Raw genomic sequence first — 144,179 nt, 5'->3', positions numbered from 1 at the left:
GAGATTCACAAATCAGTAGGTATTTTTTTTAAAGATTTTATTTACTTATTTGTATGTTTATTTGTTTAGAGAGAGCATGAGCAAGGGGAGGTGCAGAGGGAGAGAGAGAATCTCAAGCAGACTCTGCTCTGAGCCTGAAGCCCGACCCAGGGATCCATCTCATGACCCTGAGACCATGACCTGAGCCAAAATGAAGAGTCAGACGCTTCACTGACTGAGCTCCTGAGATACCCTCACAAATTAGTGTTTTTCAGATGAACCAGATAAACATGATGCAGGTAGATCATCCTTTGTGGTATAAATTACCATGTGTCAGACCCCTATGCTGGTCACTGATGATAGCCTGCATACCTGGCCTTAGGAAATTTATCATCTCCTGGATATACAGATGTGAGATCCAATAAATTGCAACACAGCAATAGCTGATATGTAATAAAAGTGCCCCCTACCTGAGGGATCCTATTTTTGACCAGACTGAGAATCACTAACAGTAGAAGCTCATCTTTGCTCCCATTTAGCTAAGCACTGTGGGCAGAGAAGTAACCTTTGATTTGAAGAAGTAGGTTCTATCCCAGATCTGCTGTCTCCAAGCCATGACTCAAAAAAGCCACTCTTACCTAATGTCCCCAGGCAAAGGGTTTGTCCCTCTTCCTGGACCTTATTAATCATGAGGTCATCCTTTGGTGGCAGCATCAGAATCTTATGGCTCACCTTGCTCTGCATAATGCAAACTCTTTGACATGAGTGATGCTTTTCAAAGTATCCTTCTTTGACAAAGAAGCAAATTAATGTTGGGTAAGAACAAAACTAATGATCAAATAATACAAAAGAAAAGGAAGGACTAAAATTGAAGATTGTCAAGGAGTTGCCAACCCTGGTGGTTTATGGCCCCTGGGTGGCAACAGGAAGAAAGATAATGCATTTGAATCCACATCTTTGTCCTTACACATTCATTTTCTTCTGCCAATCACTAACCCCTACCCAGCTCTCAAGGGGCACCTCTTCTGATGAGCATTCTTTTATCGCACCCACTTCCCAGACTGGCTTGCAGAGCTTCCTTGGGCCATTATTGTATCTCCACTCACACTGTCTTCTAGCTCCCTGTCCTTTTGATATCATGTTTGCATATTTGTCTCTCTTCCTTTATTGTCTATGAATCACTGGAGGGCAGGGGCTGCACCTATGTCATTGCAGGTTCTCAATTTGGACTGTTGTTTGAATCAATGGATTTCTGAGGATAATGAGGTTAAAATAGAACTTTTGCATGGAGCTTGCTTTCTTTCTTTCTTTCTTTCTTTCTTTCTTTTATAGTCAGAGTGGCAGGGTAGACATTTTCCCCATTTGACTTGTTTGAGCACTAAAGCTCAGAAGTTTGAAGGAGTTTTCATGAAGTCACTCCTCTAATAAAACATAGGTTTGAAATTAGGTTCATCTTAATTCAAAGTCCATGGTCATCCTGCTCTGCCCCCTGTTCCAGGTAGCTGACTCCTTCTCCAGAGGCCTGGGGAACCTGAGATGGCCTGCTTCTGAACAACCTTGATTAAGCGATACAAAAGACATCCCTTGATGTGAAGAAGAGAAATCAAGTACTGTGGCAATAACCCAGATCCAGGTAAAAATAAATGTGTCACCAGTAGGAACTCATTGATCTTTGAATTTATTTTAACCACATTCTAGGTTAGATTTGTCTCTGAAAGTTCCTATTCATACTATGGTAGTGTCCTAAATAAGGTATTTTCCTTTCCTACTTCCTTGAGTATGTTCTAGAAAAGTGGCTTCTCTGATGATGCCAATGACTACTTGGTATTCAGACATTTTTATTTAACTCAGTAGGTCCCTCAACCATTGGTCCAGTGCATAGAGTCTTCTCTCAATTCCTATTTTAACATTTGTTCTTGGTTATGTTATAACTTCTGAACTTTTCATTTGAGAAGGGTTTAGTAATCTATAGGTTTTCTATTTTCCTCTAGTTCTATTACTAGCATTGTCCTTTAGGGACATGAAATGCCATTATGTTATCCTGGCATTCCCACCTGCCCAAGTAGCAGATTTGGTCAGTTCTTTGCACCTCCAAGTTAAGATTATCACATGTCAGTAGGTCAGGGGCTATTGGAAGAATCCATAGGTTTGAGAATGTTATGTGATGCTGAAGGAACATGAGCAGATTCTAAGAAGCTTAGAAACCCCTTACCTTCTACACAAGTGAGTACAGAGAACATTGTAGGGGAAGATGAGGTTGGCAACAGCACTAGGTAGGGAATTGGTGCCAAGAAGATACTTAGAGGAGTTCATACTAGGCCTCCTGCCCAAATGGCCAATGGATCTGAAATTGCGCACATAAAGCAAGAACTTGGCACAGGATTCGAGGTGATGAGTGTGCATGATGCCTCAGTTTGTACAAGGGAGGGAGGCTGATGGGAAAAGTTTCAAGTCATAGATCTAGACGATGTCTGGGTAAGTCTCATGGAGCCAGAGAGTGTCCCAGTCTAGGACTGCAGTAGTTTTCTTGCAGAGAGTAAATAAATATGCTGCCAATATTGTATTGAGATGGAAAGAGATCCATATGAAAGAAAAGCACTTAGAAGCATCTCACAATTGGCTAGACCAATGTTCCAGGGCTTAGGAGGGTTGATGAGTTGTACACAACACTGATAAGTACTTGATGAGTGGAAGGTTCATTTTGGTCTATCCCACATCTTGCATCATCTTGGGGAGGTAGACAAAGATGTCAAAGATGGGAAGCTGGGGAAGAGAAATATCTTCAGTGGGTGTAAGTCACTAGGTAAGATTCTTTCCTTCAATTATCAACATGTATTTTCATAATAGACTTATATAATGTGATTAGGCCAATTAGGGCCAGGGCTAGGGGGAGTGAGGGAGGGACTAATTTCAGGTACAACTCAGTATCTTATATCTTATCCTAATCCTGATCCAGTCAGATCCTGTCTTTATTTAAAATTATGGTTTTTTCATCATGGATATTTTGCATTAATTTGAATTTAATAAACTGCTGTATTAAGGTATTTTTTATCTTGATTACAGAGTTTCTGGTGCCCCCTTAAATTTTGCACCTGAAGGGAATGCCTCACTCACTCTACCATAATCCTAGCCCTGAGGTCTATTCTGCAAATCAGGAAAGTAAGGCTCAAGCATTATTTGGCCTGTGCCCAAGGCCATGTGCCAATTCTATAGGAAAGGAGATTTCAAACTCAGAAAGCCCTGACTCTGAAGCCCCACTCTTTCCACCCTCTGTTGTCTCTGTCAGATAAGCTTATCTACTACCACTTGAGCAGGTGGGAGCACCAGGCAACATGTATTGCCAGCAGGGATGTCCCTAAAGGACAATGCTATTAATGGAATTGGGGGGAAGTAGAAGACAGATGGATTGCTAAACCCTTTTGAAGGCTTATAATATAACATAGATCAAATGTTAAAATAGAAATTGAAATAAGACCTTATACATCAGACAGATAGCTGAGGAACCTACTAAGTTAAATGAGAATTTCTGAATACCAAGTGATTGCTGACATTGTCAGAGAAGCCATTTTTCTAGAACTTAAGGAAGTAGGGAAGGAAAAGTTAGGACTGTAGCATTGTATGAGTGGGAACTTCCAGAGACAACATCTAACAAATGATGTGTAAGAGTGATTAATGGGAATTAGGCATTTAGTTAAAATAAATTCCAAGACCAATGAACTACTGCAGACATTATTAATTTTTATGGAGTATGACCATTCACTGCCTTAGTAGGAAAGAGTTATGTTAAGAGGGTGGACTTTACCACCTGCAAAATAATGCTCAAACAGCATCAGGCTGCCAAATATCTATTGCGCTAGTTAAATGATTTTTTTTTAAGTTTCTGCCTTCTCCATTGGCCATAAACTCAATGAGGGCAGATGTTATGTTGACTTTGCTTACTCTTTTATCTTTCACACACAGTAAAATGCTTAATAAATATTTTTGAATGAACATATTTCTCAGAGATAGGAAATCCTATGAGATGTTTTTGTCAGAGGTTAGGCTGTATTTTAGACCCAGCCTCCTCAAGTCACATTCACATTTACACTCTCTGAGCTCAAGCATGCTGGCTTTTATTTGGTCTTGAAAGAAGCCACAATTAGTCCTGTCTCATATCATTGGCATATGTTCTACTTTCTGCTTAGAGTGCCTACTGCCATGATTTTCCTGTGTCTGGCTTATTTCAGCTCTCTGGACTCAACTGTAATGTCACTTCCTAAGAGATCTTCTCTGACCAGCCAGTTTTGGGGCTGGCTCAGCCTCTTCTCCCCACTATCCATCATCCTATTCCATTTCTTCACATTTCCTCCTTTCTCAAAAGATCTCATTCTTCTATTTGCATTCTTGTTTATTTTCTGACTTTCCCACTAGAGAATCTTATCTCCTTGAAGGTATGGAAATCATTGGTCTTGCTCAGGGCTGACAAGGTGTGATGGCTTTGGAAGCATTTGATAAATATTTGTTGAATGATTAAATGAGTCAGTGGCTGAATGAAAACCATACAGCCTTACTAGTATGTCTTACTAAAGAATGAGAAAGATATGCATGGAAAAATCTCCAAGACACATTAGGCAAACAAAAAGAAGAAAAAGATACATAGAATAACCCAACTTATTTTCAAGTTTGATGATACATGTGTTTATCTAGACAGAATCACACTATTGAGCTGATCTGAAGAAGTTCATACAGAAATCAGTATAGAATAGATAATTATGCCTAATGGAAACATACATTTTTAACTTGGATCACAGCCAACAAGTGAGTGATTCTTCCCAACCTAGGAAAGGGAATGGAATATAACCCTTCCAGTCATAGCAAAATGCAGATCATGATGGAGAACCTAGATATAGATATAGATATAGATATAGATATAGATATAGATATAGATATAGATATAGATTTAGCAAGCCTAGGACAGTGCTGCATACACAGGAGACATTCATTATTTGTTCACTGGATGAGCAAAATAAGCTAATCCCAGATAAAACAAGTGGTAAAGCATTATATTCATCACAATGGAAAGAAACACTATCTCTGAGAAATCATATGATGGAGCCTAGATGGGATGTGAAGTTTGGGCATTTGTACCTGCAAAGAATAGAAATTTCCACCAACAATAATAAAAGGTCACTATTGTAGGTCAGTGGGAAGCAGATTCTGAGATGGAAATTTATATGCAGAAACTTTATTAGAGAAAGCTCTCAAGATCAACACATGCATTTGGAATAAAAGAAGCAGGGCCAGGCAATGGGAGAAGTGGGGCTGGGATATAGTAGTAATGGAGGCTTCAACCAACCTCTCAGGGATCTAGAGTTACTCTTTAGACTTGTCTTGAATTGGGACAAGTGGGCCAGCCCTTTATACCAATGCATCTATAAGTTACTGGATGTGAGCTGCCTTTAGGCAGGAATTGTGACCTTGGATAAGGTAACTCTTATCAGACAAAGGCAATCCCTAAGGAGGCAATGCCCCCAGCAAGTAGACAGATGAGCACCTGCATGCTTCAGTCCTAAAGGTGGGTCTAATGGTACAACACCACTGTGTTAACTACCCCACTAATCCCAATGCATAAAAGATATATAATAATTTTTCTAAGAATATGTATGTTAATAGATAGAAGTTATTATAGCTAGCTCTCAGGTTAATGCCCAAGTTTATTAACTCTGAACTAAGTATTATATTGCTACCATAAAGCTCCATTTCAAGAATAACAACAATAATACTCATTAAGCCATTCAATATTTATCGAATCTTTATTAAGTGCTAGGCATTATTCTAGGTGCTGTTGATAGAGTGGTGGAAAATAAACAACAGATGAACATGTCTGCCCTACTTAAGCTTATATCCTAGAGGGAAAATACAAGATGAATATAGCTAGCTAGATGGATGGATGGATGGATGGATGGATGGATGATAGATGGATGATGGATGGATAGATAGATGGATAGATAGATAGATAGAATTAATCTGAGTTTGCAAAAAGCACCATAGAGAAAAATAAAGCAGAGGAAAGACTAAAGAAAGGTTGGTATAAGGGTTAAATTTTCAGTGTTTTATGACTGAGCATGGAAGACCTCCCTCAAAAAAAAGTAGCTTTTGAGCAAAGCCCTGAAGGAAGTGATCAAGCCATGTGTATACCTGGGGGAAGATGTTCCCAGCTAAGAGAACAATAATAGCTGGCATTTATTGAAAGCTCACCATGTGACAGAAACCCTGTGAGGTGTTTTACAAATTATATCTTGTTTAATCCTCCAACAGGTAATATTAGTTCTCTTTGAGAAAACTGAGACCTGTAGAGATTAAGGGATTTTTTTTTCCCCAAGGTCATTCAGCAAGTAGGTATAGGAGCCAGGATTCAAATCCAGTGTGAAACTTGAAAGCCTTGAAAGCCTCCTTCAGAGGAAGGAGAGAGAAGGGGAAACTGGTATACTTGTTCATAGAAGTGCATCCCATCACTGGCTCCGTGAAGCTCTTTGTGAATGGTCACACCCAGTCACTCCACCCAGCAGTGGAGGAGCGGAAATGTTGACCGGGTCAGCCCAATTCCAAAGCCAGAGTGGTTAACTACTCTACTGCAGGGCCTACCAAAGAGCCTAGACAGGATTGTAATGCCCAGACAGGCAGGCTGGGTCAAGGCAAGCCCTTCATGTGGTGCTGTCTTAACCAGGTTTCCTGTGTCCAACTCAAAAAGCAACCAATCAACTAGCCAGACAACAAACACACAAAAAAAGGGAAGAGTCCAGGGTCTGGTGAGAAAAAGCAGCAGAACAAGCAGGGCAGGTGATAGTGTGGCTGAGTTTGTTCTGAGGGACGCCTGCTGTTGGCTCTGTGCCCTCAGGCCCCATTGTATCTCCTCAAACCCTTGAAAGAATTATTGGCCTCTTTGGCACCTGTCCCCCCAAGCATCCTCCCCAGCCCCCAGGTCACCATACCCACAGGATGCAGCCTCAGTGAAGAGGAACAGATGGGTTTGACTGTGGACCATTTGGCCTTCACCCAGGGCCTCACGTTTGCCATTTCCCACACAAATCAAGCTGATTCTGCATCAGAAGACCCTTCAGCTTTTCTAACAGATCCTAACTGAAGTAGATTGAAAAGGAAGCTAAGAATTGGTGCTGCTTTATCCAAGTTAGGTTTCACCACAGCCTTATTTTTCCCAAGAGGCTTACCAGTTAGGTCTGATATTTCCATTTTATGGAAGAGGAATCTAAAGCTAAGAGAAGGTAACAGCAGGTTGAGGCTCTTCCCTTTGGTGCTCATTCCATAGACATCCAGATCCAAGTATTTATGGAACTATGAGCAGGGCTCTAAGAGAGATACTCAGTTAAACACATATTTCTGAGTACTTTTTGTCTTTCAGGCAGTGAGTTAAATCCTGGAGTTATGAGGATTTGGATTAGAAACAGAGAAACCCTGTCCTCAAGGAATTCATGACTTAAAAGCTGAATATTACTTTCACCTATGACACCCTCCATCACCTCCAAGTAAAACCAGGTCAAACTCTGAGAGAGGCTGATCCAGAAACATGCTTGGTGCTTAGAATGTCCTGAAAACTGCCCTCACCTGATCCCTTCTTAGAGCTGGGAGTTGCAAATGCTCCTGTCTCAATTCTCTCTCTCCTTTCCTATTCTGACTGTAAAGTCTCATTTGAGTCAATTTCATGTGCATTTTCCTACCATTGCTCAACTGGTGGTTGGTTTGTTTTTAGCTAATAGTTGACTTTTCTAGCTTTCTGGACCTCAGGGAAAATTCACAAGTGAATTTTTCAAAAGATACAAGCTACCAAGATACTACTATTTCTGTATATTTAAAGTCTTCTCTTTATTGTCTTCTTGGGTTCCTTCTTCATTTTATTTCTTCCCCACCCTACCCTTTAGCCACTCCTAAATGAATGCATGAGGCCTAACACAGTTTTGGAAAGGAAGGCGGGGAGCGCAGGGAGAGGGGAAGTCAGGGATGAATCCAATTAGTAGGAGATAGAAACCTCCCCAGATGGGGGCTTCTGGCTCCTGACTTATTAAATTGCCTTTGATGCCTCCCTGATATCTCCCTGCTTCCCACATACTTGAAATCATCCAAATCACCTCATTGCTAATCTCCATTTGCTTCCCTGACTTTGAATTATTTAATCCTTTTTTAAAGTCTCTTATCTGACTCAGCAATCTTTAAAATATTTTGAGGAAGATGTTTTTTTCTTCCTACTGGAAAATAGCCATCAAGTATAACCACAGGCCATATGTTAATTAGACATCTAATCTGCGACTTCCCAGGGGGGCCCTGATAATAGTTTTGCAGAAAATAAGTTTGAGATATCTCTTCAAGAAGACTTTGGTTGTCTTCTTTCTCTGGCCTTTCCCCGGAAGTGTGTTCTCCTGAGTCTTCTATCTCAGCATTCATAATATATCTGATGCAAACCTCTTCCAAGTAAAATTTTAAAAATAAGGCTGTTTGCTACAAATTAGGAGGGGGAAAAAAAAGAACACAGGTAATTAGATATTTTTCTTTTTTTTTTTCAATTATATCTCCTCACCTAAAAGTTAAAATTTCTTCATATTTTTGGATCCCATCCTACCATCACCACAGATGTGCCTATGTTCAAATTCCATCCGTTTCCTGCCTAAGCCAGATGTTTCCTGGCCATCACTATGACACTCACCCAATGTCTTCTGGTGTGTCCTCTGGTCAGGACGAAAGCTATTTCCAGTCACCATTTTCTCACACAGAATGAGTACCTTCAATGTGGCCTTCCTCAACCTTCCTTTCCTTTCTCACCATGGCTGCCAAGAGAGCCTCTGAGCAGCCTCCACCCATTCCACTCGTTCCATAGTGGGGACTCACTGTCCCCACTCTTTCATTTCTTTTCCTCCCTGCATGGATTATCCTTTGGGTGCTATGCCATGAATCCCGAATTTCTTCTCAAGTTTCTTGAAGTGAAGCATCAGGAAAACATCCTATAGGTTATTTCTCACCCATCTTGAAACACCTCACTCATAGGATTCTATGGTGTCACAAACTACATTTCCTTCCCACAAAGCATTAATGTATCCTACTCAGCACTCCAATTAAAATATATGATCAAACCATTAAAGATGCTGTTACTTATCCTAGACAGTGGAAAAGAAGAGAAAGCAGTAAGATAAGTATAACTGATTCTTTGGTCAGGAATGTTCCATATTCTAACACAAAGAACTACACCCCAGAAAGGTCAGCAATTGAATTTATATACTTTATTTGAATCAAGTTCATGCTGTTGAATAGAGACTAGTATCCCTATTAATTTTATCAGAAAAAAAATCTCTTGTCCTACCATGTATATATGTATGCATTCACATCATTCATATGCATACACCCCTGGTCCATAGTATGAAGCATAACGCACTTGAGACTAAAACAATAAACAATAAAAATGTTCGAAAGTTCAACAGTGCAAGCATTTCCTAATAAGAGGTTTTATTTATTATTTTTTTAATAAGAGGTTTTAAATAAAGAATAACAAATCTAGCCAACCAGAAGAACTATAAATGTTATCAAGCAAAGTAAACATTCCATTTGTAATTGTTATTAAAGATGAATTAATATGAAATCCTCAAAATGGCAGACTCCAAGAGTGAGATTCAGTGGGCTGGAGAAAGAATGCAGAACTATGTATGAGCATAACTCTAATATGGTGTTGGCAATTTTGCAAAGAAAAGGAAATACCAATTCAAGAATTCTTATAAAGAATTATTGCCTACTTACTATGTTTTTTTAAGACCACTTCCTAAATTAGAACGTGGTAAGAGAGAAAGAAACACTTGATTTTTCTTGGGTACCCACATTCTAGCCATCTTTTAGGCTCCTTCTCAATTCCATCATCTTCCATGAAGATTTCCTTGCTGCCCAGAGTTCATTTCTCCATTATTTCCATCGATCTCAGTTGGGCTTCTTGCCAGAATATATGGCTTGGGGCATTCTTGTCCAAGTCACCATTATTATTCAACTAGGCTACAGAGAAGTCTCCACTGGTCATCCTGTGTCCTTTCCTGCCCCTCCCCATTCTCCCTGCTGCATGCAGCTGGTGTGATTCTTTGAAAACGTGCATGTGTTCATATCACTTCCCTTACTTTAAGCCTTTCATTTGTTTTAATAAGTGGAATGTGGTCCAGACATCTTCCACAGCTCATCAGATCCTGTGTGACATGTAGTGGGCACCTCCCTGTCCTCCCTTTGTCCTCTTTGCTCCAGCACCACAGAACACCTCTTTGCCCCATGACTAAGCCAAGTTCTTTCCTGTCTTTGAATCTCTTATGCACTATTCCAAATACACAAAGAGCTTTTCCCCCAGCACTTTGACATTTTAACAATTTCTCCAGGTGATTTTTTTTTTCCTGAGCACTAAAATGTATCAGAAGAGAAAGAAGCAAGCTTGTTCTGTAAAAATCCAAATAGTAAATATTTTTGGTTTTGTGGGCCATATGGTATCTGTTAGGACTGCTCAACTCTGCCGACTATAGCATGAAAGCAGGCAAAGATATTACCTAAATAAGTAGGCATGGCTATGGGCCAATAAAACTTTATTTATAAAATCAGAGTTGAGAAAAAAGAGAGAAAAGAAAAAAAGAAGAAACCATATTTGGCCTACTGGCCATTGTTTGCCAACCCATTGGTCTAAAAAGTTCTTAAATAGGACCATTTTTCACAGAACAGATATCTAGACTCTTAAGGGTATACATATTTGCATTTTTGGAAAAGCTCCTTAGATATTTCTGATGGGCACTGTGGATATTTCTGATGGGCACTGTGGATGGAAGTATAGAAAAAAATATACTTACATATATATATTTATTTATATACTATATATTTAAATTTATGGATTAAAATGAGGAAGAATTTTTTTTAAAGATTTTATTTATTTATTCATGAGAGACACAGAGAGAGAGAGAGAGAGAAAGAGGCAGAGACATAGGCAGAGGGAGAAGCAGGCTCCATGCAGGGAACCTGATATGGGACTCGATCCCAGGACTCCAGGATCATGCCCTGAGCTGAAGGCAGGTGCTCAACCGCTGAGCCACCCAGGGATCCCAAATGAGGAAGAATTTTTAAAGTTCCTTCCATCCTTCAGTAAATTAAATTGGGCTACTTTGAGAAGTAGTGAGCCTCCTGTTCCTAGAATCTTCAAACAGAAAATCAGTAAGTCTCTGATAGAAATGTTTTTGGAATTCCTTTCAAAGCTCAATGAATGAAATAATGCCATTCTTTCCAGAACATTCTATGGCTTGACAGTGTAATAGAGCTTGAATTTTGGCACCAAATATAACTGAATTCAATTCTACCTTCACCACTTACTAGGTTTTTAATTCTGAAAAAGCTTCTTAACTTCTCTGATACTTGGTTTGCTTATCTTTAAAATGTAGAGACTAATTAATACTTGATTGGCATGGTGCCAGTTGGGATACATGATACATATATAAAGTAGTTGGCACAAGCTCTGACCCTATAATAGGTTCTTAATAAATTGCATACATTTTTAGTGTTAGTGTTAATATTGGTATTTACTTAGTTCCACATCTCACTACTTTGCTCTTATATGAGAAATTCCAAGTTGTAGTCTAGAGTGTCTAAAAACATGTCCCATCAACTGTAGGTTCAGTATCCCCATCTAGTACTTCCCCATCTAGTACTTTCACAGTCCTGTGACTGGCTAAATTTGTTTAACATCATAATTACTGATGAATCTCTTTTCAAGCTCATCTTTGTGGCACCTCAGTTGGCCATTCAAAGGGCCCTTGTCTATTCAGTTTATGGAACGGCTGCATGGAGCACTGAAGCTGTCTTTGCAGAAGGTTCTTGAAGAGCCTCCCTGGCTAGATGACTGCCCCTAGAAACTCTCAGACCATAAACAGAACTTTGGCCATATGCCTATAGTTAAATGTTCACATTTTGTGCTCTTTTTGTGCTAAACCTGTGGGCTCCACCTTCCCTGAATTTCCCCTAACTATAGGGACCATGTGAATCTCTGAACTAAGAAATTGCCTTTTATGATTCTGGGATGTGCTGTCCCTGCACATTCTTAGTCTAGGCCAGCAGTCCAGAAACTATCCTACAAAACATTTTGCAATACTGACCTGAGTACAAGAAGTTATCAGTGTGAGCTTCCTATATATCCAAATGGTGCTTCTCAGTATATCACCTTTGGAGGAAACACCGGCCCAAATCATTAGCTTCCAGAGCCACAGATGGTACAGATAAATCTCCAATCAATACGTGCACTGATAAGTTCTTATCAGTGGGAATGGATCCTAGGAAGTATTCTCTAGTTGATGTTATCACACTAAGTAAGCCACTAATAACCCTGCCTTGTGTGTAATTCTGTGTCCTAGAGACTGAATCTCATACCTTAAAATCCACATTGGGCCTGAGCACTGCAAATTTCACACATGTCAGTGTTAAAGTATACTGGGAGATAAATACGTTTGATGTTTGGACTATTCTTTTCTGGCCCTATTATGCATTATGAGCCTTTGTCATGGAGAAAGCTTTGAAAGAGTAGTAACTGAGATGAGGGTTTCATGGAGAGTGATCTCCTTGCCCATCATGAAGGTTGTGCTGAATCACCCAGCAGTTTGCTGATTCATCAGGACAGTTCAGGAGCCATCATGGCAATGAGCCAGCTCTCATCAAATTACATCCCCCAAAATTAGTTACAGCTGATTTTCATGTTCTTCTCTTAGAAAATAAAATTTAAGTCCATTTACTATAAGGAGAATACACTCTCAAGCATTGGGTTTTCAAAGAAGCAATGATATGGGCTAATGGCCCATATATGGTTGAAATACATTTCTTTCACATATGTGCCACCATTCTCATTGGGGTGATCAATGATTTCCTAGGGCTAGGCTCATTCACCTTATTTCCTTGAGAATTTTAAAAGACTCTATACCTAAATATATGGCTAAAATATAAAGCATGACTTCTGGCAGTTTTAACTGGTACAAAGTGAGTACCACTTAAGTAGGATTTTAAATGTTTAGTGAATATTGTAGATTATGTCCATGAGTGTGTGAATTCTGTATGTCTGTTAAGTATATTCTTAGTATCAAATCCACTACTGGCCAAAGGGAATACAGCAGTGAAAAAGACAGACATAGTACTAGGCCCATAGAAAACAAAAGCTTATGTCATATAAATAACTAACTGATTCAATAAAAATAGGATCTGGTATTAGTCATAGTTCTCTAGAGAAACAGAATCAATAGTGTGTTTGTGTGTGTATGTGTGTGTGAGTGTATATATGTGTGTATGGAGAGAGAGAGAAAGAGAGAGAGAGAGAGAGAGAGATTTACTTTAAGGAACTGGCTGTCAAGAACGTGGGGCTGGCAAATTGACATCCTCGGGGCAGGCTGACAGACTGGAGACCTAGGAAAAAACTGAGGTTGCAGCCAGGGTGCAAAGGCCCTCTAGAAGCTAAATTCCATCTTCCTTGGGGGATTTCAGTCTTTTTTCTCTTAAGGCCTTCAAATAATTGCAAAAGGCTTACCTACATTATGGAAGGTTATATGCTTTATTCAAAGTCTCCTGATTTAAATAATAATCTCATCTAAACAAACTTTCACAGTGACATTCAGACTGATATTTGCCCAAATATCTAAATACCGTGGCCTAGTCAGGTTGATGCATAAAATTAACCGTCACAGGGCTTACCACCATTAAGTATGGGGTGTTATAAGAATATAAAGCAAAGGGGACTAACCTACTGTGTGGGCATGGTGGGCAGATTCCAATATGGCCTTCAAGGATTCCTGCCTCTTAGTCACATTTTTCTCCTCTTGCATGTGGACTGAACCAAAATATAGCAGGTGATGAGATGTCACTCCTGTGGCTTCCATCTTGCTAGCAGACTATCACCTCGATGAAATTAGGTGCCACGTGAGAGAGATCCACAGGACACACAACAGAGTGTGACCTAGAGTTAACAGTCAGAGGAGAACCAAGGTCTTCAGCCCAATAGCCCATGAGGAACTGAATACTGCCAGTAGCCAGCAAAGAAGCTTTAAATCAGCTACTTGCCTAACTGAGCCTTCAGATGAATCTGCAGACCCTTGACCGACACCTTGATTACAGCCCAGTGAGACACCAGCTAAGCTATACCCAGATTCCTATTCGAAAGGAACGCTAAAATAACATGTGCTAGTTTAGGATGAGAAGTTTTAGGGCAATTTGTTAAGCAGTAATAATTACTAATACAATGAGCTAATGGGAGCTTCACCAAAGTAGTGATGATTAATATGTGACATGAAAGGTGTGTACGTGTGAGAGTGTGTGTGTCTATATCTTAAGAACATAGCAGAAGGTAGAAACTTAAGAAGTTGGTCAGATTGTGTATGCAGATCAGAGGAGAAAATGCTTTGCTTCCTATATAGAAGAGAATATCGGAAACGGGGCAACTGAGTTTCTGGTCATGTTTCAGACATCAAGAAACTTTCTTAGACTCTTAACATGGGATTTGAAGCAGATTCTAGGTGTCTTCATTGCTGTATTTTTGGTGCTGTCACATAGCAGGCAAAATAAATACTTATTGAATGAATGAATGAATGAATGAAGAACTGATCCAAGTTGAGTGTATACATTTAGACAAGGTGAAGATTTTCAGGGGAAGCAATGTCCCAGTTGTTTGGAGACATTCATTCTACCTTGGGCTGGTGAGGAGACTGGAACATGCTGAGGTCTTGAACATGATGAATGATAACACAGTCCAATCACAAGTCAGGGATGTTCCAACCCAAATCCTCTGTTAAAAGTGACTGACTCAGCATTTTAAATTAGGAGTAACTGTTGTGAACAGGAATGAGGATGGGATAAAGAGAGTTCCCAGCTGGGCGGGTCACTTGACAATAAGCTAGTCTGGTGCCAGGTCTTTCCTGCTGATGTGGAATTCTGTAGTTTCAAAGGGCCTCTGGATGGGAATGTGTTGCTGCTGCATGACCCACATGCTTCTGGAATCTCCAGCGGGCTCCATCTCTCCAATGGCTCTGGAAATGCAGTGTGAAAACCACCCAGCCACTCAGTTCTGAAACCAAAAGCTGTAGACCCCAAAGCATCAGCATTACCTGGTAGAAATGCAATTCTCAGGCCCCACTCCTAACTCAAATAATCAGAAAATGGGAAGGGACAGAGAGACAGCCATTTGTGTTTTAACAAGTCCCCAGGGAATTCTGACACATGTTCAAGTTTTGGTTATAGTGAGGAGAAACTACTATAGAAGGCCCTGCAACACTCAAAAAGGGTGACAATGTGGATATAACCCATAAACGTGGCAGTATGAATGACACATGGGGTCAAATCTAGGAGTCAGATCTAAGGTCTTTAAAAGTTAATGTTGTTGATTTGGTGATTGATCAGAAGCAGAAAGCAAATGTGAAGGAAGCCTCTAGGCTGGCTAAAGATTCTAGCATGGGTCTTATGGATGGAGTTGGTAGGGACTGCAACAGAGGATTCCTGGGATACAGGACTTAAAGTGTTCCTATCTAGGAACACCCTGGGCAAAGCCAGTCAGTCAGTCACCCCAGCAGCAGAGTTTTGGAAATGGGTAATGATGATGCTGTTTGTTCTGGGCTGAACTCGGTTCCCCCCAAAATTCATGTGTTAAATCCCGAATTCCCAATGTGACTGGAGACAGAGCCTTTAGGAATCAATTAAGGTTAAGTGAGGTCCTAAGGTTGGGCTGTAATTCTATAGGACTGTGGCCTTCTAAGAAGAGAAAGGGAAAGGGATCTCTACCATGTGAGGACACAGCAGGAAGGAGCCCATCTGTAAAGCCAGAAGGAAAGCTCTCACCAGAACCCAGTTGTGATCTTGGACTCCCAGCCTCCAGGACTATGAGAAAATAAATTTCTGTTGTTAAAGCCACCAGTCTGTGGTATTTTGTTATGATAGTCCGAGCTGACAAAGATGATGATAGTTGTATTTATGGAGCATTTATTATGTGCTTAACATTGTGAAGAATTTCACATAAATCATCTCATATAATCCTTCTAACACTCTCTAAAATAGGCATGATGATCATAGCCAATTTAAAGATTAGTAGACTGAGGCTTAGTCAAGTTAAACTACTCACCAAGATTACACAACTTATAAGTGGCAGGGCTACTGGTTCTCCATTTTGACTGTATAGTTTTCAATCTCTTGAGAGATTTAAAAAATACTGGTATTTGAATCACTATCAAAGGTTCTGAGATATTTAAAACAGGCAAAGTTATCATACAGGAAACATGTAAAGAAACAGATGCCCAGCATCACCCTAAACTGATTAAATCAGCAACAGGCACTCTCATATTCAATGTAAATATCCAGGCTAGATTTGAAACACAGATCCATCTGTTTTCAGGTAACAGACAAGCTACTCCTTCTGATTTTTACATTTTAAATGCTTGAAGAATATCCAAGAGGAGTTGTTGAGTGCATATAACCTGACACTCAAACCTCTGTAATAGGTTGAAGGTGGGACTGGAAACAAAGATCTAAAATGGTCAACATGAGCATCATGGAAATTGAAATCATAATTCTATAAGAATTAATCAAGGTAATTAATGTAGAAGTGGAGCATTCCAAGGAATATGATTGACTTTTAGATATTAAAATATTTTGTTTCTTTGGGATAAAATAGTCCTATTTAGATAATATTTTAGTTAGGATCTTGCCCAAGGCATAAAGATCAATCCTGTGGCCTTCTTTGACACATACAGCCCAATAGGGCCAAAGACTCTACATCAAAGCTCAATCCATTGAAGAACAAGAGATTAGCTCAGATTTGGGACTTGGCAGTTGCTATTCTCCACAACACGTCTGAGATGTCATGTAGACTTTGTGGTTTAACACCATTGACTCAAAAGAGTTAAGCCAATTAAGAAACTTGATGTGGGTATAATATCAGGGAGAGAACCTCTAGACCAAAGTAAAAGAAACAAAATTATCTCTTTTTATTTTACAAATTTATTTCTATGTCATCTAAATAATAAGTAGAAAGTAGGAGAATTAGACATTAATCTTTCTACTATTTAATTTTAATTGTTCTCTATTGTTCTAGAGTCTAGGTCAAGAATTATATTGAGTGGTACAATATCTTGTCCATTTTTGTAGCCTTAAGGCCCATTTCAGTTCTTAAAACATTGTAAATGCTCAATAAGTGCTTGTTAGATACATAGGACAGGTGTGCTGATGAAGTGATTCAAATTGGCCAAAATTAATCAAGGAAGCCCTCCAGAAGTCATGTTTCGGCCCAGTTTTGGAAAAGATATGAGGACCCAAATCTGACCACATTTCCTTTCTTCTTAATGTATTTAAACTTGTAGGAGGGTACACATTACCGGCTCATTCATTTACAGCCATGAGCTATGATAACACACAAGAAAGAGGGACCATAAAAGGAAGTTACTTGTTGATGGTGGAAAATATGGGGAAGTTACATGTTGATGGTAGAAAAGAACTTTGAAACCGAGTTAATCTTATTTTTTATTCTAAGAATCAGAGATCCTAAAAGATGATGTTTTCTCTCAATGATCAATGGTATCTACCTATCTATATCTATCTGCCTACCTACCTACCTATCCTCTATCAATCTATTGCCTATTTATCAATCACCTACTGTTCAATGAGAGAATACATTCTATATGCTTTTTCATAAATTTTCAAGGTATAGTTATAAAACATTATGACCAAATTGCTTAGAAAAATTATTTTGAGAACTGGGATTAGGTGATGAGAAAACTAAACTGTTCGACAAATGGTTTCCATGTAGTAATTATCTAGGTGAAAATGATTCTACATTTTCTTCATGCACATAGTCAAATTTTGTTAAGTGTCAAAAGTTTCTTTTCTATCAAAATCAATAAACTGGAAAGAAACTTCTACAAGGCTGCCAGCCTTTAGGGGGCTTTTCTCAAATTGGCAAAAGAAGTCAATTGAAGAAACCACTTATTTGATGAAATTGGAGAATCCCCAAATTCATAAATCAATTTCCAAATTGCAGGAAAAAAATATTACTTCTTAAATGCCTCTAATTGTTATTCATTATTCTAGGTCTGTGAAACTTCACCACAGTGGTTTATTGATGAGGCAGCCTTCAAAGAACATTATTCAGGCATAGGGGAGTGAAACACTTCGAACTACACCGAAATAATAGATTGCAGGATAGGGCACCTGATTTGATGTTTGCTTTGGGCTAAGTAGAAAAATGGGAAGTTGGGTGAGTTTTCTTTCTCTTCCATTTTTTTTTTCTTTGAGTTTCTTTTCTTTTTCAAACGAGAAGAAAAAGAAAATTATTGGGGGTGGGGATTAAGGCAAGCTGTTGGAAAAAACACAGATATCAAGTCAGATTTTTCTCCTAAAAGTCATCTATGTGAGCCACTGTTTGTATTTGTGAGCTCAAAACTGGAACCTCAGGTCTGATAACTACAACAGGATTTCTCAGAACCTGGCCTGCTAGCCAAGGAAAGTACCAGGCCTCCCTGGGAAGTACTTTCATATATCCACCTGGATCAGCCAGGAAACACCTGGACATATCCCCAGTCCTGAAAGGAAAATTTATGGCTGTTTTTCCATGAGGGCATTTGAGAAATGAACCATGTCTTTGATAAGCCAATGCCAAACAATTTATTGTGTGGAACCCGCAAGACTAGAGGATTGTTTGTATGGTGTACACAGCTTTAAGCAGCTAGCTTTGGGCTTCACTTGAAGGCTTCAACAGTTGCCCATTCATTCATTCGTTCGTTCGTTCATTCATTCATTCATTCATCCATACATTCATACGTTCATTTGTGGCCCATCTAAACACAATGATCAAAGACCTTCCATAATGCCCTTCAGCCACAGACCAATCTCTCTACCCCTTTTAACATTAAAACTCCTATAACATTATAGCATCCCCTATATCCTTGCTCTCTATATCCTCAACTCCCATTCTCTCCATGTCACCTCAATAGCTGATAGGAAGGCCACATCTTGTGAAACTCAGTGGTCAATTATTTGAATTCCTTTTAGTTAATGGCTCAGCTTCATCTAACACAGTTGACTGCTCACTTCCAAAATCACTCCAGCTTTCAGATGTCATCTATGTTCTGATGCTTCTCTCACTTATGTCTCCAACCGTGTCTTCTCCTTTAAGATCCACATGTGGCAACCTAACTTCTCTCCTGACTTCTTCCTGTGGACATCTGCCAGGAATATTTAACATGTGTGTCCAAGACAGAACTCTTAATTCCCCCCACTCCAAATCATTCCTCTGACAATTGCTTCTATCTGTGTCCATGGTGTGTCTGTCCACCCTATTGCCAGATCCCAAATCCTAAAAGTCACTCTTAATTTCCATGTTTCCTTTCACTGCCCCACTGTGATGGTTCTATGTTCAGAATATATCTGGAGTGCAGTTTTTTGCAACATCTTCCCTCCTCTACTCAGGTTCACCCCCTCCCATGCTCCTGGATTCCCTCCTGCAATAGTGTCTTTTCTTAGCCCCTCCCTATTTTTTTCCACGGACAGGATACTTTAAAAGTGTAAATCAATTCTGACTACCCAAGACACTACTCCAATAACTGTAATCAAAACAAAACTCAGATACCTTAACTTGACCTCCTGCGAACTTGCCTGTGCTCACCTCTGTCTCTGACCTCTGGTACTGATCACTCGTTATTCTTCTCCTTCTCATTGCAATCTAGCTTCTCAGTCCTGGAGGCATCATGAATTTTAACTGTACATTAGAATCAAATGAAGAATTAAATACAAAATACCTGGTATTCTACTTGGACCAGTTAAACCAGAATCTCTGTGGGAGTACACTGTACTCTGTGGAAGGACATGTATCTTAAAGCTCCTCACATAGTAGGGTTAGAATGCAGCATAGAGAACACTTTGTCCTAAATCTATACAAGGATATTCTCGTTTCATCATCCAAGCCTTGAACACTCTCATCTCTCCAGAGATGGTTTCTCTGGCCACCCCAGCTAAGTGCTCCCCCTGTTCTCTGTCACCCCCTTGACTTGTAACTCATCACTCTGTATTTCCTTACAGCACATGTCATTACCTGAGATTAACTTATTTGATTCCTTGCTTATTGACTATCTTCCCTTTCTAGAATTGAAGAGGATGATGACAGGGCCTACCGTCTGTTTCCTGCTGTATTCCTGATGCTTACCACTTTGTCTATCAGCCAGAACTCCAGCACTAGGCCCGCCAACTTCCTAGGGAGGCTGGGAGATTTAGGGAGGCTAACTGTGATCCCAGGAAAAGAGGACACAGCTGGGTGGCCATCTAGTGTCTTTGCCATACAACATGGGAAGGATATGGTTTTTTTCAAGAAGCCAAACAAAGAGCTCCTGATCCTGATCCCCCAGGGGAAGTGTCATCTAAGGAGAGACCTTTAAAGCAGGTAGTAGGTAGGTAAAGGAGAGGATGAGGGGAGGATGAGGTCTCCAAGTAGAAGCTCCACTGCGGTTGACACAGCATTTGATGATTTGGATACGTCAGCGTGGCATGTTCCAAAAATTGGAAATAGTTTCAGTGTGACTGGGGCTCTGGGGGAATGGAGGTTGAGAAGTGTCACAAGAGAGGAGGCTGGAGAAGTAAGGGTGCAGACTCTGAAGTGCTTTACAATCCACAAGAAAAACTCTATCCTCTATCTTGAGATTATTGGGAGAAAGGGAGAGTTGCAGGGTCTGATTTGCATATTATAATATTTGGCTAACATAAGGATCAGGAGTTGGGGGAGGGTAGGTGCACAAGATCTGATGCCCTGGAGACCAGCTACAAATAACAATAATCCAGGGGAGAAATACTTAAGATAATGTTTAAATGCCAAAAAGAGAGAATCATACACTGTGCCCATCCATTTGACAGATTATTCTGTGTAATTAATTTTTGAAAATTGGATTAGCTGGTTGATGGTTCCTTAGAGCACCAGCCAAGGGCTCTGCAGCCCTGAGTGTGTCCCTCTTGAGCTCAGGGAGCTTGTTTTCTGTTCTGCAAAGCCTTCTATTAACCCTGGCTTTGTATGAGGATCCTTTAGGTGGTAAATGAGAAAAAAACCAAATTCAAACTAGCTTAAACAAAGGGGTCGTTTATTATTTCTTATAACCGAACTTGGGACAGGCAAGGGTGAACAAAACTGTCTTCAGAGTTGGCTCACTCTCTCTCTCTCCCACATTCTGGCTTTGCAGATAGGCTTCCTAGATATGATGCCTCCTGCCTCACTTCCTGTCACTGCCACTGTCTCTGCTTTTTCAGGACCAGCTCTCCATATTGCCAGGGAGTCCACAGAGCCAAGGGCACCTATGTCTTCTTGCCTTTGGACATGTTGGACCTGGAACCTGCAGGGTCTGCCCTCTTTTTTTTTGGGTTTGTTTGTTTGCTTGTTTTTTAAGATTTTATTTATTTATTAGTGAGAGATACAGAGAGAAAGGCAGAGACACAGACAGAGGGCGAAGCAGGATCCTCACAGGGAGCCTAACATGGGACTCCATCCCCGAACCGGGATCACCCCTGAGCCAAAAGCAGACGCTCAAACCCGGAGCCATCCAGGCTTCTCGGTCTGCCCTCTTCTCTGCCTGATTCATTCCCATAAGAACTTCCCTGCTCCGGGCAATGATCACCTGCTTCAAGGAGTGTTCCTGCTTCTTTTTGAGTAGATCAGTACCTTCTTTGGTGTTTCTCAGCATTCTCTATCATGTTTGATTAAAATTTTTGACATTTTTGCCTACTTTTCCTGTTAGTCTGTGATCTCTCTTAATCTTTTGACGTTTCTTTATACCCAGCACTAGAGACTGGGTTTGGCAAACACTAGGTGCTAAGGAAGGCCATCCCTAACCTGGTGGGTTTCTATTCTAGGTAACATTTTGCCTGGCTTGGGAAGAAAATGTAATCCAGGCAACACTATACGTTCCACCATCTTTACTATTAATAAAATAGCCCTACTGATGAGAAGATGGTGCATGTACTTCTTGTTGAGCATATGCCAAGAGCCACGCTAGGGTTTCCTGGACTTCTGCCATCAACCCTGTAAGAAGGGTTACAGTTGTTTTCTCATTTCAGCGACAAGCAAAGTAATGCTTGGGGACTTTAAACAACTCATTCATGGGCACACAGATAAGAAGTGGTCAATGACAGAACTAGAATTCAGACTGAGGTATATTTGTCAACCAGAGTCCAGAGGGACCACTCACCTCTCGGCTGATTTGGCCCCATTTGGCCCCCAAGCTCATATCCCTCTGCTCCCTTCTCACTAACACACTGTAGCCTCAGTCACCTTTGCTCCATGCCTTGAACAGCCAGGCTCACAGCTATTCACACCTTCCCTCCCCCTAATGCTCTCCCCAGGACTTGCTGGCTCACAATGCTTCTCATTCCTTGGGTCACCTCTGCTAGGAGGCCTTCCAGGCTCCCCATGAAAGAAGCCAACCTCATTGTCTGTCTCATCTCATCTTGTTCCTGCTTTGTGAACACCTGATGTCATCTGTCCTCAGGTGCGTGATCTCTCTCCCAGTAGAATGTCTGCTCTGGGAGGGCAGGGCAATTACATCGTCTAAAAGGGTAAATTATAGGCTTATCTTAAACACACCCAATTATAGTTTTACAACCAGTAAGGCTAGTAAAGGTGTTTGTTTAGAATGGATATACTTTTAGGATTTGGGGACCGTTGTGGTGTTTTGCAAACTTGCTTCCTGCAAGTGTAGCAGCCTCCGACATTTTCTTACATTCCAGAGTCACTGCCTTTTAACTTGCTTGACCTTTAGCTAAAAAACAGGATAGGCTAAGAAACCGGGGTCTAGTTTATTCTCCACATCCTGAAGAATGTGAATAAAAAAGAAAATTTTAATGAATACTGATGAACAATAAAATAAAATAGCAAATTTTATAAAGAAATGAAGGCATAACAATCATTTTGTTAGAATCCCACTTTAATCAGAAGTAGCACCAAAATGAATCTAATCTGACATTTTAATTTGCATTCAGAATTCAGGTTGTTCTAATATTGCCGATTGAACACTGGAAGCTGAAGTTAGTTGTTCTGTGACATTTTGTGAGGGAAAAGTTTTTTTTACTATTTACTGACTCTTTTGAAGGGAAATAATTTTTAAATCAGAAAATAATAAATCAATCACTATTATTTTAAAAATAAGAGAGAGAGAGAGAGAGAGGGAGAGGGCGACCTGGCTAGCACCTGCCCCCTCCCTGGTATCATTCACGAGATGCATGATAAACATTTGTCAAATGAATAACCAAGTGCTGTTTGCCCCTGGAAGCTCAGCTGTCCCTCAGAACTTCAGCATCAGAGATTTGGGTGGACCCAAAGACCCATCTCATCATAAGTAGCCTGAGGCCTAAAATGGCTAATCCCCACCCCCAGTCACACAGTGGAGAGAAGCTGGCAGAAGCAGTACTTTTTATTGTGCAGAAGGGAGATGGGCAATGATCAGCTTGCATGTCCCATCTCTGTAATATCCATCATAGATCAGCACAACCATGTGGGGGCGCGTCCAAGGAGCTATGGCACAGCAGGCCTCTCCATTAACACACAGGACTGGGAAGGGCCTCTCTCTCTCTCTCTCTTTTTGCTTCTTCCACAAGTTTCTGAGCAATCTAAACAGAACTAATTCTAATGTGCCAGTTTTCACTGCCCGGCAAACAAAAGCAGCATTGGAGCCCAGCGATGTGGTCATGCCACCCCGTTCCCCCTCTGCTGGGCTCTGTGCTGGGGCTGCTGCCATCAATAGCCTCCTTGTTGCCCATTGCGGCCCCCGTGGGGTTACCAGGGGACTCTCTCATCTCAATGGGCTCCCTCTCTGCCATTGTCTTCTCATATCAGTTTATAGTCTCGAGGATATAGACTGCATTACAATTAGTCATCATATCCAGAAACCCCTGAAACTTATTGGCCACACAGAGTTTATTGGCCTTTGTGACAGGGACAAAGGGAGGCTTGTTGGAAGCTGGACACAAAAGGCAAACACAAGGTATGGATTTCTGAATAATACAGAGGCGGGGGAATGACAGCACTACACAAATGACTCTGTTATGAAGCAGAAAGAGGGCCCTTCCCCCAACTCTTTCCAGCTTTTCAATGAATTTGTCTGACCTGGTTCTTCAAGATTTTTCTGGGCGTCAGGGAATAACCTGAAGTAGGCAGGTAGCCTGACAGCCAACAGGAATCCTTCTGCAAGCGATGTGTGGTGGATGTTCATGGAGCAAGTCATATCAATTCTGAATGGGACCAAAAAATGATTCCTGAGGTTTGAGAATAAATAACACATTCAGACGCACCTGTATGTTCATGTGTGTGTGTGTGTGTGTCTGGGTGTGTGTGCCTGTGTGACTGCATGTGAGTGTCGGTGTATGTATGAGATGTATGAGAGTACACTGTGTGCAGACATGAGATTTTCCACATTCAAGTGTGTCTGAAAACATGTGTGAGGATGTGTGTATACTCTGAGTGTGCATGAGTGTACATGCATGAGTACTTGTGTGTGCTGCTGTGAGCATGTGTATGTGGGTCAGTGTCAGTGCACACGTGAAAGTTTGTACGTGTGACTATATGTGTGTGTGCATGAGGGTGTATGGAAGTGAGTGTGCATGTATGTGAGTATGTGTGAGTGCATGTGTGTATGTGCATGTGAACATGTGTCAATCTGTGTGAGTATATGGGGCCAGCATGTATGTGTGTGAGAGTATGTCAGAGTGTGTGCTGTGCAGGTGATTGTATGTGAATGTGCATGCTCCCACATTGGCTGAGAGGTCAGCGTCAGTGCTGTCACAAGCTGCAGGTGTCCCTACCACGACAGCCTGCTTGCTCCATGGTCCCAGGGACCACGGAAACCCCCAGCAGGATCACAAGGAGTCACAGTAGCTTTGGTGACTGCAAAGAGTTCTGATCTCTGATGTGATCAAATAAATTCTCTTTCATATGTAACTGCCACTGCAGCTTCCAAGAACATTTCATCAGGTTTTCCAGAACCTTCTAGGTCATTCTAGCTCAGAACTATACAAGTTCTATATAAACTTCAGAAGTATATTCCCTTTTTGAAAAGAATAGGATGAAAAAAGTCTCAGAAACCAGACCTTTCTCTGTCCGCTTCCTTATTTTTATTGGTATACCTATCCACAAGCTCAAATCAACAATTCTACCTTTCTCTCTCCCTCCCTCTTTCCATTCCTTTCTCCCCTCTTTTACCCCTTTCTCCTTACTCCCTCTTCTCCCCTCTGAATGTTCAACTTAGACATAACTTCCTGCAGACAGCTTTACTAAGTCTCTTCCTCTGCCACACCAAGAAACCACCACTGTGCCCTTTGCACTAATCCTAACAGCAAATATTTATGAAGTGCTTCTTATATGAGTTACTTTGTTTAAAATACATTAAGAAAACATGATGTGGTTAAGAAAATACCATTGCTATGTCTTGATCGTGGGCCTAAGTACTTTGCTTTGCAATCCGATATGTCCATGAGAACAGAGACTAGGTTTTTATAAGTTGTGTACTCTTTCTCCACAGAGCTTACTATAAATCCAGAGATGCCCATCTTCCTCTTCATTTCCTATTCATTCCTGGTTGTCAGTAATTCTGCACATTTCCTTATGTTTCTTAGCAGGAGCTTAGGGCTGTTAATGAGATGTAGACACTTGGCCAACCCTGACAAATATCTACTCACTGTGTAATAATGGGCAAATCAAATTCACTCACTCATCCATTCATTCATTCACTCCTGAGTTCACTCAGTATTTCACAATTATTTTAAGTATCTGCTTATGAACCAGGCACTATTCTAAACTCTGGGAATGTAGCAGCAACTCAAAGGAAGATCCTTTCCCTGGGAAGCTCGCATTCTAAAGGAGGCAGATAATGGTAAACAAGAAAAGGAATAAATACAAGTTAATGAAACCTCTCTGTGCCTTGGTTTCCTACCTGCAAAACTGGAATCGAAGTAGTACTTGCCTCCCTGCCGCCACTATGCAAATAATACCGAAATGCTCTTAGCACAGCACCTCGCCAAGAGGAGTTGTCCAAGCATGTGAGCTAAATTTCTAGAGAATTCAAAAACATCCATGTCATTCAATTACTTTCTATGATTAGTGGGTTAGTTTGTGCCTTTGCAAATTTACATTCTTAATTCTGACTCCTGGTTCTGCCATTTACCAGCTGTACAGGATTGACATTTCCTCCTAATTTCTGATTTTCTCAACTACATTGGGATAATGAGATACAATATAGAAAGTTCTGAGCCCAGGACCAGGTCAAGAACGGTTAAGACCTTCACTCATTGAAGTAGACTAAGAATAGGCACTGCGCACCTACAAATCTGCACTCAGTTCCTGGCACTACTTGTAACTCTCATGGCTGACAGTGGAGGTACTTTGGCTTTTCTCTATCAGGTGCCTCATCTTTGAAACTAAAATCACTCTTACCTTGTAGGGAGGTGAGATGCAAAGATAACCTGTCTCTTAATCTATTAACATGGTTGATCAAATGTTAATTCCCTCTCTCTACTTGTCACTTAATCAGGGTCCTGCACAGGAAGGAACAGATAGATGAATGAGTGAGCTATAACATAGAGTGGTACGCATTTTTAATTTCAGTGAGAAAAAAAAATATGCTAAATCTATCTTCCATTTTTCTTACCTCCTTCAGAATTTCTACATCTTTGTTCATCTTCTATGTATGGCCTGCAGGCCCAACAGAACTCACCACCCCTTTTTGCACAACTCATGAGCGGATAATGGCTCTATCGTTTTTAAATGGTTAGGAAAAAATTAAAAGAAGAAGAATATTTTGTGACATGAAAATTGCATGAAATTCAAACTTCAGTGTTCACAAATACAATTTTATTGGAGCACAGCCAGACTCATCCAATTATGTGTCGTTTATGGCTGCTTTTGAGATATAAGGGCAGAGCTGAATAGTTGTGACAGAGGCTTCGTGACCCAAGAACAGAAAACATTTACTACACGGCCCTTTAAGAAAAAGTTTGCCAACCCTTGCTCTGGTTGGCCAATTTGACCTCTAATTGTGCTTTTTTCTGCCAACCATCCCCTTAATGAACTGTAATTTTTATTTCCAAGAACTCAGATTTTTAACAACTGAGTTGTCCTTGTATTAATGTTATAATGTCCCGCTGAATCAGCCAAGGGATATTAGATAAGTTTCAACTTATCTGTTTCCTGTGTGAAGTTTACTTCCTTGTATATTACTTTTCTATTTGAATTTTATTTCTCCTTTCCAAAGGCCAGTTCCCCTTCAATGTTGTTATTTCTTAATTGTCTATGCCTTTGTATAGTTGGGATAGTTGGGAGTCAATACTAAACTGTGTTTCCCACAGGCCAAATGAGCATCCTTGACCATCTGTTGATGGAGGCATGTCCGGAATATAAGAACTTCCCCTCTGGCATGTAGAAAAAGGGTTGGGCTGAGTCTGAAATTAACTTATCTTCCTACAGGGGAAGAGGGAGCCTGCTTATCACTCCTAGGGCTCATAAGTCACCTGAGATCATTGGCTTCTCCATTTCCTGCACCCAGCTCTGGAAATCTCAGTCCAGCCCTTTGAGGCATGGATCCTTAACTGAACGTACACTGATGATCAATGCAGGGTTCTGTAAATATCTGGATTCTCAAGCAAAATATGTAATTTTCTGGAGGAGAATGAATGGCCTGTATCAGTTCCCTAAAGGAATCTGTGTCTGCCCCCAACCCACTCCCTCAAAAAAGGTTAGGAATCACTATACTTACTGTGGAAATGAAGGGTGATCATGAATTGACAGTATCTCGTTCAGTTGCAAATGGCGAGTAGCTTGGGGAGTCAAGAACAAGGAATGCCCTCCTTATTTCTGAACCATGAGCTGAATTAGTTACATCAAAGGAAATTCAACAAGAAGAGAGGAGTTGTTCTCCTAATATTATGAAAGTCAGCAAGGTACCAGACATGGTTCAGGTCCTCCTGCATACTTGGCCTCATTTACTTCACATAAAGCCGTAAAAATGTTGATGTTCAAATGTAACAGATGAAGAAATTAAGGCTCAGAAGAGTTGGATGCATGTCCCATCCCTGGCAGGAAATCCTGGCAGGTAAGATGCATCCAACTGTAGGGCTTGTTTATCCAATGGAAACTAAAGCACATAACTGCTTTATTTCCTAAACCAGGGGAAATTGAACCCAGAAGAACTGAGCTTCCTGCCGTTGTCCAAGTGGCAGCAGGGACAGCCAATCAGATCTGGACGCTTTGGTCCTGGACCTGCATTTTAATCTCCAAACTCTACTTCTTCCCCATAACAAGAGCCACCTTCCCCTTAATTAAAATTCCCTTACAAATGTAGACATTCAACTTTTACTAATAATTACTCGGAGAGGATTTTTAGCAATCAGCACTACATAAATATCTGTACCTCCTCTAAGACCATAAGAATTGCAGTGCTTTCCCTTCCCCTAGTTTATTATTTATATACTGCTGCAGATAGACATAGCTCTTTGTGGCAATTAAGATGGGCCTTCCAGTCTCCTCTTGCGGAATGAGGCTGGAGACGATCATTACCACTTCGATCACAATTACTATTAATTGGAGAGCTCTCCCTTCTCTATAAAATATGTACTACTCGAAAGTGCGATAAACCGCCCAAGGAATATGAACTACATGTATTGTGAGGGCTCCAGATTTAACAAGTCATTTACCCTGTAATTACTGGGGGGGAATCCTCTTAATGGGGCATAGGATGACATGCTCCCATCAGCCAAGGCTCGGGCTCCAAGCAGAAGTCACATCCCCATGATGAAACGAACTATGGGGCTGACAGCACATGGCTTCACACATCACACTCGTGTTTTTATTTTTAAAACAGCTGGAAGACCAGCAAGTTCTCCTTGGTTCATGAAATCTCTAGGCTTAGCTCAGAAGAACCAAACTTCCCATTGACTTATCATTTATTCATTTTTTTAAGTCATAGGCCTAGTATACACCAAACATCGTTCTTATATACAGACCCTGAGATACCAAGAAGAATACAACATAGTTGCAGCCCTAGAGAAGTTGACCCTGTTGTGGAGGTGATGCCTGGTCAATTGACCTTTGGGTTACAGAGTGAAAAGAGCCTTTTCAAAGAGGGCTATTGGCCATGAGAAAACAAAAACAAAAACAAAACAGGAACTGCCATCTGCCTGCAGAAGTTAAAACATACTCTTGCAAAGGAAGTCAGCGTTGTTCTGGAGAAAGGATCAATGGGGAGATGACATTCTCAAAGCTGAGAAATCAAAGAATATTTAGAATTATATGAGGGTCCATTTGAATGCACGGGGGGCCTAGTTGGTGCACAGAAAGTATGACTTGTGGATTGGTCCTCTCAAACCCCCCAGCAAGAGGACTGGCCCCTCTTATTCTTACTGATTATCATCACCTCTATTCTGTGGTTCTGTGCAATTAACAGTCTGGCCTCTGCATCAGAATTATCAGAGTAGAATGTGAGGGAAATTAGCTGCCTTCTCCATGATCAGTGTCACAGGCTCCTGGGTTAAGAAATGTGTGACACAATGCTGCCTCTGAGAAATCCATAACCTAGTTTATCATCACACACAGCCACAGAACTCAGATGTTCATGACCAGAATTGTGCCTGAGCCATCCTAAGAGGAACAAGCGGAACAGTGGGGGTCTCCTCAGAAGGCTTGGTATGCAGACAGAGGCTCAAGTTTTAACTTCACTGCTTCCTAATTGTGTGAGCTTCGGCAACATTCTTCATTTCTCTGAGACTCTGTTTTCATATCGGAGAAATAGAGATAATGCAAATTATTTCACTGTCACTTTGCAAAGCTCCAATAAGCCCTGGAAGATTCTAGAAGCCTTTCTGCCAACTGTACCCTTAAGATGGTAGGAATTATTATCATGGCCTTTGATTAAATTTTTTCCAGAAGAGGGTTTCTCAACTTGGCTGCCTACTAGAATCACTTCAGGGCCATCAAAAAACACATGTGCCTGGCCCCATTCCAGAAACTGTGGTTTATAAGTTCTGGGTACAGAGAACTGGACACAGAGAAGGTTGAAAACCACAGCTTTAAGAAGAGCACTGGAAGCACAGATGTTGATTATTTCAACTGAAATTTCACTTTCTCCTCAAGAAAGCTCCACCCACCCCTACTTTTTTATTAAGATGCGTTTCATTTAAATACATTGCTATATCTTCCTTCTTTGCATATAATAAGCAATGGCATTATCTTAAAATATAATCAAAAGTCTGTCCCCAAGTTCCTACATGTGTAGCAAAACCAGCCTGCACTATGTGGAGAATAAAACCTGGAAACTAAATCCACAGAGATGTTTAAGGGAGAAATACCTAACTACAAAGGAAGTCCATGGGCTTGTGTGTAGCCATTGGTGTTTGGACATAGAGATTGTAAATTACCAGAGAGAGAAGTTCATCTTGATAATCAAAGGTATCAGCCTTCTTGATTAAGTAAGAGAAGTACAATCATCGAAAGGACTTGGTGCCAGGCTCTGCATTTACTGTTTTATTGAAGAATGGATGCTCTAATCCACCTTACATACCTCATTCAGTTTAACATCTCAGCAGTTTAACGAGATAGCTGCTACTATCCCATTTTACACATAAGCAAACGAGGTGCTGAGAATATGGGGAATTTGCCTAGGGCCATATAGCTGGTGCATAGGAAGATCCAGGATTTCTTACTCCTGAGCCCAATCCCATAGCTACTGAACTTGATGTAATTGCATTTAATGTAAGCTGCAAAGATATGGGTGGGAGAAGATAGGTGTCAGAGAGTGGACTTCATTTAAAAGATCTGGCTCCTAAAAAATCTAGGTTCCTAGGGTCAGTGATGAGATATTCGAAGATCCTTCAACATCCCCTGTAACCTTTTTGTTTTTTATTTTTTTATTTTTTTGTAACCCTTTTATGAACAATCCGTAGGGTTAGTAGGATTTGAGAGGATTTTCTGAAATAACAACTGAAGCCCCATACCCCAGCACAGCACAAGCAAAGTTTGTACACAAAGTTTGATGGGGACTGGGTGGCTCTCCTCTGTCTTGTACCTGTGCCATGCACAACTTGTGGCCTCCACGGTCACTATAACAGAAAGAGAGATTGTGATAGAGATTTAGAAGGGCTGGGCCTGGCAGCCTGACTCTCAGGGGGGCCCAGGAGAGGAACAAGTGAAACATACACAGCAATTAGTCTCAGCAGCTGAGCTAGGTCCTAGACCTCCTCGTGTCCCATGAGTCTCAAACTTTTATGTCTTATATCCTCGGTCTCTGTATCCAAAACCAAAACAAACTAAACCAATCAACAGAAATAGTGCCAGTGCTCACACATGGACGGAATCAAGAATGCCACCACTTGCATGTCCTAGGGCTGCTACAACAAAGGACCACCCACCAGAGAGCCTAAAGTGGCAATGTGTCCCTCCCAGCTCTGAAGGCAGGAATGCCAGATCAATATGTCTGCGGGCAGGGCCCTGCCCTCTGAGCCGCTGGGTGGTATCTTGCCTTGAGTCTTCCCAGCTCCTGGTGGCAGCCCTCAGTCCTTGCTGTTCCCTGGCCTGAACTCCATCACCCCCATCTGCTTCCACTCTTCCATAGCTGTCCTCATGGGCCTGCCCTCTGTGAGTGTCTGCCTAGAATGTTCCTTTTGATAAGGACGCCAGTCATTGGATTAGGGCCCACCCTAAGGACCGCATCTTAATTTGGTTAAATCTACAAAGACCCTGTTTCCAGATAAGTCACATTCTGAGGTCGTTGGGGGTGAGGACTTCAACATGTCTTGTGGAAGGGGGGTTTGGGGGGTACAATTCAACACACAACATCAGCTTTTCTTAAAACTGGCATCTGTAGGTTTAAGGCACATTCATTGTCGCTGAGTATGAGTGGAAAACCACACAGCCCCAGCGGTGTGGGGGGATTCCCCATACTCCACGGCCACACAGTTAGCTGAGGGCCTCAGCCCTCCTCTGTCTCTAGGCTGATATTCTTAGATAAGCAGGAGAACAGGCTGGAAGGAAATATGGAGTAGCTCTGTGTGAAGTAAAGATAAATATTTTTAAAATCCCTTCTTTCTACACTGTGGCTTTTCTATAATGGAAAAGTACCATTTCTGAATTCAAAAATCAGAACCTGTCATTTGCCTGCACCAAACTGTCTCTCAGACCTGACATTCATGCAATAGACTTATGAAGATCGAATCTGGTTTCTGGCCCCCTACTCCCTTGACTTGCCCTCCGTGATGCATGTTCATTCCACGTCACGCGATGTCTGCCACAGCTGATGAGATGAAACTGTTCCTGGGTGTTTTTGCCTGCCACCTTCAGGTTCTCAGCTCTCCTTGAGCTACTCAAGGAGTGGCCTCAGGCGTGTCGCTGGGCCCCAAGTTCAGTGTCTTTCTGGCTAAAACAAAAAGGCTTTTCACGCTCCAGACCCACTGCAAACATTCCTGAGCTACTTTTGGATCGCTTGATGCTGTAAGAGAGGTTGTGTGCTTTTATTTCAGATAGGGACTTTTGAGAAATATGAAGCTTTTCGAAAGATTCAAACAAGATGAACAGTGATGAGGGACAGAAACAGGGGTGGGTATAACATGTACAGATTTACTTTATCATTAAGGGCATCGCTAGTATCGCTAACCTGAAAATCCTAACACAATAAAGTAATATGAAACAAAACAAAAGAAAACGAACCCTGGGAATAAGTAGCTCACTTTCTGACAGTTAGGAAAAATTGAGCCCAGCCAGGTTTCTGCGCTCTGAACCAGGGACTTGGAGAAGTGATGGGAACCTCGAGGAAGCCTGCTTCTCTTTGAACTGTCATCTGGTTTGTAAGACAAACAGCAGCTTCTCCACCTTGTCAGCAGCCTTCAAGGCATTCCCACCTTTAATAGGATTGAACAAGCTACTCTGGGTCCCACCTCCTACCTGGAGAGTTCCAGTCTCAGGGGATACCTCCCAAGGGCTGGTAACACAAGATGCCCCTTGGCACTCTCCTTGGACTGCATTTGAGTTACCCCTGACAGTAAAATTTGCATACATCACCAAGCTGCTCCATCCACACCCATACATGCCTCTGGGCCCTGGAGTTGCAATGGGCTCCTGCAGCCTGGGTGTTACCTGGCTGGAAGCAGGCCTTACTAAGACAGTCTGCTCCCTGGGAGGCGATTGTGTCAAGTGCCTGAGATTAAAAATGACAGGGTGCATTTAAATGTAAATTTAAGTGAAGAGCAAGTCTTCACTGGTGGAAGTTTACCTCCTAATCTGCAGCTATCTGCAGCACTGCTCCCGGGTAAGGCCAGAATCCCCACCCAACCCAACAGAGCCTTTACTAGTGCACTCTTGTTTCAGAGTGGACAAGGAGGGAGCTGGGGCAGGAGCGCCCGCAACCACAGGGAACCTCTCACCTTGTTAATACTGGCCCTGTTTGGACCTCGATGCTTTTTCTGGGTTGTGAGAGACACCAACATACACAGTACACACAAACATGGACATTCTAATGTGATCAGACAAAATCAGATACACCCTGGCTCATCCCTACCTGTTTGCACACAAACTCCCATAAGACATCCGATTCCATGCATTCATCCGCACCCACCTGTATATACATAAGTGTGTGTGTGCTTACACAGCTATAGAAGTAAGAAGCAGTGCTGAGTATGTATGGACACCTGAAGTGCGGCTGCTAGGGCTCCTAGTCCTGGCTCTTCTGAGATCTGTGATCTGGGGCGAGCCATTCTATACCACAAAATGAGAATCAAGTCCTCCAGGCCCATGTTGGGACAAGTGAAATTTTTCTTTTTAATTTTTTTCTTTTTTTTTTAAATTTATTTATTCATGATAGTCACACGGAGAGAGAGAGAGAGGCAGAGACACAGGCAGAGGGAGAAGCAGGCTCCATGCACCGGGAGCCCGATGTGGGATTTGATCCCGGGTCTCCAGGATCGCGCCCTGGGCCAAAGGCAGGCGCCAAACCGCTGCGCCACCCAGGGATCCCGGGACAAGTGAAATTAGCCAAACAAAGAAAACAAATTCTGTATGGTCTCCTTTATATGTGGGATCTAAAATTGTCAAACTCACAGAAGCAGAGAGTAGAATGGTGTTTGCCAGGGGGTGAGGGAAGGGTATTATGTAAGTGTTACACAATGGAAATCATTTCTGTAAATCTGCTACACAGCATAGGGCCGTAGAGTGCTACTGGGCTATAGCAATACTGTGTTACATGTGAAACATTTTCTAAGAAGGTAGATTTTAGGCTAAGTACTCATATCATAAAGTAACAATGACAGCAACAATAATAATAATAATGAGAGCTGGAAGAAACTTTGAGAGGTGGGTCTATCTAGGGCCTTGATGGAGGTAATGGCTTCACAGGTAAACACTTAGCCCCAAACTCAATGAATTGTAAACACTGAATATGGACAGCATTTTCTATGTTGACCATACCTTAATAAAGTGTTGGGGGTTTTTAAAAGAAAAAAAAATGAAATAGTAATGATACCTACCCTCTGTTTTTCTTCTGTGGGATAAGCAGGGAAAGAAATGGAAAGCTCTTGGCAAGCCAGAGATACTCGAGATTTCCATATGAACATCATCATCATCGCCAGCACTGTCTCCCTCATCATCCTTGTATTTGCATCTGAGGACACCAGTGAGTGAGCCAAAACTCTGAGCTATTTATTCCTTCCTGGAAAGCTCTCCAACTGGCACTGCATATCACCTCCAACCAACAAAACAAACTGCCTAGACAGGTGGGATGGCTGAAGAATCAGGACGAAGCTTCTGTTTGCATGTTCAACTTAAATGCACACCACCACCACCACCACACCACACCACAAGGAGAAAGGACTCAGCCTACATCTGCAAGTAAGCTTACTGATGCTAAAGCTGCTTCTAAGTACCCGGAGTCCAGGACAAAGGCTTCTACCACTCAGACATTATAAAGCCACTTAATGTGCAGAACATGACCAATAGAGAAGTGAGAAGAGCTGACCCTCACCCTCTTCTGGGGCATCCTAGTGAGGTGGCACATCTGCATACAGACCAAGCATGTGGAGCAGGGTTGGTGCTTGCAAGAAGGAAACACATGGAGTTATGAGGACCCAAGAGAGAGGGCACGTACACCAGTGAGGGGCAGGAGCAGATGGGTGAGGTGTGCCTGAGGAGGACTTTACAGACCAGTGAGATGCTGGGTGGGTTTGAGGAATTCAACGGTCCCACCATGAGTGAGGTGGGAAGGGTGAGCCTGTCATCATGAATGAGGTGAAAAGACTGGCAGCAAATCGGGGCCTGCAGATGGGGGGTCGACACAAAACAGGGGGGCAGGAGAGAGAGCCTTGTCCTTTCATTGCTTGTGCTGTGTAATCGGGTGCTACACGCAAGTCAAAATTATCCTTAGTGCCTTTATCATGCCACAGCCATACTATCTTCAAAGCTCACCTCTTCCAAGAAGCTTTTCTTGACTCCCTGCTATGGTGGCCTTTCTGCAAATTCACGTTCACATGCCTTGATGCAGCCTTGGAACATGCAACTCAAAGTCCCAAGGCACTATCCAGAGAACACCAATTTGAGCTCAAGAAGTATGCACCAAATGGAAAGAATCAGGTCATTTTCAAAAGGCCAGTTTCAGTGGTGGGGGAAGATATCCCACTGCCTTTCTTTTCCTGTAAACATCCAAAAGTGCAGCTCCACACAGAATTGCTGAGCACCTTGTGGGGTCAGGAGTAATCTGGTCCTTCTCTCCTGAGTGGCAGCTGTTGGCCTCATCTGGAGGCTCAGAGCCTGCTGCCCTCCCACCATGAATCAGGAGGACAGGCCTTCTCCTACAATTGTGGCCTTCACAATTGTGAATTCAAATAACCCAGTTACATAACATGGCATTTGTGATGGCCCATTGTTCCGGCCAGCCCTCTCTGCTTTTGTCCCTTGCTCTGTGCGCTGGACCCTGAATGCACACCCATGCAGGGACCACGCGGCGCTCTGCATTCTTCTTTTCTCCTCAGCTGAAATGGATCTTTGCATCTACCAATTATTTACACATATTCCAGTTTCCTCCTCCAGAGCATGCCATGGTGTTGTCCAACTCACTAAAATTAGAGAAGAGTGATCTAGGGGAAGAAAGGTAGTAAGAGGCACTTGCTTGAGAGCTCTGCAAATAATAGATAGTTGGAGGAAAACCTGAAAGAGAGACTCTAGTTGCTGAGTGTGAATGGAACCATCCCTATTTCCCAATGTGGCTGATTTTATGATGTCAGCTTGCACCCAGCTCTAATGAAAAGGTCCAGTTGCCATTGCATGCCAGGGTGCTGTTCTACCTTGCATATTTCTGTCTTCTGTTTTCAGTCACAAACTGTTTTCTCTTAAAATACATATTTCTCTGAAAAAGCACAGTAGAACTTTAAAAAACAACAGGCCATGAATATAGTGGCCAAAGTTATTTGTTCTTTAGAAAAACTAAAAAGAAAGGAGTAATATACACTTGATAAAAACAGAAGCGTGCTCATGGATTTCTACCTTTAGCTCCTTGGCAAGGCTAGAAATGAGCAGATGCTGGAACAAGGCTGTTGTTAAGTCTGGCTTTGTCTACCTAGAGCTGCTGGCTCAACTGTTTTGATTGAACAGATAGTCTTGTTCTTCAGTGGGCCCTTGTGAGCAGCCTGCTCCGAGTCAGCAATATCGATCACTGAACTGGTGGTAGTTCTGACACCTGCAGAAGCATCCCAGCTGAACCACTTGGCCCTCCTAGTTTCCAAGCAGAGTCTCCAGTGGGGTTGTCCAACCATTTCCTTCAGGATATGGTTCTGCATTGTAGGATCTATGATTGGAGTCACCCATCAGGTGCCCAGAGCCAAGAATACGTGTTGACCTGATCTAGTACATGTTAGGACCTCAGCCATAAAACCTGAGAGCTATGCTGATGGTGATGATGTGTTAGCTTCTTCAGGTTGGAGTTCATTCATACAGTAACCCCCCAGGTGAGGATGCTGTGTACAGGGAGTACTTACTGAGTGATCACTGTGTGCTGGGCAGGGAATTCAATACTTTAGGAATGTTGTATCACTCAATCCTCCCTACAGCCTTATTATTATCCCAATTTTATGGATAAACACAGTGTAGCCTATAGAGTTGATTGAAAACCTCAAGGCCAAACAACTACCAAGGGAGGAAGTTGCATGTTGAATCTGGGAAGCCTGATGCCCGGGATCCATGGTCTAAAGGAGACAAATGTATGCCCCATTCCATCTTTCCTTCAGAAAACATATTCTGTTCACTTTCACATTTACTTGTTGATGGAAAAGTAAAACAATGTCCTTTATTTTCACAGCTAAAAAAGTGGAAGAGCAAAACCCCAATAGTGTTATGTACTGTATGGTTTCACGAATTGAGATTATGTAAGTCTTCTATTGCCATGTGACAAATTGCCACAAGCCTCGTGGCTTAAAATGACACCCATCATTACCTGACAGTTTCCACAGGTCAGAAGTCCTAATGGGATCAGCAGGGCTCTTTCTGCCTAGGGTCTCCCAAGGCCAAAATCAAGCTGACAGCCAGGCAGGACTCTATCATGAGGTTCTAGGAAGAAATCTGCTTACAAACTTATTCAGGTTGTGGGCAAAATCCAGCTCCTCATTGTTGTAGGACTAAGGTGTTAACTTCCTTCTGGCTGCCAGTGGGGCCACTCCCAGCTTCTCAAGTCCCCTCTGGGGCCCTCATTGAATGGCCTCCTCCACCTTCAGAGCCAGCAATAGCAAGTCAAGTCTTGCTGCTTTAAATCTCTCTGACTTCCCAACTGCCACCAGCTGAAGAAAACTCTCTGCTTTTTAAGGGTTCATCTGACCCCCACTGGATAATTTCCATATGTTAGGGGGACTTAGGACTTTACTTAGATCTGCAAAACTCTTATCACAGAATCTAGATTCTCATTTGATCAAATATACAGGGGATAGGAATCTTGGTGGAGGACATCTTTAGAATTTCACCTACTATAAAGATAAAACTGGGCACCAGAGGATGGGCATTTGAGCTGTAGGTGGAGAGGAGTTGGGGACGGGCTGTGTCTTCACTGGGCCTCTCCTATGTATGCCCTTGCTACCTCCTGCCTATGTCTCCAACCTCTGATTTAATATCAACAGATGGATTTCTTGCCTGTATGCCAAAACTCAATTTCCCCATTTGTGGAAAGGAGGGTAAAATCACTCAAAATCTGTGAGGATTTGAGATAATTAAGTTGAGATAATGCTTGTAAAAGGTTTTACATGGTACCTGCATGTAATAGATGTTCAATAAACACTGGCTATTATCATTACTGATATTATCTATGATTGATTACTTACTTAGATGTAGCTCAGCTCATGATAATAAAAATGTCAGAATAAATAGATGGATGATTTTAAGAGTAGGTGATACTTCAGCTCTTTTTTAAAGACAATTTAGAAAGTGTTTTTAGGAAGCATTTTAGAAATTGCTGGGTGTTTGCTTTCTGTCTCAACTACCCAGGCACACAGGCCTTTTCTACTTACCCCAAGTGCACGCTCCTCAAGGGGACAATGCGTCCCACCTGGTATGCTCTTAAGTCTACAGAACAGCTATGTCAGAGGAATAATAATAAGGATAACAGCCAGTGTGCTTAGGACTTGCTCTGTGCCAAATACTTGACTGTGCACTTTACAAATACTGACTCTTAACCTTTGCTACAACCTTGTGAGAAATATATCAACCTTATTCCCCTTTTATAGAACAGGAAACTGAGGCTGGGCGAGATCTCATAGCTGATAAGATGCAGTCAGTGGTGCACACACTCCCACAAGGAATTTGGCAGCTTCAAGTATTTCTCTCCCCTTTTCACCTTTCCTGCTCCAGTTTATCACTCACTTTCCTTCAGTGTGTTGGGATTTCTGGTTTCTTGCACACAGGCTGCCCCCTGTCCAGATTACTAACTCCTAATTTCCACTTCATTTCCTATTGGCCTTCTCTCATGCTTTATGCATCTTCTCAAATGGCCTGGAGACCAGCTTCACATGAACATTAGGATTCAGGGAGATTGAGATAGGGCCTGACACCTCATATTTCTAACAAGCACCCAGGGACACTGTCCTATGGACCACATTTTGAGTGACCAGATGCAGGTGCATCATGGGCTCCATGAGGGTAGAGATCACGACTATTACTCTTGCATCTCTGGGGCCTGATCATCTGCTGGTGAGTTCCACAAGTAAGAACAGAGTGAACAGGTGAAGAAATGAAGAAAAGTATCCCATTCCTTTAACTGGACCTTCTCTGTGGTCAATTTTAAATGAATGACTGACTCCATCTTTGATGTCAGAGAGGCCTTGATTGAAACCACATTTCTACTCAAGACCCATGTGGCCTTAAACAACTTAACAGCTGAGTCCAAATTTTCTCTTCTATAACAAGGGTTTGATATCACAGAACCTTGTCCATAGTTGGCTTTGAACAAATGATAGAAAATGAGATCCCTGAATTCTCATCCCAAGCTTGAGTTCAATACATCTCCACTGAAACCAGAGTGACCACTGGAGTTCCATCAGCGGTTGGCATTTTGGTCCAAGGGTGAGGACATTCTTGTTCCTCATCAGCCTGTTTTCAGTTGATCCACTCACCCTCTATATAACAAGGCTTTGTGCCAAAGATGGCAGCAGTGATGAGCCAGAGAAGGATCTGGAGCAGGCAGGAATAGGCGTTGGAGGCTCTAGGTATCATTTAGGAGGTGGGGGTTCAGCTGGGGTCATAGTTACCCTGGCAGGCAACAAGGTAAACAGTGGAGGCCAAGAACATCAATTTCAGTAATAGTCTGCATTGGCTGAAATACTCTCCCCTTCTACTCAGCACCCTTCTCCACTTTCAAATCTACCTAGGATTTCTCCTGGAGAGCTAACCCTGGCTTTAGTACACACACACATACACACACACACACAAATATGTAAAAAATAAGTAGCACAGATCACTGTATCTCTGAGTCCAATGCAAATTCTTCAGTGCATCCTTCTCGTGTATCCCTTCTGAGAAATGAGATATTGCTTAAGTTTTGCTGTAATATTTGTTAGGCAGCTTAGTTTCTCTTATTTCCAGGTCTTCTTTGAAAGTTTGTTCTCCCTCCCTTTGGAAATTTCTTTTCTTTTTTTCTTCTCTTTTCTCTTTCCTTTCTCTCACTCAATTCCTTTCTTCCTCCCTACCATCTTCCTTCCTTCCCCCCCTTTTTTAAAAGATTTATTTATTCATTCATTCATTCATGATAGAGAGGCAGAGACACAGGAGGAGGGAGAAGCAGGCTCCATGCCGGGAGCCCAACGTGGGACCCGATCCCGGGACTCCAGGATCGCACCCTGGGCCAAAGACAGGCGCCAAACCACTGAGCCACCCAGGGATCCCTCCCCTTTCTTTTTGTTTATCCCTTTCAATCTTTTTCTTTTCTTTTCTTTCTTTTCTTATCATTCCCTGGATTTCCCAAAGAATAACAGGAGAAAACATGGAAAAGAAATTTCCCTTCCCAGACAAATATCTAAAGTGTCCACCACTACAGATGGTGTGACTTAGGCTAAGTTCCTCTGCCATCTCCTTAAAAAAATGTATTTAAGTTTTCCCCATATGGAGAAAAAATAAAGAGGAAAATAGCTCAAAACATAGACTGAGATATTAAGTGAGAAGCCCATTCAAGCACAGGAAAATATTGAAATGATGACAGTTCACAAGGGTTTAGGAGAGAGAGACCCTGGCACTGGAGGGTGTAAATGAGAGCCAGCTGGGAGTCCCCTGATGTGACTTACACACACACACAATACTCACCAAGAATGAGCACCAGTTAAAAATGGTGGCTGTCAGCCAGTGGATCGCCAACAATCTCCCCAACCACAACCCCCTCCCCTTGCCCTGGTCAGAACATAATGTTCTGGTGGCTTTGCTTTGGGTTTGACTGAAGTATCCCCACCTCTGACTGCCTTCGTATCCATCTCTGGCAACTGTGGACCTTTCCTCATCCCCATTGCACCACTCATTTGGGCCCTTTCATGATTCCTAACTAGTGGTTATTCAGTCATGATTGAGGCAGGAATCAGATCCTTGCCTTATAATCACAGTCGGCCAGTTATCATGGGGCTCAGCAAGTTGGTTCAATGCCACGAGGAAAATATATCATTCTGGGGTTTGGTTTAGACATTTGTCTTCCCTGATTTCTTTCTCCTTATGACTTAGGCCATTACCCAAAACTCTGCAGGGCTCTGAGGTAAAGCAGACCTATGTTTGAACCCAGCAGCTACTGGTACTAGGCTGGAGAGCCTTGGGCAAGTTTCCCGAGATCTGAATTCCACCACTGGCATAAAAAAGGGGGAGATTTAAAATATCAACATCCCAGTGTTGTAAGAAATAATGAAACAAGGTCCCAGCATCTCCCAGGAAAAGGGCAAAACTTCTTGGTATGTAGGTGATGATCATTTGGTTGTTTGTCAGTCTTTTTGTTGTTGTTTTTTCAATTACTTTTAGAAAGAGTAAGACATAAGAATATGGAGTACAAATTCAGCGGGTGCCATTTATCCATTAAGTGAGTCATTTGGAGCACACATTAGACATATTCAAGCCAGAGCGCTTGCATAACAGAACATATGCATACTTTTTGCACTTCAGAAAATGGTGACCATGGTCAGGAATGAACCAGGCTGACTGTGACCAAGCAGGATGCTGCTGTGGGCCCCCATGGTATGTGGCTGCCTCTCTATTCCCCGGTTCCAACACACATGGCTTTGTTCATTTCCTCAGATTATCATGCTCACTTCCTGCCTCAGGATCTCTGTGTGTGGCATTTCTTCCACTTAGAATCCTCTTTCTTCACTCAGTAGGTATTTTTTCAGTTCTCACTGTCAGGCATATTTGTAGGGGATACATTGGTGACCAAGACTGTGACCTTATAAGGCTTATGTTTTATAGGTTTGTGAGGTTAACTATGGGAAAACTGTGGCAAATAATCCAAGAAAGGGAAAATTCTGGAGTGGTAAGTACTATGAAAATAATTCAATACAGTCATGAGAGAGAAAGTGACTGGATACAAAGGTCAATGAAGCCCTCTTTGAGGAAGATCTTTTGAATTAAGGAGATATTTTGAACTGATATCTAAATGATGTAGGTAATGTAACTATTTCAGGAAAGATCATTCTAGACTGAATAGCAAGAGCAAAAGCCACACAGAGTAACTTGTTCTTAAGATGACTGCCCAGGAGTTCTTTACTCCCTGCGTATATGTGCCTTCCTGCCACTAAGAAGCAGAATCTATATCTCCCTTATTTTTGAATCTGAGCTGGCTTTGGCAACTCACTTGACAATTAGAATGGGACAAAGGTGATATTCTGGGATTGCTGAGGCTAGGTCATAAGAAGTCCTATAGGTTCTACTTTGGCCTGTTGGAACACACTCGTGGGGTACTCCCCTTCACATCCCAGTTGCCATGCTGTCAAAAACCTAAGCTCCACACAGAAGTCACATGCAGATGTTCCATTTGACAGACCCAGCTGAGCTCCTAGCCCACAGCCAGCATCAACTGTCACTTGAGGGAGCCATCTTGGGTGTCAAATCTAGTGGAGTCCAAGTCAACAACTGACTACAACTATAAGCAAAAATCACCCAGCTGACCCCAGTCAACCACAGAACTAGGAGAAGTGATCATCAAATGTTGTCAAAAGTCACCAAGTTTTGGGGTGATATGTTATGCAGCAGGAGATAACCAGAACACCCTATGATTCTTCTCTGTCTACCTCTAGCCCTTTCAACTTTGTTAATTCCTTATTTTTCAACTCCAACATTATTCCTGCAGAGGGACCTGCTGATAACCTTCACCCCAGATGCTCAGGCATCTTCCTATATGTCCTCATGGGACCTTATGTTTCACCTTCATAGCACTTACAATAATCTATAATTTGTATATATTTTTATGATTATTTGAAATTGCCTCCCCCAACTAGATTCCATGTTCAGTGATAATTCTGTGTGTTTTGCTTGCCATAGCATCCCCAACACTTATCACAGAGCCTGGCACATGGTAGATAATCAATAAATATTTGTTGAATAAAGTAATAAACAATGGAATGAATGCATTGACTTCAGAAACGATACCGAGTTGTCAAAAGTTAGCATACTTGATAACAGACATTGTCCCCAAACACTAATTCATGTCTGGTGGCCATGAATGGCTCAACTTTTTATGAATGAAAGCTTACAAGTTAAAATATCAAGTGTCTAGGACATGTGGAGCCCAGAATAATTGATTAAAAGATGGTTGCAGAGGACGAGGAGTCCTGAAGTGGGCATATTATCCTAATGGAATATGAGTGGGATCCTTGGATCATCTGGTTCTCAAGCTATTCCCAGAAGAGTCAGCAACTTGAGGCCTTTAATATCCCCAGGATCCCACACCAAAGCCATAAGCAGCATGCACTCAAAAATGCCTCCAGAGCGTCTAAAACATGGCCCATGAAACTCCTCCTGGTTTACCTTCCCTCTACTTTAGATGCCTATTTTCCTGTTTGCCACCTTTATATAATAAAAATAGTTTTTAGGTCTTATTACCAGCCATTATGAACTTACTATTTATCAGGTACTATGCCCAGTGCTTTACATGCATTATCTCATCTAGTCCTCTCAGAAGCCTATGAGGTGGAGCATCCCCCAATTATAGATGAGTAAATTAAGGGACAAAGAGTTTAAGAAATTTGCCCAAAGCCATGTAGCTAATGAGAAGCAGGGCTAGGTCTCAAAGAAAAAATAAACAACAAAGAATCAAACAAACTAATAGAAAAGATTTAAATGTTTCCAAAACACAGGTTTTTATCCATTCTGTTTCAATGCCTCATAAAAGAGAACACATTCTCTTGATTTTGACCCTCTTAGAAATCTAGCTCAGAACTAGTTGACATGGCTCTAAGCTGGACTCACCACAGGAGATGGCCTGTGGTGACACTCTATCAAGTTTTAAACTGTGAAACTTCTGGCACTGGGGTCAGACTCCCCTTCTCCACCAGGGCCCACCAACCTGGAAACATATCTGTATGGGTGTCACTTGCACATAGAAGGCACTCAGCACTGGCTGGCAAACAGATCTCCACATGGCACTCTGAGGACCCAGGGGACAGGAGCTGAGCACACTGTTAAGCTGACAGCTGGGGGAGGAGCTCGGATCTCAGGAGAACCCCTGAAAAACACGGCCAAAGTGAATATCAGGTGCAACAGATATTGTGGGTGGGCCAGTTTCAAAACTGATCAACATGTCTGGGAATCTGAAAGACTGACTCAGAAATCCCCGGGCCCTTGGCTGTACCATTATGTTAAGGCTATAGATCCCACAAGTGAGCTTGCTCTCATCTTCTTTGCGCTTCCCTGACTCTCCCCGCCTCCCCATCCCCGCCCTGTGTGATAGCTGCCTCATCAAGTGTGAATCATGAAACCACATAAACTGCAACAAGGCCATCCTCCTGCCGACTTCTGGGAACATAAACAATAATAATGTAAATTCAACGTACTAAAGGCTTAAGCAAAGCGCTTAAAGGAAATCTATATTTTTTACGTAAACAGTCTTCTGTTTACTGACGTGGTAACAGTTGTTCTGCTCAACTCTGGAAGGTCTAAAACCAGCTTGTCATGGAAGCAAAGGATACAACCTATGGCCAGGAGATCGCAAAGGGAAGAGAAGGCAAAAACTTCACTTTTAAATGTCCCTTCCCTCTTCTGCAGTGCTGGTTAGTGATACTTTTGTTAGGTAGTTAGACATCCACATTTCCCTTTGAATAGCTCTGAAAGAATGCTGTGTAGGGCAAAAGGTCTGGTGTGTGTGTGTGTGTGTGTGTGTGTGTGTGTGCACGCACATGCACGCGCACACATGCGCACATACAGATGAAAGAGAGAAACAGGGACCAAAGGGAGGTCGAAGGTGCTAAGGAGTTGAAACTCAGACACTGCACAAACCATGAAAAACTTTCCCACCATCTATATGTCTCCTTTTGTCTCAGAGCTGAATATTGATCCTAGGTGGTGATCTGCATGGCTAGAAAACGTCAGACAACTTGAAAATTCCTTATTGTTGCTAACCACAAATATTCGGGATTTGCCTTATCTAGGTTATAATAAGAACCTGCCAGGGAAAAATTCAGACATACAAATCTTTGTGTAAACTACTTTAAGAGTCTTAAGCTGACAAAAGCCAGAGTAAAGTCTGAAATTTTGTCCTCAGAGTACCCATAATTGAGGCTCCAGCTCTTCATATATTGCAACAGGATTCCTGCAGAGCTTGGGTTTTCCATGTATGTCATCCTATGTTCGGGCCAGAACAGTCTTTCTTTGATCTGTGGCCTCCCTGTCTAAATATCTGGGAACAGTAAGAGTGATGGAATAAGATGGATTTCAGGGCGTCTGGCGCTGATTGGGGCAGGGGTGAGAACAGTCTTAACATTACCCTCCTCTTCATAGTTATTGTTGTCTGTCCAGAATCCAACCACTTTTTCTAAGAGCTTGGGCCAATCATACCTTCACTTTCAGAAATTTAAACCTCAAGCACAATCACCCAGTCAAAAAACAATGGCAGCTAACACTAGCTATCTATCTCACTGAGGCCAATCAGATGAATGATGAGATGCTGACAGGAACACGAGAACTACTAGGAGAACTAGTAGTGTTGGTTGTGCCTGCCTCCCATCCTGGAAAGCAATCCTGCTGCTGAATAGCTTAACGTATTCTGAGAACTAGTTGAGCCAGGTTGTCTGACCCCATGGGCTTAGGCAAACCTGTGTAGCTCACAGGCACAAATTCTATTTTGAGGGTGTTTGAGGGGCCAATTTTTTAATTATTTTTTTACTTTAATTTTATTTTAATCCAATTAATTAACATATAGTGTATTATTAGTTTCAGTGGTGGAGTTCAGTGATTCATCAGTTGTGTATAATACCCAGTGCTCATTATATCAAGTACCCTCCTTAATGCCCATTCCCCAGTTACCCCATCCCCCAACCCCTCCCCTCCAGTGACCCTCGGTTTGTTTCCTATAGTTAAGAATCTCTTATGATTTGCCTCCCTCTCTATTTTTATTTTATTTTATTTTTCCCTCCCTTCCACTATGCTTCTATGCTATTTCTTAAATTCCACATGAGTGAAATCATGACAATTATCTTTCCCTGACTGACATTTCTCTTAACATATTACCCTCTAGTTCTAGCCATGTCATTGCTAATGGTAAGATTTCATTTTTCTGGTGGCTGAGTAATATTCCATTGTGTGTGTGTTTGTATACACATATATATATATTAGTGTGTGTGCATATATATATATATCCCATTGTATATATATGGGATATATATACAGTATATATATATATATATATATACAGTATATATATATATATATACACTCACACAGCATATATATATATATATATATATATATATATATATATATATATATATACACTCTTCATTATCCATTCATCTGTCAACGGACATTTGGGCTCATTCCATAGTTTGGCTCTTGTAGACATTGCTTCTATAAACATTGGGGTGCAGGTGCCCCTTCAGATCACTATGTTTGTATGCTACCCAGAGCAATCTACACATTCATTGCAATCAATATCAAAATGCCATCAACATTTTTCACAAAGCAGGAACAAATAATCCTAAAATTTGTATGGAATCAAAAAAGACCCTGAATAGCCATGGGCAACTTTTTAAAATTTAAAACATTTATGACAAAATTTACCACTTTAATTATTTCTAATAATTAAAATAAATTAAGTATACAATTCAATGGCATACAGTACATTCACTGTGTTGGGCAACAATCATCACTATCAATTTCCAAAACTTATTCATCAACTCAAACAAAAGTTTCCATTGAAACAGTAACTCTCCATCCTCCTCCTCCAAGCCCCTAGTAATCTCTAAGCTTTGTTCTGTCTGTCTCTGTGAACTTACCTCATATGAATGGGTCATATAACAACCAACTTTTGGTATCTGGCTCATTTCATTTAGCATGATGTTTTCAAGGTTCATCTATATTGTAGCATGTGTCAGAATTCAATTACTATTTAAATTTGAAGAATATTCCATTGTATGGCTAGACCACATTTTGTTTATCCATTCATCTGGTGATGGCCATTTGAATTGTTTCTACCTTTTTAGTGGAATAACGCTGCTATAAAACTTTAGTGTAAAAGTACCTGCTTGAGTCCTTGCTTTCAGTTCTTTGGGATATGGACCTGGGTGTGGAACTGATGGATCATAGGGCAGTTCTATGCATAACTTTTTGAGGAAACACCACACATTGTTTTCCTCAAGTCTTCAATGGACCAAATGAATGGACCCACTTGACACCTAAGTCATATCCCGGTCTCATATGGGCTGCTGTACCTTAACTACAGAAGGGAGAATAAGGAATTAACAAACCAAAGAGTTACTTACTTGTATAAGACACCTAGTAGGTACCAATTGGGTATGATTTTTTTCACATTATTTCTTTTAATTCTTACAGTAACCATATAAAACAAGTGTTTTTGATTTTATACACTCTCCTCATTATCTTTAGCAGATAAAGCAGAGTTTTTAAAGTACAGGAAACTTCCCAAGGTCACTAGACAACAAATCTGTTTGGATCCAAGCCCCATGCTCATTCCACTCTCTACCACAGCTTCTTTTAGTTAATCAGAACACATATGAGGTAAATGATCCTGAGCAGGGAAATCAGCCAGCCAGCTCAGCTAGAAGTCTAAACTGGTCACCTAGGTGAAGTTCCAAATTTCAAGGCAAAGCATGGGTCAGTTCCCAGAAGGCTCTGCATTCTGGCCCTGGGTCATCCTTGTCTGGGCCAGGGTAGTGAGAAAGAAATGGAAGGAAGGAAGGAAGGAAGGAAGGAAGGAAGGAAGGAAGGAAGGAAGGAAGGAAGGAGGAAAGGAGGAAAGGAAGGAAGAAGAAAAGTAGAAAATAGAAAGGCCCTCTGGTCAACAGTGGGTGTATAACCCCCAGCAGTCATGTACTCTGTGTTGGCTAACCTTTCACATAAAGCTGTCCCTGCTGAGGTTACGTCCCTCCTCTCTGTGGCCTCAAGGAACCCAAGAAACATACTCATTGCTTCTTTGGTTATTTTATAAACAGTGCTTGGAAACCACGAGTCATTATCACTCTTCTGGCCAGCCAGTCAGACTTTCCATGCCCTTGTGTGCCATGCCCTTAATCTTCCCAAAGCCAGCAGCATCATTCCCTTAAACCAAGAGGATTGTTTACTTTGGCCATAATCAGGGCATAGTTTAAGTATCAGCCCATCTTCTCCCAGTGCCCAACAGGCTTTAGGGCTACAATCCAAACATTCATCCCACCATCCATTCTTTTATTCACACAATCATCCACTTACTCCTAGATCCTCTAAGTTTTACCCAGGCAAATATACATCCATATATCTATCCATCCATTCATCTATTTATCCATTTACTCACCCACCCATTCATCTACTGATGCAAGTATCCACCCATTTATTCCCTTTCAATCATTTATCTAGTTACATTTCCCCCATTTATCCACCTACTTACCCAATAACCAATACAACAATTTATCCACTCATTCATGCATAGATGCATCCATCCATTCATTACCTACTGAATTACCCATCACTTCTTCTTCAGTCACTGAATCACTTACTTATTCAGTCACCTAACCACTTCTTCACTAAATCTGTGATGACGTATTATGGGCCAGGCACCGGTGCTGATGTTGGAGGAACAAATGTGAGCAATATGGTTACCCATTCTCTGCCTCCACCCACAATCTTCCATTGATTAGCCTCCATTCATTTATCCACCTTTGTAGAATTCCACCCCTGTGGGTACTGATGTCGTCACTGGGAGACTTCCAGTGAGGTTCAAAGAGAGGAACAGATGAACCCTGATTCAAACCCATGCAGAGAGTACAACCAAAAAGGTAGTTAGGAAGGACTGGCTAAGAGACAAAAACTACTCAATAGACAAAAGGCAAGAACTCCAGTTATCAATAAAAAGAAAGAAAATTTGCAGTGAGACATATCAACATGGGATCTGAAGAGATTCATTTGGGTACCAACATTAGTCACAGAGATATTAGTAAGTCATTCTGAGTCTTCCTGAGGGTCAAAAGAAAGCTCAAAAAGGTACCTACATGATTAAGACACTTCCATTCATTATCAATTTATTCATTTATCCACCTATCCACACATCCCTATATTTATCCATCTATCCCTCTACATTTGTATTGTTCAACAATTACAGCAGGGGCTTTTAACCAGGGCTCCCTGAATAGGTACATTCACATTAATGTAATTAATCCTTGTACCTCCAATGTCTTCCATTGCTACAGACACACAGAAGTGCAAATTAAATATTTGCTAAATAAATTAATGAGGACTCTCAGTTATGACTAGATAAACCCAAACCAGAAATGGGGCACCTTGATCAGATAATTTGGCTGGCTCTAAGGATGGTATGAATAAGTTTAATTTTTATATGACTGCTTAATGGCAACATGCAGATTCATCCTATCTGCATTTGAGAAATGAATATGCCCACACGAGGCCTTGACTAGCTTAGGCATGCCTAAAAGATTTGGCTTTAGCTCTTTGACAAAGTGAATCCATCTCCTTCATATTCTAACACACCACTGGAAAGGGCTAAGGCCAGATTCATGCATTAGGAGCTAATCAGACAGATCTCAGGATTCACTAGATCCAATTATTTTTGCTTAACACCACTTCATGAGGTCACCACAGAGACCCTTAATCAAACTGACTGTTTGGGGTAACTACATTTGTGTAAACAGAACTCTGAGTTGCTCAGTTGAGGAAGATCACTATGAATTTTGTCAATATAGTCAAGCTATCTGGACAACTCAGATTGAAATTTTGTTTTGTTTTTTAATTTCTAAAATACAAAACAAATTAAGTCCTTTCAACTAAAACCTGGAGACAACATAGCATATCACCAGCAGCATAATGGATATGAAAGAGCCAGAGAAAGGGAGATTTCCATCTGGCATCACTTACCAGATCTGCCGTCTTCAGTACGTTACACTGAGTGTCTCTCATCCTCAGTTTCCCCATCTGTTAAACATGGCAAAAACATCCTTTACTTCACCAAGTTGGATTCTAGTCATTAACCTATAGAAAGTATCTGTAATCTCAATGCCTGATACAAAGGAGGCACCCAGTAAATAGTAGCTTGATTCTCTAAATAGCTGCTCTGTCTGCCTAGCTTACTTTTCTTGAGAGCATTCATTTAAAATAAAACAAGCAAACAGACAAATGTCCTCTAATGTTCATTTGGAACACTGGACCCTGAAAAGGGCTTCCTTGTCTCTTGTCTCATTTGCAATTCATCATCATTGCCCTTATTCCTCAAATTAGATTTCCATTATACAGATAAGAATACTGAGGCCCAAGCTGAATGAGTAACTTACCCACTTTGTATCAGACTCAGAACTTGAACCCATCGTTTTCAGACTCTGAGCCCAGTTCTGTTGGTATCAGCAGGATCATAAATAACAGACCCAAGAAAATGAGCAGGATAAGAGGCAAAAGGTCACCAAATCCCCTAAGACCCATCCAGAGTGGCCTTGCTTAAGTAAATAAGTATGTAGCTTGTTAAGAAGATCCAAATAGACATATGCACTTGTGGATCTAGGCTTCTCCCCCATGTAAGCAGCATCATTAAGCATCATTGTGACCTTCTGATTGGTTTCCAATATATAAGATGATCCTATAGTCTGAAAAGCTGTCCTATTTGCCTGGATTCCTACAAGGAGTCTGTGTTTTATTTCACTATTTTCCTGGGTGTGCTTCTGTTTTCTTATTTATTTATTTGAACTACTAAATTATCTAATTAGTGACATATACCGTTGACACATGGGCCACTATGAATATTTACTGCACACTTGTTCATGCATTTATCTAAATAGGTGGCATGCCAGAGCTATGTAATAAGGAATAATGATTCTTTAGAAGAGTTACAGGAAATTATAGAAGGGGGAAAAAGTTTTGCACAGTGGGTTGCAGCTTCCAACCACATCTATCAATTCTTCCTGAGATAGAGCAATTGCATAGTAATGACAAAAAATTTATAGTAATGAATAAATCAATACTCAGCTCTGCGGCAGTTTCAGATGTTACTTTTATAGGTCTTCCTGTGTCTATTATATATCCCTTAACTCTGGAGCTGAGAAAGTGCAGTGAATACCAACAGCTGTAGGAGAAAGGGAATAGCTCAGATTCCTGAGAACATGGTGATCCATCACCATCCCTTCTCAGGGAGACCCATTTATATCTCTGATCCCTAAAACGGAGCAGCTTACAGTGATCAACTACTCTGTGGACAAGTGTGTGTTTTAAGAATGGAGCTATCATTTCATGGTGAGCAATATGGAAATGCAAAAACAAACAAATAATTAAATAGGCATGGGTAAGATGGAGTAGGAGGAAGGAGGTACTGGCGGAGAGGGAAGACAGAGAAGAGCAGTTGTCTCCCAGGACTTTATTCATTCAGTAAGTATTAGCACATAATTGGCTGGATTGCCTACTATGTACCAAGCATAGTTCTAGGCAGGGGTCAGGCCCTTCTACAATGGGCCAGACAGTAAACATTTTGGGTTTTGTGAGCCAAATGGTCTCTGCTGCCACAAAGCAACTCTGTCTTTGTGGTGCAAAAGCAGCCATATACGATATGTAAAAGAATGGGTTATGTTATTAGGTTATATTACTAATGGGTTAAGAATAGCTATGTTCCCCCCAAAATTTATTAAGAAAGTAGGTGATGGGCTAGATTGGCCCATGGGGTACAGATTGTCCACCTGCATTTTCCAAAGGATGAGCTCTGCACCAGTGGATTGTGGGATGATTTGATAGGGACATGGACATGGCATAAATTACTTAGAATCACACAAGGAGATTTAATTCCAATTATAAGTCTCTTACAATCCTCTGATTACACCCAAGGAGAGAGTCTCTAGCCTTTACCATCTCTCTAACATTTTGTTAATCTTTTTCAGCAAAAAGAAGCTCCCAAGACACCCAGTCTTGGCAAGCAACAGCTTCTAGAGATTCTTTTGTATTATTCTTTTTTCTTTTTTTTTTTTCTGAGTTTCCATTCATGGCAACCAATACTTATTTTTGTTTACCATTTAGAAAGGCAGAAACAAGGTTTCTTAAACTTGGCACTATTGACAGTTATGCGGGATCATTTTTTGTTGGAGATGTAAGGCTGTGTTGTATATTGTAGGATGTTTGGTAACATCCCTGGTCTCTCCCCACCCCTGGATGCCAGTAGCACAACCACGCCTCTACTACCAATTTCTTTGGTGACATTGAACAACTATTTAATCTTCCCAACTCATGTTTCTTATCTTTCCAAAGGGGATGATGATGACAGTAGCTCTAACCTGATTGAATTTCTGTGAGGATTAAATCAATTCATTCATGCAAAGCAAATGGAAGAGAGCTCACCTGGGGAAAGCATTCAATAAATATTAGGCGTGGTTATTTGTCCTAGTAACAAAATGATTCTGCTTTAAATATATTTATTTGTCTAGTAACTTATTCAAATGAGCCAATTTAAGGAAAATATTATTAAATAAATAATATTTCAGACAGCATAAAGATATGTCAAATTTACAGAGATGTTTTACAAATGCATCGAGGTTGTGAAGCTGATGTATTTGAAGAATGGGCTTTGGTTGGGTTTTTATCTGTGCTCTATTACTCATCAGATATGTGACTTTGGACCAGCTGCTGAGATTCTTTGACCTCTAGTATTCCCACTGGGAAGAAAATTATGCCTCCTCAGAGAGGTATTGTAAGGCAAAATCAAGATAATGTTCTCAGGCATTGCTCAACACAATGTAGGTACTCAATAAATGTTACTTCTTTCTCTCCCTGTACTGGTTGTTAGTAACTCTTACTGGTTGCATCAACTATTTATTGCATAACAACCCTAAAGCTTAGTAATATAAAACTACAGTCACTCATTAGCTCACAATTCCACAGGTTAGCAATTTGGCCTGAGTTCAGCAGAGTGGTTCTTCTGCTGGTCTTAATTAGGGTCATTTCTATGACAGCAATCAGCTAGTGACTTAATAGTGGCTGTATGAATGAAGATGGCCTTATTCACATGAATGCCTGCAGGGCCTCTTGCTGCTATAGCTCTCATCCTCCAAAATCTAGCCTGGACCTCTATGTGGAGGCAGCTCTGTTCCAGAAAAGCAAGAGCAGAAGCATAAGGCCTCTTGAGGTCTAGACCCAGAAGTCACACCACGTCACTTCTAGACCACATCTCATTAGTCAAAACAAGCCACAAGGTCATCTCAGACCAAAGCATGGGGAAATTAATTCTAATTCTGATGGAAGGAGGAGCAAAATCACTTTGCAGGGAGTGTGATTTGCTGGAGTCATTTCTTTTTTCTTTTTTATTTTTCTTATTTTAAAGATTTATTTATTTATTTATTCATGATAGACATAGAGAGAGAGAGAGAGAGAGACAGAGGGGGGCAGAGACACAGGCAGAGGGAGAAGCAGGCTCCATGCTGGGAGCCCGACACGGACTCAATCCTGGGACTCCAGGATCGCGCCCTGGGCCAAAGGCAGGCGCTAAACCACTGAGCCACCCAGGGATCCCCGCTGGGGTCATTTCTATAACAAGCTGCCATACTGTCTGCCTAGAGCTGCAGTGCACATCTTCCTCCTCTATTTTTCCATAAAGACATGTTGGATGCTGTTCACATGACTAATGTGGGGGTATTATGACACCTGTGGGGGTGTCTAGATGTTTACAAAACCTCCCAGATTACATGTAAAGTGTAAGATAGCACAAAAATTCACAATCATTGCTATTAATAATGGCACATCAAAAAAAAATAATGGCACATCAGTTCAAGGTCACTCACTACAGTTTACATTATTGCCAGGAGAGGCTACAGAACCCATAGTATTTCCCACTCTGTTCTAATCTATTTCTTCTCCTACAGTCAAGAAAAAAAAATTGTCAATGTAGCAATACACTGTGAGATTATTACAAAAGTTATTTTTTTTCTTTTTTTTAATTAATTTTTTATTGGTGTTCAATTTACCAACATACAGAATAACACCCAGTGCTCATCCCGTCAAGTGTCCCCCTCAGTGCCCGTCACCCACTCACCCCCACCCCCCGCCCTCCTCCCCTTCCACCACCCCTAGTTTGTTTCCCAGAGTTAGGAGTCTTTATGTTCTGTCTCCCTTTCTGATATTTCCCACACATTTCTTCTCCCTTCCCTTATATTCCCTTTCACTATTATTTATATTCCCCAAATGAATGAGAACACACACTGTTTGTCCTTCTCCGATTGACTTACTTCACTCAGCATAATACCCTCCAGTTCCATCCATGTTGAAGCAAATGGTGGGTATTTGTCATTTCTAATGGCTGAATAATATTCCATTGTATACGTAAACCATATCTTTATCCATTCATCTTTCGATGGACACCGAGGCTCCTTCCACAGTTTGGCTATTGTGGACAATGCTGCTAGAAACATCGGAGTGCAGGTGTCCCGGCGTTTCATTGCATCTGAATCTTTGGGGTAAATCCCCAGCAGTGCAATTGCTGGGTCGTAGGGCAGGTCTATTTTTAACTCTTTGAGGAACCTCCACACAGTTTTCCAGAGTGGCTGCACCAGTTCACATTCCCACCAACAGTGTAAGAGGGTTCCCTTTTCTCCGCATCCTCTCCAACATTTGTTGTTTCCTGCCTTGTTAATTTTCCCCATTCTCACTGGTGTGAGGTGGTATCTCATTGTGGTTTTGATTTGTATTTCCCTGATGGCAAGTGATGCAGAGCATTTTCTCATGTGCGTGTTGGCCATGTCTATGTCTTCCTCTGTGAGATTTCTGTTCATGTCTTTTGCCCATTTCATGATTGGATTGTTTGTTTCTTTGGTGTTGAGTTTAATAAGTTCTTTATAGATCTTGGAAACTAGCCTGATACATCATTTGCAAATATCTTCTGATACATCAGAAGATACATCTGATACATCATTTGCAAATATCTTCTCCCATTCTGTAGGTTGTCTTTTAGTTTTGTTGACTGTATCTTTTGCTGTGCAAAAGCGTCTTATCTTGATGAAGTCCCAGTAGTTCATTTTTGCTTTTGTTTCTTTTGCCTTAGTGGATGTATCTTGCAAGAAGTTACTGTGGCCAAGTTCAAAAAGGGTGTTGCCTGTGTTCTCCTCTAGGATTTTGATGGAATCTTGTCTCACATTTAGATCTTTCATCCATTTTGAGTTTATCTTTGTGTATGGTGAAAGAGAGTGGTCTAGTTTCATTCTTCTCCATGTGGATGTCCAATTTTCCCAGCACCATTTATTGAAGAGACTGTCTTTCTTCCAATGGATAGTCTTTCCTCCTTTATCAAATATTAGTTGACCATAAAGTTCATGGTCCACTTCTGGGTTCTCTATTCTGTTCCACTGATCTATATGTCTGTTTTTGTGCCAGTACCACACTGTCTTGATGACCACAGCTTTGTAGTACAACCTGAAATCTGGCATTGTGATGCCCCCAGATATGGTTTTCTTTTTTAAAATTCCCCTGGCTATTCGGGGTCTTTTCTGATTCCACACAAATCTTAAAATAATTTTTTCTAACTCTCTGAAGAAAGTCCATGGTATTTTGATAGGGATTGCATTAAACGTGTAAATTGCCCTGGGTAACATTGACATTTTCACAATATTAATTCTGCCAATCCATGAGCATGGAATATTTTTCCATCTCTTTGTGTCTTCCTCAATTTCTTTCAGAAGTGTTCTATAGTTTTTAGGGTATATATCCTTTACCTCTTTGGTTAGGTTTATTCCTAGGTATCTTATGCTTTTGGGTGCAATTGTAAATGGGATTGACGCCTTAATTTCTCTTTCTTCAATCTCATTGTTAGTGTATAGAAATGCCATTGATTTCTGGGCATTGATTTTGTATCCTGCCACGCTACCAAATTGCTGTATGAGTTCTAGCAATCTTGGGGTGGAGGCTTTGGGGTTTTCTATGTAGAGTATTATGTCATCGGCGAAGAGGGAGAGTTTGACTTCTTCTTTGCCAATTTGAATGCCTTTAATGTCTTTTTGTTGTCTGATTGCTGAGGCTAGGACTTCCAATACTATGTTGAATAGCAGTGGTGAGAGTGGACATCCCTGTCTTGTTCCTGATCTTAGGGGAAAGGCTCCCAGTGCTTCCCCATTGAGAATGATATTTGCTGTGGGCTTTTCGTAGATGGCTTTTAAGAAGTCGAGGAAAGTTCCCTCTATCCCTACACTCTGAAGAGTTTTGATCAGGAATGGATGCTGTATTTTGTCAAATGCTTTCTCTGCATCTAATGAGAGGATCATATGGTTCTTGGTTTCCTAAGGGGGAAATACATCACAATACAAGCATCCATTCAAAAACTGGAAAGAACTCAAATACAAAAGCTAACCTTACACATAAAGGATCTAGAGAAAAAACAGCAGATGGACCCTATGCCCAGCAGAAGAAGAGAGTTAATTAAAATTCGAGCAGAACTCAATGAAATCGAGACCAGAAGAACTGTGGAACAGATCAACAGAACCAGGAGTTGGTTCTTTGAAAGAATTAATAAGATAGATAAACCATTAGCCAACCTTATTAAAAATAAGAGAGAGAAGACTCAAATTAATAAAATCATGAATGAGAAAGGAGAGATCACTACCAACACCACGGAAATACAAACGATTTTAAAAACATATTATGAACAGCTATAGGCCAATAAATTAGGCAATCTAGAAGAAATGGACGCATTCCTGGAAAGCCACAAACTACCAAAACTGGAACAGGAAGAAATAGAAAACCTGAACAGGCCAATAACCAGGGAGGAAATTGAAGCAGTCATCAAAAACCTCCCAAGACACAAGAGTCCAGGGCTAGATGGCTTCCCAGGGGAATTCTATCAAACGTTTAAAGAAGAAATCATACCTATTCTACTAAAGCTGTTTGGAAAGATAGAAAGGGATGGAGTACTTCCAAATTCGTTCTATGAGGCCAGCATCACCTTAATTCCAAAACCAGACAAAGACCCCACCAAAAAGGAGAATTACAGACCAATATCCCTGATGAACATGGATGCAAAAATTCTCAACAAGATACTAGCCAATAGGATCCAACAGCACATTAAGAAAATTATTCACCATGACCAAGTAGGATTTATCCCCGGGACACAAGGCTGGTTCAACACTCATAATCACAATCAATGTGATTCATCATATCAGCAAGAGAAAAACCAAGAACCATAAGATTATTACAAAATTTAAACTTAAGTCTATTTTCCTTAAAAAAAGAGAGAGAGAGATTTATATCAAATGTTAACACTGTAATATCAGGAACAAATTGCATTAGGAGATCTCAAAAATGCTTTGGGCAGGATTCATTAGTCCACATAACTTACTCAAGTTAGGAATTTATTCCCACCCATTCTTTTTCAGTAGCCACAGTCTAAAAATAATGGCAATGTTTCCTTGTTACATTTTCTTCTCTCTGGAAAATGACTTTATGTTTAAATCTATATGTTATCAATAGCTGCACCACTTTCTATATGTAGGTTTCAAACACCAGACTTTCTGGCCACAAACACATGACTTTTAATCTACACACTCCAACAAACAGTGCTCACACCCATCAGAGTCTCCAGGCCTGGCTTACATGCTGTCATCAATCTTTCTCCAGTTTGGATTCCATGGTCCATCCCTAAAACAACCCCATCACTTCAGTTCCTGCTCCCCCTCTGTCACTGCTATGTTAAACCTTATCCCTGTTTAAATTCATCTCTCTTCTTGCTCTGTGCTTGGACCTGAGAAGTAGAATGTGGTCAGAGAAAAATTCATGACCATGCTTACCAGCCTCACAGATTTCTAGCCACATATCTCAAGTGGGCCTTTGGAATCATCTGAAAAGCCAACCATGATTCCCCCAAAACTGCCTCTTGTTTAACCAGATAACTACTGACACCTCCTCTTGTTTATCTAGATAACTACTGACACTGTCTCACTCCTCAGCCAGCCAACACTCACTGTCAATAGATGATCCTGATTCTTATTTTATGAAGAAACTGAGTAATCAGAAGAGTGTTTTCTCTTTCCCACCTGTATCTGTGCACGTAGACTCAACCTCTTCTGTTATGATGATCAAACATCTCTATTGCTCTCTAAACCCACTCTCCATCATCTACTCAGGGATTCTCTCTTAAAGTCACTCCATCCACTGCATCATCAATCTACTCAATTACCATCATCAGCATTTGAACATGCCCAAAGTGGGAGCATCTACAGATAAAGACGTTGCAACTCTGAGTAACTCAGAACACTTCGAAGGTTCCTCCACATGATTCCACTAAGACAGCTCTTATTAAATTCCCCAGTGGTCTTCATCTCCTTCAATCCAATTCCCATGTCTTAGACTGTGTGTCCCTGAGTTCTCAGTGCCATTGGCTATACTTGGCCCAAATCATTCCTCTTGAAATCATCCCTTACTTTAGCTTTCCAGTCACTATACTTCCCTGGTTTTCCTCCCTCATCACTGGCCAGTCCAATTTTCTGGTCTTTTCCCAGTCTTCAATGTTGGTACACATAGGATTTTGGCCTTTGTCCATTTTTCTTCCATATCTACAACTCATTCTCAAGGTGAACTCACTTGGACTCTTGGCTTTAAATACTATCTCTTTGCTGATGACCTCCAAATTTATATCTTGATATATCTAGCTCTGATGTCTCCTTGGAATGCTAGATTCAAAGATTCATCTGTGTATTTGTTATCTCCACTAGGGATAATTAATAAGCATCTCAAACATTAGAGATACAAAATAGAAATTTGTGATTTCTCTTCTCAAATTCCTCCCTTTCAGGAAATGGCACCACCTTTTACTAAGTTACTCAACTCAGAAACTAAGAGGCTGTCCATGTTTTCCTTCTTTCCATCATCTTTCCATCCAACCCATCAGTAATTCTTATTGGTTCTGTCTTTAAGATATAACAAAATTTGACTATTCTGACCACCTGAGTGGCCACCACAATTTTTTTTATGATTTTATTTATTCATGAGAGACACACAGAGAGAGGCAGAGACACAGGCAGATGGAGATGCAGGCTCCCTGCAGGGAGCCCGATGTGGGACCCAATCCCAGGACTCCAGGGTCATGCCCTGGGCTTAAGGGAGGCACCAAACTGCTGAGCCACACAGGGATCCCCAACAATTTCTATGTCAGATTTGTGAAATATTCTACTTGGTCTCCCTGCTTCCAGTCTTGCCTCTTCAGTTGATTTTCCCCACACAGTAGTCAGAGTGAGTTGTTCAAGATACACATAAATTGGATCATGTCACTCTTTTTTTCACAAAACTCCAGTGATTTTATATCACAGATGGAATTTAATCCAGATTCTGCATCTTGGCCTTCATGATTTTACCTCCACATACCTCTCTGGGCTCACCTCCCATGCTCTGCCTCACTCGCTCAGCATCATCATGTTCACCTTCGTGCTTATAGACATACCAGATTCATTCCACATCGGACCCTTGTATTTGTGGTTCCCTCTGCCTGCATCTCTCTCCCCCAAAACCTTTCAATGACTCACTCACTCACTTTGTTCATTTCTTGGCCCAAATATTACCTCTTTGGAAAAGCATCTCTGACTATTTTCCCTCAAGCAAACCTGTCATTCATCATCCTCATTCTTTGCTCTTTCTTTAAAAGACTCTTATTACCTGAAATTCCATTATACATGTATTTTATTCCTCACTCACTGTCCATGTCTCCACTGACACATAATTTCCAACAGACCAAGGACTTGTCCACCTCATTCACTGTTCATTGCACAGCATGTTGTGGATGCTAAATAAACATTTGTTAAATAAATAGTTGATATTATGGGCAGAAATAACAACTGTAAAATGTTCTCAGAACTTTTACTTCCTGCATTCATGTTAGACATTATCATTTGGCTTATACAAGGAAGGAGGCAAGAGAAGACATAAGCTTGTATTGGCATGTAGATTTTGTTTAAGTTCTTTACCTACTGCCTCTATCTCCTCCAGATTTAGATGGAGTTTAAGAAAATGGAGGGGTAGAACTATATAATGTAAAAACAGCCCCAAAAAACCCACAACTATCTAATCACGATACATACTAAATCATTAGTTTTGTTTTCTTTTTTTCTCCTAGTATTGCCTATAAACTGTCTATACTCCCATCAGACACATCAGGATTTGTAAGAACTCATCAACATTATCTATTACATAAAGACCTGTAAACTACCTATAAGCAGATTTAATTGATTTGATATGAACATTAAATGTCATCAATTCGTAGTGCGCAACTCATCCCAGCGACTGACATCTATCCAAAGCAAGATTTAAAGATGTTTATTTGGCTTTCATAACTCAGAGAGGAATCCTGGAATGGCGTTTTGACAAGTTTCTCTATATAATTACCATTGGCTTTCATATAGAAGGATTATTTGGGTGTAATGTCAAGTTTACTATCAATTGCTCAAGTAGGACTACTCTCTAGGCCCAAGCCTACTTGGGGTAGAAGACCAAGGGGAAAGATATGCTTTAGCAATATAGAAAGATGTTGGAAAGAAAACCCCCCTTGCTCACTGGAGTCTAGCTTCTTGCTACAATGGTGACACTCAGTTTGATAGGATCCAACTAAGAAATGTCCTCATGATTTCTTGGGTTGGTAGAATTGGCTTCATTCAGTCTCTTGTCCTATTGAATCAGCCCTCCCTGAGGTTATGTGTTTGGCAAAGCCGGGGTTAACAGTCTGGGGATGAGCAGACATTCCTCTACACTACCTGGAACAGCTATGAATGTTTTTGGTGCAATCACAAGCATTTCTTGTGCTGTGTCTTCCACATGCCTGGTAACACTGTATTTTCCCACCCTCTTCTAAGGTAGGTATGGCCCTGTGACTTGGCTTGGCCAATGAAATATAAGCATAGGTGATGTGTGCCACTTCTTGATGGAGACTTTAAGAACCAGTGCACAATCTGACATGTTTGCTCCCAGGGCCAACGTGTTTGTAGAAGCACATGTTGGAAGGATACCTGCTTCAGCCAGGAGCTTTATGTGACTCTGATGAGCAGAGCCTCCTGACAACATCTCTGTGCTAGAGATGTAGCTTGAGAAAGACAGACAGACAGATAGAGGTACAGACAGACTCAGAGAGGAATTGATTATGTTAAGCCACTAAGACTCATGGAGCATGTTTTCCCAGCATGACCTTGCCCATCCTGACTGCTTTCCCCTTCTGAAGCTTAGGTTCTGGAGAAGGGCTGGCAGCTCTATAAGCTTTGACATTAACAATTCAGTCATGGGAGACTTCTTGAAAAAACACGGTCTGTGGTATGGTGGAGCAAACAGGTGCTCAGACAGTCATTATGAGAAACCCCAGTAGAGACTGAGTCATCTCTGAAACACTTCAAGAATTTTGTCTGGCCTCCACCTTCAACAGAAGCCAAGTCTTCAGCTGAATGTGTCTTGTCCTCTAGCTCCTTGCAACTGCAGCCAAGCAGGGGACTGGGACACCCACAATTATGTTGGCTTCAGAGCACAGAGCACAGAGGTTGATTCACAGCATAGAAAAGGCCCAATGAGGCCCACACACACCACAGGGCCTTCAATGGCCCCACAGGCTCCCATACAGAGAGAATAAACTCCTGCGTGTCAATCACAGCCAGATTTTTGACAACGACTAGACAAGTCTGCATCCTGGTTCCTCTAGTTGTGTGGTTTGGGCAATTTACATCACTTTGCTGAGTCTCCATTTCTTCAGCTATGGAATGAGGAACTTAATAGTATATGCCTTAACTAGAGAGGTGAGACTCCGTGAGGTAATAAATATCAAGAGCTCTATACTATCTCTGTAACATATTAGTCAAACCATATGAAATTGCCATTTTTATAGAGCAAAAATCATCAACTTTTGGCAGTTTCATATGGTTTGACTTAGAAATGCCAATTAACAGGAGCTGGTTTCACTCCTGGAAAAAATTGATAATCCAGTAAGGGCTATTCATGTCTGTCATTTGTTCCCCCTCAGGATTCACAAACCAGGGAGTTTGGATCCTTCCCATTCAGCTGGATTCTCTCAATGGACTATATATACTAGATTATCATTAGGCAAATGCTGTCACTGAGTCTGTAGGCCACATGTTCTGGCCTTGGCCAATGGTCTTCTCTCAAGACCAAATCACCAGTACCTGCCCCTGGTTTTGCTTCCCTTACCTCTGCCCCACAGCATTAATTATGCCCCTAGATGGACTAAAATATATTGACTATACAGAACCAAAGAGCTGTCTCTAAAAAATTTGCACCAAGAATCCTGAAAGGTACTGTCTTTTCTGCCTGGGATATAGAAGCAGCACATGAGAGAATCATAAAAGAGTGGAGATTCAAAGTTGTCTGTACTGCCTACTGGACAAATCAACAGCATAGCCCTCTCCATTATTTCTCCCCACTTCCAGACTCAGGTTACTGTGAAGTAATAATGAACTCAATGCAGCTGTAGAGAGTAGCAGGCTATTTCCTGCCTCTGTGTATTTGTTCTTCCTATTCCTTTTACCTGGAATTCCTTTCTTCTCTTCTGTTTTCCTCTTTCCCACATCTCAAGTCATGCTTTATGATACACTAAAACTATGTGCTTTATGAGAGAAGGGATCTTGTTTACCTTGTCCATGGCTTTTTTTTTATGATTTTATTTATTTATTCATGAGAGACAGAGAGAGAGAGAGACAGAGAGACAGAGAGAGAGAGAGAGAGAGGCAGAAACATAGGCAGAGGGAGAAGCAGGCTCCATGCAGGGAGCCTGATGTGGGACTTGATCCCAGGTCTCCAGAATCAGGCCCTGGGTTGAAGACAGCGCTAAACCACTGGGCCACCCAGGCTGCCCTTGTCCATCGCTTATACTCCTAAAAAGGTACCTGTATTCAATAGATGTCCGTTGAATTAATGAGTAAATAAACAAATGAGTGAAAGGCCCTGCTCTAGCATCAAGTGCTTCAGAAAGGTTGGCTGGATACATGTCTTGCTGGTGAGGATCTCTTCCTATGTTCTCCCGAGGCACTTCTGTACATGTCTTAATCTTTGCCTTCACAATGATAAATGTGTGGCATTACTCTATTGCCCAAGGCCAGAGACTGTGTTTTTCACGTTAGAGATTCCCTGAGTGAAGCCTTGGGATCTGGCATAGAAGGTGCTCTGTAAATGTATCCCTGACTCTTTTTCTTCCCTCTTTCTTCTTTGGCTCTTTGCAAAGAACCTGGGCACCTCAAGCCCTAGGCTGGGAGAGTAGGGCTTTCAGACCCTAATGGAAAGATGAGTTCAGCTCAGGAAACTACCTACTGGGGAGGGGTGGAGTGGGGAGAGAAGAGAGACCTGTGCTTTTTACAGGCTACGTAGAGGACTGTGAATTCTCCACTTCTAAGCAAAATGGCAGAAGGGAAATATAGGTCTTCAAACAAGTGATTTATTCTGTATCAGAAACGCATTTACCTGGCCTATTTTGCTGAACAGAAAAACCTCAGGTTCACTTAGTAAAACTCAATCTGAATATTTCTATCCTTTATTTCCATACAGATTAGCTTCATATGGCCTTGAGTATAAACACCGCAGATTGGCTTGCGGGTTCTATGGGGGGAAAGAGGCAGCATGGAAGGGAGATCATCGCTATTTTAAGTTTCTTCATGGTTCAGCAGGCAGCTGCTAAGAGTTCTAAAGAAGCAAACAAAATAAGAAAAGTTTATTGATTAGTTTACAAATAACTGGTGTATAAGAAAAGGTACTGAATGGCAGGCTGGCTTACTGATGGCTTACTTCTTGCGGCCCTTTTCATTCTGTGGCCTGAGGAGAAGCCTCGAGGGGGAAACAAAAGCAGCAAAGCAAATGCGTTGTCTGGATAAATAAGAGTTTGCACCAGGTTAAAAAAAATAAACAGGACCCTTTATTTGTTGCTGATTTGGAAGGAGACCAATGTATGCCTACTCTTCTTCATCTTTTCATGAAAAAATCTTTTAAAATGTCTTTTTCCTCCTCTGGCCAACACAATAAGCTTGAGATGCTGGACTCTAGGTCACAGGTGACAAGCTTTGATATGGTCTCCTCTGGTCACCAACCAGTCCCTGAGTAGTTTTAGAAAAAAAAAAAAAAAAAAGCAAAAGCATTAAAACCATGCTTGTCCCTGGGCTTATAGCTGAGTATTATGGACCGGGAGAGGGAAGTCATTTCGGCAGTGGGGCGAAGGGGGTTGTGGCCCTGGAAAAAATAGATACAGGAACAACACCAAGATTGTAACCTGCTTTGCTCCGCTTCATTTTTGTGAGATCTTGGCAAGGTGCTGGCTGATTGGAAGGATGAGCTAAGATGAGGTGCACAAAAGCCTAGGGCCAGGTAAGGTCTTGGACAATGCTGCAGTCAGGGCCATAATGAGATTTTGGTCATGTGAAACTTCTAATGAGATCTGGGAGTAGCATGCAAGAGAGATGGCTATGATGTAACCCAGGCAGAGAGGCAGGGACCTTCTAGGCCCCACCAAGAGTCTGGTCCCAGGTCCACATACTGGCGTATCCCAAATGTGGAAGGGCTAGAGCATGTCAGATTCTAAACAGAACACTTATCAAGTGCTAAAGATCCCTGGATCACAGAGACAGTGTTCTTGTCATTTCAACTCCCCTTCAAACTTTCTGCTTATGCTACTAAGAAAGTCACCTTGAGCTTTGCTAATTTCTCTTTTTAACACAGTCATGGAACCCCAGGTACAGTGCCTATACAATCAGTTGTCACTGGCTATAATATGACTTTGCCTTTTGTTGACACTACATTTATTTTCCAGATCACCTTCTTTTTCTGGGAAGTGATTGTTTTCAATCATGTCAGTGATAAATGTATTTATTTTAAAAGAAGTCTTTATAAGTTTTTAAAAAGTGAACCACCTTAGGCACTCTCATACATTGCTGGTGGAAACATGAATGGGTACAAATCTTATAGAGAGTAATTTGACAATATTTAACAAAACAACATTTGCATTTAGCTTTTGACCCAGCAATTTCACTTCTAGGAATTTACCCTGAAGATATAGCTCCAACCATAAGAAAATACATGTGTACAAGTTTATATTCATTGCAGCATTGTTTGCAATTGCAAAATACTGGAAATAAGTGCTCATACACAAGAGATGGTTGAATCAAGTCCAGTATATCCATACAGAGTCAAGAACGATATCACAGTAAAAAATAATGAGGATGAAAGTTCTATTAAATGATAGGGAGCAACTTCCAGGAATTATTCTTAAGTGAAAAAACTCAAAGTATAAAGAATATCTATAATATGTTACCTTTTCTGTAAGAAGGCAAAGACCATGAGAAAGTATACATGTATCCTCCTAAATACAGAATAAGTCATAATCCAATGACCTTGCTTCTGTGCAGGGATAGGTGGAAAAGGTTTAGGAAGGGTAGAAAGATTGGAGGTGTGGGATCAGGAATGGAGAGGGGCATTTCTCTGAGGGCATCTCTTTATTGAGTTCGGATACCTGTAAGCATGTTAATGTTTTACATAAAAAAAAATCAACAGTGATAATGGAAGAATCCTAAAATGGAATACAAACAGTAACAGATGGGATGCCTGGGTGGCTCAGTGGTTGAGTATTTGCCTTCGGCTCAGGGCGTGATCCTGGAGACCCAGGATCAACTCTCACATAGGGCCCCCTGCATGGAGCCTGCTTCTCCCTCTGCCTATGTCTCTGCCTCTGTGTGTGTGTGTCTCTCATGAATAAATAAATAAAATCTTAAAAAAAAAAAAACAGTAACAGATAAACTAACTCTATATTGAGTGAATAACATGATCATACTGAAAAGAGAATAAAGAATGAACCCAAATAACTTAAATACAGTATCCGGATGACATCCCACAGACTAAAGACAAAAATAGCTGTACGCAAATATTGACATCTAGTTAGTAGATTTGTTCTTCACAGTAATATGGATTAGCAATTCTGAAAACACTCTTTGTGCATTCTAAGGTTGATGAAATAAGTAAATACACTGTGGATAATGGGATCACAGTTTCTCATGGTCAAAGAAGAAAGAAAGAAATGTGGAAAGGGGCCAGATCAGCGTGAACCCTGTGTGTTAGATTGGAATTAAAGGTATTAATATGAACTCCTGATTTATTGAATACAGAAGGATAGATAGACATTAAGATAGGTAGATAATGAGATACAGATGTGTAGGCTTATGGGTCTGTTTCTGTGAGCATACACATACACATATATAATATTTCTGTTTTGTAGCTCGGTTCACCGAGAGGGCCTAAAGCAATGACATATCTATAACAATGAGCTACCTGTTGTCCAGATCTTAGTTTCCAAACATCATTATTCTCCAAAAGAATCTGGGGCTTCTTGGAAAAATGGCTGATTTTAGAGCTATATCTGGAAAAGTCTAATAATGTGAGCTTGGAATAATTCAAGTCAGAAAGTAAGGATGTACTACAAGAAATATGGAAACATATCAAAAGGACATAGGAGCCAGTTTGAAGGGGCTCTCCCTAGCAAATCTGGGACAATCTGAGTATCAGAATAAATGTGAGTCCATACTATATAAGTAAATACATAAATATATAAATAATATATTGTAATGGATAATAGAGTGGGTATAAAAGGAGAACTTAATATTGCTTGTAACAGAATGTCAGCTTACAGAGGAAAAATAAAGAAATTAGGAAATCATCATTTGGCAATCCTCAGAGTAATAACTGATTCAGGCAATATTCATCAATCAGGCTTAAACTAATGGATCAGGTGTGATGAGAAATAGGATGCTTACTGAATCACAAAGTACCTCTCGCAGAGTATTTATTAATGAAAGAGAACAAGGATCATTTTACAGTGGAGAAATCCAGTAAATCCCACCTTATGGGGTGGTGAATTTAGCACCACCAGTAATGGGTTTTTCTGCCCCTGAAGCTCATATTTGAGATACAAAATCCCTGGTTCTGGTGTCAGTGGACCCAGCACCTGCTGGCCTGCCCCCACAGAGGCCCCAGGTCACCCTTTAGAGCACTCAGCTCTCCTCTTCCTGTCCAGACACACTCCTTGGGGGCAACTAGGGGCATCCTAGCAACTGGCATTGTGTGCCTCTTGATACTATATTCTGCCCAAAATACATGGAGTCAATCCAAACTGAAGGGCATTCTTTAAAATAACTGGCCTGGACTCCTAACTATTTCAATGTCATGGACAACAAAGACCGAGGAGTTATTGCAGATTGAAAATTAAAGAGACATGACAAGTAAATACAATATTTTATCCTGATCCTAAAACAGAAAATATATGTATATGTATACATATATATGAATATGTATATGTATATGTATATATATGTATATATCTGTGTATGTGTGTATGTATATATATATATATATATATATATATAGTTTTTTTGGTATAAAGGACATCTTCAGGGAAATTAGTAAAATTTGAATAAAGTAATCACATCAATGATATCAAATTATTAATTTTGACATTTGCAGTGTGGTTATGTGAGCATGCTCTCAGTTTTAAGAAACACGTACCCAGGTCTAACGTCTACAATGTATTCTCAATAGCTCAGAAAAGAAAGTATACCTATATGCATATATACACATGCATACAAACTTATGTACGTATAAATAGTTCAGAAATTTTATATAAGAAAATAATAAAGTAAATATAGTAAAATGATAACATTCAGAGAATCTAAATGAAATATATATAAGAATTCTTATAAATTTTTTGTAACTATTTCAAAATAATAAGTTTAAAAAAAGTGAGTCTATTCAGTGAATAAGGCAAAAATCATGAAGAGAGCAAAAACATGACCAGAGTCTGGGAAAGACTATGGCTGACGATGGAGACCCAATAAAGGGTCCATGATCTACATGGGCAGCAAGGCCACAATGATGTATCAAATCTCATCCCTATCCCTATGTCAACCATAATCCAAGAACCTAAGTGCAACTTGAGCAGTCTTCTGAACATCAGGAAAAAAGCAGGAGGAGCCCAGACTTCTTTTCTGAAGGGTTGGCCTCATGCCTCCCAGTTGGGAGGGGAGAGGACAGACAGGCGGTATTTTAAGGCCTTCACTAGGCAGTAGTTACATAGGAATGTTCTTGCATGAAAACAAGGCTCTTCAGCCCAAAGCCAGACACTGGCTTTAGGGGATTACAGGTAAACTTCAATTTGAGGTGTTCAGTAACACAAAGCAGCCAGGATAAGGAGCAGAGCAGAGGACTCTCACACAGGAAGAAAGGTATTTCCTTTAGGAGAATGTGTTCACATATGCAGTGATTTGCCCTATGTAGTTGAGCAGAAGAAAGCTATAATGTTTGAATTGAAGGGAACATAATGTAGTGGGATGTCAGAAAGTCCTGAATTCTAATCTCAATTCTACAACTTAGTAGATTTTCCCTCTTTTCTGAACTTTTTATTCATTCGTAAAAAGGTGATTGAAAAAAAATCCTGTTTTCCAGGGTTGCTTTGATTATTCAAGGTCATCTATTCAATAAATATTTATCGAGGGCTTATTATGTACCAGACATCATTCTGGGAAATATGACGTCACCAAGACCAGGGCTATACCTATGTGAGGATTATGTACTAGGGCCATGTTGAACTCAATGTGAGAAAGACCAGAAAGGCTGGGTACCTGGAACCCAGTGAGTATGTACTGGGGTTTGGAGGTTACAGGCCAGGCCGCCAGGGGCTCCAAGCTTTAGGAGCAAGATAGGGAGTGCAGGTATTAGTTAATAGCAGTAACAAGCTGTTGGAAGGCACTAAACAAGGGGATATCATGCTTAGCTGTGTGTAGAAACAAATGTAGGGAGAAGGCAGTGGAACAAGGGTACCAGTAAGTAACTGTAGTACTTCCAACAGGAAATAATGGTTGGGGTGATGAGGACAGAAACAGTCAGAAAATGCTTCCTTAAAGACCCAAAGAGTAAATATTTTAGGCAAATGGAGACCAAAAGGCAGACTGGAGAATAACAGGTACACATTTATATAAGCATTTAAATTCATTGCATTAAAATAAATAAAAGTCACTCTTAGCTCAAAGGCTATAAAAGAAAACAAAGCAAAAACCAGGTAGCTGGCTGGACCTTCCGGGCTGTGGTTTGTCAAGCCCTGGGTCAGGGACAAAAGGGGAAAAGATGAAATGTGTAAGACTGAGATGACACATGTGTTTGCCTGGTGGGTCAGGGTGTGGGCAGACCTTCATGCCTCTCTAGTAGTGGTGAGCGTGCTTCAGAAGTCCCTGCTGCCTAGCTCATGTCCTAGAGTGATGGACCAGGATACAGGTATCTTGTTCAGGTCATTTTCTTCTTTTTATCAAATGGATTTCTGGAAATTACATGGGAGGTAAGAGACTTTCTTTTGCATTTTGGGGCTTAGGACCACAGCCCTATTGACATTCAGGTAGATTTGGAGTTCAGCTACTGTATCTGCATTGGAGATGCCTGTGAACTTGCCTCCTGCCTCTGACATAGATATTCTATGGCTCAGAAAAATCCAGCTCATTGACATTTATTAAAAGGATGAGGGAAAGGATGAGAGGGACCAACCCAGTTGCCACCCGATTTATCTACTACAAAGCTGAAAGACTTGTAACTAAACACAAACTAAAAGCTGATCCCTGGCTCAGCCAGCAGTGAGAAGTCCACCAGAGTTCTCCATACAGAAATATCTCATCCACAGGGATTAATACAGCACATAATCTGCACCCAAACAGCTTTCTTCTAAAGTCCCCTGGACTCAAGTTGAAAATTGGCTAATTTTTGTCTGCTGGGCACCATTTGCACAGAAATATAAAGGAGAATATATGAAGAACAAGACTTGAGTAACTATAATGCATCAGGTAAAAAGACTTCTTTCTAGTTTAATCTTACAGTTTACTACATATTATATCACATATTATATTTGTTATATATATTATACACTGCTCTTATACTATATATTCTTGTATGTTCTATGCAAACATATATTCACTAATTTGTATATATACACCCATTTGGATTATAAATACAATGTTAATTTCAGAAAGCTTTGAAAATTTACATTAAGAGGGAAAAATGTTCACTGAATCCTGATAATTACTAGTAACTTTTCCATGTTTCATTTGAGCCTTTCAAATTTTGGTTTTTTAAAAATTTCTGAGCGGGTCAAGCTTCTGTTGTTATTAACATACCTTCGACCTGAAGTTTTAAAAAAGAAATCTTGTTTCCTGCTTTATTGCTTTACCTAGTATTTTATCAGTAGCATTTTCCATGGTGTTGAGGACTTTGCAAAAGCCTTTCAATACCCGAGATGACCAGTAGGTTTAATATTAATCAACAAAATCAAACTGCAAAGTTGGATTAATAGGTGCTTTCAGCATTCCCTTATTATATATAATAATTTCTCTCTTCATAAATATTGTTGTGGCTTCCTACTGTGTCTTCAGCATAAATGTAGAGAGTCAAATGTCCCAAGTCTTCTCAAGGACAGGATGCCATCAGAAATCTCTGATTTTCAGCTTCTAGGTAGGAACCTAGGTGATAGCTGTTCTCTACCTTCACTGTTCCTGAATATTCATATTTTTAGGGAAGAGCTTTGTTAAAGCAATTGGTACAAAAGCTTTATTCCTTTGCTAGATAAATGTATTCATTTTATTGAGTTGCCTTTTAATTTAACTCCACTTTTTTTTTTTTTTTTTTACACAGCTCTTCAAATGGAGTTATTGCTTTTTCATATCTGCAGTCTTTGGGTGCTAATTAATCTATCACTTTAAGTTACCTACAGCTCTGCTCTTGTTCTAAAAAGTAACTTAATTGTCTGTTTCAAATTATAACCACATCGATGATGATTGCGATGGTGATGATGACATAGTCCTTGGGTATATATGAAAGAAGGAGCCTCTGAGGAGTGGGGCCAAATTGTTCTGGAGATTCCAGGACTTGTCTCCAGGCCAGTCTCCCACTGACACCACCCTCCCCAGTCTGTGGGGACAGATTTGGGCTTGTGTGGCATTTGAATGCTCTTGATCTGCTCTTATGTAATAAATATGACTCATGGTACAGTATGAGTCACCTAAACCCGCGCCTGGGGCACCTCCGCCAGGCCTGTGGAGCTTCCCACCTGCCTTGATCCCTGTCTGACTAGAGATAGGATGACTCAGCGCCAGGGAAGGGTGGTTCTCCACAACTGGCTGGAGTCCTCAGCTCCAGGAAGCTTCGGGCTGGTTGCGCAGCAGCTGAGAGGAAGGCCATGCTCCCCATGTCAGCAGCGCCCCTCCAAAGGAGCTCCACACAGGAAGGGACAGCCCTGGCCAGCCAGCTTCCATCACCCGGGTACCGGTGTGGGGAGGAAACACAAGGACACAATGTCTGTTTAGATCTTCAGTGAGCTCTGCTTTTCCTCCTGGCCTCTCAGGCAGTCAGGGGGACATGGTTAATAATCGCTAATGCTTTCTGGGCACTTAACCATTTGCCAGTCCAATATAGTAAGTACAAGGCACTTCACATCTGTTAACATATTGAATCCTCACAAAAAGACCTTGAGGTAATAACTACTGATGTGGGAAACAAAGGCAGAGGAAATGTAGATAAAATTAAACATCCTTATATCCTGCAGCCCATTGACAAATAACTTGAGATAGGCAGATTATAACATTCCTCCAGGATCCTGAGTCTTCTTTAGCATATGAAAGTCCTTTTGGAACTTCCTTTATCTTTACTTCCCTGGACCCCAAGGTATGTAATCAGTTGCTCCCCACAATCCTGGGGCAGCAGGAGGCAGAAGGCAACAGCAGCTTTCTGTCCATGGATCCTGTACCTGTACTTTTAATAAAATCACCTTTTTGCACCAAAGACATCTAAAGAATTCTTTCTTGGTCATGGGCTCCAGACCCCACCAACACACCAGCACTACTCCAAAAAACTACACCACTATCATGGTGCTCGTTTGACAAATTTGAAAAAGTGATTTGCTCAAGCTCACACAGCTGGGTAAGACGTAGATCAAGAATCTGAATCCTGTCTCCAGAGTTTTCTCTCTTAACCACTAGACCAGGCTTCTTAACCTATAAAGTGCACATGAATCACCCAGGGATTTTGTTAAAATGAAGATTCTGATACAGTAGGTTTGGGGTGAGGCCTTAGACTCTGCATTTCCAACACTCTTGCTTGTAGGTGAGGCAGATGTTGCTGGTCCCTGGACCACATTTTGAGTAACAAGGCCCTATATTATAACATTTTCATTATGCCTCAGGCTATTCTTCAGTTGGAAAATATTTTTTTCCCTCATCCTTTCATTTGTTTACCCATTCATTGTTCATCTATACATGCAATCCGCATCCACTGAATCCTTTCTGTGAGTCCAGCACAGAGAATATGAAGATGGATATGTCTCCATGGCAAACATAGAGAAAATCAGTTCAACAGAGACAAAACCCCTACCATGGACACACACATACAGACACACAATTATAATAGAATGTGATAAGATCTAAAACAAAAGTATGTTCTTCTATAGCATGGTACACAAAAGAAGGGTTGACTATAACAGTGAGTCAGGGAAAGCACCCCCAAAACATGGTATAAAGAAATCCAGATAAGAGTAGCCAAGTGTGGTGTGTTCATGGGCTGGAGAGGACCAAGATTCAAAGGAAGGTAGGTCGTTCTCTGAATTTCTAGCCCATTGTGAGTGTAGGCAGAAAAGAAGAGGCTCAAAGAATAGGCAAGGAACAGATCTTCTCTTTGCTAGAGATCCACCCTGTACCCCTTGACTGTTTTTGTGTCTTTGTTTATCCCATCCTTTCCACTGAGATTGTTCTCATCCAAACAACTTATCTCAAAAACTGGTCACGTCAAGTTCCAGTCCAAATGTCATATCTCCATTCTTTCCCCAAAGCTCTTGACCTTTGTGATCTGAGAAGAAACTCTTCTTCATGGTAGCTCACTTAGCTTTCATTTTGTGCCAGACAACTTGGTAAGACCTTTGTGAGCAATAAGTCATTTAATATTCCAAACAACTCTGAAATATACAACTATTATTTTGTTTGTAAATGAGGAAACTGAAGCTCAGAGTAGTTAAGTTCTATGAGACCATCCCCCCCCTTAAAGTATAATAGCTGTATTAGAAGGCAGGCAGCTTATTACCTGCTAGGCAGTAGGGCCCCATAGCGGCTAAACCTCTCTATCACTATTATTCTCATTCATCCTCTTGACTATAAGACAGCTTTGCAGAATGAAGCATTCCCCTAACTAAATTGTAAGAGCCCTACAGAAAATGCTCTGGGAAGAAAGAACAGGTTTGTATGGCAGGAGCTTTCAGGGGAGGGAAATAAGAGTGGAGAACTAGGCTGGAGTGGCAGGTGGGGCCAGGAAAGGAGCAAAGATTGACAAGGTTACTGTGACTGCACTTGAGGCCTCTCTAGGAAAGGGCCTAAGGGACCCAACACTGTGGCCTTAAGAGGTTCTAAAGAATTTATCATCAAAATGGCTCATTAACAGAGACCATCTGACTTGTTGCTGCAAGGTGAAGCTGTCCACTTGTGGCAAAACAACAGGAAAGACCCTCAATGCATTCCAGGCCCAGCAGGAAGGCCCAGGCTCCTGGCCATGGAAGTTACCAGAGGAGAGTACTCCACTAGTGAAAGAAAAGAAAGCCAGGGGTCATTTTTTTCTGTAGTCTACACAGCAGGGTCTCTCCAACACCTAAAAGGAACCAAATCTAAGGGGAACAAATCATGTTACTGCTTCCCTAAAATAATGCACTCTAGTGCAACATTTCTCCAACTGTGATCCCTAAACACAGCATCAGCATCACCTGGGAATTTATTAAAATGCAAATTCTTGGGCCTTGCTCCAGACCCACTGAGTCAGAAACCTGAGGGGTGAGGCTCAGCAATGTATTTTAACAAGCCCTCCAGATGATTCTGATAGAGGATCAAGTTTGAGAACCACTGTTTCATTAATTAAGTAGGGGGCCCTTCTGTCAGCCACCTGAGGTTGCCACTTAGTAGCTATTACCTTGCTTCCTGCTACTTAGACCTTCTGAACCTCACTGTCTACACCTGTACAATGGAATAACACATAATAATCATCTCAGATTCCCTGGGGAGTGACTGCAGTAATCCAGGTGAAGCATTTAGCATGATGCTTTGCAATATGGTAAGTGGTGAAAATTAATGGTGATTTTAATGGCAGTGGTTTTATAATATGGTGGAGGGCTTGGGGGAGGATGCTTATTTCGTACCTTTATGTAATGTGGAGGTTTGGAAAACTTCTTGGGTGTCTCTGCTGTACCTCTAATAGCTTGTAAATTCTCCTTCAAACTCTTAAAAATCATTATCTTAGGGGCACCTGGGTGGCTTAGTTGGTTAAACACCTGACTTCAGTTCAGGTCATGATCTCAGGGTCCTGGGATTGAGCCCCATGTCCGGCTGTGCACTCAGTGGGAAATCTGCTTCTTTCTCAAACTCTCCCTGCCCCACCTCTGCTCATGCTTTATTTTCACTCTCTCTCTCTCAAATAAAATCTTTTTTTTAAAAATTACTATCTTAACAAGAGTAAAGACAATTGATTTTTTAAATTGTTTTTTAAATGATATTAGGCAAGAAATGTCATAAGCAAATACATAAGCATTTGTAAGGAACTCATGCATGATTGGGAGTGCAAAGGGTAGATGGGTCTTTATATGTTAGCCTAGAAAATCTGATTTTTATTCCTTTGAGGTGGACATATTTTTTCATGGTTGTGACTCTCTTTACATGCCTACTTATTTCATTATAGAGATATGCAAACACTCCGACATAGAATAATACAATGAAACCACATATCCATAATTCAGCTTTAACAAATATCAACACATGGCAAGTCTCGTCTTCCTTTTGGAACTCCTTACTGGATAATATTAAAGTGAATTTGGTACTTGTCATTTTTTTTCCAGTTTTACTGAGAAATAACTGACATGTATCACTGTATAAGACATGCATCATGATGTTCAATTTATACACACTAGCAATGATTATCACAATATCAATCTTTTCACACGCTACAATAAAAAAAAAGAAGGAAAGAAAGGGGAACAGGATTTCCTGGTGATGAAGAGGTATTCATCAACTAATCTCTAGATGTTTCAGGATGAATCTCTAATAGATATGGATTATATATTTTAAAACTTTACTACATACTATTACCTCATACTTTCAGTGTAACACTGATACTGTGGTCCAAAGCTAGAGGGTCTATTTTGGAAAACAAGCTCAAAGTGGAGAGACTGATAAGAAGTAGAACATAAGGACCTGAGGATGGGTCTCCTCGGAAGTAGAAGTAAAGGAAGGTTCCCTAAACGCTCTCTGTGGTGAAAGGATCACTCATTTTACCTGTTAGTCCTCTCACTTTCACAGTACACAGTCCAGAATAGCCCTGGGGAGGCCCTGCTTGCAGCAATAGTGGACTAATCTGCAGTAAACAAACCTCTCCCCAAGAATGACTAGAAAACCTAAATACCATGAAAGAACTATTGAGGCAGCCAAAACAACAGGAGCCAACGTCCAAAGAGAAGAAAAACTCACTAAAGCTAGCATAGCACTCTCTACAGCATTTTCCTTTGGGACATTTACCTATTTTAAGAATTCTGGGCAGAGAGAGTGAGAAGCCAAATTGTGACAGGTTCTAAGGAGCAAAGAAGCTGAAGAGAGTTTTTGACATTCTTATGGGGTGAGGGAGAGAGAAAGTGGAGATAAGCCTTCTTAGGTCGCCAGCACTTGAGGGGACAAAATCTTACAAAGAGAAGCAGAGAGGAAAAGCCTAAAGGCCTGAGCTATAACTCCCCAGGAGGCATTTACCAATTCTTAAACTAGAAAAGCCAAGAAATAGCAGGCAGTCAGCTAAAGAGATAAATGGACCCTTAAGGTGTTTCATGGTCCTGGGGAGATGAAATTTGGAGTTCAGTTTCCAACAGAGAGGCTGAGCAGAGCTAACTCACCACCAGACTTTCTTTTGGGATTCTGAGGAAACCACACTTGCTATGTAATACAAAGTACAAACAGACCAACTCCTTCCCAGTCTGAATCCCAAGCTTGGAACAGCTCAGTCCAATTCTAATTGCCTACCAGAAACTGAAGGCTCATCTAGTCTTTGTATAATTTTTCATATACAAGGTCTGTGTCTAGTGCTCAATAAAAAACTATCAGAGTCAAAAAGAAATAGGGTTAAAAAATGAATCAAAGAAATGAACAAAAGGAACAGAATAAAGATGGCATAAACACTGAAGTTGTCAGATTTTTAAGATGACTATGACAAGATAGAAAATTTCATAGGATGACAATATATTTTAGAAAGAAAACAATGGAAATGCTCAAACTGAAAAATATGAGTGCTAAAATTAAGAACTCAGGAAATAAGTTTATCAACAGTTTAGACACGGAGGAACAGGGTGACCAGATGAAACCAGAAGTTAGCTAAAACCATCTGGACTGAAATGTGGAAAGTATAAATGATTAAAAAACTACATAAACAGCATAAAAGAACTAAGAGGCATGGGAAATAGGTCTAATATATGTGCAATTGGAGACCAAAAGGGAAGGGGAAGACAGAAAGATGAAGAGACAAAAGCTATGAGTTTTCCAATAGTGATGGAAGACTTCAAACTATTAAAACAAAACAAAACAAAACAAACAAAACCAAGGAAGATAAATATAAAGAAAAATACAACAAGGTATATCAGATCAAAACTATTTTAAAAATCCAAATATAAAGAGACTTCAACAAAATACTAAAATTGAATCCAGCATCATATTAAAAGGATTATATACCATGACTAAGTGGGGTTTATCCCAAGAATGCAAGGGTGGTTTGACAATGGAATCAATAAATGTAACACAATATATTTTTAGCATAATGGGGAGAAAAGCCCATGGTCATACCAGTTGATATATAAAAAGTATTTGACAAAATTGAACACCCATTCACTATAAAAACACTAAACAAACTAAGAAGAAAGATTAATTCCTTCAACCTAAGAAAGGGTGCCTACAACAAACTCACAGCTAGTATCATACTTAATAGTGAGAGGCTGAAAGCTTCTCCTCTAAGACCAGGAACAACACAGGGATGTCTATGCTCACCACTTCTATTCAATATTGTACTTTAAATTCTAACCAGGACAAATAGGCAAGAAAAGGAAAAGGCATCCAAATTGGAAAGAAAGAAGCAGGACTCTATTTGTAGATGATATAATCTTATGTATAGAAAATCCTAAAGAAGCCACAAAGAAACTGTTAGAACAAACAAATTCAGCAAAATTGCAAGATACAAAATCAACATAAAGAATCAGTTGTACTCTTAAGTGCTAGTAATAAGCAATCCAAAAATGAAATTAAGAAAACAATTTCATTTATGTACCACAAAGATGAAGAAAAAATTCTTAAAAGCTTGCAGAGCAAAAGAATCATTGTCTTCAGAACAACAGTAAATATCATAGCTGACTTCTCAACTGAGAGGATGAAATTGGAAAGACTAGGATGACACTATTAAAAGTAGCAAGAAGTGGCACCTGGGTAAGATTCTTGGTTTCAGCTCACATTGTGATTTTGGGGTCATGGGGTTGAGCCCTATATTGAGTTCCACATTCAGTGCAGAGTCTTCTTGAAACTTTCCCTCTCCTTCTGCCCCTCCCCACTGCTTGAAATAATAAATCATTTAAAAAAAAAACTAGCAAGACAGACACCTGGGTGGCTTAGCAGTTGAGGGTCTGCCTTTTGGCTCAGGGCATGGTCCCCAAGTTCTGGGATGGAGTCCCACATCGGGCTACCTCTAGAGGGGTAGAGCCCTCCTCTAGAGGTAGCCCGATGTGGGACGAATGAATGAATGAATGAATGAATAAAAACTTTTTAAAATAAAGCAATAATGGCCAACCTTGAATCCTTTCCCAAGCAAGAATATCTTTAAAATATGAAGTAAAAAATAAAGACATTTCCAGAAAACACAAACTGAGAAAATTCACCCCTACCAGAACAACTGCAAGGAGTGTTTTAGGTAGAAGAAATATAAACCTAGATGGAAGATTAGAAATGCATACAGGAGTAAAAAACAATGGAAAAGGCAAGTACACAGATCACTCTCAAATAATACTAACTTTATAAAATTACAGTAATATCTTATGTCAACATAAATGACAACAATAACACATCATGTATGAGAGAATAAATGGAGTTAAACTGTCCTAACTTCTTCATGCTTTCTAAGAATTGATAAATATACTTTTTTATATTAGACTCTAACCAGTATATGACGTTTAATGCTTTAATTTCTCATGTGATCACTAAAGTAAAAATAATGTATAACTGACAAGCCTGTGGGAATGGGAAATTAAGAAATATTTGATTAACTCAAAGAAGGGAAGAAAGAAAAGAGAGCATGAACAAGAAAGAAGAATAAAAACCCAATAGCAAAAAAGCAAATTAAAACTCAAATATACTGTAATGTAATTATATGTCAGTAATTAAATTAAATACAAATGGAATGGATTTTCAAGCACCTAAATTAAAATATAAAGATTATCAAACTTGAAAAATATTTCACATTACTTAAAAGAGAGCTATAATAGGAGGAATCATTAAATATTGAAAGTAAAAGGATGAAAAATATGTTGATAAGATATTAATTTTCCCCAAACTGACCTATAGATTCAACACAATCCCAGTCAAAATCCCAAAGAGATTGTGGAGATTGACAAGCTGACTCTGTAATTTATATGGAAATGTAAAGGACCCAAAATATCCAGGATAATCCTTAAAAAAAGAACAAAATTTTAAAATGTACTCTACAAGACATCAAGACTAATCCTAAACATATAATAATTAACACCACATAGTTATTGATAAAATAATAAGAAAATGGATCAATGAAATATAATAGAGTTAGAAACAGAGTCATATATACATGGTCATTTGATTTGTTATATAAATATTATGTTACATAAAATAATAGCAGTATAATGAAGCAAATTATAGTTTATTAATAAATGGTACTGAATCAATTAATCAAAAAAGTCAAATTTTAACTCCCACCTCACACCATATGTATCAATTCCAGGTGGATTGTCAACCTACATGTAAAAAATAGTCAAGTTTCTACAATATAACAAAAAAGCATATCTTCATGATCTTAAGAAAGTAGCAAACTGGACACTATATCAATACCCTTAGAGAAAATAATCCATAAATTGACTTTCTTTAAAATAAAGAATATCTGTTCATCCGAAGGCACTATTAATTTAGTAAAAGGATAAGACATGGAGTGGCATAATAGTAGATAGGTAGGTAGGCAGGTAGGTAGATATATAGACAGATGAAATAGGAGGTAGTTACATTGACAGATTTATAACCATCAAAGAGCTCTTACCCAGAATATATCATGAAATTCTACAAATCAAAAAGACTGACAACCCAAAAGAAAAGTGAGCAAAAGACTTGAATAGGCATTTCACAAAAGAAGACAACCAAATGAATAATATTTATGTGAAAAGATGTTCAATTCCATTAGTCATCAGAGAAAGGCAAACTAAAACCACCATGATATACCACTACATGCCAACCAGAATGGCTAAAACAAACAAAAAAATGTAATGGACATGGTCAAAGTCTGCAAAGATGTCATGCAATTAGAACTTACCTGCACTGCTCTTGGGAGAGTCCACTAATACAACCATTTTGGGGAAAGTGGCAGTGTCTCCTCAAGCCAAACACCTGTTTATAAACGCAAGGGGATATATATGTACCAAGAGACAGTGAATAGAGTGTCCATGGGATCGTTACATAAAAGTTAACCCCAGAAAAAAACCAAGTGCCCATCAAGAATAGAACAAATATGTCATATTATATACTTTCAAATTAATCACAGATGATAGTGAAAATAAATAAATTTCTGCTATGCCTATCAGCAGAGCTGAACTTCAAATATTGAGCAAAAAAAAAAAAAGTTAATAAGAAAAAGTGCATCCCATATAATATCAGTTAAACAAATTTCAAAAACAGGTGACACTAATCTATCCTTATAGAAATCAGGACTATGGTGACTTTTGGAGAGGAAGTCACTGATAGAGACAAAAGGAGGCTTCTAGAGAGCTAACAACTGTCTTTTTTCTGATCTGGGTTATTAGCTACATGGTTATATTCTTTTGCTTAAAAGTCTTTCAGCTGTGCACATATGATCTATGTACTTTTCAGAATATATAAAATACTTCAGTAAAATATCGTTTACAAGGCTCTGAGGTGCCAGCGATATGTATCTGGTAAACCTGCGTGAAATAAAAAGTTTTGAAAAATTGTTCTAATGTGTCCACAACATGTGTTTGGTGAGCTTAACATGAATCCTAAAATTTTGCTCATTTCCTCCTGGTAGAAGGTGGTATGTGTCAAGTGCTAATGGGCTGCAAGTACTGGGAGACTGGTTAGGTCTGTGACGGGTGAGCAGCACCATACTCAGAGTCCCTGGCCCGAGACATGGTCCATCATCATCAAGAGTCCTGGAATGTCACAGGTTTACCCTGTCCTTTTGCTAAGTGACTCATGATTTGCAAACAGAAACTTTCAGATTCAAGCTTGAGTCTGAGCCAAAGGTATTCACAGCTACAGGAAACAAATAGCTACAGGAAATTAAATTCACTTTTCCCCCCAAGTTTGGAGTTGGTAAAAGGTATCAAAAGGGTAATCAAGGTTCCCAAGGCAATGACCAGAAAGAAAAGAAGAAGGAAGTGGAAATACCCTTGTGCAGAGACCTGGGGTCAAATGCAGGTATCGTGGGGAGAGAACAACAATGATAAAATGGCTATAGCAACAATGCAGCAAGAACAGCTCCCGTTGATCACACCCCATTTGTGGAATGGTACTGGCTAGTAAAATATATTCATTTTCTTACAGGATTCTCATGCTACCCCATCTGAGGTAGTGTTGTCACATCTAGAGAAGAAAACATAGAGGCAAACTTGAGGAACTCTCATTCACATCATGATTCCCCTATGCCAGCTAGCGTCTGAGAACTGAAAAGATATGGACTTGTAGGGCAGCCAAGGTAGCTCAGCGGTTTAGCGCTGCCTTCAGCCCAGGGCGTGATCCTGGAGACCTGGAAGTCCCACATTGGGCTTCCTGTGTGGAGTCTGCTTCTCCCTCTGCCTGTGTCTCTGCCTGCCCCCCACCCCCCTCTCTCTGTGACTCTCATGAATAAATAAAATCTTAAAAAAAAAAAAAGAAATGGACTTGTAGATTTGCTAGGGAGTGTGCCAATTATGGTCAGATTTTTAAGGAGACCTCAAAATGCCAGGAAGGATGCTGGTAACATTCTACAACAAGGTTTCTCAACTTCAGTACTACTGACTTCGGGAGCCAGATAATCCTTTGTTGCAGGGCACAGGTCTGTGCATTGGAGAATAGTCAGTGATATCCCTAACCTCTACCTATCAGAGGCCAGGAGCACATCCACCTGCCTTCCCCCAGTTAGTGACAACCAAAAATATCTCCAAATATTATCAAATCCCCTGAAGGGCAAAATCAACCCTAGTTGCAAATTATTGCTGTATAGGAAGGGGAAAATACTGAGTTCGTAGATAGGATAGAGAAAAGCTTGGAGGTTTCAGGGAAATTGAAGTTTCACAAAGAATGAGAAATGATGACTTGTGGTCAGCTAGGAAGCTGCACACAGGAGTTGGGATGGGATGTTCAGAGCAGAGAAATCTTTAAGATAAGGTTCTGGGTGCTGAGGCACTGAGAAAGAACATGAATTGAGAATGGAAATATGTAAAGCTTCTCTCTGTATTCTGGTTGGAAGCAGAGGGGTCATAGCCTGATGCTGAAGGTAGAATCTGGACTTCTACCTACACCAAGAACTTTGTTTTCTAAATTTCCAAAGGGGCCAAGAGAAAATCTCTCCTCTCATACTGGCATGCTTGGAAATAAAGATGAATGGGAAAGGAGGTGGGAACCACTTTTAAAAAGTTGTCTCTATCCCAGTAACGTCATCACTATGCTACACATTCTGGTAATCAAGACTCACTCACATACCACTGATATCCTCATGACTGAGGAAGTTTGCTGGGTCAAGAGGATGCCTAAGGTTGGAGGAAGGCTGGGCACAAGAACACTGCTGAGCAAATACTTTTACATATAGCAGTTGTCTCTAAGGCTTAGAGTGAGGGCTTGTAAAGGCCCACTGTGAGCCCTGGTAGTATCTACTAGAAGTATCTGCTTCTGTACTCAAATGTGGGGAAATAGTCAAAATTGTCTAGTGTATCTGTCATTGGCAAGTTAACGGATGTAAAAGCACTGTGAATAGTATCCACCACCCAGATTTATGGTTCCTTAGACTATAAACTATTACAATTTTGATTGATTAAATGAAGGAGTGAATGAATGAATGAATTATGAGCTCATAAGTTTATTTTTGTCAAAAAACCAGCCAGGATATGCTAAACTATTATTTCTTGTATACATAAATAGAATTTATTTGCAGAACTGTTTGTGGATATATTCACTAATTCAATAATCCATTCATGTTTTCCTCTTTCTATTGAGATCATAATGTGTTCTAGATCATGTGAGAGGTCACAGGTGTGGACCTGTGCTGTGCGGAATTCATGGCTTTCTGTTAGAAGACACACAAATACACAGATGTATCAATAGGTAATTATAAAGCCTGGGACAAGTGCTCTGAAGAAGCAGAATGGACAAGAAGGATGAAGAAGGAGTAGGGATAGCTGTGTGAAGAGTAAGGGGAGGAAGAACAGCCTGGATATCTCTGATGGTCATGACATGGAGGAAGGGTGAGCAGAAGGGAGCAGGGTGTCCTTACAAAGGTTCAGGAACATGTTCATGCAGGGCTCTCCAGCTCCTGACTTGACATGGTGGGAGATGAACAATATGTTCCCTGAGGCTAGGGCCAAGTGCATTCTGTCAATACCTCCATTCTCTAGACGTAATACAGTTCCTGGGATATAGTAGATACTGGAGCATATGCAATGAATGGAAATGAATGCATGAACGATAAGAAGAAAGGTGCTTAAATTTACTGAATGTCTACTATACTGAGTCCTTTTAAAATAGCCTTATTTAATTTCTGAATTACCCATGAGAAAGATACTATAGTCACTACCTAAGAGAAGAAGCAGAGGACCCAGAGAGATTAAGGAAATGCTCTGGAGTTAGTTAGCCAGGGAGTGGCAGAGCCAGGATTCAAAGTTTGAGTCTCTTCACTTTTCCATTATGCACTATTATTGTACTTGGAATTGAAGATCAGCAGAATCTGCCCCACTACGAGAGATTTGACCCTTAGCATACCATTTGCTTCCTTCATACCTCCTTTTCCTCATCTGTAAAATGGGGATCATCCCTGCCCTATCTCACTTCAAGAACAAATATAAGAATTCATGAGAAAGTTTCTTGACTTAATGGTAATCCTGAAAATTTGTTCAGGCTTTGTAGTTTGCAGTGATCTTACTTAGGTCAGTTTTATTTACTGTATGCCAGGAGGTGAACAAAATCTGAAAAGGTTTTCCATCTCTTGGAAAGTGGTTTTCCACTCAAGTGGTTTATTTGAGTTTTGAAAGTCTATCGTGACACAAAATGTAGTGACTCACTTGGCAAACTCTACCCTACTCAGGGAAGCTCCTAATTCAGACACAAAACCCAGCTCCAGACATCAATTCAGACCTTGTCTCGGAGTCTCTGGCATGTATCAGGTGACAACTAAAGATACCACCTTCCACAAAGGACAGAAAAGGTGAGCTTTCCTCTGTGGTTGGAGCCCATGACAAATCCCAGCCTAAGATTTGGAAGCAGGTTCACAGTGAAGGAGAGGTAGTGAACCTTGATGCATGCAAACCCCAAACAGTTTCACCAGCTGCAGTCAGTGACTCATCCTAATTCAGCCACCCAAACATTGGTGAGAACCTGGTCTCAGAAAGGTATGTGGTTTATCTGACTACATAAACAAGGAAAACAGAGATACGGCCCAAACCAGCACATCTGCGGCTAGTCACGTCCACTTGAAGAATGTCTTTTCATGTAGTAATAATCATTTTTCCTAGCTTCATTTAGCAGTTCTCATGGCTGAAGAGAAAAGGAGAAATGGAAACTGCTTTCCAATAATCCAGTCAAGAGACTCATGGTAGATCTAGGAGCCAAAGCATGACATCATAGCCAGAGGGGAGGGTTTTGGCTAGTTATTTTCAAACTGTAGTGGATATAGTATTACCACTGAGCTTGTTCAAGCAAACCTTTCTCAGCTCTGGCCCTTGAGTTTCTGATTTGTTAAGTAATTCTTCATCAGGCAGTTGCAAAATCCCACTTGGAGAAACCCTCCTTGAAAATATTTCCTAGTCATCCAGTTTGTTTCTGGCTTAGTATAGACTTATTCACCATGTCAGCCCAATTTGAATGACTCTGACTGAGGGTTCATAGAAAAAGACAAGGCCTAACACTTTTAATGTCCAGCCAATCACCAAGGTACAAGTACAAAGTACAGTTGAAGCTCTTTCCTCTATGCCTGCTTCCTCAATTCTTATGCTTTTGTCTCTTCATTCTTATAAATAATTTGCCTTGTTATCCTGGAGCAGAAGCACTATTATGGCACATACTTTTTCTTCTTCTCATGCTTTAAATCCTACTGCAGTTGCCAAAAGCTATTACCTCATAAAGGAATCATGTCTGTGAGGATCCCTTTCTGTGAGGGCACCTGTTTCCTGGTCTGTCAAACATGGTCACTGGAACAGGGACTGATTATACCAGAAAGTCCATCTGTTTCAGTTATGCCTCCTTTGTGAGACATGCGGATTCTTTGAGCTTCCACCTCTGATTGCTTATCTGCCTTAGTGAAAGAGGCCAGGTTTTACTACAGAAACAAATTAATCTTGGAATTTTAGTGGTTTAACTTCACAAAGATCTCCAATGCATGTCAATGAGTAGCTCTGCTCCATACTGTCATTCAAGGATCCAGGCTAACAGAAACTCCACCGTTTTGTAGCTGAGCCATCTGAAATTTATTATTTCCAAGGCCATCTCAGAAGGGGAAGAGAGCAAAGAAAGGTACATACTGGCTTTCAACTACTTTGTTCCAGTGGTGACACATTTGAACTCATCTGTATCCAGTTCTTCCTAGGCACTGAAGGTTACTTTTCATCCCCTTCCAGTTAGGTCAGCACCATGTGAACAATTCTGACCAATGATTTATGAGCAACTATAATCTCTCTAAACAGCCAGAGTTGATCAACTGGTCCACTTCATAGAATGAACTGTGGTACATTTTACTAAGATTGAACATAGGTATCAATATGTCCAGCATGCATACCCTGAGGGCTTTCATTTAAATGCCTCTACCATTATACTATTGAAGGTTGACATTCAATGTTGATTTTTTTTGTAATCTCTACCCCCAACATGTTTTTAGAACTCATGACCCTAAGATTAAGAGTCACATGCTCTACTGAATGAGCCAGCCAGATTCCCACAATGTTGATTTTTGGTGAACAAGCTCTGTCAGGTTAAGAAAGGCTCTGCACTTCCTTTTTGAAGGAAAAAAAGTAATAGCTTTGTTATAAAAAATAAACAATTTAAAAATTAAAGATATTAAAACATTGCAAAAATATAATACCTAGAATAGCCCTGCTATTAGCTATTGAAGTCTTTGTTTGTTGGTTGACCAATTTGCCAGGTGTGGCTAGAGATGTGTCTGCTCTTGTCCACATGAGGTCTTTTCCTCTTTCATCAGCAAGCTTCTGTGTCATATAAAGACCTCTTTCTAGTGCTCACATTGATCTGTCTTAGAATGATCATTTCCTGGGGCACCTGGCTGGCTCAGTTGGTAGGACATGTGGCCCTTGACCTCAGGGTCATGAGTTTAAGCCCCACATTGGGGGTAGAGTTTACTTAAAACAATAAAATCTTAGAATAGCCATTTCCTGGTATCAGAGGTAACGTCCTAATTACAGAAAATGGCCAGCTTTTCCCAATTCTTATTCAGTCCGTAAAGACCAAAGAATGTCTGCCTCTGCCTTTTCATGTTTTCCCTAATGTGCTAACATTTGTATCCTGCATGTACTTAAGCAATGTCAAAGGAGAGGATCAAGGTGTGATTTTTTTTTTTTTCTCTCAGCTGAGGATCTATGGATTCCTTCTACAAAATGCCTACAATAAGTACAATAAGAAGACACTTTCTTCCCTTTATGTTGGAAGATAAGAGTATTTCTCAGGTCAAGTTTTGCCCCAAATCCTCTCCCTAAAGTCCCCTTCTTGTTTCTCCAGCTGCAAGAGCTGGGGCTGAAAGTCAAAGGTTTGCAGCAGAAACACTGGCATTGGGTGTGAACCAGGCAGCCACATGCAAACCAGGACCGGTGTTGCTATGGTTCCCCATGCTCTGCTTACCAGTGTCCTAACCTGTCTCCACCTTGGGGATGGGCTGCCAGGTGCCATGTTTGGCCCTGGCATAAGCGGGGAGCTGGGTGAGTAGAGCTGAATGAAAAAAATAGGCTTCCTGGTACAGTGGGAAGAACACTGGATTCAAATGTAGTCATGCATTTACTAGCTGGATGATATGCAATACATGAATTAATCTCTCTGGGCCTTAGTCTCCTCCTGTGTACAAACTAGTAATTTGCTGTGAGAATTAAATGAGATATTGTGCAAAATTTCTATGCCAGGTCCTGGCTCATCTGAGGACCTCAAGAATGGATATTTCCTTATTGATTCATCTGGTTTACTGTAAATTGTTTCCTAGGCCCATCAACTACAATGAAGAGGTTAGAGCAAGCAAAGAAGCAGTCTGTCTAGTGACTAAATAATGAGCCAATAATGGGCAGGAAGAAACATAAAGTTAGGATTTAGCTAAGGAAAAACAATAGATATTATGACATATATTTACCTTTTCAGATAAGCATCCCCCCACTTTCTCAATCGGCCCAGAAGGCTTTTTATTTGTTAATGGAGCAGCTCCAAAGCATGTGCCCTGGGAAATCACGATGTGCCTAATCATTTTAGCAATAATCTCTGAAAAATTGGCCATTACTGGAAGTGACCAACCATTTGGTTGTAACCGCCTGAAGCAAGATTATTAACAGCAAATGTGAAGATGATTATTTTAGCAAATTGGTAAATTCAGAACACAAAAGCCTCATGCCTGGCTGGAGTCTCTGGGAAATCATTTTATGGCCATAATAAATGTCTACTGCTTGAGATATAAAAGCCATTTAAGTCAGTTTTCTCTGTGTTTGGGGCAGGGAAGAGCCCAGTCATGCACAGCGGTGCGTAGGGGTATGTAGTAGGGTGAGCTGAGTGGCTCTAATTTTGGGAGCCCCTTTGCCCTATTTTCTGAACCAAAAAGAAGTCCACTGGATTATAAGAGTCAACATGAGCATAATATAGTAGCTACTCTCAGCAGAATCTTCTATCATAAATTAGATATTTTTTTGTTTGCAAGAGATAGGAGGTCTAACCCAAACATATTAAAATAAGAAGGTAATATTTGGGCTCATTCCAATGAAAATCCTCAGAATACTATCAGCTTCAGGCCTGGCTTGACCAACAGGATCACATAGTGACTCCCAGACTCAATTATTCACAATTTCCTTACTTTCCTTCCTCTGGATTGAACCATTGAGGAGCAAGGTGGAGCCACAGTGCAGATCTGTCCCTCTCCAGAGTCACAGGTGGCCAGCAATGACCCAGAGGTCTATAATTTGGATCCTGTTCTAACATCCTCAAACCAATCACAGGGACTGAGAAATGCCATGCCCTAGTTGGCCAGACTACAGCACAGAGCCACTCCTGGAGCATATACAGAGAGCAGGGGGAAACTAGATCATCTGAAAGACACTGGGGTGTGCTAACCAAAAGAAGAAGCTTAGAAGGGAGACATATGCCCCCTAAAAGAGAAATGCCTGCCAAAGTGTGAGAATTAATCCCTCAATAAGAGAAAGACACTATACAATGAAAGAAACTATAATCTTCAGATTCTGGACTGATGGTGTGTGGGCAGGGATGAAATTGTCAGCAAAAATTCCAGCAGTTGTTCTCTTCAGTCACACAAAGAGAGAAGATAGGTAAAAGTGACTTGTCCCATGAGCATTTTTATCAACACTGGACCTCAGAGTTTCTGAGTTGCTGTTCAACTCTGTGCTGGTTCCATCTTACTACTGCTCACTCTGAGAGCTCACAAGGTGGCCATGTACAGGACCCCTGTCTCCTTTTGGTAGGCTTCCTCACAGAAAGGGCCTGAAGCACAAACATGCACACAAGGAGCAGCAAGGGCCAGGAAGCAAATACCATCACGTTTGCTCCTCTTCCCTCCCTCAGGCACACAGACACCACCACACGCTCCAGCCAGATGTTACTCCTATCAGTCTCAAACTCATCCTCCAGGAAGCTTCCAGGGAGCCCCCACTGATCACTCATAGGTGACCCCTGAGGTAAAATCTGTTTGTCACTTCTCTAGTGGGCTCCTCCATCCCACTGTTCTCCTGTCCCAGTGAAATCCTTCACGAGTGGTCTCCACAGCATGGTGCAGCATGAAGGCTGTAGGTTTCACAGTCAGATAGATCTTTGTGCAAATATCAGAGGCAGTCCCTGAGACAAGGATTTTGGTGCAGGTAATCCCTGGACATGCTGGTAGGAGAGTTGGGAGGGGAGGCAGGGAAGGAAAGGGTGTAAGTAGAAAAATAAGAATCAGTTATCAAGATAGTGACCACTGTAGGTAACTGGAGCTCACTCCCCTGGGGGCCCTGGGAGCTTGTGTAAAAGAGAAGGCAGCACTGGAGTTCTCCTGCCGGGGGAGAGAGAGAGAGGCAAAGGAGCCTTCCCTATAGGTGAGCTAGTGGAGGGAGGCTGGTGCCAGCAGCTGAAGGTCAGGTTAGTGCACACTCAAAATGTCTAAGAGCCCTGAGGGCCTCTGTTATTCACCACAATTCACTGGGTTTATAAAATCGGAAATGTGCCCTATTTTTCCAAGCTTCCTTATTCTCACTTATTAGATGAGGAAAGCAACACTTGTCCCACAGGATTATTCTACAGCTTACCTGGCTAATGTTTGCCAAGCCTCTGGCATTTGGGGGACACCCAGACAGTGCTAGTTATTTTCCCCTTACCATGTACTTTGGCAATTCCAGAAGGGAAACTGGATTTATAGGACTTCTGGAAGAAAGGCAGAGCACATTCTCCAACCCAACACAGAGTAGACATTTATGGTGAAAGCCCTCCCACTGGATTCCTTGCTTCAAACACAAACACAAATGGATGATGCTTTCTTGGTCAAAAGGTGCTTCATTTATTTAATTGGATTTAATCTTCTTTCTGTTTAATAAATACTGGAAGGAGACAATTAAGCAAAATAGTGAAAGCATTTATCAAACTGAAAGAAGAACCCAGCTCAGGGCTGAAGCCAGATTCCACAGACATGGGAAGGGGAGAGGTGGGGTGAAAGTCAAGAAGAATGATCATGTTTGCTGCCGCTGGCCACTGAAAACTGTCAGCATCTCTTCATAGTGTCCTCTACCTTCTGTTAAAACCCAGACTTTTGCATCCCTGTCGATCCTCATACTGCTGCACAAACATTTCCCTCTGCCTAAAATTCCTTCGTTTTACTTTTCCATGTGCCAAACTTCAGCTGATCCTTCAAGATGCAGACTTCTCTTCCCACAGTGACCTTCCATGTCTCCTGGATTTCTGGAACCACAGCACCCTTTGCACATCACTATGAGAGAGAAGTAAATAGACGGTGGCAGTGCAATGTGATTACCCTGGTATCCTCTCTTGCACCTGCTGTTAGGGGAGACAGGAATTCATGAACATGGAACGCTGACTGAGCACCACCAACAGTATGGGCTCTGGGAGCTGCTGAGTGGTTGACATCTCTGTGGGTTCACAGTGCAAGAGCCATTTCTGGGACTAGAGAGGGGCTTAGGGAGGGGACTTGAGGAATTCAAAGGGTTAGGCAGGCTGTGGACAGGAGGGAGGGTGAGCTGAGACCCAGAGGTAGGAGTGGAGAGGCACGCAGAGGGAGCAGTTTCAAAGTGGGGAAGGAGTACAATGGGAAGTTAATGGGGAAAATGGGGCACAGACAGTCAATGGAGGAACAGTCAAGTTTCTTCCCCACAGCAATGTTATCAAATGACCTGAGAAAAAGGGAGTTTAGAGATATTAACCTTTCCAGGGTGTGCCAGGATGATTGCATGGAGACAGATGAGCTAGGGCACCATTGCAGCAAATCACAGGCATGATGTGCAGGCATTCTTGTGCAGCAGAAGTCACTCAAGTATTGAATAATCAAAGTGGCCAGGCACAATTTTATATTCTTCTCATGTAATAATTCATTTATACATTGAAACAGCCCTATTAGATAAGTACTATTATCATCCCCAGGTTTTTTTTTACAGATGAGAAAATGGAGACACTGAGAGGGGAAGTCACTTGCTCAAGGTCACACAGTTGCTACATGGCAGCATCAGGATTCAGAAGTGGATAATCTGGCCCCAAAGCTTATGCCTCTACCTCGACCCTGAGCCAGAAAGATCTGCCTTCAAACCCCAACACTTCAACACACTGGTTTTGTGAGTTTGGAAACTTACTTCTGAATCTCAATGTCCTTATCTGTCCAATGGGACCAATGGAACCTGTCTCATGCCTGTGGCATCTAATGGACATAATTCTGAGTGCAGAGCTAAGCACCTGAAGGCTTTAATCAATGCTAATTTCCCTTCTGTTTCAGTCGGTCACCCTTTTAATTGAAACATATCATTGAGAAAGCAGAAGTCCTCTTACCCCCAGCAGGGGAGGAAGGTGTCATGTCAGGGCAGAGTAGTCTTCACCCCTGTGTTCACCCCGCAGTCCCTCCCTCTGGGCCCACCCACTTCTGAGATAGGGCTGATTTCTCCCTTAACTCAGTTCATTTCAGGTCTCCACCCCATGGAAGAAACACAGGAATCTATGGCAGTGAACTCAGCAACATTTGTTCCCAGCCCAAGAATAAACAGAGAAAGCAAGCTCCTGCATCTTCAGAAGTGCATTTACTATACTTGAAACAGATGAATTCTCTCTGTTTGCATTAATCGCATGACTATTTGGTCCAATTATTCTTACCACTTCAGCAATCATGGTGTGCTTGTTCAAGAAGAAAGAAATAACAACAGCTTATCTTGTTGAGAGCAAAGAACAAACAGTGAAAAATCAGGGTCCGCTCCTAAATGCTACACTTGCTGTCATCGTGCTAAAGAGATGATTCATGTTCTCATAGCAACTCGGGTGAACAAAAAAAAAAGTGGGGGGAGTGGTTCTGAAAAGGATTCAGTTGCAATGGTTAAAAACCTTTTCAAAATCAGTCCAAATGCAGATAAAACTCTATTTTTATCATCCTACTCAACTCTGCTCCCCCCTCAAATACATCTTCTCACATTGACCAATTTATATGGGCTTAAATAATTCTTTCAAATAACACATTTCATTACAATAGGGTAATGGACAAAGCACAAAATGCTGTTTAATGCTGTTTAATCCCCTCTCCAACAGAACCCTTGGGGACTGCTCATGTTTTCGGGGGAAACAGGTTGGTGCTGAAAGAATTGCAGAGAAGAAAGTGCAAGGCTGCTGGGAGGTAGAATTGGGTGACAGAGAGTGGACACTCTGTCCTTCCCATCACATAGGCAATCAGAGGTGCCTGTTCATGGGGACAGTGTCCCTCCCGTCCTATGCCTTTTCCCCATATGACCTTTCCTACAGTAAGATCCAGCAACCAGTAAGAACATAAAGGAAATGATTCTCTTTTCACAGACGTCGTCTTGATCCAACATGTACTCCATTTCCTGACCTGTTACTGGAATCCTTGGCTCTTGACTTCCTCCACCACCTCTTAGTGAACCCCGGGATAAGACAATGAGTATTTGTTTTGGAACCAACACTCACTCTTCTCCTGAGCTGTGTCTACTACTGACATCTAAAGTAACAGAAAGCTTGAGACAGTCCAGTTGCTAAGAGTGTACCATTGTACCAGTCAATAGAGTTTGGCTGTCATGCCATAAACAGAAAAATAAGTCAGCCCTTGTCTGACATGACCAGGGCAGAAGGACAATGGCATCAACATATCCATAACGGGGCAGAAGGGTCTTGCCCTCTTCCAACTTGTCAATACAAGCAGGTTGTAGAATAACCTCAAAGGATATTTTATTTGTAGGCAAACAGAGAAATCTGGGATCCCAACACATTTGCACCAAGAGAGAAAAAGGAACCAGGTAACATTTGGTAAGTTTTGTGGGCAAATCTAGAAGAATCACTAAAAATCTGTAAAGAGAATTATCTTATCATAAGCAAGTGAGACCCTCTTGCAAGTTCAAGGGTTTAACAGAGCTATTTATTATGGCACTGTAGTACTTTATAGGTGCAAGAGGCCTCCGTTCAGCAAGAGAGACTGTTCAACAAAATAATAAGCCTTTTTTGATGTACTCCAAACTAAACTTCATGGTTAGAAGTATGATGAATAAGACAATTTCTTCTCACCATTCATATATAGCTTAAAAGTGAATATAGAAGGGTAAATATTAAATTATGAAACAATAACAAAATCAGCAATAGACACAGATACAAAGTATAGATGTGACATAAAATATAAATATTACACTGTTGGGCAAGAAGTGATATCCCAAGAAGACATCTCAGAGGAGATAGTGCCTAAGAAAGGTTTTGAAGGATGAATAGGAGTTTGCCAAATGTTCAAGGGGAATGGAATTGTATTTCAGGTATAGGAAACCAAACCTTCAAAGGAAAAAAATCTGTAAACATACACATGTGATGTGGAAGGTTTGGATAGCTCAGTAACCATGGCAAGAGGGTTGGCCTTCTCCCTGCCTCAGTCTGCCAACTGGAGGAATAAGGACAAAAGACTAGTTGGCTGTTTATTTTTCTAACCCCTTCTTCCCCACACCAGACTGAGAGGACTTTGAAAAAAGACCTCACATTTTTAGGAAAAAAAAGAAAGAGGGAAGGAGGAGTGGGGAGAAAGAGAAAAAAATGGAAGAGAAAGATACGGAGACAGGGACAGAGAAACATAGAGGGACATGGGAGGAGAGAGGAAAATCATTTTTAGAAAGATAAAGAAAATGAGTGAGAGAAAGAAAAAGAGACAGAAAATAAAAAGGGAGGAAGGGAAAGGGAGAAAGGAAAGAAAGAAGGAGGGAGAGAGAAGAGGAGGAGGGACAAAGAGAAGGAGGAAGGAAGGAGGGAGGGAGGGTCAGCAGGCAGAAAAGGAGAAGGAGCACACTGCCCGGGACCTGGGAGAGGGGAGAAAGCACAGTCAGGGCAGAACCCAGGCAGGCCCCCCTCCTCCTGCGCAGCCTCCTGACGGTGGTCTCAGGGAAAGGTTTCCCTTTTGGAGACTTGGCATGGAGCCTCCATGAACACACTCACAACCCACAGGCAGCAAGCTGGGGCCCGCCAAGAGGCTCAGCTTCCTGGTCAGCGTGGCTTTGGTATCAGAAGAGTCTTTCCTAGACTTCAGGGAGTGTGTGCTGTGTGATGGCCAGGAGTACACCCACTGGTGCTAAATCTAGGTGCTGTCTTAGGACAGCGAGGCCCGAGGTCAGGGCCAGTGTGCACACTAGCATTTGGCAGAGGAGGGAGGATGAGTAGAGAGGAGGGCCATGGGGATTGCTTACTCCACCATGAAAAGATTTAAGAAGCTGGGAGAGTGTAGCAGGTAGGGTTCTAGGAGCACCTGCATTGAATCCTCAACCTTCCTTTTTGAGCTAGCACAGTCTCGCACAAGTTGCTTAGCTGCCCGTGCCTCAGTTTCCCCATGCGACAAACAGGGGATTCTTACAGTACCAACTTCATTGCAGTTCTTTTGAGGATTAAATGACACTGTCACTCATGTAACAAATATTTATTGAGTATATACTATGCCCTCAGGACACTCCTCTTGGAGCTTACTCAGGGGAGCACTACCATAAAAGTAATAGTAAAAACAGCACATAAATTGTTGAGCACAGCGCCTGGCACACAACAACCTGAGAAACATGCACTGCGATTAACTGAGTGGGGATCAATCACAGAATGTCACTTCTATTCCCACCAGTTTGAGTCTTCATGACAGTATTGCCCAGCAGTTAACACTTGCCCTTTTACAAATGAGGAACTCAGAAGATGGAAGTGGGTTTGTTTCACAGAACATAATTAGCAAATATGGGGTCCAAGTCTGAACACAAATCATCAGACTAAAACCCATGGTTTCAATACAGTGTCACTGCGTCCACAAAACTATACATCGGGGGTAATTCTGGCTTAAGTGGAATATGGGGAGACCTTGTTGCACGTGCCCAAACTTCTGCTGGAATCACTGGCTGGGATTTTAATTCTCCTTTTCCCTCACGACTCCCAAGGCATCCTTTGCAGAGTTGAAGAAAAACATTTCTTTCTCTTTTGTGATCTGGAAATATCATGGTTGAAATATCATCAACCAGAGAAAAAGGGAAGAAGGAAAACGCAGACCCTAACTGCCTGAATTTCTATGAGAGGCATTCAGTGTTCCTTTCACAGACAAGTAAAGAAACTCAATCTGATGAACAGTGAGATAGAGCAGGGGTCAATGTACAGGGAGTGCGTCAGGCTGACAGTGGGGGTTAACTGGAGCCACCCCTGAATCAAGCCACTGGGAGGCAGCTGGTTGGAGCTGATAGGTGGGAGCCAGGGATGTGGAGGAGAGGGGAGGCATGAGATATCTGGAGAACACACCAGTTGGCTTCTTGGTCAATGGCTGAAATCCCAAACTGGCTAATGTCAGATCTTGGCATAAACAATTCCATGTAAAATTGTTATCACTAAATTAGCATTTATTAAAAGCCTATAATCATTATCCTTCCTCATGGAGTGTGTGTGTGTCTCCTGTAAGCCCTGTTTATAAGCACCCTCCTAATTTATTTTTGATCAGATTTAACAGGGGCCAAACCTCTTGAGCTAATATTGACATTGGCTGGGTGTCAGATGTCCAGGATTTGAAGAAACTAGAAGGGCATAGTCTGTTCTGCCTTTTTTTTTTTTTTAATTTAACTTAACTATTTTTGAATCACCCCACAGTTAAAACCTAACTTTTAAACTCCACCCTCCCTTTTTCCTTTCTCTCAACTCTGAGTACGGTGTCCCGTTTTAACTTGCTTATTTCCTCAAATGATTTCACCGACACCAAATGTGCTCCTTATTCCCTCCCACTGGATTTGAGACAGTTTCAAAAAATGGCTAAAACACAGAATAGTAAAATACAAAAAGGTATTGGGTAAAATGAGAAAATAAGGGTAGAGAAATACTGAGATTGTTGAAATTAACATACAAATAGTGTACTCTATGATCCTGTGCAATTTCCAGAAGGGAGGAACAAATGTGATGGAGTTATCTAGCTCTCAAGGCAAGAGATACATCTTCAGTGACAAAGTTTGCACTGCCCCTAAGATACCAAACAAGGAAAGCACAGCTTTCCTTTTACTGAGACCAGAGAGAAATTTCCACCATGATAGACTGAAAATCATCTTCCACGAAATCATTTTCAGTCAATGCAAAGTTTCCCATATGATAACCTCATAGCCTCCAAATCAGGTTCCGCAGGCTCACTCACTACCCCTTACAGAATCACCTGGGACAGGGGCATCTGGGTGGCTCAGTGGTAAAGCATCTGCCTTTGGCTCAGGTCATGTTCCTGGGGTCTTGGGATCACGTCCCACATCGGGCTCCCTGCATGGAGCCTGCTTCTCCCTCTGCCTATGTTTCTGTGTCTCTCATGAATAAATAAATAAAATCTTTTGGGCAGCCCTGGTGGCTCAGTGGTTTAGCACTGCCTTCAGCCAAGGGCCCGGCCCGATCCTGGAGTCCCGGGATCGAGTCCCACATCAGGCTCCCTGCATGGAGCCTGCTTCTCCCTCTGCCTGTGTCTCTGCCTCTGTGTCTCTCATGAATAAATAAATAAATTCTTTAATAAATAAAATAAAATCTTTAAAAAAAATCACCTGGGACACTTACTTCCCACTGCATATTTCCCTCCCTGTTTATCACTAGACTGTAAGGTACAGGAGGGCGGGCACATGGCCCTCGCGTTCACGTACTATTGCCAGCATTTCCCATGGCCCCCAATGATAACACAGCAATTAATAAACAGCATGTTGAAATAATGCACGGAGACAAACAGAAGACAGAACCAACGCAAGAGAACTCTTTTGAAGCAGAATCAACATGCATTAATGACTAACTTTTGCTCAGCAAATATTTGTATAGTGGAGATTATGCATCAAGCACAGGGCTGGGTCCTGTCGCTGCTTCTGATTTGTACGCCCCCCCACCCAAAGCAGTCTGATCTAACTCAGCTTCTCTCCTATTTGGCATCTCACCCAATCTCCAATCAGCATCTCCTTTTATCTGTATTTTCCCATGAACAAGAAACATAGATGAATTTTCACTGTCATGGTCCCACCCTAATGTACCAAAAGGTACCTGCCATCTTGAAGGGAATCCTTTTCTTAAATACATTTGATGTGAAAACTTTGAATTTAATCCTTTACATAGCAGATTTCTGGCCAACAGTTGTTGGAAATAACTATCAGCTGGCAACTTAGCTTCCCTCAAAGCCTTTGAGGCTTCCAGGAGGACTCAGCACCAAGCATAACTTGGAAGAAGGATCCCAGCCTGCATTTCTATCCTCACTTCTAAGCAGCCAGCATTTTTAATGAGAAAGAAAGCTAGTGTCAGACAAGGAAGAGAAGAAGGGGACATTTTGAAGCTGAGAAGAGACATATATAAACCAGCAGCCTGACCACATTATCTAAACTGCTGTTTTATAGCCATATTATGCACTCAATTAAAAAAATGTTGAATGTAAAAAATTTATAAAGATAAGGCACTGGTAAGGGGTGAAACTCTGGAGAGGCTTTTCTTTCCCCCTCCTATTAGATACTTTCCTTGATTCTAAGACTGAAAACGCTACAGTCAGCACCAACTTAATTCCACATTGCAATTAGGGTCATGCATTAAACCAGGCCTCTGAACACGACTACCCAAAGGAACTCAGAGACTAAATGAAAACCAGACGTGTGGCCGGAGCAGTTGGCACCAGCCAAGATCCCAATATATAGTAACAGTATAGATTTAAAATGAAAATTAAAAGCAGTCATTACAGTTAAATTGATCTCATATTTGCCAGCTGTTTATTCAAAAGGGAAAGAAAGGGAGTGATGTGGGCATTCTGAAAGCTCCTTTGCCAACTGTGCCTCTACTTTAAAGAAAGCATGTGAGCAATTTGTTTAGCAGAGAGAGAGCTTGACAACACACCTTTTATTCCTGGCTGAAATTGGTACTTTTCAAAGTCTAGATTGGGGCTTCTTAATCTGGAGGTTATGTTGGAATCACCCCAATTTCTGTCAAAACCTACATGCAGATTGCCCAGAGCCACCCTGCAGATTCTGCTGAACCAGGATGGAGGCAGGACTCGGGAATCTAGGTTGTTACAGCTCTCTATGGATGTGTCTAAAATTGTTCTGAGCTGAAGACAGCTGAGATCCCAACTTTGGTTTCAGGGTAGCCAGCCCAATCCATGAACTTGGGATTCATTCTTACTAGAACCCCTTTCTCCAGCTCTTCACACCTTATCAGCAATTTAACCCACTGGAATATGAACACCTACAAGGCCAGGACCTTGCTTGCTGTGTTCATGCTGCATCCACAGCCAGGTCAGTGCTTTGCATGTTGTTGGCCCTCAACAGAGGATTTTAAGAATCAGTGGCTAGGTCCTGTAACATACCGTGTCTTTAGGTAGCAACAGGAGAAACACCCTGTGGGCATCCAGTGTTCAGATTTGGGGTACTTGGGCAACTGCCAGGCAGAAGAAACTTCTAAGATGCATGATCCCACTATCCACAAATGCAGTCTTCTAACGTGGATGACTTTTTCTAAAAACACCCAGAGAAAGGTGAGAGTTTGCCGGTCTTGGAGCTCCATTCCCAGAAACTTTAATTTAACTGACCTAGGGTAAATGTCAGGCATCAGTATTACTTAAAAGCCTCCAGGAAAGTTTTAATTTATTAGCCAAGTTTGAGATTCAGTCCTCTGCTCTTTGTATAAAGCCCTATGGTTGAGGAAGTTTGGGGGGAAAGCAGAAAACAGACATGTTAGAGTTCACTACTCAACAGACCCAACAGAGCAAGCACTACCTGGGGCTTGTGAGCAATGCAGATGCTTAGCCCTCTTCCTGGACCTCTGAATGAACATGTGCTGTGATAAGGTCCCAGGTGATGGGTGTGTGCTCTGAGGTTCCAGAAGAGCTGATCTCAGAGGTAAGCAAGCTAACACGCTCATGTAGCAGTTGTCCCTTGGGACCCAGTAACTGGCTATCTTGAGTTGGGTGGGCCACAGTTAGTAACAAATGGCATGCTCAGGTACAGGCACTTCTCTCTTCTATCTGGCTAAAGCAAAGCTCATCTCCAGAGCTCTCAAACTCCCAGCTGCCTATGGTCCCTCTGCAGAGGCCCTCAGAGGCTTTTTCCCATCAGTCACTCTGCTGAGCTTTCTTTCATACTAGCGTGTATACCACTGCCAAAAGCACAGGGAGTTTCCACCATGGGCAACAAAGGTTTAAGCCTTGGCCTTGCCACGCACTGGCTATGAAAACTTGAGCAAGTCACTGAAGCTTGACCTGATCCTCAGGTTCCTCATCCATTAAAAAAAAAAAAAGAAGAAAGAAAGAAAAGAAAAAAAAGAACAATGGTCCCTGCACAGCTCATCCTGCCGGGCTGCTTTGAGGATCAAATCAGATAATTTACATAAACAAAGGGAGGTGTAATTATCATCACTGCGTTTGTATGACTCACAATGTTCCAAGTCCATAAAAGCCTTGTTTGGGGAGAACAGAGAGGTGCAGGTGTATGTGCAATCTCAGGATTGCACCGGGAAATGGTCCTTTGAGAATTCAGTGCTAGGAGAAAGCTTTCCTTTTCAAATGAACTTATATGAATCCTCTACACTTTAAAAAGACCCGTATGATCCAAATATGTTTTCTTGTTTTGCCTCAGCTACCAGGGAGCTTGGAGTTAAATTAGGTGGTTTGTTGTATTCACTAGTTCTTTTCTGTTCTTCCCTAGCAAAGCACCTAAAATATATTTTTTTTCTAAAGTAGGCTAAGAATAAATCAGTTATAATAATAATATTAATACCAGGAACCATGAGTTGCAACTTGAAACACATATTTACATAATGGTTCAGTCAGCATTCATCTGTTTAAACAGCACTGTCCAATAAAATTATAATGTGAGCCTTTTGTATAATTTTAAATGTTCTAGTAGTCACAATGAAAAAGTAAAAAGGAACAGGTGCGATTTGTTTTAATACATGTAAGGCAATATAGGCAAAATATTAACACTTCCAAATGTAATCAATATAAAACATCATGGTTGTATTTTACATTATTTTTCCAGACCTAGTCCTCAAAAACTGGTGTTTTTGTAGTTACACTCCTTCACAATTGGGACTGGACATGTTTCAAGTGCTCTACAGCCACATGTGGCCAGTGACCACCCTAGTGAACAGTAAAGACTTTGTACAATAATCTTCAGGGGAGACAGCTGTAATCATGGCTACTATTTATCACAGGTATGTTTTCTGCTTCGTAAACATCATCAATTACCTTAAGAACACTTTGAGGTACAGACTACCACCTTTGATTTACAGATGGGGAAAAAGTCATTCAGAAAAGTGAGACAATTTGTCCAAAATTGAAAAGCAAAACTGGGATCCAAATCCAGATCCCCAAAGCAGGACCCATAATCACCGTTCTCCAGTGTCTTCCAATGTACCAATCTGAGAGCATAACTGAGATCGGGGGACTTCAAGATGTAGCCCCAGTCGGGTCTAGCTCTCTGCCTGAACTCCATGCTACCTCCAGCTGCAGGGTCCAGCGAATAACTCTCTGGGAAGACAGGAGTAAGGCCTCCACCCACCATAACAGTAGGCATCTTTCCACCCAACCACTGACTTCAACCTGTATAGCTCAGATGAGAAGTTTGGAAGAAGCAATTATGATTTTATTGCACCCACTGTGCTGACGATTAATGCTGAGTGCGGGTGGAAAATGCACCCTCTCATTTGCTAACACGCACTATAATTATGCATGCCTCTCCAGGTACTATAATTTAAGACTTAAAAAAGCCCCATTTCGAACAAGTAGTGCTGCACTTGTAAAACATTACAGATGTGTTATCATATAAATGAGATAGCTGTGACATGATAGTGCGATAATAAATCCCCAACTTAGATTTGGAGACAAGATATGTCAAAAGCAAATCCACACTGCCACTTAATCTTCTACATAAACTGTTTATTTTTTCTGAGTCCTACAATAATACATGTCAGACGGCTTTGATAGTTTCCAGATTAATGTGTTTTTCCCCTTCAGGTCATCACAAGACTACTCATTTCATTAAATTAACTCTGCTAGTTGCAGGGTGGAAACGTGCTTCAAAACATAACTGTTCACACCAAATTGGGAGCTGGCAAGATGGAATTAATAAATAAAACTGATTTACCCCATTTCCAGGGATGGTTGGAAATGTCATCTTGAGTCGCATCTTGATTTCCCCGGCTCCCATTGGGAGCCATGAGCCCCACAATTATGTCTGTGCTGGCTGTAGGATGCGCTCACCCAAAGCCATTTGTTTGATGTCTGATGGATTCCACCCCTTCCCGTGATGTCTCTGGGGTGGAGCTGGACCTCACCAGCCTACACCCTAATTAAAAAGAACGGCACCTGCAAAAGCAAAAGACTTCTCCATTAAAGCTTCCCTCCGGTCTCCTCCCCAAGGTGAAAGCCACCGCCAACAGAGCAAGTTCCTTCACACCTGCCTGAGCTCCAGGAGCTTCAGGCAAGGCATACGCCTGACTCCACGCCCTGCCCAGAGCCCGAATTTCAATTTGAAAAACCCTCAAGCCTAACTCATCCCTCCCAATAATTTAAAAAGTAGCCACACTGAGGCTGTGTCAGTCCAGGAAGTTGATTTGACAGCGTGAGAATCTGTTACTGTAAGCCTCCAATTTCCAGACTCTATAGACCCGGAGTTGGCAGCCTTTCTTCAGGAAAAGGCCAGATAGGGCGCATGTTAAACTCTGTATGTCAAATAAGTCTCCATCTCAACCAGCCAACCTGCCATGGGCTGTAAGAGCTGCCACAGACAATATGTAAACGAATGGGCATGGTTGTGTTCCAACAAAACTTTTATGCGGACACGGGACCCTGGTACAGAGGGCATTAGATTGAGTGCCCTTAAATGTATCTCCAGCACCAAAATCTGAGGGTGCTCTATTGAATCCAGAACTGCTCTTTGAGGTGTGTAGCAGGCATTAGCCATTTGCTCCTCTCCTATGCACCTTTTCCCCTGGGTCACTAATGCTCTGAGAGGTCAATAAGAGATTACCACAGGAGACTCCTGGCTTGAATCCCAAGAAGCCTCAGAGAGAATCCAAAGATCTTTGAATGCATTTTCATTGTGCAGGTAGAGCAGAAAGTATGTGGGGTCAGAGTAGAAGGCAAGCAAGGCATTAAGCAGAACAGGGCTAGCAATATGTAGCAATGCTAAGTGGCACTTTCTCTCACCATGTTACGACAAAGCCTCAGAATCTTTCTCAACCCACTGATCTACACAGACACTAGTAACAGCATGATGTAAGCACACAAATGAAATCAGTTTGCCATCATCTACATGTTTTATAATTTTTTTCTAGATGGAGGAACACAGGAAATTTGGCTGGAGGTACTTGTCTAGCTCTGATGCAGACACTCATTCTGAGGGTCAACTATAGTTAAGGGGGTTAGGAGTGAGAAATGGGAAACAGGAATGTGAGAGGAGATATTTTTCCCAGTTTTTATTCTGCAGGCCTTCCTCCCAGTGAAAGGATCCCTATGGCCACTTCCCAATCTGAAGAATGTCAGGCCAAACAAAGAAGAAATCGGTCTTTAAAAGTTATCAGCAATCAAGTTGTCTAGTGAACCGGATGGTTCTGGTCCCCCTCTCCACAACATTGGAGGGCAAGGATCTAATTCTATTTCTATTCTCTTGTGACCAACTGGAAGCTGCGAACTTGGCCATTGATTATAAAACATTCTTCTCCCATAGATAGAATTGAACATGTCTGGGAGGGGAGCCACTGAGTAGAAATCTGGACCCTCATTTAAATTAACTCTATTGGTCATTGTAGACCAGGTTAACTGTTGTAACAAACAGTAATTACCTCAGCAGCTCAACCAGGGAAGTATTTACTATTTCCCTTGCATGAAATCCAATGCAGGTGATCCTGTTTGGCTTGCTCTCCTGAGTAGCTCTTCTCCAAATGGTGACTCGGGGATCCAAGCCCTGGAATTTTGGGTGGAATCTTGAACAGCAATGCTGCTCAAATTTTAGTGTGCAAAATAATTACTTGGGAGGGTGACCTTCCACCAGAGATTCTGATTCACTTGGGGAGAGGTGGAGCCATACATTTGTAAATTGAGTATATTTTCAGGCAATGCAGATGCTGCTAGCCCATGGACCGAACTTTGAGCAGTAGCTTCCTACGTGGAGATCTAGCATATTGTCAAGAAATAAAATGTGAGCTGAATGTTGGATGGGCAGTATGATGCAGTGTATGTAAACATTCACTTGCACTGCACAGAGACATACACAGATACACCATTACTATCTCCTAGAACGACAGCCTCAAAGATTCCCATCAAGCTAACAGCTGCAGTTACAGCGGGCTTGAGGATTGAAGTGGTGGGCCTATGGGTCTTCACCCTTATCTCTAAACTTTTAATTTTTTATAAGTGCTATTTAATTCTTGTGCTGTCTGAATGACTAATATTTAATAATTTTTTAAAAGCCCTAATGTCTCTGAAGCTCTATGTCTCCCTGGTGGAATCCACTCCCCTGTCATCTATATTTGGATGTTATGTCTTGCAATTATCTTTTTGGCCATGAGCTCCCTGAAAGGTGAGGCATTTCCTGGTCATCTCTGCCGCTTTATGTGGAAACAGGTGCTTCATACACAGAAGATACTTAGCACATCTGAATGACTCAGATGGGTCTTACTAGGGACCTTCTGGGGGGATCAGTGATTCCACTATAAAGCCTGAGGTTAAACCTCTCTCCATACAGTTGTCTAGCCCAGTCTGAAGAGGGCTGACACGAAGTGGGCCACTCAGTTAACAACCTATGGTTGTTACACAGCCTGTTTGTACCAATATGGCAGTTCCAGTTGCTATAATATTGAAATACTCCTGTGCAAGCTCCTTATCCTCCCCCAACATGGCTTTCCCATATAGCTCAACAATCCAGCAATGAAAGGGTTAAGGCCTCATGCAGCAGGAAGGAGTCTAGAACCTTGATCCAGAGCTGTGCCAGGTGCTGACCAGTCCCACTGGTTATCATACACTGTGAGGTTCACCCCTGAGCATTCCTAACAGGCAACAGGGCTAAGTCCTCTTGTCTATGTGTCATTCTCATGGAACCCTGGGCATGTGCCTTTACTCTTTGGAGGCTGAGGCCTCCAGTACTTGTCTAGACCAGAGTCCTTGAGGACAGAGCTGGGACACAATCCCACTTCCATCTAACACAAGAACTCCTGTCTTTACCACAAGCTCTGCTGCCATTGGTAAAGGTTCCTGGCCCTGGGCACCAGCTGGAACCACAAATGAACCATATAAGAACTAAAACTCCAGCCCTGCAAGTAAACAGTCCTCACCAGGTCACCTTGGTGTCCCAGCCTCACCGGCCACATGCTCTCTTCCCACACACTATGAGCCCTGCCTGGCCCAGCTGGGTCCAGGAGGTCCTGCACTTTCTGCAGAGCTGTTCTGTCTCCTTCCAGGAGTTCATCATGTCCCTTGTGCCCAAGGAGGCTTCCAGTTGAATGAATGGTTCAGTGTATCAAGTTAAACATAAACCTCTCTAGGATTGTGCAAGAGCCTTTGGAGTACTGAATGAGATGTCACATCTGCCCACTCCAGGGACTTGAAAGTTCAGGTGTTTCTCCTTTCCCACTGTTTGGTTTACACAACATGGGAATGAAAGGAAAATAGATAAATGTTATTTATCCACAAGACACTATAATCAAATTCTCCAAAAAGGAAGGAAAAAAAGTTTATTAATGTAGTCAGCATCCCAGAAATGACAAGTGACGTTTGTAATTGAAGCTAAATGCTTTAGGCTCCTGGGTGCGCTGGAGGAGGCAGCATGGAGGTGACGGGCATTGGCTGTGACAACATAGCACGCCTGGGTGGGAGAGCAGATTTCCGCTTTTGTAGCAGCTCAGACAGGAGGAGCCTCCAGCTCCCCTTAATCACAAATCAAGCTGAGTGACATTTGAAATGGTAATAATTTCCCCACGAATCACAGCTGCCCCTCTGCGTTTCCGAGCTCATTCCCAATCAGAGTGGCTTACCCACTGCAAGCAGCAGCTGAACTTCATGTGAAAGCCATCAGCAACAGAGCTGCAATTAATCCAGGAGGGAAATGGGTATTTCTTGCTGAAAAATGTATTTGAAAAAGCAGCACGGGAGGATACACTTTTTTTTTTAAATGAAGATATTAGTTCTGAATTCCTATAGAAACGCATTCATACATTTCTCTGCCAGATAATCCTGACCAGAGGAAGGCGAGTGTTTCTCTCTCAGCCAACCTGCACCCTAGCCCTCAGTTTACCTTGGGGAACTATTCTTAATTGCAGTGGCTTAAAAATATCAATACCCAAGTCCCAACACAGACTCTTGAGTAGGGAAGGGTGTGGACACCAATCAGTGGAGATCCATATCTCCAGATGGCTCTAATGCCAACACCCTAGAAGCAAGAGTCTTATGCCCAGCCTAGCCTGGCGATGCAAGCATGCCATTTGGTAGCAGTGAGGCCGAGCCTCTGCAAGTGTGTATAACATCTTGGCAGCATCCCCTCAAATCTCACAACAGTGCCAGGCATTTACACTTCCAATATGCACCTCAGGTATACAAGGTGTGCTGGGAGGAACAACACCCTTTAACTCACATGTGATGTTTACCTAGCTGTATTGGAATTTCATTCTGTAGCTTTGCAGTTTTATCTATTTGTTTGTTTTGTTTCGCCATGTCTACATACAAACTCCTCCTTTGGAGGTAAAACTTCTGGTTGTTTGTAGCCACTTAGGCTCTGAAAAAGATAGAATGACAGGAATAACAGAGAAGGACAAGGGGACATTAAAGCATCAGGGGGCAGAGAAAGAGAAAGGAGAATAGAACTCATCTGGTGGCAGAAGGAAGGTCTATAGATGGAGTAGGAAAAAATGTGAAAGTGTCTGTGCCCACTGTGTGTACAGAATGCCTAGCACCTGCCACTTCAAGCATAATCTGAGGACCAGCAGCAGCAAGTGGGAGCTTCTTAGGAACTCAGAGTCTTGGGCTCCAACCCAGCCCTTCAGAATGAATCTACATTTGTAATCTGTAATCTGCACCTTAATAAGATCTCTAGGTGATGCGTGTGCATGGGAAGTCTGAAAAACACTCCATGGGTATTCAATAACAGGCAGAGCGTGTTCTGTGATCACGGTTAACGCCTTGTCTCTCCCTTTCTCTTTCTTTCCTTGACAGCCGATCACAAACACACAACCAGCTTCTGACTCATTCTAAATGGCCAGAGAAACTGCTTGATTTGCTCAAGCTCAGGATGATTTGGGGATGTGAGTATGTAATTTGTGAAAATAATCATTTCAGAAGAAAAAAGAATCTGTGTCCTTTCAACTGTTTCCTAAGATCCACCATAGTTTCATCCATTGGGTTTCTTTTTTCCTTTCAACAAGTATTGGCTAAGCCCATGAACAGACATACCATCATAGTAGACTGGATGGTTTTTATCTCAGAAGCCAAAGTCAAGTGCTCTAAAGGGAATTCTCAGTCATGTGTTACTCACTGATGGCCTTAGTTATAATTCCATGAAAACTCATTTCATGGGGCACAAGAATTTTGAAAAGAACTAATATATTTATTCATGCCTTCTGTTGTCTTAATTAGACACTTTATATACATTTACTTGAACCTTCAAAATAACAATGGATGTAGATTCAATTGTCCCCATTTTATAAATGAGGAAACAGAGAATCAGAGAAGGCTAGGTGACCTCACCAAGGTCACACAGAGAGTGAGCAGCTGGTCAGGGTCTGAAGTAGGTGACCTGCAGTCTTTTTACCCATGCCCTTTCCACTACATTCATCAACCTCATTAAAAAAAAAAAAAGAAAGAAAGAAAGAACAAAAAATCAGCCTTCTGAATACACAAAAAAACAGTGTTATTCCAGCAGCAAAGAAAGCATGTGAATGTTAGTAAGACCTTTATCCTCTTTGTTAATAGATTATTAAACAAGGTTAATATTACTGTGATGGAGGGGGGAAAACATCCATCAAAATGCCCCCAGAGGCCATTGTGTTTACAGTTCTAAAACATGGTGATGAAAGGAGAGAAAGCTGTTGGCATCTACCTGTTTTGCTTACGTGATGCCCAGCACATGGACAGAGTGATGGGTATGCAGCACTGGTTGAGCGGCAAACTGTCCCCAAGACCAAGTGTGCAGGCATCTTCCTAGTGGAACGTGGCATTGCTAAACCACTGAAGCAGAACTTTGGGGTCCTATTCATTTGGATGTACTGGACATGATAACTTGTGGTCCTACTTGAAGCCTCTTGTGTAGCTCACTACTTATCATGGGAAGGTAGACAGCTCAGTAGCCAACTGGGGATGTAAGTGAAGAGAAGCAGAAGGAAGGACTAGACAGTCTGCTGTGTACCAGTCACCGGCAGCCAAGCCTCAGGGGAAGATGTAAAGAAGTGAGGCAGGCTTCTAGCTTGTGTAAAGAGCATGGATCTAGAGTCAGGAGGCCCCAGCTAGCATCCCACACAACCACTTGTCAGTGCTGTGATCCTGAGCAAGTGTTGCACTTCTTTGTGTCTTAATACCATTACTCTGCAAATCTGGGTCAAGAGATTTTTGTTGGTTTATGGTTTCATTTGTTTTGCTTTGATTGGTGGTAGGAGTAACTGATGAAACAACTTCTCTAGGCCTCAGCTCCTACATCTATAAAATGGGGACAATTTTATCTACCACTTTCTCTTGAGTACTAAAGAAAAGTAATTAGGACTGAATGAGGTGCAAAATATAGGACCTCAAAGAGATAACTGTATTATTATGCTATTTTTAAGTAAAAACAGCAACTACTTAGCACTAAATTTGGAGAAGAATGTATGACTTAAGGAATATCAAGAGCCACTAGGGAAGGTACTGATTAGTCTTTCATAAGAGACTAAAATGGAACAAAAATGGAACATCATGGTCGTTTCTGGTTGTTAACCGATGCCCCTTCCCATCAAAACCAAAAGCCTACTGCTTTTATGCATTTTGACCAAAAGCTAAGCCCACATGGTCCCGATATGTCCCAATATGGGGGAATTACTTAGATGTGCCCAAAGTACAGAGTATCTCGGTGAGTGTTAGAAAGTGGGGTCTGTGAGCCACAGATATCAGATTAGTAACTAGAGTCCTGGGGGAAAATGCAGGATCATATCCTAATGAGTCATACTCTGAAAGGAGCCCAGAAATCTCAATTTGTAAGAAGCCATCCAGATTATTCCCTAGCACACGAAAGTTTAGAAATACCTATCTAAATCAGTCTCCAAAAAGATTGCGATCTAAAAGAGCATATACAAATAAAATATTAAAGTTTCTGTTAAAGATTATTTTTATTTCTTCTACTTTTCAGTTCAGTTTTTCACCAGTTTTGTAATGTCCATAATACATGAGAACAATATTACAGAAGTATTGAATATTTAAAAATGAGTGTGTACATGTAAAATGTATGTATCTACACACACACACACACACAGAGTTTGGAGACTACCAATCTACACAACTGAATCCTTGGGAATACACCCTTTAGCCTACCTCTCTGGAATGTCTTCCTGGAACTTTTGGCAGGAGAACAACAGCAAATCCCTCAGGGGGAGGACTCCAGCAAGTGCCTCAAGACTGGGTTTTCTGTGGGGTTGCTGAAAGGGGAGTCACGTGCTGGAGGTGCCAGGAGCAGGAGATCCAGACCAAGCCACTGTTTCATTTTCAAAGGCTGATATATGTTTTCAATCATACAGCAAACTACATACTCTCTGCCTAAAAATGTGCCATGTCAAGTGAGGGCGAAAACTTCTCCAACACCGCCTATTCTTTATAGTTTCACACATCTAAACAAGCCAACAAATTCATTAGTTCCATAATTCAGTAACTATTTATGGAGAGTCTACTAGATGTGTGATTATTGTTCTGGGCACTGGGGCTTAGCAGTAAGCAAAGACAATGAGGTCCCACCACTCATGTCCTTACTTTCTTATGGGGATGATGAAAAGTAAGTAAACTAAGAAGAAAGTATGAATAGTCAGTTTGCACAAAGGCTATGTAGGGAAGTAAAAAAGGCAATGCTCTAGGGAGAACCTGGGGCAAGATGACACAGATGGTACTGGTAGGGAAGGCATCTCTAACAAGAGTGAATTCCCAAAGTTCTAATTCCCATGCATTCCTCCTTTGGAAGTTACCAGAAAATATGCTCTACAAAACACAGGGAGAAACCTAGAGGAGGGTTTAGGACTCAGGAAATAGGGACTCGGTGTCCAAGAGAAGGGAAGGCTACCTGGAATGGCAGTGGGAGAAGACCCTAGGCACACAACTGTGAGTCTCCCAGGGAGCCACCCATCCAGACTGGAGAAATTCAGAAGGCACACTGATTTCTTCTAGAAGACGGTACTGAGAGCATGTCCTCATTTGAGAAGATTTACACAAATGGTAAGTAGGACCGAGGGCAGAATAATTATGTCAGCCACCATGAAAATGGTAATAATATTAATAGCAATAAAGAAGTCTATAAAAGAGAAAAGGCATCATACTATATACTAGCTGTCTCAGCTGTGAAGAGAGTTTACATAATCCTTATAACATAAACACCAAATACCTAGCTAAGAAAATGACAAAATGAGCATATTGAGAGGATGGGGTCCAGGAAATAGGGATACATGTACGTAGTGGGGCCTGGAGGTTGGGCAGGGTTGTGTGGTTGCTATGAACAAAAGCATGATTCTCATCTTACATAGCTGGAAGAAGAGAAACTAGTTAATGCCTGACCCTGCACATGTGGTGCCCAGAACCGAACTTCTGAAGGGATTTGGCGATGGAACCAAGACCCCTATGTTCTCAACATAGTCATTAAAGCACTGATTAGTGGGTAAAAGTTGAATCACTGTTTTATTTCAATATCCCTATATTCCATGCTTATAGGGATTGCTACTCTCTGATTGAGCTGTGTTAAAAAAAAAATACATAAGACCATGATATGTCCAATAAGAAGCTTGAAGACACAGCGGCAGGACCATATTTGGCAAAGAAAATTAAATTCCCCATTTAGCTTCCCACTATCCAATCTCCAACCCCCACCCCAAAGAGAAGAAAGCAACTTGCAGAAAAACCCATCATGGCTTAAAAATAAATGCTCGGATCACAAATGTTTTCATGTAGTGCAAGCGGTAACACTAGCCGGGCCCATCTTTTAATTACATGGTTTGGCCATGCAAATATTCTCAGACATTTTTAGTAAGGCACTGGACTTTTATTTAAATGTGTAATATAAAGAGCTCTACTGCAGTTGCTGATCGGTGCTTCTTTCTTATTTACGGCCTTCCCTTCTCTCATGCTCCAGCGTTGCCCCAACAATAAAATCCCACTTAGCACTTGCTTTTTCCAAAAAAACATCATTTTTCACCATCTTAAGAGTAAAGCAAAGAGGAGATGGAGGAAAAATTCTCTTCTTTCTTTCTTCCGTTCGTTTTCTTTTTTAAGAGACTAAATGTTCTTCTCTTCTCCCAAATATTTAATCATAATTATATTAAGAAACATTTATAAAAAGTTAAGTAATAAAATTAAATAGGTTGGAGAAAAACAGAGAAGCAGACAGCAAGGATTAAGTGTAGTAATATAAAGAATAGATTATATTTAATGAAAATTTCTTCAGTGTTCAACATTTTTATTATACTTAATAGTGCTGGGCTTCATTTTTGTCTCCAGTAATTGTGTGTCCATAATGAATGGCTATTCTTATTCCCCCATTGAGCCCTGACAGAAATTAATAAACCTAATTCTGTAGGTTTAAGTTTAATTTTGTTGAAATATATAAAGTAGTTACATATTCACTTAGCAGCCAACCGGAATGCAGTGGCCTTAAGCTTCTCAGCAACTTTCTAACAAGTAAATTGTTTTCTGGATCTTTCTCCTGCACTTCCTGCTCCTTTCTTTTCTGATTTTAGCCAGGAGCCTTGTTTGTGATGCTTCCAGCAGCAGAAGACATGCACAGCTATGGAGGTGGAACAGAGGGTGAACACTGTAAAGTGTACAATTATGTGATCTAGTCCTTTTCCAAGAACAGCTGTTAATGATTGCTCAGCAGTCTCTTGTTGGTTTACAGTTTGATCAAGAAAGTATGTAATAAAAGAATGGGGGATGGGCATCGTACAAGCCAGCAGTCCTCCAGCAATAAATAACGTGCACAGTCTGGTTGCCAGAGCTTGGAGAGTATGGAATCTCCCCTCAGGACTTCAAGCACCAGAGGGGAGCTTCCATGAGGATTCAGCCTTGGGGAATTGGGAGGAATTCAAAAGGGCTATATTGACTAAAGATCACATCTGATGAGTCCACCCATTAGTAATTTTTTTTGTATATTTTTTATTGGGGTTCAATTTGCCAACATATAGCATAACACCCATTAGTAATTGACTGTAAATGTCTTCTCTGAGAAAAGTCAACTATATCTGGGGATCATCCTTTCCTCCCTTTCATCCTCCCTTCCTCTGTCCCTTGCTCTGAATGTCTTATCATTCCTCTGAATGTCTTATCATTCATTCATTTGGCAAAGGTTTGACTTTATCTCATATTCTGAGTGCAGGGATACAACTGACAGCATAAACCTCCCAAACCTCAGGAAGTTTATCATTATGTATTTTTTAAAGGGGAATCTACAAATAAAAGTATGATTTCAAGAGTATTGTGGGAGAGAAGACACACAACAGAAGGTGGGTAACATGCACGCAAGGATCAAAATGCTTTCCTGAGGAAATTACAACAGGGATGAGATCAGAGACGAGACACTGGGCAGGAAAAGGAGTGGGTGGGGTTCCAGGTACAGTAGCCCTGCAGAGGAGACAGCATGACAAATCTGAGGACCTGAGGATGGGATGGAGAGGGAGAAAGGGATGGGAGATGAGGTTTCTTAGAAGAGGCCTCACAGGCTACTCTAAGGAGTCCAGGCTTTATCACACAAACAATGAAAACCATCCAAGGGGACCATCAAAAGGCCAGAAAGAGGCAAGAGATTTGCTCAGAGCTGCTGTTATGGGCACTGGGTGCAAAAAGGCTATAGGAAACCTTCTTTACATCATCTTCATTTGTTTTCAAAATGAGGAAACTGATAACCAGAAGGTTGGTCAATGCTTGAGAACAAACAAGAATTCTGACTTCAGGTGTCTTTTCCCTATACTTTATCAGCCATCTTCCCTGGATTCCTCATCAACCCTATTGACCAAGCTTGATAACGGGAAGTGAAAATACCATGCCCGTGAACTCCCTTCTGGAGTCATAGGTCACTGCATGTATTTTATACCTACCAAATGCTCTCTCTAAAGTCTTCAAAATATTCTATTAATAGACTGAAAGGAGGAAGTGCTGAGGACTGTTGTGAACACAGCATGCCACACCAATCCCATTTCACAGATTAGCTATGTAAGGGTATGTGTCGGACATATATGTCCTCATATCCTCCATCCTGTTTGCCTGTATGATTTCCCCTCTGAAATGTGACGATACATAATAATGGAATAATAACATAATAATGGAATAATGACAGCACAGGAAACTCAAAATGTCACCCAAAGCAACCACAGACTATGATTCAAGAAATTACAGGTCTAGTAATCCTTCAAACAACTGAGGGATCCTGGACAAGACCTGATCTCTCATTGGGTCTCAGACTCCAGGCAGTGGGTTCTAAGGTCTGGCAATTCTAGTTTCTGAATTTTAGAATAAAGACTTAGTGCAGGAAAGAGGCCCAAAATGGTGCTTAAGGGTGAGGTCCTATCCTGCTGACCAGTAGAAACTCACTGGGCCAAGCTACTGGGCCACTTGATCATAGCAGGGGTGAGACCGAAGGCAACCTGCAAGGGTCACATCTACCAGGCTACGACCCCAGCTGCTGTGTGACCTTCAGCACATTCATCAACTTTGCTGGGTCTCAGAGTCCTCATCTGTTACACAGAAGGCAATAAGTCTGCCTTGTGAGATTGCTGTGGACGTTAGAGAAAATGTATGGCTCAGTCCCTGACTTAAGTAGGCACTTAATCAGCATTATATACCATCCCTCCCTCTTCTGCCTACCCATCTTTTCCACCCCTCTTCCTCCCCTTCTCTTTCTGCCCTTTCCTTTTTTTTATCCTGTCTCTCCCTCCTTTAGAGAATAATTGCGGTAGTGCTTGACGGGTCACCCCCATACCCTACTTTGTTGAAGAATCTGTTCATTTAAGATATTAACTTCATTTCTTTGACCAAGTGCAAATGGGAGCTTCACCTGGCAGGTATTAAGTCTCAGCACAAGTAGACCCGAGAGCTTTCTCAATCCATGGGTCTGTGTTGACCTGAGCCTATTTTGAGAACTTGTTTAAAAGGGGGAGTTGAATGGGCATGAAGAGAGCCCCTAAATGACATCTGCAAGGAGGAAGGAAGAAGACCAAGACAGGGGAGTAAAGGGACATAAGAAGGAGATAGCCTGGCCTCTGAGACCTACCCCAGGTTAGATCTCTGATCAAACCTATTCAAGAACCAGCACCAGAATCTGCTTTCCTTGGAGACCAACAGATTGAAGCTGCTATTTTGCTTTCCAAGGTTATAAGTTCATTAAGTATGTGTGTTGGGGAAACGTGCCATTGATAAGAACAGGAGATTATCTTGAGAGCATTCCACTGGCCCTGCCCTCCCTCACTTCTCTCTGAACCCTGATCTCTCCACTGGGACCCTGTCACAGCCAAGCCACAGACTCCAGCATTGCTCTGCCTTTTGAATCTTCTACTCCCCACATACACACTGCAATGAAAGACCATCTTCTGATAAGCAGAGCAATTAGCAGCCTGGTTATCAGACCCCTTCCTTCCCATCAACACCAAAAAGTGGAGGGGGATAGTCTAAGATTCCAGAAGTCACAAGCAGCCCCTTTTCTTGAGTGGAGGGCAGCTTGTGGTAATGAGCGATAAAGTTTGGCATCTACTCTTACTAAACAGATTATTTTTTTTCTTCCTGGAAGCCTGCGACAATGAGGAAGGCTTAGGAAACACTTTTGTTACTTTGTGGGTGTTGGACTCAAGAGTAGCCCTTATCTGCTTGGGCAGGGTTAGCCTTTGGTACTGCTTCTACATCTCTCAGGTGGGTAAAAGCCATGGAGCTAATGGTAAGCAGGAGGACAGTGTTCCTGAAAACCCCAGTGTGTACACATGTGACACAGAGTGTCATAAATGAAGATACTAAAGCTGACCATTTATATATCAAATGACCCATCCAATTCACCCATCTGTCCATCCATCCATCTGTCCATCCATCCATTCATCCATACAGCCATCAACAGATGCTTATTGAGTGCTCTAACACTTTAGGCTTACTGCCAGTTCCCCGGGATTCCACAGAGAACTAAGCAGACACATTCCCTGCCACATCAAGTCCTTGGTTGAGGAAAGGTATATGACAAATTAAACAATCTGCAGCACAATGTGAAAAGTACTGAGATAGGAAGAGTTCAAGGTGCAGGGAAAGAACACCTAACACATCGCTCGAATTTGGAGTCACTACTCACAGCCTCTCTAGGAAGTTTCCTGAGTTGAAGGAATCAGCCTGTAAGAGAACTGTGTTTGGCTGGGCAGGTAGAGGGAGCAGCAGGAAGTGAAAAAGGACTCTACCATTTATTGAGTGCCTACTGTATATCAGACACCAGCCTTGGCAATTTCATAGAATTTCTTTGATTAGTTTCACTGTAACTAGACAAAATGGAGCCTCCATGTAGTTGTCTGTCCAAGTGCTTAGAGTAAATAGCAGACTTCACTAGACCTGGTCTTCTCTTGTTCCCATGGCCTTACTCTCTGGCTTCCTCCATGAGTTCTCCTCCCCCACACCTCTCTATGGTATGATCAGTGAGACAGACAACCAGAGACTTTGAACTCTCTAGTCAACATGGATTTAGGATCTAGGCTCTGGATTCAAAGGAACCTAGATTTAAATTCCTCTCTGATGTCTATCAGCAGCGTGACTTTGGGCAATTTACCTAACCTCTCTCAGCTTCAACGTCCTCATCTGTAAAATGGAAATTTTAATAGCATCTATGTCAGAGATTTGTAAGAAATTAAATATGCAAAATGTGAAGTTCAGTGCATGTTTTTGTATTATTATTTTGTACAGAAATAATACAAAGGCAATCTCTATAGATGTAGCCTTGAGTTTAGAGGGGAGATACATGAGATGTGAAGACTTCTTAGAGCTCTAGGTAAAAGCTACACACAAAGGCCTTTGCATGTTCTTGTCCTTCAGCCAGGTGGACACACAAGGGAAAAACAGCTGGTCCACTGGTGGTTCAGAAGGTGTCATGGGGCCTCACACTGGATCCCACCCTCACTTAACAAACATCTTGCCCTATTTTTCCGGGTTGACCTCTTCTGGCACAGACAGCTGAGACTCTAGGGCAGCCTTTTGGGGGACTTTTGGGGGTAGCCATGGATTCTAAGCCTTTTGGGGGTAGCCATGGATTCTAAGCCTCTCCCAGGCTGGGAAAGTGATGCCTGAAAGTTCCCCATCATCCAGAATTACCGAGTCTTGAGGGCCAAAGTCCCTGGGGCACTGAAAGCCCTTATGCTGGGGGTCCTGCCATCTTTGAGCTCCCCCTACCACTATCCCCTTGGGAATGTGTTTGCAGTAGGGGTACAGGTGCAGTGGAGGCCACTTCAGGCAAACCTGCAGGGGGCTTTCCCTGAGGCTGTCTCCACGCTGGGCTTCTTTTCACACTATTTGTACCCATGTAAATGTGCTTCTCAGATTCCTGCCAACACACTTGGTTTTGTAATGTTGTTTAATAGCTTGAACCACCTTAATGAAATATTCATGTTCCTTTCTCTGTTGGAGCAGTCACCCAGGTTTCCAGAAATTTTTCTTTCTTGTTTTCAAGGATAACCCCACAGGAGGAGGATCCTCCCTGCCCAGAGGCCTGGGATCCCCAGGGTGCATCTGGCAGAGGGGCTATGGGAGTCATCCTCCAAGGAGGAGGGGGCAGGAGGACACCAGTCCCAGGCTCCTCCTCGGATACTGAGAGCCAGGAGCCCTTAGTAGAATGGCCAGGAGCAGAATTTGTGAGCTGGAGCCATGGGCCTATAAGCCCTACTCCAGGGAGTGGAGAGAAGTGCCCCTGGAGATCAGCATCCCAGCTAAGGCAGAAGGATATGTGATCAGTGCTGCCCCTGCTGCACCAGGAGCTCGCGCAGAGTCTGAGGGAAGAGTGCCACCTGTTGAATGCTCATGATAGCGTGCTCCTTCCCAGAGCTCCAGGCTCAGGCGCCTGCTTCCAGCACAGCACCCTGTTCCCATCCCAGATCAGAGCTGGGGAAATCCAGGTAGTACCAACTGCACGGACCCTCTGGTACCATCTGTAGAATGAGACTGTTGCCCTGAGTGACCTCCTACCGCTGAGAGGGGAGGTGACTTGCTCCAGTCACAGAACCAGTCTGGAGCCCCTGCTGTCTCTCTGAAGCCCCTCAGGAACACTTTCTACCTTTCTACTCTCTTTTGATACTGTTGTGAATATATTTTTTAATTAAAGTATTTTTTAAACCATAAACAAAAGGACCCAAATTCATAAGTGTACAGGTCAACAAAGCATCACAAAGTGAACATGCCTGTGGAATCAGCACTCAGATCCAGACCCAGAATGCAAACAACCCCCCCTAGAAGCATCCTCCTTCTCCCTCCCCGTCACCCCTGTTCCAAGGGTGACCAGTATCCTAACAGAATTCTAACTATCTCACAGGTTAGTCTCAGCTGTTTTTGAACTGTTTACAAATTAAACCACACACAGGGCATGGCTTCTCTCACTCTATTCCAGATGTGGGATTCACCCTGCCTCTGTGTTGTGAGGAGCCATGTTTTTCTAAGGTGGGGAGTAGAAGCATGTGTGAGAATTGGAGAGACTTGGGAAATCACTGAATTAGGCCTTGTCATGTTTTAGTAAGAGAAGGAGCCCCAGGGGAAGGAAGGGATTGGCCCGAGGTCACATAGCTTGGTCAGAGGTCTCTCCCCTGAATAATAAAGCTCCCCAGAGAGTAGAAGCCTTGGCTCCAGGCTGGAACTAAGGACCCTAGGCCCCCCTCACACATCGCGGAGCCTGGGAACCCATTGTGGGTTCCATTCCAGGAGTGCCTATGCACACTGACACTCCCTTACCCAGCACAGCATCTTTCACACTGTGCAAACACTCAAATACTGGTGGAAAGAACGAAAGGATGGATCTCAGTAACTTGTTGCTGTCATTCAGAAGATGGAGAACATGCCGCGGGTCCTGCTTCTTCCCCAGATGCAACGAGGGCAGGTGAGACATGAGGTGGGGAGGCACAGTGCTACTGGTCACAAACAGAAGACTCATGCACTAGAAAGTGTCCACTGCTTACACTCACAGACTTTGAAGTCAGACTGGCCTGGATCCAATTATACCTCTAGCACTTACGCATTGCCTTAGGTGATCTAGCCAAGCCTCAGTTTCCCAATCTGTAAAAACATTTATATTAGGGCTCAGTGAGTATGAGTGAAGCCAGGCAGGTAAAATGCTAGGAGAGTGCTCAGTAATTGGCAGTTACAATCGTGTCTCCAATTAGCAGCAATTGGCTCATTTTAGCTCACTGCCCAAAAAGAGGCATCAACATTTAGATAAGGCACCAGTGGGCGGCAGATCTTCAAAAATGAGGGTTTACTTATTAAAGAGCTAGAAAAGACAAGTGGTTCCGGTTAAGCTTCCTTCCTCTTAATCATCTAAACCTTCATAACCAATGAGAGCGTCCTGCATCCTGCCCTCTGAAGGAAGCCTTTCCCCTCGCAGCCCTGATCTCTCCTGCAAGAACTCTTGCAGCGTCCGCGAGAGACACTCAGCTTTACTGTTACTGTATGCTCTTGGGGGTTATGGGTCCACCCGCATGCTCACAAAGCCTCATCTCTCAGCTCCATCATGAACCCCAGAGTCATGGTTCAGTGTCCCGTGGTTTGGGGAGGCATGTCACGAACCAGGCAGTTTTGAAGAGGCTGTATCTGCTGGTTTCTCCATTGGAGCAAGAACCACCCCCTTTTCTTCCCTGTTTGGAATAAATACAGAAAAGAAAACAAAAATTTCCCTTGACCTCTCCACCCACAAATAACAACTTTAACCTTTCAAAACACTGCCTTCTAACCTTCTGGCTGAGCACATTTTGTAACAAAGTTCAGATTCGCTTTTAGAGTCTCTTTTTATTTCTAGACTTTGTTCACTTGATGCTACATTATTTGCATTTTCCCAAACTATTTAATTCTGTTCTTTAATAACAATCTGAACAGTTACCTAATGGAATCAGAGAGACACATCAAAATTTACTTCACAATTCCTCTTGATTCAGATTTTTTTCTAATGTTTTGATACAAACAATTCTGTTTATGAGGACAGGCTCCTTGAATTGGAATCAATTGGTCAAAGAGCTTTAATTTTTTTTCCCCTAAGGTATAATGGACATGACACCATTCCATCAGTTCTAGGTGTACAACATAATGTTTCAATATCTGTATATATTGCAAAATGATCACTACGGTAATTCTAGTTAACATCTGTCACCATACAATTAAAAGATGTTTTTCTTATGATGAGAACTTTTAAAATGGACTCTCTTAGCAACTTTGAAATATATATTTCAGTATCAATAACAATTAATTATTTTAATTTACATTTCTTAAAAAAAAACAATAGCTATGTTTCTATTATAAACAGGTTTAATCCAAATTCTGAAATAAGAAAAATGATCACCTTCTCAAGCTCAAGCTGACTTTTTCTCTCATCTTCCCATTTTTGTCTCTGGCCACACACACACACCCCTTGTGACTCAGCCATGCTAAAATATTTGCAGTTATCTCAATATGCATGGATATTCATGTCAAGGCTTCCTGCACATGTTTCTTTGACCAGAGGGATATGTATTCCCTCTCCTGCACATGGTCATATTATCTTTTCAAGACAAGTATTACCTTCTCTCTGTGATGCTTTCTCTGAGCTTCCAGGCAAAATGAGCCATCCCTCCCCCCCAACACACACACTCTCCTCAATGTTCCCACTGCAACCTGCCTGTTTAATAATAATAATTATATCGATCATAATAGTAATCAAGATGTATTGAGCCCTTATCATGTGCTCAGACAGTATTCTAAGCACTTTTCATGGATTATCCCAGCATTCACTGCTTTGTGGCTTAATGATCAGTTAGTATGTACATCTGTTCTCCCGCCCAGACCATGAGTGATTTCAGGGAGGGGGCTGCCCCATCTTCTTTGTACTCCCAGTAGCTAGCACAATGCCTGGCATGGCAAATATTTTAGAAATGAATATCTGAACCCACCCTCTACTTATGACTCAGCCAATTTAGGGCTGTGTTAAAAATGACAGCGGAGCTGGAAAAGACTGGCTATGTGCAAATCCCATGGTGCATATCCCCCAGGGGAAACACACCCCTGGAGAAAAGCAGGAAGGTAGAACCATCCAAGAAGTCTTGATGATCATCACAGTGCAAATAGCTCCTCCCTATTCTCCAGAGCCCTACTGCTTACACCCAGGTTTTTATAAACATTATTTTCTTTAACTCTCCTATTTCAGATCTTGGGAGTCTCCAGAAGATATTACCCTTTCCTTGCAGATTGCTTGAAAGGGAAGAAAACTGATACTCAACCACAGATACTACCTTTAACAAACCCAAGATGCTAATCCCGGGTACATATTTAGCCCCATATTTGATTTTCTGAGTCCCTGAACTCTAGCCATGGACAAACTTAGTTCCTCTTGAGGAACACGAGGATCAAACTCAAGTTCATGCCAAAGTTCAAGCCAAGAAGGCAGGAGAATTAAGAATGGGTGCCAGGTTGTTGGACTCTGCAAACTTCTCTGGATCTTCTCATATCCTCACTCCAGATAGGCAACCTTGCAGAGAGCAAGTAACCCACTTGACAGCCCCTCTTTCAGAATTCTACCTGCTTGTACTCTGAGAGAATTCCGACCACCGTGTGTTGATGGTCTGTTAGGTGCCTGGTGCTTTACAGACCTTATCTCCAGAATTTGGGTCTGGGAGTATCTGACCAGAGTCCAAACTCTTTCTGCCATAGCACATCTCAGATGAATCTTCTGCAGAATGTGGCTCCCAGAATACATACAACTATGATGCCCAAAATGTGTTCTGTGCTCAAAGGAATCAGCTCCACAAGCTAAATGGCTTTATTAACTGCAAAGCTCGTTCAGAGCTTTAAATATGACAATGCCCATTATGCATTTCCAAGAGGGGAAGAGTAGGCCATCGTGAAGTTGTAAGATTATTTGAGTACAAATTCTTGTTTTTGGAAAGCACCACATGGGACTAGAGGGTGGAAGAAAGCATTTAGGGAAAGGCTTCATCACATTTGAGTTCTCATTCCTCAGAATTTAACTCTAGTCCTGTTACCTATTTACTCCTTTTTCTAGTTCCTCTGGATTATGATTTCAATCCTAATTTGAAGTTATTCATCCTCCCTTAAAAGAACTGTGAGTCGTGGGCCCTTTGTCTTCTAACTTGGTCCTCTTCTGATCATACTGCATAATTCCCGTTCATCTTTGCTCACTCCATGCCAACATGCAGTGGGAAAATGAACTCAGACCATCCTGTGGATCTGGTGCTTGCTAATACCACTCCGGCTCTAAAATCAACTTTCTGAACGTGAGGCCTAGGACAACTGGCAAGGATTAACCTCAACCACAAACAGAACCCCTGTCCTTCATCTACCCAAATTCTTTTTCCTGGTTTGTAGACTGTATAGCATACATCCTAATGGAAACAACACCTCAAAACCCTGGCCCAAAACTTTTATACAAACATCCAGAGTGTTCTACCCACAAAATGATGGCCTAGATCCATTATATGCTCTGAGGAGGCTGGGTTAAAAGAGGAGACAGGGCTGGAGAGGAGAAGAGGAGAGAGAGAACGCAAATTTCATATAAGCCACTGCTTATTTAAAAATTGATAGGAACTAATTAAATTAATAAAATTTTATTGAACTTTAAAACAAAAAATCAATTCTTTAAAAATCCCCCTTTAACGAAATCCAAAACCAATGAAATTCTTTTTTAAATTAAATGGGATGGTAGTCATTGCACTCCTTTGGAATTCTAAATATAACTTCCAGGTTAAGAATTTTCTACAACTTCAAGTACATAAATCATGTTTGCCTATTTAAAACCAAAACAAAATCTTAATATGTAATATAAATACTTTCTTTGCCTTTTAATGAAGCTGTTAAAGTTTCATTTCACTCTTTGTCCAGTGGTATACTAGTAGATATTTTGTAACTAGCCTTGGTCAGGGGCGGGTACACATGCTGACTTGTGACTTCTACCAGTTTCTATGATGTAAATACCCCAGCATGGCTCATGGCTCCAAGTTACTAAAGTGACAGATGACAATGAATGCAGAGTTAGGAAGAAATTGCACAATATGTTCTCATGAGCTGGTTTGAGCTGGTTCTGGGACACCACTGAGTTTTTCTCTGTAAGTCTGAATCTCAAGTACCGTCCATCTAGAATATTACCAACAGGATAGCAACAACATGCACCTCATTCTCAACTGTTCTGCATGTGCGAGATACATAACAAGGGATCCCTGGATGGCTCAGCGGTTGAGTCCCAGCCTTCAGCCCAGGGCATGATCTTGGAGTCCTGGGATCAAGTCCCACATGGGCTCCCTGCATGGAGCTTGCTTCTTTCTCTGCCTATGTCTCTGCCTCTCCCTGTGTGCCTCTCATGAATAAATAAAATCTATGTTTAAAAAAATAAGAGAGAGATACATAACAAATGCTTCCTGACAATGGCAGTGGTGGTCACTGTGTTGACCCAAACAATATACTTAGGTATAGAGTATTGTTAGTTAAAAACAAAACAAAACAAAACAACCCCCCCCCCAAATTCTGGTTTATTGAGGTCTACTAAAATATGTATTTGTCTTTATGTGGAATCAATCCATCCACTTTTCCTTTACATTTTTCTTTTGCTTTCAAAATCCAATGAGTGCTTACAATTGCTACACATCAAATGAAGTGAGTTCCTTTTCTTCCCTTCCACTATCCTCCCTACGCATAACTATTAAATAACTCAAAATACCTGCCAACTTTGTTTAATCCCATAAAAGATGGTAGAACTTCAATGAGTCTTCTCTTGTTGATTTTATGCCTCATTTCTAGACAAAATCCCCGGGAGTGCTGGCTGAATATGTATGATCTTAGTTAGCTACACCAGGCCAGGAAATGGAAAGGAAGGATGGATATAAGCAACAGTAAGAGGGGAGGGCACTCACATTTTCAGAGTCCACTATGACTTATCTTTAATTTTTTAATTGGACAGCCTGAGGTGTGACTTCATTATACAGCTACCAGCACACTGCTAATGCATGCTGGGGGTAAGATTCAAATGCAGTTTTCTCTGACCGCCCAGCCACTGACTTCTCCACAATGCCATACTGACCTGTAAAAGTAATCTAGAGAATACTTCATCTACGTTGTTGAGTTTTCCCCTAGAAATTCCATCTCTAAGGCTCTATTCTTGCATCTTGTAACCTACTTTACTCCTATGCCTTGTTGCCAGTATCTGAGAGGACAGAAAGCAAGTGCATGGTCTCCCTTCACTCATCCAAAGACTCCATCTACCTCTATATAAGAACTAGGAAACCTCTCCAAACCAAGAAGGGATAGAACTTCCTCTATTGCAGAGTCAAGACATATTCTAACAGATCTTGCCTCAATTGGGTAGCTGTCTCTCGCGTAGTCTGGGTCTTCCCTCAGGAAGCCAGCACACCAGCCTGAGAAAACTGGTCTCTTCCTACTTCCCTGGCACATGCCTGTGTATATAGAACGGCTGAGGCTCTTTGGCAAATCTGCCCACAGCTCCTATATTTGCCCAGGTCTGGCAGCTGGATATGACCCCACAAAAATCCAAAGGATCCTAGCATTTGATGATATTCTATAACATGCTGACACTTGATTTCCATAGGGTCACAGTTACCTAGCAATTACCCATGTGTTTTAGTCCTAGCATAAAATCATATCTGTGGTATCAAAGCCCACATAAAAATATAAGGTAAAATAGTAAGGCAAAATATATCCCAGGTCAGGTCATGCCACCTCTCTGCTCAAAACCCTATAATAAAAGAGAAAATCTTTTACCGTAGTCTATGTAGCAGATTTTATTTTCTAAGATGGCCACAATAACATCTCCTGCCCTACATGTTCTTCTGAAACCTTGCTGCTCCCCATGAGGAGGTGGAGTTCTTGTCTCCTCCTCTTGAAATCAGGTGGTAGTTGCCTGGATCAACACAGTGTGATGCCAGTGACACTGTTTGACTTTGGAGGCTAGGTCATACAAACACCATGCCTTTCTATCCTGTTCTCTGAGACACTTTCATTTGGGGCCCAGTTGCCACCCCAGGAGAAAGTCCTAGCTGCCCAAAGGGAGGCACACATTTTTGCTGAGCTTTCAGGCAACACCCAGCATCAACTTAGCAGCCATGTATCAGAATCATCTTGAAATCTCCAGCACCCTACCCAGCCACTCCAGCTGATGCAACATGCAGCAGCAATGAGCCATCCTTGCCGAGCTCTGCCCAAACTATAGATCCACAAGGAACTAGATGTTGTTCTAAACCACAAAGTGTGGGGTGGTTTGCTACACAGAAAATGATAACTAAAACAGACTACACAGCTCTATATGAACTGGCCTCCCATTTGCTCTGTGATTCCTTCTTGGCCATTCTACTTCCATTATACTCTATTCTCAGTACTCTCTACTTCCACAAACATGGAAAGCATGAATGGAAGACCATTCCTTCATTTCTTCTAATGATGTTTTATAGTTTTCTTAGTAGAAATCTTATACATCTTTTGTCAGATTTTTCCCCCTAATATTTAATGTATGTGATTCTATTGCTAATGCATCCTGGTTATCCTCATTTTCTAATTATTTGTTGCTGGTATATAGAAGTATAATTGTTTTTTGCAAATTGACTTTATATTTAGCAACCTTGCTTAATTCACTTATTAGTTCTTATAGTTTATAGACTCTTCTAGATTTCTACTTTCCAATAATGTCTGCTAATGATAATTGTGTTTCTTCCTTTCTTATCCTTATATTTTAAAATTTCTTTTCCTTTCCTTACTGAACTGGCTGGGACATGCAATGTGACATTAAAAAGATCTGACAAGGGACCCCTGGGTGGCTCAGCAGTTGAGCATCTGCCTTTGGCTGAAGGTGGGATCCTGGATTCCCAGGATCGAGTCCCACATCGGGCTCTTTGCATGGAGCCTGCTTTCCCTCTGCCTATGTCTCTGTCTCTCTCTCTATCTCTCTCATGAATAAATAAATAAAATCTTTAAAAAATAAAATAAAAAAATAAAAAGATCTGACAATAGTAAGCATTCTTGTTTGGCTCCCGATCTCAAGGGAAAGCTTTAAATATTTCACTACTCACTATGATATTTGGTGTAGTCTTTTTCTTTCTTTCTTTCTTTCTTTCTTTTTTTTTTTTTTTTTTTGTAGATATTCTTTACTAAATAAAGAAGGCTTGTCCTCAGGTCAACTTAACAAGCATTTAATCACCCATTGTATCAGTCACTATCCTGGGCAAGAGGAGAATTTTTAATTCTCATTTTGAATGAGACACTATCCTCACTCTAAGAAATTCACCATGTTGGATGTAAAATAGGCAAATGCCATATATGGTGGCAGGGTTGGGGGAATAGGAAAAACAACTCACTCTGTCCAGGGGAGCTAGTGAAGGTTCTCAGAACACAAAACATTACAGGAAGGGCTCAACAGATAAGATAAATGAGATAGTTAATAAGAATGATGTACAAGGGCTACTCCCTAACAAATTCTCTTCTGGGTTTATCTATACATGTGGATGTCCTTTTATAGAGCCAAAAGATTACTCTAAATTACTGTGCATGTGACATCTAGATAAATCTAATATTCTTAAGTTTTCTTAAAGGAAGTTGTAATTGAAAGAATACAGAATCTCTTTGTAAATATTTTCAGGGACAGTTCCCGAGTTCTATGTATTTAGGCTTCCCAAGAATGTTCAATGAGGCAAAATGCTGAAAAATGGATTATGCTTTCTATCCCACAAACACATTGTTACCTCTCTTCCATTTTTTTACTGACTGTATTTGCAAATAATACCACAGGCAAAGAAGTAAAGTTGGCTTAGAGCAAGTTACACAGTATGTGGTTTATAAGTACTTACTTTATGTAATCATGATGCATATTAAGTGTTAAATAAATATGTGTTGATTTGGCTTGGCCTAGCTATGTGTGTAGCATACCAAAGAAAACAGTCTGTTCAGAATTACACTACCTTGGGCCAAAGGCTGGCCCAAAAGACCAGATACAATGGGGTCTTTGAGTTTTAATGTTTTAATTTTTTTCTTTTTAAAAGAAAAAAGTATCTGAGAGTAAAAATAAGTAATATTACAGAGTTAGTTTTATAAGAGGAATCATCAAACTAATATAATATATCATAGTGCTCTTTTATCTGAAGTATCTCTAACACCTTGAGTTTTGCAAATAGACTGAAAACTAAAAAGTCACATACACATCTGCTGGTGACTTACCTCCTCCAGGAAAATAACAAGGTGAATGTTCATGTCCAAACATCTGGATTGGTTCTGAAAGTAGAGAATAAAAGAAAGGTGGAGCCAGATCTGGAATGTCAAATCCTGAGGTCTTTTGGCCTGAGGAGGACTGGAAGTATAGTTGGTGCCCCATCCATATACCTTTGGGATTTATATTTGCAGTGCCTGCCAGCCAGGCTACCAGGCCAGTATTTGCCTCTCTTTGCTTGACAGCTTTCCCTGCAAATTGAAGCCCAATCTGTCCCAAGTGCTAAAGTGTTAATGTTCCCAGTCAAGGCACTAAACAATGACTCTTGGGAGTCTGTGTATTAACCTCAGGTGGAATTCTAAGCAGAGTTCTATTCTGGTTCTCAGATTTGCCCTGTAGGAGTAAGATCCTTACCCACAGAGGTAATTTGTGGTTTTATTTTCCCATCTCTCTACCAATGCTCCCTAGAATCACTTCAGGATAAGCTATTTCATTTGGGTTCCTGTCTCAGGGTCAGCTTCTGGGGAAATTCCCACTAACATAGATTATATTTGACTCAAACAAAGGATATCAATATACATTCCTCACTATTTTGTAAGAAGATAGTGGCACACCATCCCCTGCAAATCATACACTTTCTAATGGAGCTCACACATTCTATTGGAGGGTCATGGAGGACTTAAAGCAATTATCAGGACAAGTCAAGTCAAAGCAACTGTCAACTAAAATTGTGGCTCATTGGAGCACGAGCATCGTTTTTTTGCTTGACTTAATTGCATAATTGCCTTGGTTCTCAGCTTAGTGTGTGCAGACCTGGAGAAGAACAATTAATGACCTAACATGAGGGGGGACCCATCTCTGTGGCTTCTGGCCAAGAGGGAGATGCATCAGTGTCAAAGACAGCTATCTTCAGAGACTCTCTCAGGGGGAGAAATTTCTCTTTCAATTATGACCACCTAAAAATCATGATGAAAATTGCTTTTTATGAAATCAAGCCATGGAAATTAAACTTTTGGGAAAAATGGTTAAATTTTAGACTTGGAGTCCTCTGCTACACTGGAGAATTTTTCAGAGGATATCAAACATAACTACTAGATTCCATAAGAGTCTTGCTTCTGACACCTCAGTATACTCGGTGAACATTTCTGTGTGTAAGTAATGTGGCTTTCAGAAGAGAGTCATGTTTAAGTTCAATATCCATTCCTGTTATAGAGGAATCATGTAACAAATGAGACTCTAGTCTTAGGCATTTGTTCAAATGAGAATATTATGCAGAAAAAAATCCCAAATAATTAGTGAATGCAAGTTTCAGAATAGTCCCTTAATCCAGGAGCAGAGTGCCTTGCCCCTAAGGATGAGATTCAATCATAACACAGGAAGAGTAAAAGACCAACAAACAGCAATGGAAAGCCAGCATTGTGTTTGTTTCTTTTTGTAATTGCTAGATCTCTCTGACACGCTGAAGAGTGGATTTAATGCGTTTATTGTCTCTACTTTTAAGCATATCTAACTGGACTTCACAGGAAAACAAAAACAAACACCTTTTCCTCCCATTAGTCACCATTATTCTATTTGAATATGACTAAGATCTATCAATATACATTGATGAATGTGGCTTAACTCTAATGACTCTGATATTATTTCTAGTAAAACCTCTTCACTGAAAGACAAAGGCAAACATAACCTCCCTCAGAAGCAGAACCTGATGGTATCAGATGTCTAGCACCAGGAATTTCTGTTTTGTTTTAAGAACAATGAATTAGCACCTCTTCCTGTATGTAGGAGGCTTTTGCTCAAATGCATGTGGCTCAAAAGCCCTCATAAAGAGTTTATCTGGGGGATGACCAGGGAGGTGGTCTTACCCAGAATGAGGTCAGGTTCAGAAAATGTGCAAACTGGACAATCCACATTAAATTTCTTACAGTTTCTTAATTGTTTTGTGCCTGTGTTTGCCTTGGGGTTTGTGTCTGTTCTTCTCTTTGCCTGGAACACTTGTTGGTCCAGGGTCCCCCTACATCCCTACCCACTGCCACCACCACCACCACCACCACCACCCCGGCCCCTGCAACATGCGCTCATTTTCATTCTGCTGGGGTTGGCATTTCAGGTCTGTAGAAACAGAGTTTTCTGGAGGGATACTGTTTGTGTGCTTTCTGAACCATTGCTATGTAAATCTTCACCTCACTTCTGCTCGGTTGGTTGTATGCCCATCAGCTCACAGCTTGAGCTCCTCCCTCCTGCCTGGGTACACAGTGACCTCCTCTTCAACTGGGCCTTAAGACAGTGTCTCCTAATGTACCCAAGACCAGCTTCTAAGTCTGCAGCTTGCTGCTTGGGGCCTCTGCCCACATCGGCTCCTTGGCTTCACGTGTCCCTCTGCTGCAGCATGTTCTAGATGTTCCCAGTGCCCCTTCAAGCCCTGAGGATCAGGAAAGGGGGGAATCCTATGCTTGTTCTGCATGCATTTGCTATGTGATCATGGGTAATTAACTTCCCCTGCCTGGGTCTTCTTTCACTCATCTGCAAACAAAACAAAACAAAACCAAAACCCTAAAAGTATGAGCAAACTTATTCTTAAAGGCCAGAGAGTAAATACTTTAGATGCTGAAGAGCCAGATGGTCCCTGTCACAACTACTGAATTTTGACATCATAGCACGAGAGCTGTCATAAATACGTAAGAAAATGGGAGTGTCTTTGTTCCATTAAAACTTCATTTACAAAAACAAGGGGCAAGCTGGAGTTGGCCCATGAGCTCTAGTTTACTGGTCCTTGGTTGAGATGATTTGTCTGATTCCTCCTCCAAAATGCCCTGAAGCCACCTCGCTCCCACCAATATAATTGAGTAGTTCCTTCTTAGCTCCTGTTCTTTTCTTCCCAAACACAACTGCAAGTAAAAACAAAAGTAAACATACATCTTTCCCAGCAGACTATAAATTCCATGTGCACAGTGATGATGTCTGTTTTTTCACCAGAGTATACCAAGATTATTGCAAAGTGTGTAACACAAGTAATCTCTCAAAACAAACAAAAAGTAAATGAATAAATATGAGTGTCTGCTCAACCTTTATGAAAACAACCTTCTCTGAGAGAAGACCAGAGATAACCCCCCTCCACTTAAATACATGTTCCCCGCTACTCTCTCCTGATAAATAGTACGTTTTCCATCTTTTTCCTGGAGGTTGGAATGGATTTGTACTGAAGTATGCATAAATGGTTTCTCCTTTTCCCTGAGTGGGAAGGACTTCATGGCAGTGCTTCTCAAATTGCAATGAGCACACCGAACACCTGGGACCTTGTTTAAATGCAGGTTCCGGTTTAGGGTGAGTCAGAGTCCTGAGACTTCATTTCTAGAGGCTCCCTGGTGAGATGGATGCAACTGGTCCATGGACCACAGTTTGAGTTGTAAGGCTTTAGGGAACTTCTGCCCTGAGCACTTTTCCTTCATGTTAGTACCTAATGAGGAGAATTTGGGACTTACCCCAGATATCCTTCCCAGACAGGTTTATTTTGCTTTTCTTTTTAAAACCTGAAAATGACTAAGTTTTCTCGGCCTATGGCACAGAGATTAAAGACACCATAAGAAGTGGAAGTTACTTTCTGTGCAAGAAGGATAAGGATCACACTCCATGTCTATCTTGTTAATCAGAGGAAAAAAGTGAAGAGAAGGGAAGGTGGCAGAGCACACTCAGATTTTATCTCTGTGCCACAGGGATCCCTGGACACTGATGGGAACCAAGGAAGGATGGCTAGGCAGATGGCACATCAAAGCACACGACAATGCCCTTCTCATGGCCGATGGTCCAGGAAAAGGTATGCGCTTGTGTGAGAATTATGTTCGTTTTAAGAAGAAATGCTTCTTCTTAACTCATGATATTTCCTTCCACTTGAAATGAATTTGGTTAGCATATCACTTCCTCCTCTTTCTGCCCCAGAAGAGAAGAGAGTGGCTTATAGGATATTAAAGTCAGATAGAATAACCTGAATAGGTTGGCCCAGCCCCTCCCTATTTCTCTTAAGCTCAGAGACCTGTTGAAGTACGAGGTCAGTTTCACATCTCCATCCTCTCAACCTTCCCTGGCAAGTCCCACACTTGGGAAGCCATCCCCTCCCAGCACAGCCTATAATCCAGTGGATGTAATTCCTGGTGCAGTCTTCAGACCCACTTGGCTTTCAAACCAGACCCTAGAATAAAGGTGAATCTGTAGTTCTTATCTACTACTCCTTCATCTTCTTTTTCAATTTGTTTAGACTCAGGCTCAGGAATACAAACCAATCCTTCACTGTGGTTCTTCAAACCAAGTGTCACACTTTGGCTTGTTCAAATTTTTATGTGGAGAACGCTTATAAACTGGTTCTATAGCACTGATAATCTTACAATTGGCAGCCACAGTATGGGTGCTAAGGCCAACGCAAGTGGTTCATCTTACACAAACCCAAACATGAGTGTGTGGAAAAGAGAAGTGCAGGCACATGTAGAAGAACCACTTAGTGAGTACTCTGAACAATGATAAGGAGTAAGGCAGAAAGGGCTGTGCCACATAACTGGGCTCTCTCAGTTTTCGTCCTGGCTCTGCTACTTACCAGTTCCATGATCTTGAGAAAGTCACTTCACCTCTCTGAACCATAGTTGCTTCTTCCATGAAACGTGGATAACAATACTCACTGGGTAATTAGAGAAAGCAGAGTCACATACCCACGAAAGATCTTTGGGTACCATGAAACTCTGAATGATGACTGTTATATTAATATGTATAAAAAATGATTTCAAATCTCTGATGTTCACATACAGAGTTCCATATCCATTAGAGAATTTGTTCATAGGTGTGCATCCGGAGAATCATGCAGATCACACGGTATTAGTTGGTCTTTACGAACTGTGACAGTTTTAATCCAAACTCTAACTTTATAAATAAAAGAGCAGAAGCAATTGGCCCAATATCACATGTGAGTTAGTGGCAGATTCATGAGTACATCTTGACCAGCAAATTAGGACTCTGGGTGACCATTCCATAATATCCAATATGGTTTTAGAGATTCAATCTACTACATATGATTAGCCCAACCTCAGAGAATGGTATAGGCTCACACCTCCTCACTTTAACATGACTATTAGTTGGGAGTTATTTTTAGTGACACTTTGTAGAAACCCAATTTAAAGCGATTAAAGCAAAATTAAAGGGAGGGTCTTATATACCAAAAATTTCAATATATTTCTGAGACCATATGGCTAGATCAGGGTCCTGTGTTCATTTTTGTTTTCTTCTGCGATTGCTTCATTCCCAGGCAGATTTTCTCCAACCACCAGGAAAGAAGCTCACATAGTTCTTTCTGGCTTAGGAGTTCCAATAATTTGTCTGCCCTACTTGTGTTATAAATTTATTCCTGACACTATTGGTGTGGCCAGGAGGATGGAATCCTGTTGTTAGCAAGACTTAGATATGGTACCAACTCCTGGGGTGGAGTCATGTAGTAAATTTTTTAAAAACCATATAGACTAGCCAGGATTATTATGGAAGGGGGAAGTATTAGTCAACCAGAGTGAGTGATGCTATAAAAACACTATAATGTGCCCCCTTTAACATTCCTCATTAAATAATTAGCCATCTTGATGCTTTGCTTATCATGTTAGTTTCCTACTGCTGTGTAACAAATCCCCACAAACTTCACTGCTTCAACAAAATACATTCAGTAGTTCACAGTTCTGAAGGTCAGAAGTCCAATGTGGCATGGCTAGGTTCTCTATCCAGAATCTCACAAGGCTGAAATCAAAGCATGAGCCAGGCTGAACTCTTATCTAAGGGCTCTAGGGAAGAACATGCTTTTGTCATGGAACATGGCTCCCTCCATCTTCAAAGCCAGAGATAGTGCAACAAATCCTTTTTGTTCCTTGAATTTTTCTGACTTCCTTTCCTGCTACCAACTGAAGAAGAAAAGTGGTAATCTCCCTATTTTAAGGCCAACTGATTAGTAACCTTAATTACATCTTAATTACAAAATCCCTTTTGCCATGTAATATAATATAATCACAGGAGTAACAACATCATGTTCATTTTCCTGGGGATTAGGCAATTGGGAGGACTCAAAGAAAATATTCTTTGATTATTTTGCCTGCCCCACTTTCCCTGGGCTCTGCACCCCAATCCTGGATGTCAGCCTGATTCTTTAGACCTACAGTTATTTACCTGGCTCTGGAAATGACCTCCTCCAGTTGCTGTGGCTGGAAGCCATCTACTGACTACACACCCCCAACCTGGTGAAGTAGCATCCATTCCCACACCCTACCTGCAATATCCCACATTCTGCTCTCTTCCTTAGGCCTTACTTATGAGAAAGGAAGAATTGGAAGGACCTTTCGGCCCATTTCTGCTTTATAGCACTCTCCAAGTGCCAAGGTATAATCTGAATCCTCTCATCCAAACCGCTCCCCCACTCCACCTTCCAGGATAGGAAAGATATCTCCCCTGTTGTAGCTTCCTCAGGTTCTCTTGGGACCTTAGAGGAAATTTATACCTGCTGGGACTTCTCAAAACCACTATGACCCTTCCTTCAGGTTAGGCTAATCTTCAAGGCATCCCAGTTTAATCTCAGCTTCAACAATGCCTCAGAAAAATAAACCATAAATCAAAATGAGTTTCCTTTGGGATGAGTCAGATGAGGCAAGAGTGGAAACCCCATGGACAGAAAACCAGCCTAACTTGTTTTACCATTAGTGGTGACTTGGGCTTTACACATCATTGCTCCTGGAAAGAGAAACGTCTCATTGGAGTGGAGGAGAATCCCAGCCTTCATGCCTGAGTGGAAGGATATTTTCAAAGAGGCTGAGAGAGGAGCTAGGTTTAGCTAGGGAAGTCCAGCTACAGGACAGAAGGCCAGAATGGTGACCAAATTGAAATCAGGCAGAGAAGGACAACTTTCAGGGGTGGGCATTTCATCCAGGGGCAATGTCTATAAATCAATTTATAAAAATGTGTGTTGGAAGAGGGTTCTATGATCAAATATTTTGGGGAAAAATGAGGCAAAGAAATTACCTAGATTTTCTGACTGTAGAATTTTTCAGACTTTTGAATATATAATAGGCATTTAGAATCTCCAGTAATAGAAGACATCAGGGATCAGCAAGCATTTTCTATAAAAGGCCAGTAAATATTTTAGGCATTGTGGGCCACATGGTTTCTATTGTGTAACAACTCAACACTGTGGTTGTAGCAGCAAAGCAGCCATGGATAATATGCAAGTGAATGGGTGTGGCTGTGTTCTAATAAAACTTTATTTACAAAAACAAGCAAGTATTTGGCCTTCAGGCCATAGTTTGCCAACCCTAAGATAGGATTAACAAATTTACTAAACCACAGAATCCTTCATTCGCTTGTTCAACATGTCAGTTATTTATATGGGATAAAACTAAGAGTCTTGCATGCAGGACACTCTCTGGTTCACTACTACCTCCCTGGCATCTATAAGGGAACCAACACTTGTTGAACAGGAAATATTGAATTAAATGGTAAAATAAAACAACCATTTCAGAAGAAAGAGGGTCTCCCAAGGAACATACTGATGACAGCAAACTATTTAAAACAGTGCTTCAGAGCAATAAGAAGCAACTGTGTTTTGGAATAGAAGAAAAGGAGAGGAGTAGAAGGCTGAGGGTGAAGAGGACAAGGAAGGGATACAAAACAGGAAAAAGAACAAAATATGATAAGAGGGCAAAGGAGAGAGAAAGGAAGAGGTGGAGGATCAAAAGATCTGTTTCTACCCACAAGAAAATGGCTTTCTGTGCCCCTGGCTGTGCATGAGTGTCGGTGTCCTGAAAGGGAAAACCTTTAATGAGGTGCTGAAAAACCCACTTTGGCATTAATTAACAAGATCACTAGGCTGTCATAATTGCAGAAAGATAAATCATCAAGAGATATTTCCTAACAGAAATGCAGGTCATTACAAAATATTATTTAAAGTCACATTTACATATAAAAAGGATCAAATGGATGTTGTCCCACTTGGCCCCCACCTTCCCTCCCCTCTCCCTTGTGCCTGGTGCAATGCACAGGAATCAGTACAGGGCTCTGGGTATGCCAGGGTCTTTGGAATCTCTGCATATCATGCTCCCAGAGGGGCTCGATGGATGCAGAGCTGTGAGAACTGAAGGGAAATTTTGTAGACAAAAATCTCAGGGCTGCAACACCATGTCCCCACCTGATTCTGTGCCACTTATGCTACTAAATGCTCGAATTCCTCACTTACCTAGGGTCTTCATGAGACCAGTAACCTTATCTAGGTTTTTCTCCCCTCCATTATGTTCTCAACACTCAGTCTGTACTATGACACCCAATAGATGCATATTAAAAATATAGATCAATTCTTCAGGACTCAGCCAAAGAGTTTCCTACTTTGAAAGGTTTTCCCATATATTCCAACCTAAATGAAGGCACTCTCCTCTAAGACACTAAGGGGCATCCCCTACTCCTTTGTATGGTGGCATTTAGAGAAGTAAACCTACAATGGCAAAATAGAGCAAGGGTCAAGCCCTCCCTTCCTCCCATTAGAAACAGAGCTCCTAGAGACAGGACCCTGCTACATTTATTTCCATATCCTTACCTTTAGTACAGACCTACGTATGTAGTACATGTTCACAGCAAGTGCTTCTTGAATGGATATTAATAATCACTATAACCTAGAAAGGCAGGGGCAGAGTACTCAAAAGACAAAATTATGTGGCTATGTCAGAGGAACACAGAAGACAATTGAAACAACTCCCAATAACTGCTGCTAGAATGATTAGAGCAAGAAAAAGTAAGTAACATAGTATTAGTTTAAAACCCACAGTGTGACATAAATATATTGGGCAGGCCCTGGAGTGGCTGCCTGTGGGAGCTAAGCCATGAGCTAGAAGGACAGATCAAGAAAGTGATGTGGCTCAGGGCACTCACTGTGTCTGCAGGACAGTAGTCCTAAAAAAGAGTTCCTTTAAGCTAGAGTGTCCCAAAATAGGCTGCAGGTAACAGACACTGCTTTGGTGGTAAATGGACATTACATAAAAAGGGGAGCCCCTGTGAGGGTTCAGGTTAATTCTAAAACTAATAGATATCTATCCAAGATTAAACAAATAAATTAATTGATGGCAGATGGTGAAAGCCAGTGTCTCACTGTTGGTAAGCAAGGGGGAAAGGCTAAAATAATCCATGTGGTAATGGATTAGAATTAGAGACGTTAGTGTGAACTCATGTTTAGTTTAACATAGATATAAATAGATACTATATGTAGGTAAACAGATATGGATATACAGATACAGATACAGATCTAGAAAGAGATAGTCATATATACAGAGATATGTTGACATATACATATATATTTTCTAGTCTTGTCTTAGTTCTAGGAAAGCCTAGAAGCAATGGCATCCCAGTAGTAATGAGGACATACAACATCCCGATCTCAGTTTCTAAATTCTATTCTCTGATTAAAGAAACCAAGGTTCCTTGGAGAAATGGCTTATTCTAGGTAATGGCTTATTCTAGGACTAGGTAATGTATAAGATGAGCCTGGAGCATCTTCTGGTGCCAGGAGTTAAAAAAGCTCTTAAAAGACAAAACTCTGTATGTGTTCCAGAGGAGCACAGAAGCCAACTGATAGGGCTCCCAATAACTACACCTAGAACAATTTGAGCAAGAAACATAAATAACATAGTATATTGGGTTAAAATCCACAATATAACATAAACATCCATAAGTTCATATTGACATAATATTTAAATAAATGAATGAGTGAACGAGTGAATGAATGAATGAATGAATGAATAAAGGAGAATATACAAATCTTCCATACAGAAGAACTTCAAATAATTTATGTATATACTCTATCCTCAAGGAAGTAGGGCACATTCCTCATCCCCTAAGTTTGGGCTGCATATAGTGACTTCTCCTAAAGAATATAGTATGGGAAGGGAGGGGAAAAGTTACTTTATAGTGGGAAGCTTCAAAAACATTCGGCCAGGTGATCAGGGTCAATATGATTAGGGGTGAGACCTGTTGATAGCATACACTTTCAATATGATAATGATGTGATGAAAGAAAACCTTTATTTCTGGATTCTTCCTCCCAAAACCCATAACTCTAGTCTAATTATGAGAAAAAAACATCAGTCAAATTCCAATTGAGGGTCATGCTACAAAATATCTGAAAGATACACCTCCAAAGCATCAAGGTCATCAAAAACAGAGAGAATCTGAGAAAGTGTCATAGCCAGGAGGAACCTAAGGAGATGCAATGATTTAGCGTAATATGAAAATCTGGATGGGAAAAGGATATTAAATTGAAAACTATGAAAATTAGGTTCAAGTATGGCGATCAGTGAACAATAATGTATCAGTACTTATTCGGGAATGGCAACAAATACCACAGTTGGTACCACACTAACCTCAGCAACCCCTTATGTATTATCTGTGTTATCTGTGAAACTTTTCCAAAGCTAAAATCATTCTAAAACTAAAAGTTTAATACAGTAAACAAAGCCATGAAGAAAATAACAACAGTAAAACACTAAACAAAGGCCCCCTTGTACCCGCCCCCCCGCCGCCCGAGGTAGGACCACTGTTACAATGATAGTTTGCCCCTTGCAGTTGTGCGAACATGCCTCCACATGCTGCCTCACACCCCATCTCTGTAGCTCTAAGCTGACTCGAATGCAGACCCTGGGTACGCCCCTCACTGATGTTTTCTAGGTTTATCTGTATCACTGATGTGGACATTTCTTTTATAGTTATCCATTGGTGCTTTCAGGTGTAAATCTTTCAGGTGTAAATCTTTCATCGGGCAAGCTCAAAGCCAACACTTTGAAACTTCAAGATACTTAAGAATCGCCTGAGGAAGCATGTAAAAATGCAGATTTCTGGGCCCCATCATCTCAGAAATTCTGATTTACTCTGTGGGAAGGGAGTCCAGTTAATCTGCATTTTAAATAACCTCTACGGCTTTTCTGGTTCACACATTCACATGTGCCCTGAGCTAAAGGGCAAGGACTAAGCACCATTACGACTAAGTGTCATTCTTCTGCTTCTCCTCCCACATCCAGCGCGGTGATGCTTCCTAGGTACTACAAGCTTGGCAGAGAGTCGACACTCAATAAATATTTGATAAAAGAATGAACGCATGGATGAACCATCAAGATCAACATTTTGAAAAAGTATCTTTTTGGGATGCCTGGGTGGCTCAGCAGTTGAGCATCTGCCTTTGGCTCAGGGCATGAGCCTGGAATCCTGGGATTAAGTCCCTCATCGGGTTTCCTGCATGGAGCCTGCTTCCCCCTCTGCCTATGTCTCTGCCTCTTTAATCTCTCTCTGTGTCTCTCATGAAAAAATAAACAAAATCTTTTTTAAAAAATTAAAAAGTATCTTTTTAGATTTAAGAACTTTGACATTGGGCATCACGCCAAGGGATCCCTCACCATTAGGGCAGCCACAAGCTATGGGACATTAAACAAAAAACAGCATCCATGGGCATTTAAGGCCATTCACTGTGCAGATCATGACTGACGCGCAACACGGTAGAAAAGAGTTTCCTTCTCAAGAGTGAGACGGATTCTTGCTGTTTGTTTTTCTGCGCTACTACCATTTTTAGTTGTTTTTTTTTTTTTTTTTCTATTTTGCAGGCTCAATTAAATGGGTTTGCCTTCTAAATCACCAGCTCAATAATTAGTTTGGTTGCATTTGCAGGTAGGAAACTAGGGGCCCTTTCTCCCCCATAGGCAGAAAAACACGTGTGCAATTAACTAATTGCAGACTGGTGCTCATCTGGTATAAATGCTAGAAACACTCACAGACGTACACACACACCTTGATTTCCGGAATAGTCTCTGACCTGGGGACAGGAGAGAGAGGCACAGAGAATAATATGCTCTCAAGAGGTGAGGCGTTTGGGTAGAGAACACCTCCCCTTGCCACAGGGGCTCCTGTAGGGGGTCACTCCTCCGGTGCCCTCAGGAGCACAAGGACACGTGGGAAGGTGGGATGTTCCCCATTCCCAGAATTCTGTTAGAATGGCTGTCATTGTTCAAGTTAGAATATTGCTGGTTAATTGTTGGCTCTGAGAGAAAAATTATGAGCAGGGGAAAGGGTTCTGCATGGATTTAGTGTATTTGAATAATTTAGACCCCCACAGTTCATTTGACAGGATTGTTTTTCTCTCACAGGAGCCTGCTGTTACAAGAATTAAAACTGTCGGGAGTACCAGGGGCTGTGCTAGAGCTTAGTAATGAGGTTTATCAGTCAATAAATGATTTTATACAGCAAATTAAACTGTAAATTTCGTTTGGGTGGTAAATATTTAGAGAATAAAGATATCTAGTTAATGAGGAGGGCTGGATGATTCTTTAAAAAAAAGAGCAAGAAGGAAAAAAGGAATGTCAACCTTTTAAATCTTGAATGTGTCTGGAACTGGATGACAATTTGCTCACTTACAGGTCTCTCTCTCTCTCTCTCTCTCTCTCTCTCTCTGTAAATAACAGAGGATGGCTTCATTGTTTGTGTATTTAAGGATGCAATGGAAAATCCTCCCATCGCTGACTTGTGCCTACTGCCTCAATGTGCTAATACCTCCCGCACAGGGTCCTTAGGAACACAGGAAGGAAAAAAATATGCAAACTGCTTACACAGGATCTGGCTCGAGGTTCATCCCTTCTGCCAAGATTTATTTTTAAGTGCAGATACCCTAGAGCTGTGCTGTCCAATATGGCAGCCACTCACCACATGTAGCTATTCAAATTTAAGCTTACATTCATTAAATTAATTCATTAAATAAATTAAAAATTCAGTTTTGTAATTGCACTTATCACATTTCAAGTACTCAGTCACTACATGTGGCTATTGCCTGCTGTATCAGCGCCCACATAGACAGTCCCATCATCGGCACTATTTCAGAATCTGTCAGACAATTTCATGTTTCCTGAGCTGGGGCACCCATAGATCTGGTGTTCCCTGGAATGGTTTAATTGGCACATGATTTTTTGAATTATCATGATTAGGTATCTGTGTATAATTACAAAAAATATTACAACTCAGTTGTCAAATCTGTGGTTTCACACATGTCAATGCTTAGGACAAGGCAGTCGAAGTTAAAATACAACAACAACAATGAGCAAGTCAGTTTAAGAAAATATTAAATAAATTATTATTGGTTGTAATTATTTGCCAAAAATCTTAGAGTAGCATACAAAGGAATGACTGGTATTTGAAAAATACTGAGCCAGGGTGCATGGGTGGCTCAATTGGTTAAGCATCTGCCTTCAGCTCAGGTCATGATCTCAGGGTCCTGGGATCAAGCCCCATGCCAGGCTCCCTGCTCAGCGGGGAGTCTGCTTCTCCTTCTCTCTCTGCTCCTCCCCCTGCTTGTGCTTGCTTGCTCACTCTCTCTCTATCTCAAATAAATAAAATCTTTGAGAGAAAGCAAGCAAGCAAGCAAAACAGTAAGCCAATAGACCCCAAGGGCTAGGAAGTTTAAGAAGAGGTGAAAGAAGAAAAAGAATAGCAGAACCTAGAGAAAGAGAGGTAAGAATGTCTGAGTCCAATTTCTCTAATCTTCCAGTTTTATTCTGGGCTAACCCAGACCATATCATGTGGCCACCTACCAAAGTCATAAATAGTCAATATATGCTCCACAGTTCTGTAAGCTCAGTCTTTATTGCATATCCAGGAAGTTCATTCAATATGAATGCCTGGTATATGTGGGATCTTTAGAACTGGTTTCTAGAAACTCTATGTGTACCCTAAAAGGCCCAAATAAGAGTAGGATTTGCAGATGACCTTGTGGGTCACAAGTCAAGAGGGAAGATCAGGACATTCTGACCTGCACTTCTGGCTTTCCATGTCAACAGTCCAAACCAAATCACCATCAGCTGGGAAGGTTTGTCTCCCCTCCCTCATGTGGCTCATTCCTTGAGCCAACTCCTGTCACCTTCCTGCCCCAATCCACCAGTCACACCACTACTCTCTGATCATAGCACACTCTGGAATCTGGCAGTATGTGACCTTGGTAACCTTGTCTCATAACCTGGTCAAAGAAAATCATGGGAGAGCCAGAAGCACCATGGTATCAGAGTCCCTAAAGAAAAAGATACCATAGTCAATTTGGACCACTGACGGTGAGTTTAATAAAGATTACTGATGAATGGTATGGGTAGGTATAGGTAATCAATCAGGTTTAGAATCTTGGGGCTAGTAGCAAGGGGGCCCCATAACTATTGCTAGGCCCGAATGGACAAGGGAGAAGGTGAAGGGTATGGTACCTCGAAGGAGAGGATCATCTGGCAGGAACTGTGATCTCAATTTATTGAAAGGTATTACAAGCTCCTGAAGACCTACAGAAAGGGAGCAGGGTATAGAAAGGTGGAGAATGTCTTTCAGGGGCCAAGGGAAGTGACTAGCACAGTCCTTCTGTTTGTCCAGGTTGAATAAGCCTCATCTTCTTCCAGCGTTGCTAGAGACGTTTGGAAGGCCAGGAGGCACATGCTCCGTATTTGCCCCACAGTCCCCCTCCTAGGGTTTATCCTCACAAATGATCTCCCAGCTCTAAGGCATCACTCACAGTTCAACCTTCTGGAAACACCTTCCTATCCTATCTGAAAGGCGGCCTGCCCAGCTCCTTCAGAGCTTGGTCACTAGACTTGGGAGGTCAAGGCTTTCACTTCTGGTCTAAACACTCACACTTCAGTGTAACTCCTTCCCTGAGTTCTCTGGAAGGAAGACTTGAAGGCCATGTACAATTTTAAATTATTTCAATAGAAAGTAAGAGGAAACCTCATCTCAAATTTGCTTGAACAATAAAGATATCTGTTAGGTCACGTAACCAGAAGTACAGAGGTTCTTCAAACGTCACGTTGTGGCTCTGTCTCTTCACTCTGTCCCTCCCTCTGTGTTGGCTCTACCCACAGGCTTACAGCAACATGGCTTCAATACTTCTTGGCCTCTGCATACAATAATGTCCAGAAGACTAAAAGGACTCATTTTAAAATAGCACTGTCCAATAGAATGTAGGCCACATATCTAATTTTAAATGGTCTAATAGTCATATTAAAAAGGTAAAAAGATCTAGTACTTCCACCTACTGGGTATCTACCCAAAGGAAACAAAAACACTAATTTCAAAAGATATGTGCACCATGTTTATTGCAGTATTACTTATAATAGTCAAGATATAGAAGCAGCCCAAGTGTCCATTAATTGATGAATGGATAAAGAAGATAAATGTATGTATACACACACACACACACACACGAATGGAATATTACTTAGTGATAAAAAAAATGAAATCTTGCCATTTGCAACAACATACATGAATCTAGAGGGTGTAATGCTCAGTGAAATAAGTCAGCCAGAGAAAGACAAATACCATACAATTTCACTCAGGATCGAGTCCCGCGTCCGGCTCCTTGCATGGAGCCTGCTTCTCCCTCTGCCTGTGTCTCTGCCTCTCTCTCTCTCTCTCTCGAATAAATAAATAAAACAGAAAAATCTTTAAAAATTTTTAAGATATAAAACAAATGAACAAAGAGAAAAGAGACAAACACACACAAAAAAACCAGACTCTTAACTTTAGAAAACAAACTGATGGATGCCAGAGGGAAGGTAGGTAGGGGGATGGGGGAAATTGGGGATGGAGATTAAAGAGTACACTTATCATGATGAGCACCGAGAAATGTATAGAATTGTTGAATTATTGTACACCTGAAAATAATATAACACTATATGTTAATTATGCTTGAATTTAAAAAATATATTTCAAAAAAGTTAAAAAGAAACAGGTGAAATTAAACTTATCAAAATATATTTTCTTTAAACCAAAATATGCAAAATACTAGCATTTCAATATGAAACCAATAGTAAAAGTATCAATAAGAAATTTTGCATCCTTTTTTCATACTAAGTCTTTGAGACCTGGTATCTATGTGGACTTACCATATGTCAAGTGCTCAGTAGCCACATGTGACTGGTGGCTATCTTATTATATAGCACAGCTCTAGAAACTTTGCCCTGAAGGATAAGGAATCCCCCAGAAAACTGCTTCTTGTATCCACAGGCCCAATGGGGTACTACATCCTTCCCAGAACAATCACTGACAGGGGAGACCATTTTCTTACAACTAACCCAGCTCACGTTTGAGCCTATGGATAGAGTAATTTTCCCCTGAGGCACAAGAGCTATTCAATGAAGATGAGAAACATAAAACATAAATCAAAAATCTAAAAAAAAAAGAAAGAAAGTTTCCTATTGGTAGGAGTTACATTGGATCCAGGGTAACCCACCGACAATGTCCACAAGAGACTGGCTCCTCTGTTGTGGTGCTTCACTGACTCCTGGCTGGAGGGCCCATTCTATCCTTGATTTAAATTCCTGTCCTCTAAAGACAGAGATCTGGGAGGGCTGGGGGAAGTTTTTCCCCTCAGTGGGTGCTAGAAAGCTGACGGGGATGTAACAGATCTTGCCGTCCAACTCTACAGAGATTGATTTAAGAGCCGTTTGCCTCATGGGGCTGATTGGGCCTTTTTGGGTGGAAAACTGCTTTGTCAAATAAACCTTATCCGCTGTTTAAGCAACTTCTATGCCCTTAGTATCCAAAGGATACTCCAAATGGAAACTCAAGTGCTTTCTTCTGGGGATGAGAGAGGCTACAAAGTATTAAGAGTCTGAGCATAATGTCGAAATAGTGAAGGTTACCAATAATTAAACACGCACTAGGTACTTTACATGTGTCACTTCATTTAATTTCTTAAAGAAAGTAATGAGTAAAAAAAAAAAAGTAATGAGTAAAAGAATACAAATGGGTTTCTGTTGTTCATTAGATCAATGGAAGTTACTAAATTCCATTTTCTTACTTTCACTTCCATGAGACAAATTCTTGGAGAGTCACATCAGCAGATCATGGAATTTGGGATGATTCTCTGAGCATTGCTATGGCAAGGACTTGATGTTCATGAAATAGGACAGAGGCATAAAGCCTGAGCCTGAGTCCAGGGCAGTGCTGAGTTTCAGTTAAGATCATGACCCTGAAAACATATGATTCCTAGGGTGGTTACTGTCCCTCTGTGTTCCCTCTGTCTGGCCAGGTCAGGGGAGGAGCAGGCACAAATTAAATATGTCTGGAGTGTAACTGAAGCTCAGGTTTTTATCCTGACCATTTTAAAAGCATGAACTCTGCTTTCAGCAAGCCCGGGTTCTAGTTAGCAATCCATCACTTTCTGATTATATGATCTTGGACAAACAGCACAGTATCTCTAAACCTCAGTGTCCATCTAGGATGGAGATAATGGCCTCCTGATGCTTTTAAGGTTTGGAGTAAGTGAGGTCTGCGGGTCAAGCTGAATTTGTCATCTAGCAAGAGCTCGGTAACTGTCAGCTATTACCAAAAACAATCTTCGCCATCATGGCCCCAAGAACAAGGCCAATGAAGCCATGGCCATTGAACTGGATACAAAATACTTTACTCCAAAACCAATACTTGTGCTGTGAACCATTCATTCCTTTGTTGAACGTGGCATCTGTTAAACAGCTTTGAATAATTTTTTTTAAACCTTATTTTGTCTGAGAACATCTGTGTCCATCTGGACATGCTCCTCTCTAGCATTTCACTTTTAAGTCTGATGTAACTATCAGATGTTCTTGTACAGATTCTGGGACAGATCTGAGTATTATTGAACAGACATCAATTCTACTGATGGCATGAGGCATGTCAATCTCAGCAGGAAAAGTGACAGCTTCCTTATCACCAAAACCAGCAAGCTTCCTGATTCATTTGCTGGTATTGTCAATAACAGTTCATGGCAGACTTGAATATGAGCATATTGTTCCCACCTAATTCTTCCCTGTTGAGTCTCTTCTCCCCAAAAAAGGACTGAATCTCCCCCTTTCTGCAGCAATTCCTCACATTTTAGGTGTTATTTGTCCTAAGTGCCCCTAATAGATAAATTCTTCCCGTAAGCCTGAATTTAGGCAGAGTGCTGCCTCTTTGCTTGAGTTTGTGCAGTGTTTATTTTTTATTCAGGAAGAGTTGAACTCAGAACATCTCCCCTTTATAGCAGGTCCTGGGAAACAGCTTTAGGTATTACTTGCAACTGGATAAGTATTCGAGACTAGGCTTTCTATAGGTGGTTGAGTAGAGATCGACTATATTAATCTGCTTCCTAAGATCTGTTAAGTCTTTTTCTGTTGCTTTTATATAGTTTGATTATAGATTTTGACATAGTCCTGTCCTCTCTCTTCTTACATATTTTCTTTCTTTCTTTCTTTCTTTCTTTCTTTCTTTCTTTCTTTCTTTCTTTTTCTTGAAAATGGATCAGATCCACATGATAAATCTCTATTCCATGTTTTCACACAATGAGAATATTGGTTTTGCTTTGTTTTATTTTGGATTTTTGGTTTTGCTTTTCTATTTTTTTTTTTTTTTTTTTACAACAGAGACTTTAAGTTTCTCAATGAAGACTTAAAAATCATTTTGTAGATTGAGGTGAACTATAATGGGCTCTGTCATATATTTTCTCAGTGAAGTAAAACTTTGAAAACCACCCTGTGACACATTATTGTTTAAGCTAAGAATGACTCTTTTGGCTCTTGATAATGAAACCCTGCTTTGCCAGTAATTTCAGGTCTACTACCTATTCAAAAACTATTCAAAAGCTATCAATCACCTATTCAAAAAAAAAATCACTTTTTTCCTAGTGACTCTATCCTTATGGATTCCTGGTCATGAAACCAGAGGTTAGCCATGTCCCCTCCAGCATTTTTAGGGAGTGCCTTTTCTTTCGTTACATACTAAGCATGCCATTGACCTGTCAACCCTGAAGTAAATGGGCTGTGGTCTATGTCATAATGATGGTCCCCTCCGTGATTAAGAAAGAAAGACAAAAAAAGATTGAAAAAAGAAAAGAAAGAAAAAAGAGACAGAAAGACTGGTATTTGGAGATGACTATGCCAAATTTCGGCTGAAAGAGATACTGGGTGTGGTCCATGAAGAGAGCCTCTGTGTTAAATCTAAGGTATGACAAAGAGTGTCTCTCCAAAAATAAAGTTTTTAAAGT

The 144,179-nt window shown here is 41.3% G+C and overlaps 1 long non-coding RNA gene across 3 annotated transcripts; it reads right to left on the bottom strand.

Annotated features, from left to right (window-relative positions):
• Positions 1-63,580: 63,580 nt before the first annotated feature.
• LOC125752123 (uncharacterized) lies at positions 63,581-137,133 on the bottom strand. Of its 3 annotated transcripts, XR_007410958.1 has the most exons (5): positions 136,949-137,133; positions 129,709-129,789; positions 125,138-125,191; positions 79,769-79,842; positions 63,583-63,790 (listed from the first exon to the last, which is right to left on the bottom strand). It is a non-coding gene; the product is annotated as an uncharacterized LOC125752123 (long non-coding RNA). The 3 variants fall into 3 exon arrangements; XR_007410960.1 differs by lacking the exon at positions 79,769-79,842 and having other exon boundaries at positions 63,581-63,790; XR_007410959.1 differs by lacking the exons at positions 63,583-63,790; positions 79,769-79,842 and adding an exon at positions 89,447-89,824.
• Positions 137,134-144,179: the final 7,046 nt, after the last annotated feature.

The sequence above is a fragment of the Canis lupus genome, chromosome 5, assembly GCF_003254725.2.
Source record: "Canis lupus dingo isolate Sandy chromosome 5, ASM325472v2, whole genome shotgun sequence".
Lineage (NCBI taxonomy): Eukaryota > Metazoa > Chordata > Mammalia > Carnivora > Canidae > Canis > Canis lupus.
This window is presented reverse-complemented; position numbering and strand designations above follow the sequence as displayed.